The sequence below is a fragment of the Salvelinus namaycush genome, chromosome 1, assembly GCF_016432855.1.
Source record: "Salvelinus namaycush isolate Seneca chromosome 1, SaNama_1.0, whole genome shotgun sequence".
Lineage (NCBI taxonomy): Eukaryota > Metazoa > Chordata > Actinopteri > Salmoniformes > Salmonidae > Salvelinus > Salvelinus namaycush.
In genome coordinates this window covers 30,140,851-30,285,029 of record NC_052307.1, presented here as the reverse complement: position 1 = coordinate 30,285,029, position 144,179 = coordinate 30,140,851, and the positions used below count along the sequence as shown (strand labels likewise).

Genomic DNA, 144,179 nt, shown 5'->3' with positions numbered 1-144,179 from the left:
CGATGTCTCTCAGTTTGGGGTCATCATCTCGCCAGTTCACTTTACTGGCAATGATGATCCCCTGGAGAAAATATCGCAACATGATTTTGACAAACAAAAACAGGTAATATGCTATCATTCTCTTCGCACTAAGACTGTGCCCCAATGATATCCGCTTCCTCCCGAAGTGTGCAGTAGTTCACTTCCCTTTACTGGTTTGAAAGGAAACGACTGGTATAAGAAATATGGTGGAAATTCCCACTAGCCCATGACTCCACCAATCCAATGCTTTTAGACTTGTGAGCAGAAGTGAACAAGTGCACACTTCAGAAAAAGAGATTATTGGGATACATCTTAAGAATAAAAAAAACATTCTTAAAGATATAAAAAGGCCCATTTACCCGCAGGACATTCTGTGTGATGGTGGCCATCTTCTGGTATTTCTCTAGGTGAGACTGGCCTTTCTGCACTTCTCCGCCTCGGAGAGGCTCCCTCTTCAACCTTCTCATGAGTGAGACGCTTTAAATCTGCAGAGGAGAAAAATAAAATGCAAACGATTTAAATATGTTTGAAGGAGTTTCCTTTTTATTATTCAGTTCTCTGCGCCACCTGAACTACAAGGCAAATTATGAAAACATGAACTAAGAAGGTGATTGTTCATATCTTCAATAACATTTTGTGAATTCCTATATATCCTCCATGGTAAAGCATCCATAGTGTGGATGATGAAATACCTAGCCTATGCTTTTGTAGGTCTGTGATTTGGTCCTGAAGCTCATATGATTCCTGTTGACAAAGCAAACAAGAGCTCAGAAATAACATTCCCATAAATCCACAACAGTTGGTAACAATACAGCAGCAGAACCAAGCCAATGACTGCATCATTTTTATGATGAAAGCAATAAACATTCTGTTATAATTTATAAAGCTGTTAGTTACAGTCACAATCAGATTGGTGAAAAATTCCATTGTCCAACCATATTGATAACAGATGCACCCACCTGCTGAAGTGTTTTTATCTTTGAACAAAAGTCTAGGCTACGATTGGTCAGTTCCCTCATTGCTCTGGAAAAAAAATACAGGCCCCACTCTATTTAAGTTGTGCTTAAAACATGCATTTACATGTTTTTACATTGGCAGGTGCAGTGTAATTACAACATCAGTAGGTAAACAACTGATAACCATTTCTGGTTTGTGTGACTGACATTTTTACAAACAATGCAAACACATTGAAATCTATCACAAAGTAGATCAATGGGTAGTGCTAATAATATTTGTTTTCCTTCTCAAAGCCAGTTTAGGAGGAGCTGTCCAATAAGACAGGGGTTGTGTCAAATGGCACCCTATATAGTCCAGTGTTGTGGTCAACAGTAGTGGACTATATAGGGCAGGCGTATTCAACTCTTATTACCCTATGAGGTCCGGAGCCTGCTGGTTTTCTGTTCAACCTGATAATTAATTGCACACCTGGTGTCCCAGGTCTAAATCAGTCCCTGATTAGAGTGTAACAATTTTTAAAAAGCAGTGGAACTGGCTTCGAGGTCCAGAGTTGAGTTTGAAGGATATATAGAGATTAAGATGCCATTTGGGACACACAGGTTGTTAGAATCAGCTCCTGAAGGACTTACTCAGCCTTTGGATCACAGTTTCTCAGCCACACATGCATCCTGCCACACATGCATCCTGACAAATACAACAATTTATAAACTGTCCAATTGAAAATGCTCCAGGCTTCTACATAAAAGGGTTTGCAAGCAACAAATGCCTGTCATAACTATTGTACTAGTAATTCAAGGAAATGTTATAGTTACCTGTGTACGGCCAATGTCTTATTAAATGTGATTTTTGCTTCCTCCAAAGTACTAGCATAATCCGGTTTGTGGATTATCAAGAGACAAATAAATCCACTTTTTCCAAATCTCAGTTGAGAAAATATAAAATGTTGGTTATGAATAGGCCAACATGACATTGCCAACTAAAGACACTCAAGTCTCTCAGCATCAGGTGCACTGCAAGAATATCTTTTGCATTTTCCTGTTACAGAAAATTTGGCGTTGAATTATATTAACCCTATTTTACAGTCACATAGCATACCCAATTCAGTAATAAAGTTAATGTAATTTACCTGCTTGGAGCTTCACGTTCATCTCAAACATTGATTTGACATGTTCTTTTATCCGGATAGGAGAAATACTCATAGAGGTAAAATGTATCAGCTCTATCCATGTTAGGCTGTATGATAGGCTCTTGGCGCGACCTTTGAATGTACCGCTAGGAAGTTACCACTAATCACGTGACCAGATAACTGTTCAGCAAACCCCCGCCCCCTTCAACAATCTCTAGGCTGACTGAATGAGAGATATGAAGGTTATATGCCTATGCTAGCTGCGTTTGTCATTGACATTTGGTTCACCATTGTCTATAGTGCTTATTTTAACATGTAAAACAAGGTTCATTTTCAATGGGCACTGAATAGCTCAAATTGGTTGATGGAATTTGTCTGCTACCAGCATTTTGTCCGATTAATTAAGAACGGTTTTCTTGTGCTATTCTTAGAAATCAACTCGGTGCAAACAAACGTCATGGTTTGACAGTATGGCCTGGGAAACTGACCTGAACGTTTATTTTGTTTTCGAATAATATAACCTACTTTCAGCTGACATCATCAAGCCAAAGGTAAGAAATGCTATGTTACAGACAATTAATTAACTTTTTAAGACATTAGATCTGATCTGGCTGGGTTTGGAATTCGTATACATGTCTAAGATATGTTTTATTGTGTATTTTACTCTGAATGGGATGGTGTTATCCACCGATGACCCGTTAGCTTTTTGATAGCTCACATTAGCATCCATGCAGTAGAATGTCTCCTATCACATACCGTTGTTCTAAACCTATGGTTTATATACAGCGGACTTAGTCATTTTCCGTTTTCATATGACAACTCCCTCTTCTGGTACTTTTAGGAACTGAGGATTGTTTTCACCCGGAAGAAGACCCGCGAGGACATGGGTGGCAAAGTCAGTAGCAAAATGGCTGCAGTTGGACGGGTGGTACAGGTACGCTTGTCAAACTTGGATATTTATCGCTCTGCAACAACACTTGTAACTCAAGTGAGTACTTTTAAAAGTTCAATAGTCAATGCAAGTTACGATTTCCAAGGTCAGAAATCAAAGACATTTGTTTTCGCTTTGTTTTTGCTGTGCATCCCCAAACTAACGAGCTAGCTACCCATGCTAATGCCCTTGTTGGTCTGCATGCAATTCCAAAGCTTGAGCACGTAGCTAGCTACTAACTATCATGTAGATGAACGTAAAAGTTGACTTACTCAGTTCAAACTAACTAATGCCATGTTAACCGTGTGTGACTGTATGGCAGTTAACGTAAACTCGTACACCGCCTTGGACGTACAATTGCCCTTATTTTAGCGCCCCAAAAACGTAATACTTCCAGATCAACTGTAATGTCAATACCATTGTAAAGCACAATTTCTCCCCTTTTCAACAAAATCAATTACATGACCTAAACACTGCCCGTTTCTGCATAATTCAAGCAGGCAATGAGCCCCGTCGGGTCTTTTTAAAAATGGCGGGTGGGGAAGCGAAACTAATGCGTGAGAAGGACAGATGTGGTGTGGGAAAATTGCTTTTTTCCCTCGATCTGTCCAACTTATCACATTATCGCCTCTAAAATGTAAATAAAACACTATAAAGAGTTTATATAATGTGTCATTACATACCTATTTTAAGGTTTGTGTCAAATTTGAATCGGGTTTTTAGGGCGGTGGTAAAGTGATCTTAGAAGTAAACAGCGGCTTTGAGAATGATGATCGCATGCAATGATGATGGAAAAAATTACTAGGTATCCCCCTTACCCCCTTCACTGTCCATTTCTTGTTGTTAAATGATGAGAGAAGTGCTACACCTTGTGGAGAGAGATTGTAAGACAGAAATAGTTGCTTTATGCGTGCTGTACGTTACGACATGACACGTCAAGATGTAACAGAGGGTCAGTTTTTTCAACTTTTCTCCAATATTATAGAGCCATTACCATGTCGATCAACGCTTGAATAGAAACCTAGTTCACACCCCCGATTTTGAAGTCAACACAGTCACTACAGTCCCATTAGTTTTCTTTGTTGCCTCGTTTGAATGTCGCTGTTACGCACATTTTTACGGAATGGGGTGAGTTTACGTTAGTCGTTGAACTAAGGCTAGAAATAGCAAGTTCGCTGATCAGTAGTTCTCCCTGTCAGAGTGTCTACTCTAGCTACCTAACTTATCTGGCAGTTTATTCAAGGCAATGATAAACATTTTGTTCGCCTACTACTATATGGTATTGCTTTCAATTCATAGCATTAAACAATATAGGATTGTCTGGCTGCAAAAGAGAAGTCTTGAAGTGATTGAGTAACTTGTCTGTTTTCATTCGACTACCGTTCAGGCTGTGAAACCTCATGCTCCGCTAATGAAGTTTCCCAGCAGAGAGGGGGTCCCCAGGCTGAATGGTGAGTAACAACTTGCCAGTGTGATGTTGCACTCACTACCTATTGTTATTTTTTTTCATCCATGGGTAGTGCTAACCCTATTGAAGAGGACATTCCACCCTTTGTCTGATAACCTGTTTAGGCCAGGGGTGCCGCTAGCGGCACTCCTCCCACATTCCATTGAAAAGGCAGAGCGGCAAATTCAAAAAAAAAATTCTTTGAAATATTTAACTTTCACACATTAACAAGTCCAATACAGCATTTGAAAGATAAACATCTTGTGAATCCAGCCAACATGTCCGATTTTTTAAATGTATTACAGCAAAAACACCACGTATATTTATGTTAGCTCACCACCAAATACAAAAGAGGACAGACATTTTTCACAGCACCGGTAGCATGCAGGTAGCATGCACAAAGCCAACCTAACTAACCTAGAACCAACCTAACTAACCTAGAAACAACTCCCTCAGATGACAGTCCTATAACATGTTACACAATAAATCTATGTTTTGTTCAAAAAATGTGCATATTTGAGCTATAAATCAGTTTTACATTACTGCTACCATCATAGCTACCATCATAGTTACAGTCAGAAATAGCACGGGAGCAGCCAGAGTAAATAGACACCAACGTCAACTACCTAACTACACATCATAAAACATTTCAGAAAAATATATGGTGGATAGCAAATGAAAGACAAAGATCTTGTGAATATAGCTAATATTTCCGATTTTCTAAGTGTTTTACAGCGAAAACACAATATATCGTTATATTAGCTTACTACATTAGCTAGCACACAGCATCATTGATTCTAGTCGAACGGTAGCATAGCACAGTTCGACAGATATATGAAAAAGCATCCCAAATTGGGTCCTTATCTTTGTTGATTTTCCATCAGAATGTTCTCCAAGGGGTCCTTTGTTCAGAAACGTCTTTATTTCGATCCAGAACGAACGATTTCCCTCTTGAATTAGCAAGCACACTGGCAGTGCGACGCTAACCTCTCCATCTTGACAAAATTCTTGCGTCGCATCACGTCTAAAGTCCAGAATAAATTTCAATAATATAATTAAAATATATTGAAAAAACATACTTTAGGATGCTATTGTGACATGTATCGAATAAAATCGAAGCCAGAGATCATATTCATCAATAACGAACGTTTTCCAGGAGGCGATACCAGGTCCAAATTCGCGCCTCCCCCAAAAAAAAAAATGGCGGTCCTCTCAATCAGAGGTTGCATTCAACCCCTGAACGAGATAATCACCTCATTTCTTCTCTCACTTCCGCATGACACCCAGGGGAAGGCGTATGGCGTGTTTCTACAGTCATAAGTGACAAGCCCTTTTATAGACAAGCCTTTGAAGAGAGACCTCGATATTGGAAATCTCACTTCCGGATAGGAAATGTCCTGTAAAAATAGTTCTGTTTCACTTAGAGAAATAATTAGAACTGTTTTAGAAACTAGAGAGTGTTTTCTATCCAATATTAATAATAATATGCATATTGTACGAGCAAGAATTGAGTAGGAGGCCGTTTTAAATTTTGAACGATTTTCCCCAAAAGTGTAAACTCCACCCCTAATCCTAAAGAGGTTAACCTGTTAAGGCTAGGGGGTGCTGTTGTCACTATTTATGGAAATCGTGTAATTTTTGAAACGGCTTCCTACAAACTTCTTGATCGTACAATATGCATATTATTATTATTATTGGATAGAAAACAGTCTATAGTTTCTATAGCCGTTGAAATTTTGTCTCTAAGTGGAACAGAACTCATTCTACAGCAATTTCCCTGACATGGAGTCAGATTTCACACATTTTGGCCCCTGTTCTGGAGTCAGTTTTAAGGCCACTGTTATTCCTATGAGTATACGGACACTGCTTACGTCTTCCCCTGGATGCCTTTACGTGATGACGCTTTGAATGGTATCGATTGCCCAATCACAGCCACTATAAATGAAAAAATCCTGTAGGTAGGAACTCTTTTCTAGGTGCGTCATGCGCGCGGAGGATACCGACCTACTGTTTTTCCAAGCATTAGTGTAGCCAGTTATATTTCTCCGGTCATATTTTTACTCGTTATAGGAGTTAAAAACATCATAAGGTAGTTAATTTAAAGCGTTTTATAGCAATTTATATCCGTTTAGTGCGATTTTGGGACATTTATTTCTGAGCCACTGTGAATCTCTGGGCACCGTTCCAGTTCATGCCGAACGCAATGTGCATTTCTGCATGGCAAGAGGACAGCTTTCGACCAAAAGACGATTAGACCCAAGAAAGGATTCTTTGCCCAAGATTCTGATGGAAGAACAGCTCAAAGTAGGAACAATTTATTATGATAAATCGTGTTTCTGTCGAAAAATGTTAGTGGCTTAGGACGCCATCTTTTTTGACGTAGCTTCGCTTGGCGCAAACTGTATTGAAAAGTAAGGATAATTTAAAAAATGTAATTCCGCGATTGTATTAAGAATTAAATTGTCTATCAATCGCTGTCCACCCTATATTTTTTAGTCACGTTTATGAGTATTTATGTATACGACTAGATCACTGTCTAATATGGCGCACAACATTTTCTGACCAGCTCGGCTACTTTTCTCATTGTATAACCACGATTTTGGTGGCTAAATATCCACATTTTCGAACAAACTGTATATGTATGTTGTAATATGATGTTACAGGAGTGTCATCTGAAGAATTCTGAGAAGGTTAGTGAAAAAATTAATATCTTTTGGCGATGTTGACGTTATCGCTCTCTTTGGCTAGAATCAATGCTGGGGTAATGTTTGCACATGTGGTATGCTAATATAACGATTTATTGTGTTTTCGCTGTAAGACACTTAGAAAATCTGAAATATTGTCTGTATTCACAGGATCTGTGTCTTTCGATTAGTGTATGCTGTGTATTTTTACGAAATGTTTTATGATTAGTAATTAGGTAAGACACGTTGCTCTATCTATTTATTCTAGTCGATTTGTGACGGTGGGTGCAATTGTAAACTATGATATCTACCTGAAATATTCACATTTTTCTAACAAAACCTATCCTATACCATAAATATGTTATCAGACTGTCATCTGAGGAGGTTTTTTCTTGGTTAGTGGCTATCAATATCTTAGTTTAGCCGAATTGGTGATAGCTAGTGGTGTTGGTGGACAAAGAAAAAATGGTCTCTTTTGCTAAGGTGTTTACCTAATAAATTTACATATTGTGTCTTCCCTGTAAAACATTTTAAAAATCGGACATGTTGGCTGGATTCACACGATCTGTATCTTTCATTAGCTGTATTGGACTTGTTAATGTGTGAAAGTTAAATATTTTAAAAAAATATTTTTTTTGAATTTCGCGCCCTGGCTTTTCAGTGGGGGTGGGGGGGGGGTGCCGCTAGCGGCACCCCAGTCCTAGACAGGTTAACTTCTTGTGAATCCAACCACGGTGTCAGATTTTAAAAAAATGCTTTACGGCGAAGCATACCTTACGATTATTTGAGAACATAGCCCACTAGACAAATCATTACAAACAGTAACCAGCCAAGTAGAACAGTTACACAAGTCAGAAAGAGATAAAATTAATCCCTTACCTTTGATGATCTTCATATGGTTGCACTCAGCAGACATTCATTTACTCAATAAATGTTCCTTTTGTTCAATAAAGTCTCTTTATATCCAAAAACCTCTGTTTTGTTCGCATTTTCTTCAGTAATCCACAGGCTCAAACGCAGTCAAAACAGGAAGACAAAAAAATCCAAATTGTATCCGTAAAGTTCATAGAAACATGTCAAACGATGTTTATATTCAACCCTCAGGTTGTTTTTAGCCTAAATAATCGATATTATTTCAACCGGACAATAACGTCGTCAATATAAAAGGTAAACAAGAGAGGCACTCTATCGGTCGTGCGCATGAAAAAGCTCTGTGACACTTTAGGGTCCACTCATTCAGACTGCTCTTACTTCCTCATTTTTCAGAATACAAGCCTGAAACAATTTCTAAAGACTGTTGACATCTAGTGGAAGGCATAGAAACTGCAATTTGAGTCCTAAGTCAATGGATACTGTAATGGCATTGAATAGAAAACTACTAAAACCCCCCCCCCAAAAAACAGATTTTTCTCAGGTTTTCGCCTGCCAAATCAGTTCTGTTATACTCACAGACACTATTTTAACAGTTTTGGAAGAGTGTGTTAGTGTTTTCTATCCAAATCTACCAGTTATATGCATATCATATCTTCTGGGCCCGAGAAGCAGGCAGTTTAATTTGGGCATGCATTTCATCCAAAATTCCGAATGCTGCCCCCTACCCCAGAGAAGTTAAGGGACGCAGCTACTGTATGCAATTGTGCGTTGTTAGTCAAAATGTAGCCTGTCAACGTGTTGGTTGAATATTGATTGGTTGTATCAACTTTACCTCGATAGACAGTAGAAACTGCGTCAAACAATGTAATTATTTCTCTGTAGCTCTCTGCCTTAACTTCTCTGGGATATGTGGAACGGTAGCGTCCCAACAGCCAGTGAAATTGCAGGGCGCAAATTCAAAACAACAGAAATCTCATAATTAAAATTCCTCAAACATACAAGTATTATACACCATTTTAAAGATAAACTTCTCCTTAATCCAGCGAAAGTGTCTGATTTCAAAAAGGATTTACGGCGAAAGCACACCTTGCGAATATGTTAGCTCAGTACATAGTCACAGAAAAACACAGCCATTTTTCCAGCCAAAGAAAGGAGTAACAAAAAGCAGAAAGAGTTAAAATTAATCACTAACCTTTGATCTTCATCAGATGACACTCATAGGACTTTGTTACACAATACATGTATGTTTTGTTCGGTAAAGTTCATATTTCTATCCAAAAATCTGAGTTTAGGCGGGACGCTACTGTCTCACTTGGCCAAAAGCCAGAGAAAATGCAGTGCGCCAAATTCAAATAAAAGACTATAAAAATCAAACTTTCATTAAATCACACATGAAAGATACCAAATTAAAGATACACTGGTTGTGAATCCAGCCAACATGTCAGAATTCAAATAGGCTTTTCGGCGAAAGCAAACGATGCTATTATCTGAGTTAGCACCAATGTAAACAAAGAGAGATAAGCATATTTCAACCCTGCAGGCGCGACACAAAACGCAGAAATAAAAATATAATTAATGCCTTACCTTTGACCAGCTTCTGTTGTTGGCACTCCAATATGTCCCATAAACATCACAAATGGTCCTTTTGTTCGATTAATTCCGTCGATATATATCCAAACTGTCCATTTATTTGGCGCGTTTGATCCAGAAAAACACTGGTTCCAACTCCTGAAACATGACTACAAAATATCTCAAAAGTTACCTGTAAACTTTGCCAAAACATTTCAAACTACTTTTGTAATACAACTTTAGGTATTTAACGTAAATAATCGATAAAATTGAAGACGGGATGATCTGTGTTCAATACAGGATTTAAAACAATCTGAGCATGCTTTCTGGTCACGCGCCTCTATCTAACAGGACACTTCAAGTGACCTTGATTCAAAATGGCCGTACTTCATTACACAAAGGAAAAACCCTCAACTAATTTCTAAAGACTATTGACATCCAGTGGAAGCGGTAGGAACTGCAAGAAGGTCAATTAGAAATCTGTATTCCCAATGAAAATCCATTGAAAAGAGTGACCTCAAAACAAACAAAAAAATCTGAATGGTTTGTCCTCGGGGTTTTGCCTGCTAAATAAGTTCTGTTATACTCAGACATGATTCAAACAGTTTTAGAAACTTCAGAGTGTTTTCTATCCAAATCTACTAACAATATGCATATCTTATCTTCTGGGGATGAGTAGCTGGCAGTTGAATTTGGGTCTGCTTTTCATCCAAATGTGAAAATGCTGCCCCCTATCCTAGAGAAGTTATAAACAGTTTTCCTCTATCGGTTTGACATTTTGTTGTTGGAAAACTTGGGTATTGTTTTCAGGCACTTTTCAAATCAAAGATGGAAACACTGACTTGATTTTCCCCCCTTTTTTTTTTTGTCAACCCCAGTGTATTTTAGTAAGAGGTTGTTTTAGTCCTTTCCAATTTCATTATAAAATAGTGCTATGAGTAATGAATAAAAGAACATAAAACACAAAGGATGTCCAGTGTTTCACCTATATGCATTTAGCAGCGGTGCACTGGATGGTAAAACTTTCAGTGTAAACTTAAATGACTAAAATCAGATAAAGTATTCAGAAAGGATAATGGAGTAATATATTTTAAAATAAGATAATCCCTGAGAACTAACAATCACCCAAATAAAAATGAGACAGTTGAGAAGAATCTAAAATTCCAAATATAGTATGGCATGGGGCCCCCATTGATTTTGAGTCACTCCGATAGAATAAGCCATGGCAAGATGTGTATAATTGCAGGAAATTTGATATGAAACTGCTATTTTTATTTCAGGTCCATGACAAATGTGTAGAATTGCAGGAAATTAGCTTTAAAACAGTAGAATTTTGTCTCTGGCAAAGAGGGCGGCCTCAAACTGTGCCCCCCCCCCCTACTAAATTTGCGACTGCTGGAAATAATTGTAGGGTAAACACTGGATGTCTAAAACAATAACATCACTGATTTTAAGCTACCTATTCGGCTAATGTTTTAAAACAACAACCATTTCCTCTGTTTCAGTCCAAGAGACTCTTAAAACATTAGCAGTCGGCTCTCCTAGTTCACCTCCAGTTGTAGCACCGCCGCTGTTATCGAGACCCCCCGGACCTGTCACTCTACTCTCTGGAACCCCAGACAGTGTGGCCACAGTGAAGGAACTCCCCCAGAGATACCGCAGGAGGGCATTGGAAACAGACGAGATGGACTATATTCAGGTGAGTGCCTAGCTGGGCCACTGAAGAAGTGCTGTAATTGTTGTATTTTTTTATTTAAAAAAAAAAGTGTTCATACAAATACTGAAAGGGGTGGTATTTTTGTGACATGCGGTTACATACATGGGTTGGGCCTGTACTTTAATTAGATCTCTGCTTTCGATTTACCCCATAGTTTTACAGAAGGCATTCTGAGTACTCAAAGTGTGTTAACTGTTGTTACCCGAGTCTTGCAATACAGGGAAGATCTCACTAACCACCAACTCTTCTGGTTTCTTATCTTTTCCAGCGTGGTGGACCAGAGTGATGTTAAGTGACTCCGTGAATGCAACCAAAGTCCTTACCTGTGGAAATAAGTTTGTGTTTTTGCCTAATTTTGTTCCCCAACAAGAGAGGACCTGCTGCCACACCTCATCAGACGTCATGCAGAATAAAGATACTATAATAACTGAAACTGTACAAATAAAGTATATTTTTAAAGATGTGATTGTGTAGATATTTATTTCAAGGGACATTTTTTATTTAATTGTTTGTCTTAGAAGAAAAGCCATTACAGTAAATCTCAATTATATCACCATTTATTTGTTCAGCACCCATCTCATTCAGTGCACATTATTTTACACCTTCACTTAATTAAATCCTTGAAGGTTGATGTGAATGTTGGCATGATCCACTGTACATTAGTTTATAAATTGACCAGTAAGTTTTCCCATCTCAACACTATTGTTGTCCATATCCAAAGCTGCTTTCTTAGTTGTGCATTTTGCTCTGCATTTTTATGATACCACATCCAAACAAGGACCAGACTGAATTTCACCCCAAGAATGAAGAAAATCAAGGGCTCTTTTCTCTCCTTGCCCCTTCAGTCAGGGTTGGCATTATGGGTGGGCCTTAGGGGCCTGGCCCGCCCTACCGTACATCCTTGCCGTCCAAAATAATGATGATTTGACTAAGACGCATCAATGTCAGATGAAACATCTGCGTGAGTGAAACGGTGCCTCTCAGTATGTGTAGACCATGTCTGATGTCTTGACAAAAAGATTATGGCATGTCATACTATTTTTAAACATACAGCATCAGATACATGCACTACATATAGTGAGACAGAGGGGCCCGTTTCGCTCGCTAGTTTCAGCAGGGGTGGTGAAGCGGAAGGACTTACACGCCAAAATCTGTCCAGAATAAGCCCAGTGCGTTTCAATCGGGATAATATGCAGATAAGTTTGTTGCTTCCATTCCCGACTTTGGGACAAAGACTCACATTGTTAGGGTGGAGACATGAGCATCTTGTCAATATATACAGATCTCTGGTTTCAGTTACTTGTGAATTGGAAAGGAAAGTTGGCAGGTGCACAGTGCACTGTTCAGATGCTGGCTTCCTCTAAAGTAAATGGATGTTTTGCCAAAATTAAGTAATTACTGCTAAATAAAACATTCAAAATACTTCACCAGGGAGCATGACTTAGCCACAGAGGATCATTAGCTTCTTAAATAAAAAAATGCCTATGCAATTTGGGCAGCGCGCGCGGCTATAGAACTAGCTGAGTTCCGGCTGTCAGTGAAAAGCGTCAATATGTGTAAAGATGTCATTATTTTGATAAATTCCCCATTACATACAGTTTATTTTCTTTCCAAAACACTGCCGTCTCTGATCAACTTTCTCGTTATCAGAACGAATTTCTTGACCCTAACCAGTCAAGTTTCAAGACGGGTCACTCAATCGAGACTGCTCTTCTCTGTGTCGCGGAGGCTCTCCGCACTACCAAAGCTGACTATCTCCCCTCTGTTCTCATCCTCCTAAATCTATCTGCTGCCTTTGACAACGTGAACCACCAGATACTCCTCTCCACCCTCTCAGGGCTGGGTGTCTCAAGCTATGCACACTTGGATTGCATCCTACCTGGCAGGCCGCTCCTACCAGGTGACGTGTAGAGGATCTGTCTGCACCACGTACTCTCACTACTGGTTCCCCTAGTGCTCGGTTCTAGGCCCTCTATTCTTCTCTCTATACACAAGTCACATGGCTCTGTCATATTCTCACATTGTCTCTCCTATCATTGCTATACGGATGACACAGAACTACTTTTCTCCTTCCCCCTTCTGACCCCCAGGTGGCGAAACGCATCTCTGCGTGTCTGGCAGATATGTCAGCTTGGATGTCGGCCCATCACCTCAAGCTCAACCTCGACAAGATGGAGCTGCTCTTCCTCCCAGGGAAGGCCAGCCCGCTCAAAGACCTCCATCACGGTTGACAACTCTGCATTATTGCCCTCCCAGAGTGCAAAGAACCTTGACGTGACCCTGGACAACAACCTGTTGTTCTCTGCAAATATCAAAGCAGTGACCCGCTCCAGGTTCATGCTCTACAACATCCGTAGAGTACGATCCTACCTCACACAGGAAGCGCCGCAGGTCCTAATCCAGGCACTTGTCCTCTCCCGTCTGGACTACTGCAACTCACTGATGGCTGGGCTCCCCCTTGTGCCATCAAACCCCTGCAACTTATCCAGAACGCTGCAACCCGCCTGGTTTTCAACCTTCCCAAGTTCTCTCATGTCACCCTGCTCCTCTGCACACTCCACTGGCTTCCAGTTGAAGCTCGCATCCACTACAAGACCATGGTGGTTACCTACGGAACAGCCCCTCCCTACCTTCATGTAATGCTCAAACCCTACACCCTGACCCGAGTACTCCGTTCTGCCACCTCAGGTCTCTTGGCCCTCCCACCCCAACGGAAGGGCAGCTCCGAGTCAGCCCAGTCCAAGCTTTTATCTGTCCTGGCACCCCAATTGTGTAACCAGCTTCCCTCTGAAGCTAGGACAGCAGAGTCCCTGCCCATCTTCCCACCTTCTAGCTCTGACAGCTACATTGAGGAAAAATGTACTTTCTATGCCTGTGATATGTGGTTTTCCCACCTAGTGATCTTAAGATGAATGCACTAACTGTAAGTCGCTCTGGATAAGAGTGTCTGCTAAATGACTGTTTGCAGAGTTCACAACCTACTACACTTATGAGAAACAACTTTTGGTTTATTTCATAACCATCATTTACAAGTTTTGTAATTTGTTTCATTGTCTTTTGTTTGGAGTGCTCCATGTGAGCAATGTGCTTGTGTCTGGGTTCTTTGTCCTGATAAAGTTAGCCTGCTGCACACAAATGTATGAAAGTGCCCATTTGGAGATTCTGATTGATTTAACTCACCACGTCCACCACTAATAAGCTGAGCTTCTCAGTAATTTTTTCTTCACCCCACACAGTAAGTCAACGAAGTCTGTTTATCATGATCTGATGATTCCATATATCCAGTGGAAACGTCATTAAAAAAACTGCTGTCTGTCCCGAGCTCACTGGCACAGGAAATTGAGGGCCCGGAATTGGCTAGTTGATACAATGTCATACTTCACTAGCGACAGCTCAAGTCAAGACAGATAGAAAGGGAGGCAGACAGGTGAAGTAGAGAGATTGTGATTGAAAGAACATACATTTTTATTAGTTGGCTTTAGGCCTATGTATTTTACTTAGTTGATGATGGAAGTTAAAGGCTGGTGCTCTCGCATTAGTTGAATTTAAACTTTTAGATTTATAATTTTAATTCAGATTTTATGATTAACCACGTGACATTGATTTTGAGAAACAAAAACTGAAATTAAACTGTTCCACAAAAATGCGCATATACACTACCATTCAAAAGTTTGGGGTCACTTATACTTACTTAGAGTTCCTCTGTCCAGTGCCTGTGTTCTTTTGCCCATCTTAATTTTTTATTTGTATTGGCCAGTCTGAGATATGGCTGAGATATACCATCACCAAAGCACCCCCAGACCATCACATTGCCTCCACCACTACTTCAGCATCTTTTAATTTTTTGGGGCGTTTCACTAATGTTCTTCTTTGTGATCCTAACACCTCAAACTTAGATTAGTCTGCCCATAACACTTTTTTCCAATATTCCTTTGTCCAGTGTCTGTGTTATTTTGCCCATCTTAATCTTTTATTTTTATTGGCCAGTCTGAGATATGACTTTTTCTTTGCAACTCTGCCTAGAAGGCCAGCATCCTGGAGTCACCTCTTCACTGTTGACGTTGAGACTGGTGTCTTGTGAGTACTATTTAATGAAGCTGCCAGTTGAGGACTTGTGAGGCGTCGGTTTCTCAAACTAGACACTCTAATGTACTTGTCCTCTTGCTCAGTTGTGCTCTGGGGCCTCCCACTCCTCTTTCTATTCTGGTTAGAGTCAGTTTGCGCTGTTCTATGAAGGGAGTAGTACACAGCGTTGCATGAGCTCTTCAGTTTCTTGGCAATTTCTCGCATGGAATAGCCTTCATTTCTCCGAACAAGAATAGACTGACGTGTTTCAGAAGAAAGTTATTCGTTTCTGGCCATTTTGAGCCTGTAATCAAACCCACAAATGCTGATGCTACAGATACTCAACTAGTCTGAAGAAGGCCAGTTTTATTGCTTCTTTAATCAGAACAACAGTTTCCAGCTGTGTGTGCTAACATAATTGCAAAAGGCTTTTCTGATGATCAATTAGCCTTTTAAAAGTATAAACTTGGATTAGCTAACGTGCCATTGGAACACGGGTGATGGTTTGCTGATAATGGGCCTCTGTACACCTATGTAGATATTCCATTTAAAAAATCAGTTTCCAGCTACAATAGTCAATTACAACATTAACAATGTCTACACTGTATTTTTGATACATTTTATGTTATTTTAATGGAGAGAAAATTTTGCTTTTCTTTAAAAAAAAATTACATTTCTAAGTGACCCCAAACTTTTGCACGGTAATGTACAAATAATCATAACTGGCACTCAGATAGCAGGGCTGCCAACTTTTGAAGAAAGCTTGGAGTGAGATTTGCTATGTAACTTTAATTGCCCCCTCGCACAACCCCTAGATGGAAAATGTGATTGTTTTAAAGCTCATTTCCTGCAATTCTACATATTAATACAGTACCAGTCAAAAGTTTGGACACCTACACAGGGTTTTATTTATTTTTACTATTTTCTACATTGTAGAATAATAGAAGACATAAAACTATGAAATGACATATGGAATCATGTAGTAACCAAAAAAAGTGTTAAACTAATCAAAATATATTTTATATTTGAGATTCTTCAAAGTAGAAACCCTTTGCCTTGACAGCTTTGCACTCTCTTGGCATTCTCTCAAACAGCTTCATGAGGTAATCAACTGGAATGCATTTAATTTAACAGGTGTGCATTGTTAATTTGTGGGATTTCTTTCCTTAATGCGTTTTAGCCAATCAGTTGTGTTGTGACAAGGTATTTTTTATATATTTTTTTATTTCACCTTTATTTAACCAGGTAGGCCAGTTGAGAACAAGTTCTCATTTACAACTCCGACCTGGCCAAGATAAAGCAAAGCAGTGTGACAAAAACAACACAGAGTTACACAAACATACAGTCAATAACACAATAGAAAAAATCTGTATACAGTGTGTGCAAATGAAGCTGCTCTGACAGCTTACCGATCTGCTCTGACAGCTTACCGATCTGCTCTGACAGCTTACCGAAGGTAGGGGTGGTATACAGAAGATATTCCTATTTGGTAAAAGACCAAGTCCATATTATGGCAAGAACAGTGCAAATAAGCAAAGAGAAACGACAGTCCATCATTACTTTAAGACATGAAGGTCAGTCTATCTTGGAAGATTTCAAGAAAGTTTCTTCAAGTGCAGTCACAAAAACCATCAAGCACTATGATGAAACGGGCTCTCATGAGGACCACCACAGGAATGGAAGACCCAGAGTTATCTCTGCTGCAGAGGATAAGTTCATTAGAGTTACCAGCCTTAGAAATTACAGCCCAAATAAATGCTTCACATAGTTCAAGTAACAGACACATCTCAACATCAACTGTTCAGAGGAGAATCAGGCCTACATGGTTGAATTGCTGCAAAGAAACCACTACTAAAGGACACCAGTAAGAAGCAGAGACTTGCCTGGGCCAAGAAACACGAGCAATGGACATTAGACTGGTGGAAATTTGTCTTCTGGTCTGATGAGTCCAAATTTAAGATTTCTGGTTCCAACCGCCGTGTCTTTGAGACGCAGAGTAGGTGAAAGGATGATCTCCGCATGTGTGGTTCACACCATGGAGGAGGTGTGGGGGTGCTTTGCTGGTGACACTGTAATTTATTTAGAATTCAAGGCACACTTAACCTGCATGGCTACCACAGCATTCTGCTGCGATACGCCATCCCATCTGGTTTGTGCTTAGTGGGACTATAATTTGTTTTTCAACAAGACAATGACCCAACACACCTCCAGGCTATGTAAGGGCTATTTGACCAAGAAGGAGAGTGATGGAGTGCTGCCTTAGATGACCTGGCCTCCACAATCACCCAACCTCAACCCAATTGAGATAGTTTTGGATGATTGGACTGCAAAGTGAGTTGGACCGCAGAGAAGGAAAAGCAGCTGTCGTGACTTTACTTTTAACATTAAATCTGAAGACTGTTATTGATCTAATTAACTATGTTTAATTTTTACCTGATTAAATTAATCATGTAACAATTAACTCATTAGGATTTGGGGTACCACAAGAGAGGTTCTTTAAAAAAAGAGTTACCATCTTCCAAATTAAACTCCAAAAGGTGTCTGCCTATCACATCTATAAACAGTCAACTTATTAATCATAACCTCGCATCATTCTGAACAGTCGTAACAACCTTGCATCTGCAAAAACCTGTGCTTTACTTATGATTCAGTACTACACAAATTGGTTTAATTATTGATTTACTAGCTAAGTAAACGGTAACACAGGATAAACATCTGTTGTTCTCCTCTACAGTCGTCCGGTATCCGGTGACTTGTCGTGTAGTCCTGAACAGAACTACACGTTTATTCTCCTTCCATTCGCTCTGGAAGATGCTTCTTTGAAGTTAGGCTAGCCAGCCGTGTCATTGGTTCCCAGTGGGGTGATGAGAGTAGCGTAATGGTTCCACTTAAGTTCACTTTTCTAGGTACTTTACTTGGGACAGCTAATCAGCCGTACCAGTGATTGTCCAGGAGGTGACTTTATCGTCTCTACCTCATGTTGAAAATTCAGCTCTACATCTCTTTGGTCTAATATGTTAATTCTTAACCCATCATTTTATACAGTTTGTTCAAAAGGGGCGGTTCTGTCACGCTGACACGCTCTCTGACCTCACTCAAGGGGGCGGTGAACACTTACTGTGCACAGTTATAGAAACAATTTCCTCTTGTAGTTTCTAAAATCACATATAGAATGCACAACGCAGAGGATGGAAACTTTGTACATGTGGTATGTATACTTTAAGTTACAGTATTTCCTTTATAACATTTTTAATGACATCACAAAATAACAACATTAGTGCTCTTTTAGGTCACCTCTGCCCATTCCCCACGTTCTATGTTAAAAATATTGTTGGTATTAGCTTTAGAACGTGTTAGAGTTTCGGTGGGAAAAGTCTGGAACAAAGGCACATTCTTCTGGTGAATTTGGAGAAGAAGATGCTGAATGTTCTGTCCTTGATTTACAACAGGGCGTGAGATGTTAACCCCCCTCTGCGGTGAGAGGGGGTCTGGTTGAAGTTATTTATTGCAAAGCTGATCTGACCTAATTGGATCCTCACAGGACGGTCATGACACAGCCAAAAAGTGCTCAGCATATGTGGGAATTACTTCAAGACTGTTGAAACAGCATTCCAGCTGGTTGAGAGAATGCCAAGAGTGTGCAAAGCAGTCATCAAGGCAAAGGGTGGCTACTTTGAAGAATCTAAAATATATTTTGATTTGCTTACTAAATTATTCCATATGTGTTATTTCATCATTTTGATAGCTTCACTATTACTCTACAATGTAGAAAATAGTAAAAAATAAAGAAACACTCTTGAATGAGTAGGTGTGTCCAAACTTTTGACTGGTACTGTACATCAGAGTTATTCTGCAGCTGTTCCAACTGCCTTAACTCCTCTGGCTGTTCCAGCTAAGCTCTTCTCACAGCCTGTAAAAGGTGATAATCAGAAGGATTACCAGGGGTTATCTGTACCAGAGCAATGGCAGCAATGACTGCCACACTTGGCTGTTCTGAGGTGCCAGCTTGGCCCTCAGTGGTCTGAACAGAAGTGGACATCAGAGAAGCTCTGCAAGGAGTTATGCCTAATGGAGGCCATGTCAACAGACACGTCATCCAACATTTTACCACATTTATAGAGCTCTGTCTGCAAGTGGTGTACAGGGTTCACAAGGAGGATAAAATACTGAATTAACATCCTTGTGTACCTCAGCATGGTGATGTTGCAGGTGCCACTCGAGGGTGGCAGTGAGTTGGTTTCGTTGGTAGTCAAACTGCCTGTCCATGGCAGCAGTAACTTCCCTTCTTCCACTCTCACCAAGCATTGTCAACATGTGGGTTAGAGTGCTCAGTGAGTCTCTAAATTCCATTGCACTCTGTTGTTGCACTTCACTCAGGTGATTGAATTGATGGTGGATTAGAGTTTGGAGATGTTGAGTCAGACGAATATCAAGTATGTCACCTTGAAGTTAAGACTACAACCTCTGGAGATAAACCAGACTCTGGAGGAAGGTTGGGTGTCAGGGGGAGGGCTAGCTCAGAACTTCTACACAGGTCCATCTCAATAAGAGAGTCAGTGGTTAGACCTCCTGTGGCCTGTGGTCCAGACCGAGCATTCCGATTCCCAGGGCTCTGGCCCAAATCAACTCCATTATCTCCATTCACATCCTCAGTATTATTTGCATTGTCAACTCCATTTTCAGAATGAACCTGTGTATTCCCATTGACAGGTAGGATATGGATGAGCACATTTTCTTGAGTTGAATCCATTGTTTAAATTCCACACAAAAGATTTGCTTTGGTTATTTCTGTATGTTGCGAAGTCCCATCTGGGGTGCCATTTTCTATGTAACGGTTTTGACCTGAAGTTGTTTTTTGATAGGGGTGCCAGGTAGGTTGCACCTACCAGAAAAAATATTGATTCTCCTTTTTGTTTGTCTGGGAATGAGTCCATCCGGCCTGTCAAGTCTGTACCAATACAAAGGACTCCTGTAAAAGCAGTGGTGGATAAAGTACCCAATTTTCATACTTGCGTAAATGTACCTTAATAGAACATGACTCAAGTAAAAGTGAAAGACCCCCAGTAAAATACTACTTGAGTAAAAGTATTTGGTTTAAAATATACTTAAGTATCAAAAGTAAATGTAACTGCTAAAAAAATACTTAAGTATAAATCATTTCAAATTTCTTATTAACCAAACCAGATGGCACCAGATTTTTTAAATTTACAGATAGCCAGGGTCACACTCCAATATTATTTACAAACTAAGCCTGTTAGTTTAGTGAGTCCACCAGATCAGAGGCAGTAGGGATGACCAGGGATGTTCTGTTGATAAGTGAGTGGATTTAACCATTTACCTGTGTTACTAAGCGTTCAAAATGTAACGAGCACTTTTGGGTGTCAAGGTAAATGTATGGTGTAAAAAGTACAATAGCACAATAAGTAAAAGTAGTTGGTTGTATTACCAAAATAAATGATCACACAATGTTACAACACAATGATCTTAATTCCTCAAGAAAAGTTCCATACCTCGGGCCTAAAATGAGTCCAGCCCGTAAATTAGTTCAGTGAACCCAAGTGACCTGTCACGCATTTTCCTTGCATAAAGTGATGGGTAAACCCGGTCTCATTCATACAGTCAGATTGCAATAAACTCCCGTTCCACACACATTAAAGAGTATCAGAAATCTCAGTAGTCGTACTACAACTGAACACAAACCAACACGGTATAAATCACCCCAAAACAAATGAAGAAATACCGTATGCAAAACAGTTGTGGTCAGTCAGACAATCCGCCACATATCTCCAGCAGACATAAGTAGATCCGATACTGGTTTGATTCTGCGCCACGGCTATAGTACACGCTTTTAAATACAACAAAACAAACTGGGTATGAACGAGCTTCCAAGCTGAGGGTTGAACACTTACTTCCTCTCTCGCGCCACTGTCACAACCGACTTTTGCGGAGCTGATGCTGGCTATTTAATAGGGAATTAAAGGGGAAGCGCCCCATCCGCAGGAGAAGCACTGAGACAGTTTAGACAAATTCAGGGCGTCACAGTATGAAGTCAGCAATAGTGTTAACAACATCGTCTGGCACAAAGCTGTGGTTTGTGGAGTGATCAATCTCTCCTCCTGGGCCGTCTTCATCCGAGAGATACTGTACCTGTGCATGGTATCCAGGCCACAGTTGTCCACAAACAGCATTTCTGTCTCCAGACTCAATACGTCCCCCACCACCAGGCACTAGGCTGGGTTCACTCTGCACTGATTGGAGATGCACTCAAACAAAGGGGCTTGCCGATCACCGTTTCCTTGAGAGATGCGAATTGGAAATAGAGTATGTTCTCTCTCTCACACACACACACACACACACACATTTACAATGTACTAATAAAACTAACGGTTTCTTTTTATTTTCTTGATTTTGGCAAAAAAGTAAACACCCAGAGAGCCTCTGTATTGAAATAGGTTACTGTTGCTCCCCTAACATTAGTTACTTAATATCTTCACAGAAAATTCTGAGTGTTTACATTTCACTCCTCTTTTAGCCAACATTTAATCAATGCAGGCAAACTTTTAGAAAGCTATTCATACTAAATCAGTTGTCCCTGCCCCTGCCTGGTGCAAGGCCCAAAAGATGCAGCTTCAGGCTCAGCAGCCCTGTCTCCCCATCCCCATACCCCTGAACCAGCCCAACTCCCAACTGAAGGAGGTGGTGAGCAGCATTGTGTTGAATGACATGTCAGTTGACATAATTGCAGGTACTGCAATGCATTGAGGACAGTAATGTGATTCTCCAGCCAGGAAAAATCTCACTTGACACAGAGGCAGCCAATATCAGAGCCTTAAAGGAAGAGATGCAGGCTCTTAGAGATGGATGGGAGTCTCTCCTGTCTGAGGCAACACTGATTGCTACGCAAATGGATGTTGCACCTCAATTTAGGAACACAGCCACCATGGGAAAAGGAAGAGATTCCATGATGAGACCTCTCAAGAGGAGACAGCTCAGGACAGTGCAGCAACAGTGTTTCCGAACACAGTGTTTTTTACTGCTATGGACAACATCATAAGTGACTTGCACACTAGGTTCCACACCACTGCAAAAATTGTAGAATATTTTCTGCTGTTCTGAAAGTTGGGCAGATTAGTGAGGATAAAGTCCCTTCTGTGTGCCAACCACTGATCATGTATTCCAGAGATCTTACACCTGAGTTTCAAAATGAAGTAAGACACCTGAACACTGTATATGCTGCCACTTTCACCCCTAACTTGTCCCCTCTTGGTCTCCTGAATGCAATTTGTATGATGCAGCTGCAAAGCATTTTTGGAGAAGTGTGCATTGCTTTACGTATAATTTGCACACTGCCTGTGACTGTTGCTGGTGGCGAGAGAGCTTTCAGTAAGCTAAAACTGATAAAAAACTATTTGAGGTCCACTATGGACAGGCTTTGCAGTCTTGCCATGCTGTCCATTGAAAGTCTGTTAGCTAGAAAGCTGGACTTCAAAGACTTGATCAGTGACTTTGCTAGCAAGAAGGCTCAGTGCTGGGCTCTTGGTGAGTAAGGCTGAGCAGTGGCCAGTGATAACTGTTAAATGGCATGGCTATGGATATTGGATCACTACACACATGATGCCCACAGGCTGAGAACAAGACTGAGAACAGACTGAGAACAAGATATATCTCAAAGTAATGGCTGGATTGCCATAACATTTGTTGTGCACAATCAAGACCCCAAGTGGAAGAAACCTATTGATTTGGTGACCACTTGACCTTTGCTCTAGCGCCACCATCAGGCCTTTCCATTTCCATTTTGTTTTCCATTTCCACTTTTCCAGCTGTTTATTTTCTAGTTGGTATGTATACTTAGTTCAAAAATATGCTTCTGATTTTATTATTTTGTTTATTATATCATTCAATAGATGATCATGTTAATTTATTTTAATTGAAGATGTTAATGTATATTTAAGTTATTTATTTTAAGTTATTCATTAATGTTAAGAGAATTTTCCATTCAAGAATTTTACCATTAAAATTACATTTAGACTGTAAAAGATGGTCTTTAGCACATTTGCCTGGTTGTTCTTTAAAAGTGCTTTCCTCACCATCTTAAATAACCATGCCCCTTTCAAAAAATGTAGAACTAAGAACAGATATAGTTCTCTTTTCACTCCAGACTTGACTGCCCTTGACCAGCACAAAAACACCCTGTGGCGTACTGCACTAGCTTCGAATAGTCCCCACGATATGCAACTTTTCAGGGAAGTCGGGAACCAATACACACAGTCAGTTAGGAAAGCAAAGGCTAGCTTTTTCAAACAGAAATTTGCATCCTGTAGCACTAATTCCCAAAAGTTTTGGGACACTGTAAAGTCCATGGAGAATAAGAGTACCTCCTCCCAGCTGCCCACTGCACTGTGACTAGGAAACACTGTCACCACTAAATCCATGATAATCGAGAATTTCAATAAGCATTTCTCTACGGCTGGCCATGCTTTCCATCTGGCTGCCCCAACCCCGGCCAACAGCTCTGCACCCCCCACAGCAACTGGCCCAAGCCACCCCCTCCCGCTTCTCCTTCACCCAAATCCAGACAGCTGATGTTCTGAAAGAGCTGCAAAATCTGGATCCTTACAAATCAGCTGGGCTAGACAATCTGGACCCTCTCTTCCTAAAATTATCCGCCGCCATTGTTGCATCCCCTATTACTAGTCTGTTCAACCTAAAGATTGGAAAGCGGCCACGGTCATCCCCCTCTTCAAAGGGGGAGACACTCTAGACCCAAATTGTTACAGACCTATATCCATCCTGCCCTGCCATTCTAAAGTCTTCGAAAGCCAAGTGAACAAACAGATCACCGACCATTTCGAATCCCACCGTACCTTCTCCGCTATGCAATCTGGTTTCCGAGCTGGTCACAGGTGCACCTTAGCCACGCTCAAGGTCCTAAACGATATCATAACCGCCATCGATAAAAGACAGTACTGTGCAATCATCTTCATCGACCTGGCCAAGGCTTTCGACTCAGTCAACCACCGTATTCTTATCGGCAGACTCAACAGCCTTGATTTCTCTAATGACTGCCTCGCCTGGTTCACTAACTACTTCTCAGATAGAGTTCAGTGTGTAAAATCGGAGGGCCTGTTGTCCGGACCTCTGGCAGTCTCTATGGGGGTGCCACAGGGTTCAATTCTCGGGCCGACTCTTTTCTCTGTATATATCAATGATGTCGCTCTTGTCTGCAGGTGATTCTTTGATCCACCTCTACGCAGACGACACCATTCTGTATACATCTGGCCATTCTTTGGAAACTGTGTTAACAAACCTCCAAACGAGCTTCAATGCCATACAACACTCCTTCCATGGCCTCCAACTGCTCTTAAATGCTAGTAAACCGATCGCTGCCCGCACCCGCCCACCCGACTAGCATCACTACTCTGGACGGTTCTGACTTAGAATATGTGGACAACAATAAATACCTAGGTGTCTGGCTAGACTGTAAACTCTCCTTCCAGACTGACATTAAGCATCTCCAATCCAAAGTTACATCTAGAATCGGCTTCCTATTTCACAACAAAGCCTCTTTCACTCATGCTGCCAAACATACCCTTGTAAAACTGACTATCCTACCGATCCTTGACTTCAGTGATGTCATTTACAAAATAGCCTCCAACACTCTACTCAGAAAATTGGATGCAGTCTATCACAGTGCCATCCGTTTTGTCACCAAAGCCCCATATACTACCCACCACTGCGACCTGTATGCTCTCGTTGGCTGGTTCTCGCTACATATTCGTGGCTAAACCCACTGGCTCCAGGTCATCTATAAGTCTTTGCTAGGTAAAGCTCCGCCTTATCTCAGCTCACTGGTCACCATAGCAACACCCACCTATAGCATGCGCTCCAGCGCATGCCAGCAGGTATATTTCACTGGTCATCCCCAAAGCCAACACCTCCTTTGGCTGTCTTTCCTTCCAGTTCTCTGCTGCCAATGACTGGAACGAATTGCAAAAATCACTGAAGTTGGAGACATATCTCCCTCACTAATTTTAAGCGTCAGCTGTCAAAACAACTTACCGATCGCTGCAGCTGTACACATCCCATCTGTAAATAGCCCATCCAACCAACTACGGACCTCATCCCCATATTTAGTTTTTCTGCTCTTTTGCACACCAGTATTTCTACTTGTACATCCTCATCTGCACATGTATCACTCCAGTGTAAATTGCTAAATTGTAATTACTTCGCCACTATTGGCCTATTTATTGCCTTACCTCCTTACTTCATTTGCACACACTGTATATATTTTTCTATTGTGTTATTGACTGTACGTTTGTTTAACTCTGTGTTGTTTTTGTCGCACTGCCCTGCTTTATCTTGGCCAAGTCGGAGTTGTAAATGAGAACTTGTTCTCAACTGGCCTACCTGGTTAAATAAAGGTGAAATAAAATAAATTATTAGAGGGTATCAGTGAATTCCACTGTATGCAGAATGTTGCATGCATGTCTGCACAGTGTTACATTTTCACAGCTCACTGTCAGTAAATATCATACAGTAAATATTGGACTACAAGAGAGTTTCAAGCCTGCAAAGGTAGTTATTTAAAGCTTTGAATGGGTCGATTGGGTTCTGGAGGTGTGTGGTTACAGCAATTGCACAGGGTTGGTGTGGCCTGTGGTGGTGGCGTCCAATGTGATATATTTTCATGGGGCCCAAAATCCCTGGCGGCGCCCCTGATCCTTCCATCCGGACTCTGAATCCCGCAGATAGCAGGAGGCTTTGGCCAATTTAAGGAAGGTCAACTTGTCAATTCCAACAAGGACCGCTTTGACATTTGAGGCCAATGTGCAGTTAAATATAGTGCTGTCATCTTCATCAACAAAATGATTGCCAGCCTCTCAGTTCATTACGCACCCCCTCAGCCTATGACAAACACCTTGCACCTTAGAGACATCTCTCAGGTAAAGCTCTGAACAATAAGAGAAGCTGAATATCTGCTCTTGCATTACATCAAAGCCCAGGCGGTAGAATTTGTTCACGTAATTCTCCCGTGGCCTAGTGCTGTGTTTGATCAAAGAACTCACCGGTTATTGCATTTTTTTTTGCCGTGTTTGATCAAGGAACGCACCGGTTATTGGCTTTTCTCCGTGGCATATCACACCATTGCAACCGAAAAGGAAGAAATCTTTTGCATTGAGCAGATTCTTTATTTAAGAGCCTCAAATTCCGACATCTCTTGAAGCCGAAGACACGCGCACTGGCAATTCTGAATGTTCGATATAGCCAATCTCTCACCCTTTCTTTGTTAAAAATGTCTGTCTGCTAGCCACGTCTTTGCAAATGTGTGAAAGCCTATTGCAATGTAATGTAATACGTTTAACCACCATTTGAACATGTCAATGACAGTTGACATCTCACAAGCAACAGAATAAACAAGATTTAACCACGCCATTTCTGTAGGCCTAATGACAAACCCATGAAATGGCAGCACTTTAACGTGTTCGACAAATGTAATGTGTCCAACATTTATTACGTTGTAACAGTGTCACCATTAATGGTTTAGACCTATGTAACTTTTTTGCATGTAAAAAAAGGTAAAGATATTAAGGCCCAAATGGCAAATGTTGTGTTAAGTGTAGGGATTAGGCTATTAGAGGTGGGGACGGCGACCAATTTTGGGGAGAGATCCACCACTAAAAGCACAAATTCACTTGTTCTGTCACACAAGTTAATACACATAAAACTGAGTAAAGCAGAAATCTTGAGACCTTTTCCAGAGCTTTATTTCTGGATCTGTACATCAGGTATTAAAGAACAGAAAATACAAAATGTTTAACAAAACCCAAAGAAAAAAAACTATTCAGTGTCTATGTACAATTCTTAAACAAAAGCGAGTTTCTCTTGAACATTCGATAGTAAATATGTTGATTGTCTATATTTCTGGATATACATTTATGTTTTATTCACAAAAGATGTTCTTTACTTCAAAGAACTAGATGTTTTTTTTTATTTTTAACAACCACAACTGCTATATCTTTTTGTACTATTAAACTTCAAAACACAATACAAAATATAAAAAGAAATTAGTGCTTTCTTACACACAAGTCTCTCCAGAGATTTCCCAAAAAATATCACATTATGAGATTTCAGGACAGGGTTGTAAAATCAAAATATTAATCTACTAGTCAATGGCCTTTACATTCAGACAGTATTTGAGTCTTTATACCAAACCATAGGGTGAAATAAATATCACTGCACTGCTAAAGCTAGAGAGAGCCTGGAGACACCCACTACATCTGCACTTTTGATGATGGTGAGTAACAATGGTCTGGTACATACCCCTAGGCACTTGATGTATCTGAAAGAATTGGATAGGTATAATAAATATGGTAGTAGTTCATCTGCCATTTTGGTTCCATCTATCCAACCATACCAGGGGCCGTATCCACAAAGCGTCTCAGAGTAGGAGTGCTGATCTAGGATCAGTTTGGCCTTTTAGATCACAATGAATAAGACACTTTGTGGATACGGGCCCAGATCTATGCAAGTACCTAAGGGACGAGGGCTTGATTCTGAACCAGACCCATCTTTCAACATACTGACTACAGAAGCCATCCCTTTCACCAAGACAAAGACAGAAATGTGTAAAGGAAATAAATGAAGAGAAACAAAATGGGATTTGTACATATTATGATTGCAACTTCAAAATGCAACATTGAATAATATATTAATACGTCTTAGGTAAAGCCTTTTTAAGTGGTACATTTTCGAGAACTGTCACACAGCTAGCATGCATTGTTTTGCTGTCTCCCACTGCCAAGGGGAAAAATCACCCCCAAAATATCCAAACACCAAAAGCCAATCAGTAAAATGTAAAAACATGTAATAATGTCAGTACATAGACACATTATTGCCTTTTGACAAGGAATCTAATTTTAAGTATTTGTATCAACACAGATTCACAAGTTTAAAGAGGTCAATGAAGACATTTAAGGCTATTAGTTAATTATTTACATGAAACTGTCCACATTTGGGGAAACAATGCAAGGTGAACAAACAGCTGACTCCAATGTCTGCCATAGAAACAGAATGACTAGATAACGCCTAGCTAGGTAAAACCAATGCAAAAAACCCATCTGTACATACTCAGGATAGTGAATTATTGTATGGTAAATGTGTATGTAAAAAAATCTATGGACTTGTGGGTGACATTCAGAATTATACTGAACAAAACTATAAATGCAACATATAAAGTGTTGGTCCCATGTTTCATAAGCTGAAATAAAAGATCCCAGAAATGTTCCATATGCACAAAAAGCTTATTTCTCTAAAATTTTGTGCACAAATTTGATTACATCCCTGTTAGTGCGCATTTCTCCTTTGCCAAGATAATCCATCCACCTGACAAGTGTGGCATATCAAGAAGCTGATTAAACAGCATGGTCAATACACAGGTGCACATTGTACTGGGGACAATAAATGGCCCCTCTAAAATGTGCAGTTTCGACACATAACACCACAGATGTCTCAAGTTGAGGGAGCGTGCAATTGGCATGCTGACTGTAGGAATGTCCACCAGAGCTGTTGCCAGAGAATTTAATGTTCATTTCGCTACCAAAAGCCACCTCCAATGTCGTTTTAGAGTATTTGGCAGTACGTCCAAACCGGCCTCACAACCGCAGACCTGTGGGATAGCCTGGGGGGGGGGGGGCCTTTTGTGAGGAAAAACTAATTCTGATTGGCCTGGCACCCAGTGGGGTGAGCCCTTGCCCAGTCATGTGAAATACATAGATTAGGGCCTAATTCATTTATTTCAATTGACTGATTTCCTTCTGTAAACTGTAACTCTGTAAAATCGTTGAAATTGTTGCGTTTATATTTTTGTTCAGTATATATACACCCCTGAAACCAACTAATTATCAAACTCACAATGCATAGGTAAATTAAGCAATCACTACTGCATACATTAAAAAGACAATGATGACATGCCCCCCCGACACTCAACACTTCACAATTAGTTCAGTCAAGAGAAATAGAAGTTGAATCTCTGTCAGACTGCAACTGGACATTAAAGTATGGACCGGATAATACAAGGCATCCTCCAGTCAGTACAGTGGAAGTTGCAGAAAAGGAAAAAAAGTGGCTTTAAATAAAGAAATAATACTAACTTTTGCAGATTGATCAAGCTCCATGATGAACATGCAAACAGCACAATTAGCACTCAGCTGGGGCCAAATAGATTTATGAAGAAATACATGTTGTGCTAAGAGTACAGGGCAGAAACTATATACATTACTGGAGCTGAACACATGACATCTCAGTGCAACGCTATAATGCCAATCCAAAAACTGTTCTGTCATAATGTAAAATATTGTCATGATATTGGCTAATTTCTGGGGCAATAAGAGACTGATTTATAAGGGCATGTTTCAGATAATCTGATGGACAGATAAAACTGCCCAGATTAGTCGGGTGTCAGACCCAGCCTTTTAGTCTTTACATTGATCACTTGACTCCGCTAATAAAATTGGCGGATTTAAAAAAGGTTTAAAATGTTTTGGCAAGCTCTGTCACAGCTGAACACAGGAAAATCATCATATAATATATTGTTCAAATTCTAGAACATTCTCCTCTGGTTTGGCCACTTCAGACTGTTAAAGTCTGAAAAAAGCAAGCAGAGTACAAAAGAAGCTTCCACAGGAACAAAAACAAAGGAGGGAGAGAAAAACATCCTAGCAACTGATATGCTCCTAGTTATAACCTACACCGCCTCAACACCAACGAGTGTTGTTGCATTAAGTACAAAACCCAGGCTCCTCTCGGACAAAACACATTTGACCAAGCCTGGTTTCTGCAAGTACCTGTAAACACGGATTGTTAATCAAAAATAACACTTTAATAATGAACAAACTTAGTAAACCAGAACAAAGCTGGTTTGGCAACTGTATATGAGTGGCAGGATTACGTAGCTTTGAAGAAATCGTCTGTAGATGTGTGTGTGAGGGATGAGGAACAAAACACAACTGTCTATCCGCAGCCTCCGAGACAGGCTGGGCTGGGCCCCACTCTACATGGACACTGACATCTCAGGGCCGCGGAAAATAAATGGCTATATAAACTCTTGAGAAATCAAGATTTTTTGTTCTATACGATAAAGACATCACTGATGTCATATTTCACAAATAAAATCAAAAACGAAATAAATGTGTATATATAATTATCAAACAAAAATCTCCAGTGAGTGAGTCTTATGTACACATGGGATAGTGGATTTAAAAGTGGGATTCTGGGGGCGGGGGTGGTCACTCTGACTGCAGCGCCGTGCTGTGACGTCGTGCATGTGCTCCCATAAACCCATTGGGCTCCCCACTGCCCGCCAAGCCCCCAAAGTCCGTGACGGACACCGCCATCTTGGTGCCGGTGATGCGGTGGTGTGCCGTGTTCCGCCGCCCCTCAAAGTCCACTCCGAGGTTACCCACGGAAACGTCGTTGATGAAAGAGTCGGGCAGCGCCAACTTGAGCCTCTTAGAAGGCCGCTCGCAGTCCTTGCCCCCGTACACCCCTCCCCGCTGGCCCAGGTCTGAGTGGTAGAAGCCAGCGTCCAGCATGTTGAGACAGTCGGGATCTCCTCCGTTGGAGGGGAAGCCCAGGGGCTCTTCCTGTGCCAGGGACCCCCGGTGGAGGCTCTCCAGAGGGGGGAAACCGTACGAGTCCAGGCAGCTCACCTCCGCTGGGCTGCACACTGTGGCCACGCTGTTACTCAGGGCTGAGAGATGGGGAAACATAAATTAACTTCTTGGTTATCTGTGGATTTCTTATGTATTGTTTTTAGGACTTATGTTGAATGTATAAAGTTGTATTGTTGTGTAATGTAATACCGAATGCCATATCTGAAGTTAGAGTAACTATTTTTCACAAGCCTATTAACTTCTTATGGCTGGGGGCGCTATTTTCACGTTCGGATGAAAAGCGTGCCCAGAGTAAACGGCCTGCTACTCAGGCCCAGAAGCTAAGATATGCATATTGTTAGTAGATTTGGATAGAAAACACTCGGAAGTTTCTAAAACTGTTTGAATGATATCTGTGAGTATAACAGAACTCATATGGCAGGCAAAAACCTGAGAAAAAATCCAACCAGGAAGTGGGAAATCTGAGGTCTGTCGATTTTCAAGTATATGCCTATCCAAGATAGTGTAAATTTGGTCCGATTGCACTTCCCAAGGCTTCCACTAGATGTCAACAGTCTTTAGAACCTTGTTTCAGGCTTCTACTGTGAAGGGGGAGCGAATAAGAGCTGTTTGACTAAGGGGTCTGGCAGAATGCCATGAGCTAAGTCACGCGCGCGGCCGTGAGAGCGAGCTGCGTTCCCTTTCATTTCTAAAGACAAAGGAATTGTCCGGTTGGAATATTATTGAAGATTTATGATAAAAACATCCTAAAGATTGATTCTATACATCGTTTGACATGTTTCTACGAACTGTAATGGAACTGTTTTGACTTTGTCTGGACTAAGTGCCTGCGCCTTGTGAATTTGTGAACTAAACGCGCAAACAAAAAGGAGGTATTTGGATATAAATTATGGACTTTATAGAACAAAACAAACATTTATTGTGGAACTGGGATTCCTGGGAGTGCATTCCGATGAAGATCATCAAAGGTAAGTGAATATTTATAACGCTATTTCTGACTTCTGTTGATTCCACAACATGGCGGGTCTCTGTATGGCTTGTTTTGGTGGCTGAGCGCTGTACTCAGATTATTCCATGGTGTGCTTTCGCTGTAAAGCTTTTTTGAAATCTGACACAGCAGTTGCATTAAGGAGAAGTTTATCTTTAAGGAAGGAGAGGGTAAGTTCGTGCTACATACCGTGTTGAGAGTCTGAGACCCTGTTGACTAACCTGTGAGGTCGCTGGCAGTGATGGAGTTGAGCAGGCTGAGCTGCTGCTCTGTGGTGGGCTCCATCCTCACCCCTCCTCCTCCGCCTGAGCACACAGAGGAGGAGCTGTCTACTGCCAGGCCCTCCGCCTCGTCCACCAGCCGGTCCATCAGGTCCCTACAGGCAGGGGGAACACACAAGACGTTAACACACACAGACACATTCTCCCATAATAACCATTAGCAATCTCCACCCCTTTTGTGTACCGTAATTGCTGGACTATTAAGCGCACCTGAATATAAGCCGTACCCACTGATTTAAAAAAAATATATGTATTTTGTACATACATAAACCGCACATGTCTATAAGCCGCAAGTGCCTACCGGTACATTGAAACAAATGAACTTTACACAGCCTTTAAACGAAACACGGCTTGTAACAAAAATAAATAGGCTTTTAAACGAAACACGGCTTGTAACAAAAATTTAAAAAATAGCAGTAAACAGTAGCCTACCAAGAAAGTCAAACTTCATTGCGGTGGCGATTTTTTTGGCTTTCAGTCGGATCTGCACAGTTGAAACACCTCGGCCGTCTGCTCTCTGTGTGTTGACCCAGTCTTCAAGCTAATTTTCTAGTTTGGGCCATCTGCTTTTCTTCTCTGAAAGCTTTTGTTGTCTTTTTGCACTGAGTCAGTTCCTCACGCTGCTGTTTCCAACGTCTTATCATCGACTCATTAAGGCCAAGCTCCCGTGCAGCAGCTCTATTTCCTTTTCCAACAGCCAGATCGATCGCCTTCAACTTGAAAGCTGCATCATATGCATTTCCCCGTGTCTTTGCCATGATGAGGGTGACAAAATGACTACCGTAATCAGAATGATGGGAAGTTTGAGCGCGCTCGATTTACGTCACATTATGTGACGGTGCTCAGATTTTTGGCGGCGTGAATCTTGTGGGGGAAAAAATCATAAATTAGCCGCGTCATTGTATAAACCGCCAGGTTCATAGCGTGGGAAAAAAGTAGCGGCTTATAGTCCGGAAATTACGGTAGTTGCAAGTACATTAAAATAAAATTTGCATTCACAGGCCATCATCATATTCAGAGGGAACTCCGTCGACATACACTACCGTTCAGAAGTTTGGGGTCACTTAGAAATGAATAGCAAATTTTTTGTCCATTAAAATAACATAAAATTGATCAGATATAGAGTGTAGACATTGTTAATGACTATTGTAGCTGGAAACGTATGATTTTTTTATGGAAAATCTACATAGGCGTACAGAGGCCCATTATCAGCAACCATCACTCCTGTGTTTCAATGGCACGGTGTGTTAGCTAATCCAAGTTTATCATTTTAAAAGGCTAATTGATCATTAGAAAACCCTTTTGCAATTATGTTAGCACAGCTGAAAACTGTTGTGCCGATTAAAGAAGCAATAAAACTGGCCTTCTTTAGACTAGTTGAGTATCTGGAGCATCAGCATTTGTGGGTTCGATTACAGGCTCAAAATGGCCAGAAACAAAGCACTTTCTTCTGAAACGCATCAGTCTATTCTTATTCTGTGAAATAAAGGCTATTCCATGCGAGAAATTGCCAAGGAACTGAAGATCTCGTAAAACGCTGTGTACTACTCCCTTCACAGAACAGCGCAAACTGGCTCTAACCAGAATAGAAAGAGTGGGAGGCCCCGGTGCACAACTGAGCAAGAGGACAAGTATATTACAGTGTCTAGTTTGAGAAACAGACGCCTCACAAGTCCTCAACTGGCAGCTTCATTAAATAGTACCCGCAAAACACCAGTCTCATCCTCAACAGTGAAGAGGCAACTACGGGATGCTGGCCTTCTAGGCAGAGTTGCAAAGAAAAAGCCATAAAAGCCAAAAAGCCCAAAAAAGAAAATATTAAGATGGGCAAAAGAACACAGACACTGGACAAAGGAAGATTAGAAAAAAGTGTTATGGACAGACGAATCTAAGTTTCAGGTGTTTGGATCACAAAGAAGAACATTAGTGAAAAGCAAAAAAAAAAAATAATATGCTGGAGGAGTGCTTAATGCCACCTGTCATGCATGGTGGAGGCAATGTGATGGTCTGGGGGTGCTTTGGTGGTGGTAAAGTGGGAGATTTGTACAGGGTAAAAGGGATCTTGAAGAAGGAAGGCTATCACTCCATTTTGCAACGCCATGCCATACCCCGTGGACAGCGCTTAATTGGAGCCAATTTCCTCCTACAACAGGACAACGACCCAAAGCACAGCTCCAAACTATGCAAGAACTATTTAGGGAAGAAGCAGTCAGCTGGTATTCTGTCTATAATGGAGTGGCCAGCAGTCACCGGATCTCAACCCTATTGAGCTGTTGTGGGAGCAGCTTGACCGTATGGTACATAAGAAGTGCCCATCAAGCCAATGCAACTTGTGGGCGGTGTTTCAGGAAGCATGGGGTGAAACCTCTTAAGATTACCTCAACAAATTGACAACTAGAATGGCAAAGGTCTGAAAGGCTGTAATTGCTGCAAATGGAGTATTCTTTGACAAAATCAAAAGTTTGAAGGACACAATTATTATTTCAATTAAAAATCATTATTTCTAACCTTGTCAACATTGTCTTGACTATATTTGTTATTCATTTTGCAACTAATTTCATGTAAACTCAGCAAAAAAAGAAACGTCCTCTCTGTCAACTGCATTTATTTTCAGCAAACTTAACATGTGTAAATATTTGTATGAACATAACAAAATTCAACAACTGAGACAAACTAAACATGTTCCACAGACACGTGACTAACAGAAATGGAATAATGTGTCCCTGAACAAAGGGGGGGGGTCAAAATCAAAAGTAACAGTCAGTATCTGGTGTGGCCACCAGCTGCATTAAGTACTGCAATGTATCTCCTCCTCATGGACTGCACCAGATTTGCCAGTTCTTGCTGTGAGATGTTACCCCACTCTTCCACCAAGGCACCTGCAAGTTCCCGGCCACTTCTGTATGGGAATGGCCCTAGCCCGCACTCTTCGATCCAACAGGTCCCAGATATGCTCAATGGGATTGAGATCCGGTCTCGTCGCTGGCCATGGCAGAACACTGACATTCCTGTCTTGCAGGAAATCACGCACAGAACGAGCAGTATGGCTGGTGGCATTGTCATGCTGGAGGGTCATGTCAGGATGAGCCTGCAGGAAGGGTACCACATGTGGGGGAAGGATGTCTTCCCTGTAACGCACAGCGTTGAGATTGCCTGCAATGACAGCAAGCTCAGTCCGATGATGCTGTGACACACCGCCCCAGACCATGACAGACCCTCCACCTCCAAATCAATTTCGCTCCAGAGTACAAGCCTCGATGTAACGCTCATTCCTTCGACGATAAACGTAAATCCAACCATCACCCCTGGTGAGACAAAACCGCGACTCGTCAGTGAAGAGCACTTTTTGGCAGTCCTGTCTGGTCCAGGGACGGTGGGTTTGTGCCCATTGGCGATGTTGTTGCCGGTGATGTCTGGTGAGGACCTGCCTTACAACAGGCCTACAAGTCCTCAGTCCAGCCTCTCTCAGCCTATTGTGGACAGTCTGAGCACTGATGGAGGGATTGCACGTTCCTGGTGTAACTCGGGCAGGTGTTGTTGCCATCCTGCACCTGTCCCGCAGGTGTGATGTTCGGATGTACCGATCCTGTGCAGGGGTTGTTACACGTGCTCTGCCACTGCGAGGACGATCAGCTGTCCGTCCTGTCTCCCTGTAGCGCTGTCTTAGGTGTCTCACAGTACGGACATTGCAATTTATTGCCCTGTCCACATCTGCAGTCCTCATGCGTCCTTGCAGCATGCCTAAGGCACGTTCACGCATATGAACAGGGACCCTGGGCATCTTTCTTTTGTTGTTTTTCAGAGTCAGTAGAAAGGCCTCTTTAGTGTCCTAAGGTTTCATAACTGTGACCTTAATTGCCTACCGTCTGTAAGCTGTTAGTGTCATAATGACCGTTCCACAGGTGCATGTTCATTAATTGTTTATGGTTCACTGAACAAGCATGGGAAACAGTGATTAATCCCTTTACAATGAAGATCTGTGAAGTTATTTGGATTTGACGAATTAGCTTTGAAATACAGGGTCCTGAAAAAGGGACGTTTCTTTTTTTGCTGAGTTTATGTTTTCATGGAAAACAATGACATTTCTAAGTGACCCCAAACTTTTGAACGGTAGTGTACATTTGGCAATGAATTCAGACCTCAGTTACTATGGTTGTTGAGCATACTGAATGATCACTTACGTTACACCAGGATAGCTGCTATACTTCTTCTTGCCAAAGCGATTCTGCTGGACAAAGAAATCAAAGCGCTCCGACTTCTTCCACATGTAGTAAAAGGCAACACATTCAGCTACCGTCCGTGTCTTAACCTGATGAAGGGCAGAAATACATGATGAAAAGAAGTGTTCTCCAACACAGGAAGTTAGTGCCACAGGCTTTTTAAAGAAAGGGTAAATAAAGTATGCATGTTCATATCCTTACAGAAGCTATCAACATGATATTACAATCACTTCACCACCTTCTAAAATCAGTAACAGAGAGAGAGTCCCACCTTGTGCTTCTGTATGAGGTGAAAGTTCTTATCGTATAGCTGTAGTGCATGTTCAAAGTTTCTGCATTCATCTTCAGACCACGGTGGGGATTCCTCTGTAATAATCACAAGGGGTTATTTTCCCTCTCCCAACAGAGTGACATTTTTGAAAGAGCCTACTAATTATTCAAAATGGTGACTTACCCTTTGATGAGTTCACGTTACTGCAATACCTCTCCAGTGCTTCAGGGGTATTGTAGTTACATTTCACAAGCTCATACAGAGCCTACAGGGAAACGACAGAGGAATAGGTCAACGACTTACATTGACAACAACTATGACAATCATGTAACTTTGACAGACGGACAATAACTTTGAGATGGCAGCTGGAGAATGTCTAATGTTATGACATCCAGCGAGTCTTAAAGAAGTCTTCCACAATGCCAGTAAGACAGACAGCTAGATGAAGATTGACCATCACGCGTAGTGATGACTGACCTGCTCATTGTCGCTCACATGAGCCCCTGCCATGTCACTTCCTGTCCTCTCATCGGTCGCCCGTGACGACGCCTCACACAGGAAGTCTCTGACCTTGCTTTCTGACAACACGTCCGGGCTCCATAGCAACTGGTCATCATCTTCGTATACTTCATGAAAATGGCAGATGAGAATCACAATGTTAGACACTCTTTGCAATGTTACACTTGGAAACACTGCTAAATGTCTGACTGTCAAGTGCAACAGGTTTATGGGTTAACCTCTTGAGAAAGCCTGCACTCACCCTTATCGTCGCCATAGTGACAGAGGTGGGTGGGGACCTCTGCTTGGTGCTCCGACCCCACCATTATTTCCTGTGAAATGCAAATACAAAACAGATTTACCCCCAGAACATGCAGCACCATGTTTCTACCATCAGTAAATGCAGGTCTAGGATCATTTAACCGAATAACGTTACTAAACAACCGTAACCATTGAAAAGTAAAAGAACTGACCTCCAATCTGTGCTTATGGGAAACTTAATCCTGTATCTTCTTCAATCAAGTCACTTTTAAAAGGAGGACAAGTTTCTTACCTTTCTGGAGTCCTCTAGGCTTGGCCCATCCTCCTCACACTCGGACTCCTTATCACCGTCGTAGATAGTATTAGCTGACAATGCAAAGACAGAACGGGCACGCCCCATTAGAATGCTTGTTATACGAATGGGACCCTGTGCTTATCAACTCATCACGTGACAAGGTCATTAAAATATGGTATGAATGTTTAGGAGGGGATAAATGCTGTCAAAGCTAACAAGATAAATAACTTAAAGTACTTTTGTTTATAATGACACCTGCACTTGACAGTATTTTTCCCATTATTATGAGTTTTCAATTACGTTATACTGCAGGCTAAACTTGGGAAACAATAACAAATAAAACATTGCAGTGGCTCATAATATTCACACTATAAAGCATTATATGAATCTGACCAATTGTATTTGTGTTTTATAATTGTGCTTTTGAGCTCTGACAATGTCTTATCATTTATCCCCGAGATGTCCTAATAAAGTTTGAATTGCCTTACATCTGAGTGTTCTGGGGAAAAAGTCAGTGGCCTCATGGGAGGTGACTGAAGGGGTGAGGTCATCAGCGGAGGACTGGGTCTCCTCCTCATAGTCCCCTGATAGCAGGTCTTTAGCTATCTCCTCCTGTGGAAGAACCCAATTATCGTTGGTAACCATTAGTTACATCAGTAACTGTTAGTTAGCGCTGGGAGCCCGCCAAGGATCAATTGATCCTAAAAGCTACAAGTTGTTTTGTTCCATATCTGTCGTAAACACACTTTGTAGGTAATACAGAAGTAAAACAGACACTTATAATGTAATCATAGTTGGGATAGATGCCTACTGATTATATCACAGATACATAAGGGAACTTGACTGAAAACATCTTTGAATATCTACAAATTGGCTCTACAGTACACCGTGACAATGTTCCCTTTACCAAATCGGAAAATATTGGAATGAATTTTGTTCACCTTGTCCAAAGTCATGTCTGGCAGCTCATCCGTTAGCTCCCCAGAAAAGCTGTCCATGCTGGAGCCTGCAGCCGTACTGACAGACGCCTCGTAGCGGTAGATGGCCAGCAGTTCCTCCAACGGCATGTTCCCCTCCTGTTACAACAAACAGAAATCCCTTTAGATCACGTCTCTCCAATCCAAATTATGATAATACATGTCTGCTATGTGAAGACTGGTTTGACAAAAAGTTCCATATGATACAATATTCTCCCCCCCGAGCCTATAACGTTTGATTAATTATAGTAGGGAAGGAAGTGGTCATTCAAACATTGACAGAATGAAAAACCTTCCGATAAAAGCAACAACTAAATTTCCTGTCCAAAAGAAAGGAAACTGGGAATTATTTCCTGTTATTAGCCAACCAACCTTCTCCAGATCGGCTATCTCTGAGTTAAAGTTTCTCTCGCCCTCCAATGACTCTTCCTCCTCCAAAGTCCTCTCGTCGTCATATTCGTGGACTAGCATATCTGCTGTCGGATCGAAGTCATGATCTTCAGACGATAAAGAGCCAACTGTGGAGCGGGAAAACTATTTTAGATCGCAGTTGAATGGCACCATTAAGGACAATTGGCAAATAAATTAGATACACTCTGCAAAACTGGCACTGCCAATGCCACTGCTTGTCAATGCCACTGCTTGTCAATGCCATTGTCGCACACAAAGCATCATTTACATGGAATATTTTCTCAATATTTCTTAATGAACAGATTTAGCTTCATGGTATCATAATAAACATCACCTGAATAGAAAATGGACAGGTCATATTCATAACGTCAGTATTTCACTTTCAAATTCCATTAAAACTGGAATCCTTAGTTGCGATATCAATATACAGTACCAGTCAAAAGTTTGGACACACCTACTCATTCAAGAGTTTTTCTTTTTTTTACTATTTTCTACATTGTATAATAATAGTGAAGACATCAAAACTATGAAATAACATATGGAATGTAGTAACCAAAAAAGTGTTAAACAAAACATTTTAGATTCTTCAAAGTAGCCACCCTTTGCCTTGATGACAGCCTTTGCACACTTTTGGCATTCTCTCAACCAGCTTCATGAAGAATGCTTTTCCAACAGTCTTGAAGGAGTTCCCATATATGCTGAGCACTTGGCTGCTTTTCCTTCCCTCTGTGGTCCAACTCATCATCTGATGCAGCACTCCATCACTCTCCTTCTTGGTCAAATAGCCCTTACACAGCTTTGAGGTGTGTTGGGTCATTGTCCTGTCGAAAAACAAATGATAGTCCCACTAAGCGCAAATCAGACGTGATGGCGCATTGCTGCAGAATGAATGCTGTGGTAGCCATGCTGGTTAAGTGTGCCTTGAATTCTAAATATATCGCTGACAGTGTCACCAGCAAAGCACCCCCACACCATCACACCTCATCCATGCTTCATGATGGGAACCACACATGTGGAGGTCATCCGTTCACCTACTCCGTGTCTCACAAAGACACAGCGGTTGGAACCAAAAATCTCAAATTTGTACTCATCAGACCAAATGACAGATTTCTACCGGTCTAACGCCCATTGCTCGTGTTTCTTGGCCCAAGCAAGTCTCTTCTTATTTGTGTCCTTTAGTAGTCGTTTCTTTGCAGCAATTCGACCATGATGGCTTGATTCACAGTCTCCTCTGAACAGTTGATGTTGAGATGTGTCTGTTACTTGAACTCTGTGAAGCATTTATTTGGGCTGGAATTTCTGAGGCTGGTAACTCTGGGTCTTCCTTTCCTTTGGCGGTCCTCATGAGAGCCAATTCCATCATGGCGCTTGATGGCTTTTGCAACTTTCAAAGTTCTTGACATTTATCGTATTGACTGACCTTCATGTGTTAAAGTAATGATGCACTGTTGTTTCTCTTTGCTTATTTGAGCTGTTCTTGCTATAATATGGACTTGGTCTTTTACCAAATAGGGCTATCTTCTGTATACCACCCCTACCTTGTCACAACATAACTGATTGGCTCAAACGTATTAAGAAGGAAAGAAATTCCACAAATTATTTTTATAACCTTTATTTAACTAGGCAAGTCAGTTAAGAACAAATTCTTATTTACAATGACGGTCTACCAAAAGGCCTCCTGCGGGGACAGGGGCCTGGGATTTAAAAAATGAATACAATATAAATATAGGACAAAACACAACACTACATAAAGAGAGACCTAAGACAACAACATAACAAGGCAGAAAAACATGACAACACAGCATGGTAGCAGCACAAAAACACAGTACAAACATTATTGGGCAAAGTCAACAGCACAAAGATCAAGAAGGTAGAGACAACAATACATCATACAAAGCAGCCACAATTGTCAGTAAGTGTCCATGATTGAGTCTTTGAATGAAGAGATTGAGATAAAACTGTCCAGTTTGAGTGCTTGGTTTGTTGCAGCTCGTTCTAGTCGCTAGCTGCAGCAAACTGAAAAGAGGAGCGACCCAGGGATGTGTGTGCTTTGGGGACCTTTAACAGAATGTGACTGGCAGAACGGGTGTAACATGTGGAGAATGAGGGCTGCAGGAAATATCTCAGATAGGGGGAGTGAGGCCTAAGAGGGTTTTATAAATAAGCATCAACCAGTGGGTCTTGCGACAGGTTCCTCAGATGACCAGTTTACAGAGTATAGAGTGCAGTGATGTGTCCTATAAGGAGCATTGGTGGCAAATCTGATGGTCGATTGGTAAAGAACATCTAGCCGCTCGAGAGCACCCTTACCTGACGATCTATAAATTATGTCTCTAATCTAGCATGGGTAGGATGGTCATCTGAATTAGGGTTAGTTTGGCAGCTGGGGTGAAAGAGGAGCGATTACGATAGAGGAAACCAAATCTAGATTTAACTTTAGCCTGCAGCTTTGATATGTGCTGAGAGAAGGACAGTGTACAGTAGGAGAAGGACAGTAGCCATTCTCCTTGTATGAGGTGACTACCTCAAGCTCTAAACCCTCAGAGGTAGTAATCACACCTGTGGGGAGAGGGGCATTCTTCTTATCAAACCACATGACCCCCTTTGGAGGTGTTCAGAACAAGGTTAAGGGTAGAGAAAGCTTGTTGACACTAAGAAAGCTTTGTTGTAGAGCATTTAAGACAAAATCCGGGGAAGGGCCAGCTGAGTATAAGACTGTATCATCTGCATATAAATGGATGAGAGAGCTTCCTACTGCCTGAGCTATGTTGTTGATGCAAATTGAGAAGAGCGTGGGGCCTAGGATTGCGCCTTGGGGTACTCCCTTGCTGACAGGCAGTGGCTGAGACAACAGATTGTCTGACTTTATACACTGCACTCTTAGAGAGGTAGTTAGCAAACCAGGCCAAAGACCCCTCAGAGACACCAATACTCCTTAGCCGGCGCACAAGAATGGAATGGTCTACCGTATCAAAGCTTTGACCAAGTCAATAAAAATAGCAGCACAATATTGCTTAGAATCAAGGGCAATGGTGACATCATTGAGGACCTTTAAGGTTGCAGTGACACATCCATAACCTGAGCGGAATCCAGATTACATACCCGAGAGAACACTATAGACATCAAGAAAGCCAGTCAATTGATTATTGACAAGTTTTTCCAACACTTTTGATAAACAGGGCAAAATAGAAATAGGCCTATAACAGTTAGGATCATCTTTATCTCCCCCTTTAAATAAAGGACAAACTGTGGCTGCCTTCCAATCAATGGGAACCTCCACAGAAAGGAGAGACAGGTTAAAAAGGTTGGATAGGCTTTGTGATGATAGGGCCAGCAACCATAAAGAAGAAAGGGTCGAAACCAACTAACCCAGATGGTTTTTTGGGGTCAAGTTTAAGGAGCTCCTTTAGCAATTCGGACTCAGTGACAGCCTGCAGGGAGAAACTTTGTAGCGGCGCAAGGGAAAAAGAGGGAGAAGCATCGGGGATAGCTGCATTAGAAGGGATGGGAGATGAGGAAATGTTGGACGGGCAAGGAGGCATGTTAAGAGTCAAATAGGAATCCTGACTTAATGAAGTGGTGGTTAAAGAGCTCAGCCATGTGCTTCTTGTCAGTAACAACCACATCATCAATATTAAGGGACATGGGCAGCTGTGAGGAGACACAGCTGTTAATTGAACTGCATTCCAGGTGACTACCTCATGAAGCTGGTTGAGATAATGCCAAGAGTGTGACTAAGCAAAGGGTGGCTACTTTGAAGAATCTCAAATATAAAATATATTTATTTAACAATTTTTTGGTTACTACCTGATTCCATATTTGTAATTTCATAGTTGATGTTTTCACTATTATTCTACAATGTAGAAAATAGTAAAAATAAAGAAAAACCCTGGAATTAGTAGGTGTGTCCAAACTTTTGACTGGTATTGTATGTATGTATGTATGTATGTATGTATGTATGTATGTATGTATGTATGTATGTATGTATGTATGCATGTATGCTTGTTTAACTCCAATATTTGTAAACAACATAAATGTAAACAAACACTATTGCTTCAAAACATGATTAGAACTATAATTTTTATATCATGGATGGTCAGTCCTTGAATCCATACCCCTGTCTATGAATTTGAGAGTGGTTACACATTTATCCAGGCCCATCCCTCAGATTTTTTATAAAAACACAGGCGGAGTGACGCTTAGTTATTGTTTGAATTAAGGATTGTGTTTTTTTTTAAATTATAGAATTCCTACATTACCTGGGCTCGAACTCCCGAAGGAAGCCTGTTTAGAAGAACAAAAATATAAGAGCACAAATGAAGCAACATTGAAAAGACAAAATACTATACGTGAATGTAGCCTGGGCTGTCGCTAGTGGGGTTTATGGATCTCCACCATTAGTCTTAGTGTACAACCGGTAATGCACTCGAGTCCCCCAGCGACCGGTTCGTACATAAAACATTCTTCATTCACATCAAGCCCATAATAGACATCCATAAACCCCACTAGCAGCTTCCCAGGCTGATGTGAAGGCTGCTCTGTTACACTGTCGAAAACATCAGACGATTCTTGTAAAAATGTAAATTACAACCAACTTTTCCTCGTACATACTAGCTACTTAAGATGAGATTCAATTGGCTCCGTGCTATCCGTGACCCGTGGGACGTCCCTACCGCATTGAAGATGACATTTTTGGTTCGGGATAAGGGTTGGGTTAAGGTTAGGTTTAGCTAAAAGGGTTAAGGTTAGGTTTAGCTAAAAGGGTTAAGGTTAGGTAAAGGGTTAGCTCAAAGCAGTGGAAAAGTTGCTAACGATCTAAAATTATAAAGCTCTCCGTGATTAGATTCGAACTCGCACCCATCCTTTCGTTTTTGCCTTAAGTAACCATCTGTCTTATGAAACCATACCAAACGTAACATATCATACTAAATGGAGTGTCTCGGATTTACGTACAGAATAATATGAAATGCTCTGAGACCAGTTTGCAACCGAGCAACACAAATTAGATAAATCGGTGGTTGTATTTGCTAAAAGTTATTAAAAGCATTAATTTCAGCACCCTGCGAAAGGACCGCAGTTGTAAAAGGACAAACATTGGTACATGTAAGCGTTTTCAGAATTTACATTTTGACAAGAATCGACTGATGGTGACTCAAGGTTGTTGCTAACAAATCCCGTGACCAGTTATCAAAACTCAACTCCGCCTCGATATAGAGGAACGGAGTTGAGCGTTCCTCAGCTAGTTACCGACCGTATAGATAAGCGGTTTGATGTAATGTTATCGTATGATTAGTAAATATGTTAGCAATAGGATAACATTTGGATGTGGGACGCAAAATAACAACAATAGACAGTTTTCCCACAAACTGTCGGTGTTCGGAAATGATCGAGAAAGGTAATCTTATTAACTAACGTTACACAGGCAAACCTAGGCTAGAGAAAAAAAATCGTTTTGTTTAGCTACACGGTATTTCTAAAACTGGGAACAATTCCCCGGTCATTAAAGATTTTTTACATTTTGTGTACACAAGAACCGAAAAATACCATCGCAATTACTTGAAAATAATGTCTTATTTTCTTCCTCCACCAAATTGGCGTCTCAATCTACCCAGTCGATGTTAGCAAAGCAGCTGAGAACGCGCACAGGCCTTGTCGTGAAAGATCGGTATATACATTTAAACATATTTTAGAGGCAATTGCGGCAATCATTCCACAAAACCACACATATAGAACAAAAAAACATTAATCTATGAAATTGATAACATTTAAAAAGAAAGTTAACGACAAAAATGTAAAAAACATCGATTTAAAATCTGATGCTTCTCCCCTATTTTCCCTCTTACCTCCGCCATATTGGTACCTATAGGCTCCTTCCAGCCTTCCAGCCGAGTACCCGGATCGACTCTCTGAGCCAATCAGAGATCCAGGTAACAGTAGTAGTGACGTCTTTCTAACTAAATACTGGTAGGCTACCTGTCAAAATCTAGGAATGTTACTGTATAAATTGACTTTGATAAAAAATGTATTGATTGGCAAACGTTAAATCGGTTTGTATTTATAGGCGTGTCATTTGAGACCTAAGAGTATCCTTACTTACCACTATCCAAGCAGATAGTGTTGAAACACTTATGATGTCATGATGAATCATGATGAATTTAATTTTCCTTGAATAAAGGAAAATCAGACAATTTACTAAAACTAAATCAGACAATTTAAATCAGTCAACAGGCCATTTATATAGCCCCTACCTACCCCTTGCAGACCCAAATTGCATTACCAGTAGGGGGCACAACTGAACTATAAATGGAGTGAAAAATTATCTCACCCATTTCCTTTTCTTCTTTGCATATTTCTGTCTTTCTAAGCAAATCAGTGACCTTAAACCACCCTCTCACCTAATATTTTGCATCCAGAGAGATAGTGTTTGTGTGTGTGTAAGTAGCCTATTGGAGGAAAACACTCTGACTCCACTTGTTATTCCACATGCATCATCAGTTTGGAGCAGGTGGGCTTTTTACATCATAACAGCTGTGTCACTTATATAAACTGTGTCAAGTGATGTTGGCCTCCATGCACAATGAATGCCAAAATTGTCCTTTTCTCTTTGATTTTAGTTTGTGAAAGGTTGTTTAGGAGACACTTTCCAGATACGGAGTAATCACAGCCCACAACTGTTTACCATTAGGACCCATTTATAAGGACAGAGGTCCAAGGGGTTTGTCAAAGTGACTAAACACTGCAGTGTTTTGAAAGCTTCCAAAAGGAAGCAGCGTGGCCCTATCGGTGAGCAGGTGGGTGACGTGGCCGTGGGTTTAGATTACAGAACAGATCATTACGGACTTATTTACTGGGCTCAGGAAGACACAAAGACATGTTTAATTTCCTTTATTGTGGAGGGAGTTAGTTTGTGCTCGAAGGACAGAGGTGAGCAACAACCTCAAATCAGGGTTTGAAAATGTGAAATTTGGAAACTTGTCCCTCGTCAGATTTTTTCATGGATTTCCCGCTCTCTGCACATGCATCATCACCCCCCCCCCCACCCCCCCATGACCACCACCATCATCACCACCACCAATATGGTTCAGTTCCACGGTTGTTAATACATAATCAACTACCACAATACCATTTGTAGGAAGAAGCAGGGTTTTGACCAAAATCAACAGCAATCAACAATGACGTCAACAATCAACAACAGGGTCTAATAATGTTGTGTGTTATGGATAGAGAAGAAAGAGTGGGGTGGCTGGGAATGCATTGTTCTGGGCCTACAGGCTTGTGATTCAGACTCTTCCATTCACTGCAAAGCCTGTGCCCACACTACTGATACAATTACTATGAGTGGGGTAGCCCGAGAATGCATTCTCTTGCTAATAGCAGGGGGGACATTACAGTAAAATGGCTATTTCATGCCATGTGTCTTTCCAGTGGCGACGTCTGGAGAGACCAAAACAAACACCATCAATTACATTTTCTTCGAAAGCATTGGAGTGAACATGCAAGTTTTGATGATGTGTTCTGGATAAACATTATAGATGATTCAAAAGGCAAAGGGTTGGAGCTTGATGCCTCCACTGAACTTCTACCCAGACATTATAGAACTGTGTGTAGGGTACTCACAAAAACACACAAGTTGGAGGACAACTGTGAAACTATAAGAACATGTAAATGTAACTAGGTCCCATTTTACATTACATGCCTGATACCATTGTAATAACACTAGAAATACCCATGCATGTACAGTGTAATATTAAACATACTTGTAAATACATTGTGCTTTAACATTCGTTTTCTAAAGTCAGAAAATGTACACGCACTTGATGAGGATGGCAACTTTCAAAAGGGTTGCCATGTTAGCACCTTGTGAGGGGGTGGTTGCTAACTAGTAATTAGAATAAAAATGAACTCAGCAGTTACCCATGACGATCATGATGACGACCACAATACCACAAATTAGATGCCTGAGACAAGAGCCCTGCTGCCAACCCAACACAACAAAAATGATCACAATTCCATGGAGAGAGGGTATTTTAAGATATAATTAAATTACAAGGCAGACGTTGGCACATGTAATTAAGAAGTGTGGATGCAAAAGGCTACATGCCACACAAACTAGTTTTCTTTGTCTCTGAGATGCCCGGCTGGACTGCATACCTTTCCCCTGTAGCGATCAGTCCCAGAAATGTACTTTTCCCCTTTTGTTTATAATGATTTCATCATTAGGACTTGAAGTATAGGCCATGCATTAATGCCGTTTTCCAATCAGGATCCTAGTTAATAGGACAAATTCTAGGAAATGGGATGAAGTTTATTTTGCATAAGCTATCCATAGAGTTGTTCCATTGTATACAGAATGTTACTGGGCTTAGTTATACCTGGCTTCACAGGAACTCACCCAGGACTTCTAAGAAACGGCCATGAGTAACATAAACAAGACATGACTGAGACACATCAGACATAGGAAAACTAAACTCACTGCCGCTCATTATTTATTGTTAACTGTGAGGCTACTTTTATCATTCGTCATGTTTACAAACTCTCACCTACGCTACAAGTCTCAAATGTAAGCAGAAGTCCGTTAGTATCTGGCAGGCTATCATGTTCAACTGTTTCACAATTTGTCTTCAGTGAGTCTTACATTTGAGTCATTTAGCAGATGCTCTTATCCAGAGCGACTTACAGTTAGTGCATTTATCTTAAGATAGCAAGGTGGGACAACCACATATCACAGGCAAAGTAAGTACACTTTTCCTCAATAAAGTAGTTATTAGCAAAGTTAGAGCTGAGGGGGGGGGGGACTATGCTGGTTAAGGAAGGTCGAGGTGAGTAGGGGGATTATTTAAGATACTCTTTGAAGAGGTGGGGTTTCAGGTGCTTTCGGAAGATAGGGAGGGACTCTGCTGTCCTAGTTTCAGGGGGAAGCTGGTTCCACCATTGGGGTGTCAGGACAGAGGAGGGAGGGCCAAGAGACCAGAGGTGGCAAAACAGAGTGCTCGGGTCAAGGTGTAGGGTTTGAGTATAGCCTGAAGGTAGGGAGGGGCAGTTCCTTTTGCTGTTCTGTAGGTAAGCACTATGGTCTTGTAGTGGATGCGAGCTTCAACTGGAAGCCAGTGGGCTGCAGCGTTCTGGGTAAGTTGCAGGGGTTTGATGGCACAAGGGGGAGCCCAGCCAACAGTGAGTTGCAGTAGTCCAGATGGGAGATGACAAGTGCCTGGATTAGGACCTGCGCCACTTCCTGTGTGAGGTAGGGTCGTACTCAACGGATCTTGTAGGGCATGAACCTAAAGGAGCGAGTCACTACTTTGATGTTTGCAGAGAACAACAGGGTGTTGTCCAGGGTCACGCCAAGGTTCTTTGCACTCTGGGAGGGCAATAATGCGGAGTTGTCAACCGTGATGGAGAGGTCTTTGAGCAAGCAGGCCTTCCCTGGGAGGAAGAGCAGCTCCGTCTTGTCGAGGTTGAGCTTGAGGTGGTGGGCTGAGATCCAAGCTGAGATATCTGCCAGACACGCAGAGATGCGTGGGTGTCAGAAGGGGGGAAGGAGAAAAGTAGTTGAGTGTCATCCGCATAGCAATGATAGGAGAGACCATGTGAGGATATGACGGAGCCGAGTGACTTGGTATAGAGAGGGCCTAGAACCGACCAGTGTCTGTTTACATGAAGGCTACAGTATCTATGTAAACTACCATTTCTAAACAGCGAGGAGGAGTAGCAGCTGCAGTGCAGGCGCTTCTCTACCAACATAGCTGTTCTAAGAAATTGTTTTGTTGTGAAAGCCTGGATGCATGCAGCTGAGATGTTATAGACCAGTAGAAACTGTATTGGTTTGGAAGTTATAGAACAGTAGAAACTGTATTGGTTTGGAAGCTACAGAAGGAATGTCAAAAAAAATAAAAAATACAATTACTTTTGTTTAATCCCCAATTTGGCTGAATTGTTGTTCTTCTGATGGGGCTGTGCCATTGAGTATATAGTAATAGCAGCTATGGGACCAGTAACATGGCATCATGCATGCATGAATAGCACTAGGCCTGTTACTTAGCATTGGCCCATTTGAAATGAAGTGTTTGGATATTCTATGCTCCGCAGATGCATCACTTACTGTACTTGAGTATGCATAATTATTTAACCAAATTACATCCAAATCTGTGAGTCAAATCACTGAGTCATCATCATACCTCTCGACATCCAACACTATCTATGAGCTGACGGGATTGGACAGCACGCATGGCAGGAAAAGCGAGATATTTAGTTTTTACATAGAATCCTACAGACAAAGTGCAAAAGAAGGCCAATCACGTTGTGTCCTTAGGAGGCTGGTGGTGGGAGGACGGCTCATAATAATGGCTGGAATGGAGTGGTGTGAAACACATGGAAACCACATGTTTCATGTGCTTAATAACATTCCATTTATTCCGTTCTAGCCATTACTATGAGCCTGTCCTCCCCAATTAAGGTGCCACCAGCCACCTGTGATTATGTCTTAATAAAGATCTTCATCCCCTCTGAACACCCACACTGCACCCATCACCCTTGACTCAGCTGCATGTTGACTCTGCTCCATTTCATTTGCATATAGCACAGAATACTAGACATATTTGAGCATAGAGCAGAAACGTGTGTGGGTGCTGCTTCACTTCCGACTGAATATGTAAAGTGCCCTTGACATACAAGGGTGGACTAATAGTTAGCCATCACACTAAGATATAATTTCAAATGTCCTTCACATCTCCACATCAAACTCCTCAACCTGACCAATCATAGCTGTGACCTGGAATATTTATGTTGCCTAAAGGGGACTGTAGTAGATGTTCTGAGTGTGAGAGGTATCTGTAGTTTAAAGTGCTTTGTAGAGAGGGGAATCTTTGATAATAGCTACGTTAAAATGGCTGGATTGGACCTTTATCTCAATATCATTTAAAAAACTTTTTTTTTAACCTTTATTTAACCAGGAAGGGCTCATTGAGATTTGAAATCTCTTTTTCAAGAGTGTCCTGGCCAAGATAGGCAGCACCAAGTCATTATCACAATTACAGACAGACAACATGAAAAACTACACGTAATGTAGTAAAAACCACAGAATTCACAAGAGTATAACAAAATCATAAAACAGCAAATTAAAAACATTGACCGGTCAGGGAATCCGCCTCAAAATCCTTCATCAGTGATTTAAAAACACCAATCGGGACAAGTTCTTCCAGTTTAAAAGTATTTTGTAATGCGTTCCAAGCCGATGGCGCAGAGTACATAAAATCCCTTTTACCAAATTCAGTTCGGACATTTGGAACAGCTAGCAGGATAAAGTCCTGCGAACGAAGAGAGTACCCACCACATTTCTGAACAATAAAAATGCCCAAATAAAATGGTAGTAAACCCAAAATGTCTTTGTAAATAAAAGTATACCAGTGACTGAGCCTACGAGTGACTAGAGAAGGCCCGCCAACCCTGGTATATAAAGTGCAGTGGTGCGTAAGTGTTTTGCAGTTTAAAATAAATCTCAATGCGACATGGTGAAGGATGTCAATTGATCTCAAACACTGAGCGGAAGCATTCATATATAAAATATCCCCATAGTCTAGTAAAGGCATTAAATGTAGCTGTACTAGCCTCCTTCTGGCTTCAAAAGAAAAACAGGCCTTTATTCCTAAAATAAAATCCCAACTTCAGCTTCAATTTTTTTGTAAATCGTTGAATATGCAATTTAAAAGAGGCCGTCATCAATCGAAGATATTTATGAGGTTACAGTCTCAATCTCAATTCCCTGACAGGTAGTAATAGGTGAAAGGTTCAGAGATCTATTTCTTGCTTTAGAAAAAAACATTAGTTTAGTTTTGCCAGTATTGAGGATAAGCTTCAATTGACACAAGGTATGTTGAACAGTATAAAAACCCGTTTGCAAGTTCTGGAAAGCTTTTGTGAGAGACGAGGCACAACAATAAATAACAGTATCATCAGCATAAAAGTGAAGGTACGCATTTTGCACATTTTTGTCTAAATTATTTATATAAATAGTAAATAAGAGGGGACCAAGTACAGAGCCCTGGGTCACACCGTTACACACAGACAATTTAACAGACATGAGCCCATCAAATTGAGTGCACTGAGTTTTATCAGACAGATAGTTAGCAAACCATGCAACTGCATGCTACGAAATACCTACACTCGACAATCTCTGCCTCAGTATAGTATGATCAACTGTATCAAAAGTCTTAGAGAGATCAATAAAAAGTGAGACACAGTGCTGTTTTTTTGTCAAGGGCTTCAGTGATATAATTTAAAACCTTCATGGCTGCTGTAATTGTGCTATGCTTCTTCCTGAAGCCTGATTGGTGCGTTGATAAAATATAGTTAGTATATAAAAACTATTTTAGCTGTTCACTCAAAAGGGTTTCAAGTATTTTCACCAGGGGTGACAGCTTTCAGATTGGCCTATAATTATTTAAAAGAGTTGGATCTCCCCCTTTTAAAAGTGGTAGGACAAATGCTCATTTCCAGATCATTGGAATTTCATTACATTCCAGGGTTAGATTTCTGGGTAACAATGAATTACTTTACTGTGATTGTTTTCACTTAAAATGATTTAAAAAAGTAATATATATAGCCGTGACCAGCAATGAACATTGTTCACAGCATGACAGTTAAAAACGTACAGTACAGTGTGGCCATATTTGAGTGAATACATTTTTTTCTTCTTAAAACCATTAAAGACTGATGTAATGAGTCTGAATGCGGTGGTCAGTGCATAAACTAATGAGGAGTTGAACATACACTGAGTGTACAAAACATTAGGAACACCTTCCTAATATCGAGTTGCACCCCACTTTGCCCTCAGAATAGGCTCAATTCGTCTGGGCATGGACTCTACAAGGTATCGAAAGCGTTCCACAAGGATGCTTGCCCATGTTGACTCCAATGCTTCCCACAGTTGTCAAGTTGGCTAAATGTCCTTTGGGGGGTGGACCATTCTTGATACACACGGGAAACTGTTGAGTGTGAAAGACCCAGCAGCTTTGCAGTTCTTAACACACTCAAAACGGTGCGCCTGGCACCTACTACCATACCCTGTTCAAAGGCACTTAAACCTATTGCCTTGCCCATTTACCCTCTGAATTGCACACATACACAATCCATTTCTCATTTGTCTCAAGGCTTAAAAATCCTTCTTTAACCTGTGTCCTCCCCTTCATCTACACTGATTGAAGTGGATTTAAGAAGTGACATCAATAAGGGCTCATAACTTTCACCTGGATTCACCTGGTCAGTCTGTCATGGAAAGAGCAGGTGTTCCTAATGTTTTGTATACTCAGTGTATTTGTCTGAAAACAAACTAGTCACCAGTTATTGTTGCCTGTGGTGTAATCATATCGAACCAATTTGCCAATGTAGCCTGTGTGCCCATGAGCTCCTGAGTCTAGCTACATTTCAGTCAGTAGCCATCTTTGTAAATGCAGTGGTCACTGGATAAACTAGATATGAGTTGAACATATGTCTGAATTTCTCTTTGGGGACTTATGTGAAATTCAAGTGATTTGCAAAAATGTTTTATTTGATAAAAGAACAGACTCACAGCCTCGTAATGGTATATAATACACTACAGTTGGAGAAAGGTATGCTTATTTAAAAGTTGATTATCTTGTATACCCAGTTTTGAGGAAAAGACTGTTGAGGAAAGTTTTCAGCATAGTTCACACCCTCTTAAACCTTAGCCCCACCCATCTCTTTAAGGATTCACATGCGACATGTGTCTGTCTATGGATTTGTTCTAAACTGAGTCAGAGTGAAAGTGGTGAAAGTAGTAGGCTACAATAAGGAACAACTCCAGGTAAAAATACACTATCTAGTCCTTAGCCTATATCCTAACCTGACTTTGATCCAGGTCATGTTGGTCATCACATTATTGTCTCTGGTAAACACACACTATATCAAACCAAATCATACAAAAATGTATCTCATCCACAGGATACAGCAGGTTTAAACGGTACAGTGAAATGCTTACTTACAGCTTACTTGCAAGCTCTTCCTCAACAGTGCAGTATCAATATCAAAAATAGAAAGTGTCAACATAAAAATATCTACAGAAAATAGAGAGTCAATACCAGTAGAGAAAGAACACAATAATTTACACTATTGAGAAGAACAATATCAATAATGATGGCAGTGATACTGGTGATAGATGAGGTAGTTATATGCATACAAGCAGGGGTAAGGTGGCTGAGCAGCAGGATACATCTATAATAAATAGTAGCAGCAATGTATGGTAGGGGTGTGTGTATGTGTGAGTGAGAGACCGTTAGAAGAGAGTCATGTAAGTGTGCATAATCTGTGCAGATACAGGGTGCAGGTAGACAGCCATTGATTAGCTATTCAGCAGTCTTACTGTAGTGATGGACTCGGTCGACTGCATCAACAATGGAATCAATATTCTGAGAGCCTGTATCTGTCCTGCCCTTGACTTTGGTGCAGGGCATGTGATGACCATGGAATCTTCATTGCAAAACTCCCTGATCTTCTCAAAAATATGTTTATCGAGCTGTGTCTAGTCCAGGTGGTGTTTGTACAGGTAAGACCATCTCTGGGGGGGAAGGACGTCAGCGTTGCGCAGCAGCTGAACCCTGGTCCCGACTGAGTCCGAACGCTCCTTGGCAACAATAACACCAGGCTACAGAACATCAAAGCTGGAAAACAGGAAAATAGACAAGACAAAACCATGAATACCAGCTATAAAATCATTTGATAAGAATAAGCTCATACCATGTAATGACAATTACCTAAAGTGCTGGCACTGCTTGATCTGTGGCAGTGGCCTGAAGTATGGAGTCAGGTGTTGTTGCCAGGCATACTGTAACTTTCCACAGTTCCACCACCACAGTACCGTCCTCCAGTCCAACCAGCTGTGTGATGTTGGCTCCTGTCACAGTGCTGTCCTTCACCACCCCAGCAATCTCTCACAAAGTGTTCGCTCTGGTCTTATTGCTGAAAGACAAATTCCAGACAACTTTCTTTTAGTAAAAGATGAGGCTTACCCAGACACACTTGGCTGATGGGTCATGTAAAAGAGTTCATGACCATAATAGCTGGCTATGAACACCCGCAGACACATCTACAGAACTAGATCGGGCTTATGTTTAGACATCTAAAGATGTTCATGAACCACAACAGCTGGTTAGAAACACTCAATGTAGTTAAATATAGTGAGTTTAAACTAAACAGCAACTATTTTCTTTGATATTAAAATGCAGGTCTCAGAAAAAGTATATATATATATATATGTATTTGAAGATATGCAAGTTATTTGCAAACAAAAAATATATTTTTATTTGATGGCTGCCAAATATTTGATAAACAACCAAAAACTACAACAGTTAGTTGAATTAGTCTAAATATATGATATTAAGCTGATGGTTTGAAAGGCTCTTAATATAGCCTAGAGTTAAATACATGAGGGATTTGGAATTACCTCAATATTAGAGTAGATCACTTTTGCAGCTTCAAAATATATTTTTCATAATGGATGAGACATAAGATAATACAGTAATACATGACACCAAGTTCTTATATGTGTAGTAACTTTCATTATTACAATAGCAACATTGTAACATAGGGCTTTGGAAATTGCTTTATAAAATCAATAATAATGGAGTTATTATATAAGTGGAATAAGGAACAGTCACTATTCCTCCTGTACAGTAGTTACAAACTCACTCATTGGTAATTACATTTTAATTGCATAGCAAAGTATTATATTAACAACATGCTGATAAAATGTTGCTCCAAAAGTATTTTCAGTTTTATTACACAGGCAAAATAACAGCTTACTGTTAAGTGTTACTGAGAATGCTAACAGTAACAAAAGGGCTATTAAGTGTTGAAAGGAAACTAAATACCCAAAATTGAATAAACTACAGTAAAGGTAGGTGGAAAATAATTTTAATTTGTAATCTGATTAAACTATCCCTTTAAAGATGATATAGTGCAGGCTATCCAACCCTGTTACTGGACAGCTACCCTCCTGTAGGTTCTCGCTTCATCCCCAGTTGTAACAACCTGATTCAGTTTATCAACCAGCTAATTATTAGAACCAGGTGCACTGATTAGGGTTGGAGTGAAAACCTCCAGGATGGTAGCTCTCCAGGAACAGGGTTGGAGAGCCCTGGTACAGTGTACATTTGAAACAACAACACTTACCCTCAGATGGACAAAGGTGTTCAAAGTTGTTTTTGCCAAGCGTCCAACTTGTTGTTTGCAAATGGCTTTGAATTACTAGTATTTTCAGGTATCATAAAATGAATTGCAGCTTCCAACCTTTTCAGTGGCATGTTGAAAGAGTCATACAGTAGTTATTTACTTATTTATACTTATCTGTACAAAATATAATTGGTTAATTGGTTTGACTTGATTATGTATACCTGGGGCAATGGACTTTCAGGAGAATGGACATTTACAAAATGTTCAGACAGAAATGTATTTTGTAGATGAAATATGACTGTCAGGTAGATTGGAATAGTGTAGGAGATTGTGTGCTCTATTCATTCTATTTCTATCTTCAACATGTTGTTCCTGATACAGCCCTGCCATTAGTTGAAGGCAGCCAATCCAATAGCTAATCCAATAGTAGTGTCACGTTCCTGACCGGTTTTCTGTTGTTTTGTATGTGTTTAGTTGGTCAGGGCGTGAGTTGGGGTGGGTAGTCTATGTTATGTGTTTTCTATGTTGGGTTAATGGTTTGCCTGGTATGGTTCTCAATTAGAGGTCAGGTTTTTGACGTTTCCTCTGATTGAGAGCCATATTAAGGTAGGTTGTTCTCACTGTTTGTTTGTGGGTGATTGTTCCTGTGTCAGTGTATACCACATGGGACTGTTTCGTTTGTTCGTTCGTTTTAGGTAGTCTGTTCCTGTTCGTGCGTTCTTCGTCATTATGTAAGTTCGTTTGTTTCAGGTCTGTTGCCTTCGTTTATTGTTTTGTAGTTTGTTCTAGTGTTTTGTCAGTGTTTCGTCTGTTAAATAAATTCAGTATGTATTCATCACCCGCTGCGCCTTGGTCCGTTCAATCACCACAAGACGAACGTTACAGAATCACCCACCAAACCCGGATCAAGCAGTGGGTCAAGGAGGAATGGACATGGGAGGAAATCCTAGACGGAGAAGGACCCTGGGCAGAGCCAGAGGAGTGTCGCCGCCCCAAAGCGGAGCTGGAGGCATCTAAAGCGGAGAGGCGGCATTATGAGGCGCTAGCAAGGCAGAGCGGCTGGAAGCCCGAGAGGCTCACCCAAAAATTTCTTGGGGGGGGGGCTAAAGGGTAGTGTGGCAAAGTCAGGTAGGAGACCTGCGCCAACTTCCCGGGCTTACCGTGGAGAGCGAGAGTACGGGCAGACACCGTGTTACGCAGTAGAGCGCATGGTGTCTCCTTTTATTGATGGCAATTTAAATGCACAGTGATACTGTGACGAGATCCTGTGTGTTGCGCTGCATGAGGCAAATGGTTGTCACACCAGATACTGACTGGCCCCAACCTTTTTTTTAAAGATACAGTATCTGTGACCAACAGATGCATATCTGTATTTCCAGTCATGTGAATTCCATAGATTAGGGCCTAATTAATACATTTATTTCAATTGACTGATTTCCTTATATGAAGTGTAACTCAATGAAGTGTAACTCAGTAAAATCTTTGAAGTAGTTTTAAGTTGCATTTATATTGTTGTTCAGTCTAGTTGTTTTCTCAAATCTGTATTCAAATAGTTTAAAAAAGTAGTCACATTCTGAGAGCTGTATTTTTTGGGATCTGTATTCAAATGGTTGTAGTCAACTTTATTTCCCCCGGGGAAAAAATGTACTTCCTACAAAGCATAGTTAAAATTATAGTTATGCCAGGTCTGCTGTCCACCATGTTTTGTGTTTTGGGCTCTGTGTGCGCCCAAGAAGCCTTCTTCTTAAAATGTTATGGCAAACTGGTTTTGTCGCCACCAACTGGACAGGGATGAAAAAAAATACAAAGGAAAGGTACATTGCATATGGGAAGTGAAAATTTACATAAAAGATGCACTCCAGGATCTTAAGAACTAGAAACATAAAATATAGTACAAATTGGATTCGTAACATATCATACGAATCAAAAATATGTGTCCTTTTTTTGCAGGACGTAACATTTCATACGAAATGGATTACATAGTACATCATTTGATGACGTAGTACACAAAAAACGGGGACCACTTTTGGCTCGTGAGCACCACTTTCAAAACCTCTGGCTGAAATGATACAAAAGTTTGAGAGTGCATCTTTAATCCACACAAAAACATATTTTTCCAAAAATAGATACATTCACACTCCTTCAGTCAAAATGAAAACTGAAATACCCTGCTCATGTTCTGGGGCCTGAGAGGGTGGGTACGCACGAGACCATACTCCACGTAGCGCCACAGATGTAAAATATTTTTATCCCAGAAAGAGTTCAGCTGCAGAAACAATGATGTCAATCTTTTTTGACTTATTTTCCACTTGTGCAGTTCTGTTTTTCACCATTGCTATAAATTACACAAAGTCTACTTTCTTCACTTAAAGATACGCAGGCTTCGGTGTATGTTGATGTGTATGGTATTCACTAATATCAGACCTTTTGATCTTTCTACCCTTTTTACTGCCTCCGCATAGGAGAAAGACTGAACTATCCTGATTTTGGCAACCTCCATCTCTTTTACCCTATTTGGGCATTCCAAGGATGTCACCTCATGTTCTCCACCACAGTTACAACACTTTATTCCTTTGCCACTCTCTTCTAGTGATTTCCCCACACGTCCCTTCCATCTTCAGATACTTTGTAAATGTCCAAACATTTTACATTGCTTCCATCTCTCTCACTACTGGCATATTGACATAAAGTGTAGTCAACCTTGCTCTAAGGGCAGAATGAATCTCATTGGATTAGGGCAGAACAAATTCGAATAGTTTCTTAAAAGTCAATTGGTGGAGTTTAACAGATGCACAACTTTTGAAAACATGGCGGAGGTTTGAACTGAAAATCTTGTAAATAAAATGTTGAGTTGTAACGCTTTGAAATCATTATTGTTCTACAGTAGTCAGACAAATGTTACTATCTCTAAGATACAACTGTTCTCCTGACTTGAAGCAAACATAATACCTTTTTAACTGCCCTCGGGGCAGCCATTTGAATGCACTGATTACATGTCTCCCCAGGAGCAGTAAAGAGGCTCCTGAGTGGTGCAGTGGTCTAAGACACTGCATCTCAGTGCAAGCGGTCTGAGGCAACGCGCACCTTTCAGGAACCACACCACCAGAGGAGAAGTACTTCATCAAGCTTCGTTTGATCACATGCTTTTTCAAATCGTGTGTTGCAAAATGCAAGATCCCACTGATTTTTCGTTCTTCGGTGAGGTTTAACAGTGTTTGGCATCCAATATGTTGCATTACCGCCCCCAACTGAACGATAGTATAGATCAATTACTCTTTATGATATAAAATGGAAAAGGGAAGTGGGAAAAATAAAAAAATAATATACTTATTATAATTACTGACCCTTTACTCACTAAAACCCATCACTTTATTCCACTACTTTAACTTTATCTGATCAAATCAAATTGTATGAAATGTACCTGCTATTTGTATTTACAGCTAAGCCCCCTCCTGCTCCCTATTTAAGAGGTGATGACCACTCCACTACACTACCATTGTCAACTCTCACATGACATGAACTGAAGCGACGCCTCATGTCCCCGCTCATCCACTGGCACATTGAGTGTTTCCTTTCCAAGCACTGTGAGTACCCCTATTAATTTTCTCTCATTACTGTATGTCAATCACATACACAAAAACATTCACATTATTACACATCAATGATTTTACTCCTTGCTTGGAGTAACTCATTCTTAGCTTTTTTTGTCTAACTGTGTAATGTGTTGTGTTATTCTTTTTTGTATTCCCAGTCAAATCCTGTTCTGCACTGGTCAAGCCTCTGAACACCTCATCTCATGCCTCATACCCTCATTCAATCACTGCTGTGATCCCTTTCCAACACTGTGTAAGTAGCCCTCTCATTCCCATTCCACATAATATTGTACTATAAATGTCTTTATTAAATGCTTTAGGTTAAAATAACTCATTTGACGATAATTTAAACACTTTTGTCGTCTCCATGCGTTCCGAGCCTATACTGTAGGTCTCCCATCCTTCTCAATTTTTCAAGTCACCAGCCTCCACTGTGAAGCTGTGGCTGGTAGGTTGGTGTCCATGCCATCATCAGGGCTCTGGGTGTTAGCACATTGTGCCCTGCAGAACAGCACAGCAGGCTAGGACCTTAACATAGCACTCTCACCTATCTCACCTAAATGAGGCACATGTTTGAAAATCCAACACTGCATTACCTTATAAGTCATCCTCTCATGTAAGCCTGGAAACCTGTGTATGTGTGTGTGTGTGTGTGTGTGAGTGGTTGAACTGGAGGTTAAGTAGTCATCTCTTGAGAACATTCTACCTTCATTTCCTCTTCCCCAAGAAGCATTTGTGGCTGTGTCTTCTACCAGTGGAATAAACGCTGAAGACTTTGATTTATGTAATGGGAAAATGCCATTTACATTGGAACCCACACACTGTCCTCTCATAATAATAGTTGGAGCAGTAGAAGTACAATGAGTGGGCACAATAATTTATTTGTTTTACTCTCACTGTATTACACTCCTGGGACTAGGTGCGGAGGTGTGTGTGTATCTCTACTTTGCGTCACACAGCAGACTTCTATATTAAATTACTTTTTCCACAACGGAAATGACCATTTAAAGCTAGACCTATCTTCATGTAACAGTTTAACTTTAGTCCGTCCCCTCGCCCTGACCCGGCGCGAACCAGGGACCCTCTGCACACATCAACAACAGTCACCCACGAAGCATCATTACCCATCGCTCCACAAAAGCCGCGGCCCTTGCAGAGCAAGGGGAACAACTACTTCAGGTCTCAGAGCGAGTGACGTAACCGATTGAAACGCTATTAGCGCGCACCACCGCTAACTAGCTAGCCATTTCACATCTGTTACACTCACCCCCCTTTCGACCTCCTCCTTTTCCGCAGCAACCAGTGATCCGGGTCAACAGCATCAATGTAACAGTTTAACTTTACGTCCGTCCCTCGCCCCGACCCGGGTGCGAACCAGGGACCCCCTGCACACATCAACAACAGTCACCCACGAAGCATCGTTACTCATCGCTCCACAAAAGCCGCGGCCCTTGTAGAGCAAGGGGAATCACTACTTCAAGGTCTCAGAGCAAGTGACGTCACCGATTTGAAAGGCTATTAGCGCGCATCACCGCTAACTAGCTAGCCATTTCACATCCGTTACATTCAGACCTAGCTTTTTCAATTTAGAATCCTCGTAGTTGCTCATCTGCAAAACATCCCTGTGTGAGTAATGGAATTATGCTTCCGGAGTGGTCAAGACAGTAGGTATATTTACAGTAGGTTTCATTTTATTTAACATTTGTTCATCTGTCATTTAACAATGTGTCTTTTTCCCTCCTGTGTTGAAGTGCATTATCTTACAAAAAAATACATTGAGGAATATAGAATAGACTGAGAATGTTGTGTGTGTGAAAAACCATGTGGGTGATGCTATTACTATAGAAAACCATCTATGGCCAGAACAGTTGCACAAGTACATACGTTACTGTACACTGGAGGGTGAGATCCTTGGAAGGGGGAATCTCACACTCCCACGCATACTATAAAATGCATTGCCAAATGTTCACAGGAGTAACTCATTTAGAAACTTGCTCACACACTAGCTGGCAAAAACAAGACAACTATGAGAGAAAGTGCAGCGGCAGATACTTGTGGAGTGGGCTAGCTTTGTAGTTATATAGTGTAAAAGCCTGTGACATTTAAAGGAACAGCTGCTGATGGAACACCTGGGTCTCCCTTGCATGATGAACAAGATTGCCAATTGACCTGAACCAAAGATCACTTTGCACAGTTTCCACCATTATCTAAGCCCGAGCCAATAAACAGAGTCAGACAGAGCGCAAAACATTTTCTGCCTCCTTTCAATAGCAATGAATCACACCCTCTTTGGCTAACTATTGGCCCACAACGACTATTCAAAGACTTTCTGCTGTACTGAGCACTGACCTATGGCAAAACATTTAATCAAGGTAGAATTGCTCTCAATGGTATTGCAGCCCCAATACAGGATAGAAATAGCCTATACTGGGTTCCCGAGTGGCGCAGCTGTCTAAGGCACTGCATTGCAATGCTAGAGGCATCACTACAGACCCTGGTTCATTCCCAGGCTGTATCACAACTGGCCTTGATCAGGAGTCCCATAGCACGGAGCACAATTGGCCAAGTGTCGTCCGGGTTAGGGGAGGGTTTGGCCGGGTGGGCTTTACTTGGCTCATCGCGCTCTAGCGACTCCTTGTGGCGGGCCGGGTGCCTGCAGGCTGACTTCGGTTGTTGGGTGAATGGTGTTTCCTCCGACACATTGGTGTGGCTGGCTTCCGGGTTAAGCGGGCGGGTGTTAACTTCTACTTCATCCCAATCCCGGATCCGGGAGCACCCCCATCAGTAAAAAAGCTGACTAGCATAGCCTAGCATAGCGTCACAAGTAAATACTAGCATCTAAATATCATTAAATCACAAGTCCAAGACACCAGATGAAAGATACACATCTTGTGAATCCAGCCATCATTTCTGATTTTTAAAATGTTTTACAGGGAAGACACAATATGTATTTCTATTAGCTAACCACCATAGCAAAAGACACAACTTTTTTTTCCCACCATTTTTTTCCTGCATAGGTAGCTATCACAATTTCGACCAAATAAAGATATAATTAGTCACTAACCAAGAAACAACTTCATCAGATGACAGTCTGATAAGATATTTATTGTATAGCATATGTTGTTAGAAAAATGTGCATATTTCAGGTATAAATCATAGTTTTACATTGCAGCCACCATCACAACTCTCACCAAAGCAACTAGAATAACTACAGAGACCAACGTGAATTACCTAAATACTCATCATAAAACATTTATGAAAAATACACAGCATACAGCAAATGAAAGACAAAGATCTTGTGAATCCAGCCAATATTTCTGCTTTTTTAAGTGTTTTACAGCGAAAACACAATATAGCATTATATTAGCTTACTACAATAGCCAACCACACAACAGCATTGATTCAAGCCAACAATAGCGATAACGAATAAACCAGCAAAAGATATTAATTTTTTCACTAACCTTCTCAAACTTCTTCAGATGACAGTCCTATAACATCATATTACACAATACATATAGAGTTTGTTCGAAAATGTGCATATTTAGCGGCACAAATCGTGGTTATACAATATGAATAGTAGCCAAAATGCAAACAAAATGTCGGGAGAAATCTTGGGAGAGGCACCTAATCTAATCAGTAACTAATCATAAACTTGACTAAAAAATACAGGTTGGACAGCAAATGAAAGATACATTAGTTCTTAATGCAACCGCTGTGTTAGATTTTTAAAATTAACGTTACTACGACATACAGCGTGCGTTAAAGCGAGACCGCACCGAAATTAATGGCGGAATATTAGTTTGACATTTTTCAACAGAACAACGAATTAACATCATAAATAGTTCTTACTTTTTGATGAGCTTTCATCAGAATCTTGGGCAAGTTGTCCTTTGTCCAGAAGAATCGTTGCTCGGTTGTAGATTGTCGCCTTCAACTTTGGAATTAGCAGTAAACATTAGCCATGTGGTGAAGACGTGCCCAACTCACTATAACGCAGCACAAATAAATATCCGAAAATCGCAATATACTGATATAAACTGATATAACTCGGTTTAAAATAACAACATTATGATGTCTTTAACACCTATATCGAATAAAATCAGAGCCGGATATATCTAACTCCTATAACGAGAGCTTTTCAGAATGCATTCCTGAGGTCTGTCTTGCGTCATGGCGAAAGTTGAAAAGAGTGGACCCCACGTTCCAAAACCCTTTATATGGCCTCAGATCTGCCTAGCAACTCAATTCCAATTCTCACTATTTGCTGACATCTAGGGGAAGGCGTATGCAGTGCATCTCGACCAATAGAAGACATGCAAATTAATAAACTGACCTTAGAACAGCCTGCCTGATTTCAGATTTTTCACTTCCTCACAGGAAGTTTGCTCCAACTCGAGTTCTGTTTTACTCACAGATATAATTCAAACGGTTTTAGAAACTAAAGAGTGTTTTCTATCCAATAGTAATAATTTGGGAACGAAATTTTTACAAAGTGAAAACAGCACCCCCTATTGAGAAAAGGTTTGGCGGATCATGTTTGGGAGGACGTATGACTTGACCTTTGCCTCCTGCAGCGATGAGACAAGATCGAAATTGGGGAGAAAAAAAGAGGGTAAAATAGACTGTTACTTGTAGTTTAGTCCTCGAAAAACTGATTTACTTCAGGAATACACTTACATTACTGCACAGTCCATGGGCATGTTCAAGCAGATCAAATCCGTGGGTAAATTGTGACTAACTGATCTACAAATATTAACGAGAATTTATTTATTATGCCTAGTGCTTTGTAAATCAGTCAGTCTTGACTCGCCTGCTAAGTCTGCTGCAATGTCGAACAAGCCCAGTGTCTACCAACCTTGCCTGATTGCTGTGGCATATCAATGTGGATGAGCAACCTAGGAGCTTCCAGCCGGGGGCAAAGGCAGACAGCACTCCCACCTGCACAGACACGGATTGCCAGTCATGCTAAATCAAACCCCTATTATGTTTATATACAAGGGCCAGGGTCAGATTTACTGTTCATTTGTGTGTGTGTGTGTACAGCTTCCACATGTACAGTGCTAGCACCTGTTCTTTTCCAAAGGTAGTAAGACCTACAGGAGTAGTAGAACAAAAGGTTAAATAAAGTGTATAAAATCTCAAAGTTGAAGACAGTTTCATGCTTCTAGCTTTGTTTTATGTATTTTATTCTCTTCCGAAAATAGCAGGTGCAAACTTTGCACTTGCAGGTACAAACAGTCTGGAAATCAGTCACCCCAGTATTTGTGCTTCAGCCCATCTTCCTCCCTGTGTCTGGCTGTTTCCTTTTCCCATCTCTCTGCCTGTATGTTATTCACATGAGAATCTACCCACCTACTGCAGCCTTCCACCCATCAGACTGTGTACTGCCTGTCAGTGTCCACCCTCCCTTCTGCCTCCTGTCTTTTTGTCTCCCATCTGGCCAACAGTAGCAAACCCCACTGCACTGACAGCCCACTCTCTACTGTTACTCACTCTATCTAGTGAAGTAGGTGCCCCATGTTGTCTGTCCTTGTTTATTAGATTGGAACAATCCTTTGGCAGAGTGCTCTAAGTACTGTATGCACGTAGCTGGGTGGCAGCGGTAAGTGTCTCTGAAGTGCAAATAGAAGTTCTAATGTGAAAATGTGGATGAAGCACAGCATGAAACTGGGAAACAGTGTGCATAGACATGTTGCTGCTCCCCACTGTGCAAACACAATGCTGCTAGATAATTAACCGGTTGGATTGAGATCTCCACTATTACGCAAGACAATTTCATCATGAAGTAGCAGTAATGTGTGATTTACTGGGGGTATCAGAGTTAATCAGTTGAAAAATGTAAGGAGAGCCGCACACTCTAGGAGCTCAGATGCAATAATTGAATAACCAACGTTTCGACAGACAAGCTGTCTTCATCAGGGTATAAGAGTTTATCAGTTAACTTGAGTTAAGTTTTTGTAATTTGAGTGCACCAATTTTTGGGGGAAAGCGTTCAAAATACACTGAAAACATCCAAAATACATCATCTATACAGCTAAGTAGGGAATAGGGAAACTGGGGGAACTGACAGAGCAATAACAGTACATTGCTATACTGACTAATAAAAACACACATTGCGTTGACAAAAATTCAGAATATCGGTCTTCAATTGTTTGGCAGCTGGTTTCATAGTTTGATTCAGGTCTAGCGTGGTTGAGGCAAAAATAATAGCTAAAGTTAGTGATCTAGCTAGCTAACATTAGCCAACTTTTAGCTAGCTCTAACTAATGGTACAATATCACATTTAATTCTGTTGAAACGGGGAAAAACAAAGGCTACAAAACTTTTCCATTTGCACAACAGCTGTTAGATACTGCTAGAGGCTAGCTAGAGCTGAACTGGCTGTGGTAGCTGCTAACTAGCTGCTACTAGCTAGTTCATTCTTCAGTTGAGAGGGGATGAAACATTAGCTAACGTAACACGTCAATTACACTAATAGCTCAGCACTGGGAATAAATACTTTTTTTCTGTCAAACAGCAATAACCTTGCCAACTAGATCAGTTAACTAAAGAGTAACCATTTTCAGCTCTGCTTGCTTTTACAACTCGGAGAAAAAGTGCAACACAGACAGCAGCTACCTCTGTTCATCTCTCCTGTGCTGGTCCTATACGCCAGCCTTTCAGAAGTTTTGCCTTCACACAGCCTGTCTGCACACTCTGTGGTGTCCGTGCAGGTCCAAATTCTGCTGGCTGAAACCGTAAACAGCCTACCCACTCTGAGGCGTCTGCATGGTCCTAAAGCACACTGTTGCAGCGTTGTGTATCACAGTGCAATGATAAAACTGGGGGGGACAAATATGCAATTTCAGAATGTAGGGGGGTCATGTCCCCTCCTGTCCCCAGTGAAAGTTGCGCCACTGATCATTACACAGATGTACCTTGGGCTGGGAACAATAAAAGGCCACTCTAAAATGTGCAGTTATGTCCCACAACACAAAGCCACAGATGTCTCAAGTTTTGAGGGAGCGTGAAATTGGCATGCTGACTGCAGGAATGTCCACCAGAGTGGTTGCCACAGAATTTAATGTTAATTTCTGTATCATAAGCCGCCTCCAACATTGTTTTAGAGAATTTGGCAGTACGTCCAACGAGCCGCAAACCATGTGTAACCAATGCCAGCTCAAGACCTCCACATTTGGCTTCTTCACCTGTGGGATCATTTCAGACCATGCACCCGGACAGCTGATAAAACTATGGGTTTGCACAACCAGAGAATGTCTGCACAAACTGTCAGAAACTGTCTCAAGAAAGCTCATCTGCGTGCTCATCGTCCTCACCAGGGTCTTGACCTGGCTGCAGTTCGGCGTCATAACTGACTTCAGTGGGCAAGTGCTCACCTTTGATGGCCACTGACACTCTGGATAAGTGTGCTCTTCACAGAAGAATCCCGATTTCCAATGTCCCGGGCGAATGGCAGACAGTGTAGCGTGTATGGCGTCGTGTGGTTTGAGCAGTTTGCTGATGTCAACGTTGTGAACAGAGTGCCCATGGTGGCGATGTGGTTTTGGTATGGACAACAAACACAATTGCATTTTATCTATGGCAATTTGAATGCACAGAGATACCGTGACGAGATCCTGTTGTGCCGTTCATCTGCCGCCATCACCTCATGTTTCAGCATGATAATGCACGGCCCCATGTCGCAAGGATCTGTACACAATTACTGGAAGCTGGAAATGTCCCAGTTCTTCTATGGCCTGCATACTCACCAAACAGGTCACCCATTGAGCAGGTTTGGGATGCTTTGGATCGACGTGTATGGCAGCGTGTTACAGTTCCCACCAATATCCAGCAACTTCGCACAGCCATTGAAGAGGAGAGGGACAGCATTTCACAGGCCACAATCAAAAGCCTGATCAACTATGTGAAGGAGATGTGTCGCGCTCCATGAGGCAACTAGGGGTCGGTCACACCAGATACTGACTGGTTTTCTGATCCATGCCCCTACCTTTTTTTTAAGGTATCTGTGACCAACAGATGCATACCTGTATTCCCAGTCATGTGAAATCCATAAACTAGGGCCTAATGAATTTATTTCCTTATATGAACTGTAACTCAGTAAAATCTTTGAAATTGTTGCATGTTGTGTTTATATTTTAGTTTTTTCTTTGTTTTAATATAGTTATAAAATCCAAAGTCCAATATAGTTATGTTGGAAAACTGACTAAATCCTGTGGCTATTGCAGAGGAAATGAGTGATGAAGTTTCTCTGTAAATAACCATTCTTCCCTTCCCACTGGGCACACACTGGTTGAATCAACATTGTTTCCACGTCATTTAAATGAAATTACATTGAACCCACGTGGAATAGATGTTGAATTGACGTCTGTGCCCAGTGGGTTGTATGTCCATCAAAGGACTCCCCTTAGAGTTGCATCAACCAGCTCTTCTCTCTGACCAGTGTCTATGGGGGGAAGGTGCGGGTCGTCCCATTGGATGGAAGCCACTGGGTGAACATGAAGGTCCTCATCAAAGACCTGCATTCAAGAGGTCAAAGCATCACAGTGATTTGTCCACCCACCAACTGGTACATTAAGAAAAAGTCCCCTCACTACTCAAGCATCACCATCCCTATCTCTGGTGGTGGACTTGACAAGGAGTTCTTTAGTTGGTTTGTGCCCAGACTACTGCAGATCCAAAGAGATGGTCAAGGCTTGTCGGCTCTAAACATAATACAAAACAAGAAACACTAATGGCACACAGACAATAAACTGAAACAGAAACAATGATGCCTGGGGAAGGAACCAAAGGGAGTGACATATACACTGCTCAAAAAAATAAAGGGAACACTTAAACAACACAATGTAACTCCAAGTCAATCACACTTCTGTGAAATCAAACTGTCCACTTAGGAAGCAACACTGATTGACAATAAATTTCACATGCTGTTGTGCAAATGGAATAGACAAAAGGTGGAAATTATAGGCAATTAGCAAGACACCCCCAAAAAAGGAGTGATTCTGCAGGTGGTGACCACAGACCACTTCTCAGTTCCTATGCTTCCTGGCTGATGTTTTGGTCACTTTTGAATGCTGGCGGTGCTCTCACTCTAGTGGTAGCATGAGACGGAGTCTACAACCCACACAAGTGGCTCAGGTAGTGCAGTTCATCCAGGATGGCACATCAATGCGAGCTGTGGCAAAAAGGTTTGCTGTGTCTGTCAGCGTAGTGTCCAGAGCATGGAGGCGCTACCAGGAGACAGGCCAGTACATCAGGAGACGTGGAGGAGGCCGTAGGAGGGCAACAACCCAGCAGCAGGACCGCTACCTCCGCCTTTGTGCAAGGAGGTGCACTGCCAGCGCCCTGCAAAATGACCTCCAGCAGGCCACAAATGTGCATGTGTCTGCTCAAACGGTCAGAAACAGACTCCATGAGGGTGGTATGAGGGCCCGACGTCCACAGGTGGGGGTTGTGCTTACAGCCCAACACCGTGCAGGACGTTTGGCATTTGCCAGAGAACACCAAGATTGGCAAATTCGCCACTGGCGCCCTGTGCTCTTCACAGATGAAAGCAGGTTCACACTGAGCACATGAGCACATGTGACAGATGTGACAGAGTCTGGAGACGCCGTGGAGAACGTTCTGCTGCCTGCAACATCCTCCAGCATGACCGGTTTGGCGATGGGTCAGTCATGGTGTGGGGTGGCATTTCTTTGTGGGGCCGCACAGCCCTCCATGTGCTCGCCAGAGGTAGCCTGACTGCCAATAGGTACCGAGATGAGATCCTCAGACCCCCTGTGAGACCATATGCTGACACATGCACATTTGTGGCCTGCTGGAGGTCATTTTGCAGGGCTCTGGCAGTGCACCTCCTTGCACAAAGGCGGAGGTAGCGGTCCTGCTGCTGGGTTGTTGCCCTCCTACGACCTCCTCCACGTCTCCTGATATACTGGCCTGTCTCCTGGTAGCGCCTCCATGCTCTGGACACTACGCTGACAGACACAGCAAACCTTTTTGCCACAGCTCGCATTGATGTGCCATCCTGGATGAACTGCACTACCTGAGCCACTTGTGTGGGTTGTAGACTCCGTCTCATGCTACCACTAGAGTGAGAGCACCGCCAGCATTCAAAAGTGACCAAAACATCAGCCAGGAAGCATAGGAACTGAGAAGTGGTCTGTGGTCACCACCTGCAGAATCACTCCTTTTTTGGGGGTGTCTTGCTAATTGCCTATAATTTCCACCTTTTGTCTATTCCATTTGCACAACAGCATGTGAAATGTATTGTCAATCAGTGTTGCTTCCTAAGTGGACAGTTTGATTTCACAGAAGTGTGATTGACTTGGAGTTACATTGTGTTGTTTAAGTGTTCCCTTTATTTTTTTGAGCAGTGTAGTATTTGTGAACTCATTCACAGCTGTTGTTTCAATTGAACCCATGGTAAAACAAATAATAGGCAGTACATATATGCCTACAGTAAGTTTTCACACTTTGGTTGATTTCAAATTTAATCTTAAAGTTAACAATTCACATCTCCATCTCAACCAATTATTGAAGTTTAAGAATTCTGTCATTCCTATTCTGGAATGACACTCAGTAATGGTTGCACAAAAACAAATTGTGACCTTAGAACTACAAGGTTCTATCTGAAAAAATATGATTCTGAGATAATTGGCTTTGAAGTTCTGAACCCTCGTTGGTTTGAATGGTGTCAGCTATTTATATCTTGTATTCTTTTTAACTTAACATCATGAATTGGAGTATTTGCAAACCACTCCCCCAAATATTCTAATACCCCTGCCTACATTATGTGGGATAGCCTGTGTTGGGCTGGTGTAGGCTAGCCCGTGTTGGGCTGATGTGGGCTTGTTGTGGGATAGCCTGTGTTGGGCTGGTGTAGGCTAGCCCGTGTTGGGCTGATGTGGGCTTGTTGTGGGATAGCCTGTGTTGGGCTGGTGTAGGCTAGCCCGTGTTGGGCTGATGTGGGCTTGTTGTGGGATAGCCTGTGTTGGGCTGGTGTAGGCTAGCTCGTGTTGGGCTGATGTGGGCTTGTTGTGGGATAGCCTGTGTTTGGCTGGTGTAGGCTAGCTCGTGTTGGGCTGATGTGGGCTTGTTGTGGGATAGCCTGTGTTTGGCTGGTGTAGGCTAGCCCGTGTTGGGCTGATGTGGGCTTGTTGTGGGATAGCCTGTGTTGGGCTGGTGTAGGCTAGCTCGTGTTGGGCTGATGTGGGCTTGTTGTGGGATAGCCTGTGTTTGGCTGGTGTAGGCTAGCCCGTGTCGGGCTAGTGTTGGCTTGCTGTGGGCTAGCCTGTGCTGGGCCAATCCGTGTTTGCGTGGTGTGGGCTTGGTGTGGGCCAGGCCCTGCAAACCCTGCCCACCAAATACCCACATGGGGCCAATGGGGTGATGTTTACTGGGAAGCTGCTTCATCATGATCACCATAATAAAAAAGAAAGTGATTGTTTTAATGGAAACAAAGAAATTGCTTCATCCTTATTATTAAATTATGAAAAATGCTGAAAGAGCAATGTGGTGTATGTCTGTGTTTGTCTGGAACGCCCTCTCTGACTGTATTATCTTTAAAGGGGCACCATGAGCTAGACAGATCAACAACAACACAGACATGTATATTATTTGAGTGGCAGTGGCAGTTGTACTCAATGTGAATTATGTATGACATTTCTGCCATGCTGCTAAATCGAACAATACAATCACCCAGTTTTGACCCACTATGCTGTTTACTTTCTGCATCTACATCAAATCGCTGAGTCTACCTTTAAATAAAGCATGGAGTAAAACTCTAGTCTGCCAGCCTTCACATGAGGATACATCTGTCTTCTTCCATTCTACTCTGAACTCTTCCCTTTCCATAACGTCCTGCCAATGATGGCAATTTGTATTCACCCAGCAATCCTCAAGACCTTGTCCTTGAGACATTCTCTGTGTTTAAAACAATATTGGAAAAAGCGTTGAGTAATGCAATACTTTTCTCTGTGTTCATAATGTTAGCCTAGTGTGGGCTTGATTCAGGATCTATTCAGTAAACATTGAGTAATGGCATTTTGAGGATGAAATCTCTGATGTCCTACCGATGCACTTAGAGAGTGTGGGGGCTGGTGGAGAGCCCTGACCATGTTGACTGACATTCACTGGCACTGAACAACAGGCTGGCACAGCAGCCACTTAGGCCTGTAGCTCTAATGGGAAAGTGTAGCAGATGACCGCTAATCGACACTAGCTTAGTATCTCACAGTGAGGTCACCTTCCCCAAGACCTAAAGTACTGCAAAACAAAGAGTAGGGTCCCCTAAGCTGGTCTTTGGACAGCCTTTGCATGTTCTCCCTGTAGGACGGCTCATAGAGAACAGTCTTCACCATCTCCAGGAAGACATCTCTGTTTACGGTGGCGATGTCCACTATCTTAGCCACTCCCTTAGCCCTCCTCCCGTTGAGGTTATCAGGCCGATCGAAGATAAACGGGAGGCCAACTATGGGGACACCTTGGTAGATGGCCTCCTGGACTCCGTTGGTGCTGCCGTGGCCAATGAAGCCCCGGGTCTTGGGGTGTCCCAGGAGGCCAGTAAGGTGCTGATGCCCTGGGAGGTGGGTCTCTTCCCAGTGTGCCTCCAGATGACCTTCTGAGGCAGTTGGGCAAAGGCAGCGGCGATTTCCTCAGGTAGCTGTCCTACCAAGGTCTCCAGGGACATGATGATGACCCCATGGTCCCCGGAGCTCTGGACAAAGTCCTCCATGTCCTGGGGAAGCGGCTTGGAGGGCTTGCACTGGAAGCTGCCCATGTAGGCCATGTTTGGAATGGTGGGACACGGAAACTCCAAGGTAAAGTAATTCTTCATGAGCCAAATGACTGCTGCCTGGTAAAAGCCATGTAGTGAATGTCAGGGCCGAATTGACGATGGACAAACGAAATGTAGCTAATGGTTTAGAACGTATTCGATTCGCCCCCCCCAATTAAAATAATAAAACAGGACATCCCAGTGGGCACACCATGTCATTTCAATGTGGAAATGTAGGTAATATTTGGTTGAGGTGTTGATCAATGAGATTTCAACCTTTATTCACCCACTCAAAAAGACAGCCAGAAGTTTGTTGAATTCTCAATGTGTTATCACTGGAACCATCTCAAAGGGCAACCAAATTCCAATGAAAACACATTGTCAGATTTTTGGTTTAGTTGTCATCTATATGTGTTATCACTGCCCTTTCAACCATTTAAAAGCACAACAAAGGCCTAGATCAGATCAAGTGTTAACCGGCGATAGCCGACACCTGCAAAGCTGGCGGGGTTAGAGCTGTCAAATCAGAGCGACTTCTCATTGTCACGAAGCCACACCGTCCCACTCGTATTAGAAGTTACTGGTTTGCAACCCAACTTAGGGCCATGATAGTATGGATGTCTGACGCTGTAGGTAGAAGATGGCTGGATATAGAAAAGTCAGAATGTTCTTCGGTCCCTCTATCTGTATTCCCTGAGGGAAAAATTAAGGGTTTTAAAACACTACGATTAGACACAAGTTTTAGAAACTAGACACACTTGAAACTTCAATATTTCCATCAATTACTTGAAAAGGGTACTCTAAAATAATTTGAAAAATTGAACTCTGAGTTTAATATACCAAGGTTAGACTTCTTCAGTTATCTACAAATACGAAGCTCTCTATCCAAACATCCAAACTGGATAAGGTTACAAGGCACCCCCTCGGCCATTGAACAATAATTAGCCAGAGTTCAGGAGAATGAATACACTGGCTTTATCAGCCAAGAACATTTACATTTGACTCATTTAGATACAAATTCATAATTTAGATGTTGGATTCACGTTTCCATCTCAACCAAAAGTTAAGTGTTCTGTTGTGTAATATAAAATGTTTTTGTAAATTCTACACTGCCAATGATGAAGTCTGTAAAAAGACTCAAATGCTTCCCACAATTGTGTCAAGTTGGCTGAATGTTCTTCGGGTGATGGACCATTCTTGATAGACACGGGAAACTGTTGAGCACGAAAAACCCGGCAGCGTTGTAGTTCTTGACACAAATAGGTGAGCCTGGCATCTACTACTATACCATGTTCAAATGCACTTAAATATTTTGTCTTGCCGATTCACCCTATGAATGGCACACATACACAATCCATGTCTCAATTGTCTCGAGACTTAAAAATCCTTCTTTAACCTATCTCCCCCCCTTCATACACTGATTGAAGTGGATTTAACAAGTGACATCAATAAGGAATCATAGTTCACCTGGTCAGTCTATGTCATGGATAGAGCAGGTGTTCATAATGTTTTGTATAGTCAGTGTAAATACAGTGCCTTCAGAAAGTATTCATACTCCTTCACTTATTCCACATTTTGTTGTGGTACAGCCTGAATTCAAAATGGATTAAATATATATTTTTCAAAGTGAAAACATGTTTTTGGAAATGTTAGCAAATGTATTGAAAATTAAACACAGAAATATCTCATTTTCATAAATATTCACACCCTGAGTCAATACATTGTAGAATCACATTTGGCAGTGATTACAGCTGTGAGTCTCACTGGGTAAGTACCTAAGAGATATGCACACCTGGACTGTACAATATTTGCACGTTAATATCCTTCAAGCGCTGTCAAGTTTTTGATCAACTTGACAGCCATTTTCAAGTCTTGTTTAAGCCTATTTTAGGTAAAACTGCAACAAGGCCACTCAGGAACGAATAATGTTATCTTGGTAAGCAACTCCGGTGTATATTTGGCCTTGTGTTTTAGGTTATTGTCCTGCTGACAGGTGAATTTGTCTCCCAGTGTCTGTTGGAAAGCAGACTGAACACCAGGTTTTCCTCTAGGCTTTTGCCTTTGCTTAGCTCTATTCCATTTCTTTTTATCCTAAAACACTTTCTAGTCCTTGTTGATGACAAGTGTACCCATAACATGATGCAGCCACCACCATGCTTGAAAATCTAGGTTACTCTTGTGGAGTAACTACTGTTGTTGATCCATCCTCAGTTTTCTCCCATCACAGCCATTGAACTCTGTAACTGTTTTAAGTCACAATTGGCTTCAAAGTGAAATCCCTGAGCGGTTTCCTTCCTCTCTGGCAACTGAGTTAGGATGGACTCCTGTATCATTGTAGTGACTGGCTGTATTGATACACCATCCAAAATGTAATTAATTACTTCACTATGCTCAAAGGGATATTTTTGTTGTTGTTGCCATCTACCAATATGTGCCCTTCTTTGCGAGGCATTGGAAAACCTCCCTGGTCTTTGTAGTTGAATTTGTGTTTGAAATTCAGTACTTGACTCAGGGACCTTACAGATAATTGTATGTGTGGGGTACAGAGATGAGGTAGTCATTCAAGAATCATGTTAAACACTATTATTGCTCACAGAGTGAGTCCATGCAACTTATTATGTGACTTGTTAAGCACATTTTTACACCTGAACTTACTTAGGCTTTCCATAACAAAGGGGTTGAAAACGTATTGACTCAAGACATTTCATCTTTTCATTTTTTATTCATCTGTAAAAATGTTGAAAAACATAATTCCACTTTGACATTATGGGGCGTTGTGACAGAAAATTTCAATTGAATCTGTTTTAAATTCAGGCTGTAACACAAAAAAATAGAAAAGGGGTGTGAATACCTTCTATATCATAGCAACAGCTGATCCAAAAGGGTGGGCTTATTTCAAGCAAAGTGAAGGCTGCCCTTGGGGCCACCTACCTTGGGGCCAACGTGTCACCACTGAGCAAAGGCGCATCATCCCAATGTGGGAAGCCTGCATGGGTCTAATGTTTTTACCTGTATTGGGCCCACATTATGCCAATGTGGGCATGTTTGCTGGGTTGCCTCCTGATGGGATCCTTCACAGGGAGAGAGGGGACACCGCTGTCTTCCCATTAGTATTGCATCACTCTCCCAGAACCTCAGACAGTCTTTAATGAAGAAGACTAAGCTTCTGTGCCAGACAGAAAGAGGGAGGGGAGAGAGATTAAGGAATGAGGAGAAAGAGGGTGAGAGAGGGAGAGAGAGAGAGAGGGATAGAGAGAGGGATGGAGAGAGAAAGCGAAAGAGAGAAGGGGGGAGAGAAAGAAAGAGAAAGAAAGAATTTTAATTTAACCGATTATAAGCCTGTTCAACAGGAACAGTCTGCTGACAGATGCAAATCATTTTTCATTTTCATCAGAGCACCTCTGTTGGCGGGGTGTCAATCTATCACAGGACAGGTGGGATTAAGCATGACGTGCCGTTAGCACCCTGTAAGCATGACAAAGCATCTGAGTAGACGTGCAGTGAAGGAACGCTATATTTTAGCTCAGTGATACGGCATCTTGATGACCATCAGATATTGCTTTAAAGACAAGACCCCTTTGCTGCTATCATTAATCATAATGTCTTAGTAGACACATTTGAAATCACACATATGGACAAACATCCTGAGTGGCGCAGTGGTCTAAGGCACTGCATCTCAGTGCTAGAGGCGTCACTAAAGACCCTGGTTCGATTCTAGGCTGTATCACAACCGGCTGTGACTGGGAGTCCCATAGGGCGGCACATCATTGGCCCAGCGCCGTCTGGGTTTGGCCGGGGTAGGCCGTCATTGTAAATAAGAGTTAAATAAACCATCTATTTAACTGGCACATTTTGTTCTGTAATAATAAAAGTATGTGCAGTACAAACGTAGTTTCTCTTAAATCCAATGGAGATACTGTATCTACATTAGTTTAGCAGTTGGTCTGAAAATACATTGAGTTCAGGTATAGATAGAGTAGGCCTATTGCATTTACGGAAGATTCAACCAAAAGATTAGCTCTCCTTTTAACTGTGTGGACCACCATTGCCATACTAACTACACGGTACCTGATTGTTCATCGCAGTCACCCTTGACAAGCAAAAGCAATTTCCCCACCAGGTGTTTTTAAAGACCAGGAGATTATATTGTCATTATCATCACAGTAATTCTCAAAATCACACTTGATTTACCCAATCAGCCTGTTTCTCTGCAGGGCATAGGTCTCATCTGTCTTGCTGGGAGAGGAGCTGGATAGGAGGCAGTTACGTAAGCATAGCTCTCAGGAACACACAGCCAGGTGTATGTTCAGTAAGACTCAGAGACACCTGTGAGACACGATAAGGGTCCTTCTCATTCTGGGATTTCCATCCCTGGGGCCTCTGCTATGAATGAATTTCCAACTGTTAGTCTGTCTCTTTCCATTATCACACACAGCGGCTGTCTGCTGGGGAGGCTCCGTTTTGTGAGCAGGTATCAGATTTAAATGTAGAAAAAAATGAAAATGATTAATTACTTTTTAACTCCTCTGCTCCTTTCAAACTCACTTTGGGGAGATGAAATTCTAACCGAGTGAGAGGAGAGTGTGTTACGTGAGCAGCTTCTGAATTGACGTCGGCAGAATATGTATGGATGTGGGTATGCAGACCCGTGAGCAACTGCGGCCCCTCATGATGAGTTCAGATTTTTTTGTGCCCCCCACCCGCATCAAAGTTGCCCATCCCTGCTGTAAATGATAATTATTAAAATGTAAAGTAATGATGAGCCGTGGCAGTTTTTGTTTCTGTCTTGATTGGCCCTTCTCCATTTTGCCATGAAAATCAAAAACAAAACAAAAATCAATTATTCATTTTCAGTAGTGTGATTTTTTTGTTTGATGGATGGATGATTGATCTAGTTTGTCAGTGTCTATTTTATGTCAAATGTACTGAAATTCTATTTTTGGAAAGCACAACAAATCAACCCTATTCCTTATATAGTGCACTACTTTCCACCAGAACTCTCTGGCCAAAAGATGTTCAATTTATAGGAAAAATATTGCAATTTGGGACATATCCGGAGACTCCACCCCTGTTTGCTTTTGATGATGGAACCAGCCTGAGGTGGTGATGGAGAGGAACCAATCCAATGCTGCCTGGTACATGCAACCCTACTCTTAGTAGATTTGATAAATCCCATCCATTGTGTTTCCATTGTGGCCCCTTTACCTCACAACTACAGGCCTCTTTAAGGAGGGTGAGTGGTTTGTTTGGAATTGGAAAAGGATATCCCGGAGGAATAGGCTTACGTTATGGTACATATTTCCCTTGGCTGAGTTTCCTTTCCGCCTTCATCCCTCCTTTAGCCTCTGCTACGGCACAGGAAGCCTTGCACAGAATTCTGTATCAGTGTCTGAGATCAGTGTTCTAATTCTATATCGGTGTTCTAATTCTATATCGGTGTTCGAAATTCTATATCAGTGTTCTAATTCTATATCAGTGTTCTAATTCTATATCAGTGTTCTAATTCTATATCGGTGTTCTAATTCTATATCGGTGTTCTAATTCTATATCAGTGTTCTAATTCTATATCGGTGTTCTAATTCTATATCAGTGTTCTAATTCTATATCAGTGTTCTAATTCTATATCAGTGTTCTAATTCTATATCGGTGTTCTAATTCTATATCAGTGTTCTAATTCTATATCAGTGTTCTAATTCTATATCAGTGTTCTACTTCAATGTCAGTTTTCTAGATCTATATCGTTTTAATATATTTTTTTCGTTATGAAAAACAGACCTCATATATACAGTTGAAATCGGAAGTTTACATACACCTTAGCCAAATACATTTAAACTCAGTTTTCACAATTCCTGACACTTATTCCTACAAAAAATTCCCTGTCTTAGGTCAGTTAGGATCACCACTTTATTTTAAGATTGTGAAATGTCAGAATAACAGTAGAGAGAATGATTTATTTCAGCTTTTATTTCTTTCATCACATTCCCAGTGGGTCAGAAGTTTACATACACTCAATTAGTATTTGGTAGCATTGCCTTTAAATTGTTGAACTTGGGTCAAACGTTTCGGGTAGCCTTCCACAAGCTTCCCACAATAAGTTAGGTGAATGTTAGCCCATTCCTCCTGACAGAGCTGGTGTAACTGAGTCAGGTTTGTAGGCCTCCTTGCTCGCACAACGTTTTTCAGTTCTGCCCACAAATGTTCTATGGGATTGAGGTCAGGGCTTTGTGATGGCCACTCCAATACCTTGACTTTGTTGTCCTTAAGCCATTTTGCCACAACTTTGGAAGAATGCTTGGTGTCATTGTCCATTTGGAAGACCCATTTGCGACCAAGCTTTAACTTCCTGACTGATGTCTTGAGATGTTGCTTCAATATATCCATATAATTTTCCTTCCACATGATGCCATCTATTTTGTGAAGTGTACCAGTCCCTCCTGCAGCAAAGCACAATAACAACATGATGCTGCCACCTCTGCACTTCATGGTTGGGATGGTGTTCTTTGGCTTGCAAGCCTCCCCCTTTTTTCATCCAAACATAACAATGGTCATTAAGTAGATGTCCTAACCGACTTGCCAAAACTATAGTTTGTTAACAAGAAATGTATGGAGTGGTTGAAAAACGACTTTTAATGACTCCAAACTAAGTGTTTGTAAACTTCCGACTTCAACTGTATGTTTGTGTATACCTGTGTCTGTGTGTATTTGTGAAACCTTGAGTGTACGTGTGTAAGGTACTCTCTCATGTCTCCTCTTTACCCCAGTAGTCATTCTGCAAGACACTTTCCCAAGTTTGCATGTCACGAGGAGAATACAGCCATTCCTAGCCTATTGTATAGGTCTGTCAGGCTAAATATAGGGCCTGTGTGACATCCTAAAAACAAGGAAGTTGTTGTGTCTGTTTGCATCCTCCTTGCTATTCTAATCAATGAATGGGGTTTTGAAACGTGAGAATGCTCATGACAAAATATTTTTTGGCAGAATGACATGGAAACCTTGACAGAGGAAGTCACAAGTCTGTTACTTCTAGAACTGTAATTAAAAATAAGGTTAAAGTCAATTATAGAATAGATCAATTATAGAATAGATATCTCATGGAAAGGGTAAGAATCAAACTAACAAAATCCACTATGATTTAAACATCAAAGCCAGACCCAGATCAGTTAACAAACGAAGATGAAGCCTCCATCATACTGTCAAAAAGCCTGCAATGTAGGAGGACCATAGTGAAAACAATGTATGTATTTGTATAATGGATTTAAGATCTTTTTTTTTGGTATGGGTTTTCAAACAATCAAATGAAATTATATCAAACCAGACTAGACCAGACCAAATGCCACTGGGATTAAATGTCACAGTATACTGGTTCACACCGTGCTGTCATAATGATGGACATACTCTAAAGCCCTAGGGATAACAATATTTCACTATATCATTCTAATGGAGAGCCTGGGATGTGTTCAGTCCAGGTCTCTCCCCTCTGATTCACAAGGCCCTCCCACCGTGACCTGGGTTGCAACTGACTTTCACAGCATTGTTCTGAACGTTCCGTCCTCCGCCATCTTGTTTCCTGTTCAGGACAGGAAGTCCTGCCGCAGCTGTTCCCACACACACACACACACACACACACACACACACACACACACACACACACACACACACACACACACACACACACACACACACACACACACACACACTCTCCTTGAGCTCAGGATGTCCCCCTCTGTTCTAGTTTTGACCCACAGGGGCGGTGAGATGCAGTCAGAAGCACGTCTGCTTACCTCTGCAGAAACACCATCCTGATACCATAAGGAAACATGATTGCTAAAGCATGACACCGTCTGCATGGAGAGTCCTGGAAGAAGAAAAACACCATGACAGGGATATACTAGAGTACCAAAATGCCTGTGGAATCAGCCTGGTCTCATAGACTAGACGTAACATAGTAAACTTAAATCCGGGACTCACAAATTCGTATGATATGTTACATTTGGTATGGTTACATAAGACAGATGGTTACTTAAGCAAAAAACGAAAGTAGGGTGGGTGGGTGGACATAAAACACGAACGTCTAGCAACCCGAAGGTTGAAAGTTTGAATCTCATCACGGACAACTTTAGCTAATTAGCAACTTTTCAACTACTTACTACTTTTTAGCTACTTTACAACTACTTAGCATGTTAGCTAACCCTTCCCCTAACCTTAAAACCCTTTAGCCTGACTCCTAAACTTAACCTTAACCCTAACCCCTAGCCTAGCTAACGTTAGCCAGCTAGCTAACCATAGCCACCTAGCTAGAATTCGTAACACATCATACATTTTTCAAATTTTTTACATATTGTATGTTTTGTAAATTCGTAACATATAATATGAATTGTAATTCGTTAAATATCATACGAAATGGGTGATGGACATCCACAAATTAGTACATGCCATACGAAATGTAACATGGCATTTACGTACAGAATAATACGAAATGGTCTCGACCAGGTTGGTGGAATTGATCCAAATACAAAATGAACACACACACACAAAGAAAAGTATATGTTTTTATCAACATGATATACCAACAGTACCGTAAAGGCAAAACTTCTCCACAAATTCCACGTGGCCGTATCCACGATTTACAGTCTTTATGACAGACACGATGATGGACACGTGATGATCTATTGCTCAAAGACGCTGGCTAAATGGTACCATACTGCAGCCTAGGCACTGTAGTGTGGTGCTACGACGAATATAGTTATTCCAATAAAACTGCCACAATATGATCACTGCATCAAGTTCACTGTCAATGAATATGTGTCCCAAATATCAACAGCCATTTATTTGACAGGAAATGCACAGTATTATACACCACACAAAATCTCTCATCTACATGTTCACATGTTAGCAACCAGTGGTCTCTATTCCCATGCTCTCTGTGTCAGTTACTGACCTGAGGTTTCCTCTCCATTGCTGTGGGAGAAACCTGGGTGATAAAGGAATGAGGAGAACAGTGGTCTGATATAAATGCTACTCCTGGCTGGACATACAATAACAATAGCCAGTGCTGATACAGCAAAAAGGATGGACGCTCATGCTTAGCTGGCCAGTCAAAGATATTAGAGTTTATCGCCTATTTATCTTTGGCTACGTCTATGCATGGGAAAGCTCTTAGTGGCTGGGTCCTGACAGAGAAACTGATGCCCAGATGTCTGCCTGATTTAAACATGCTAGAGTGCTAAAGTGTATTCTGACGCTATGCTGTCATCAGGTGGAAGATAAGACATGAATCTACGCGTTGTAGGCCTGCTGTATCTGACTTGACTGTTTATTGTTTCAGTGTAGTAAGTGATAATCTTTCTGCTTGGCTGCAGTAGAGCCAACCGCTAGGACCCATATTGCACAGCACAGCAGCATGGTGATAGCTATTCTAACACGTGCACCTTTGCCAGTGCTGGAGGACAGTTGTTTTTAGTTCAATTCAATGTAATAAAAGTTTATTCATCCCACAATTGGAAACTGGGCAGTATAGATTGGGGCCAAAGCTTTTCTTCCCACTGGGCAAAAACTGGTTGAATCAACGTTGTTTTCACGTCATTTCAACCGCAAAAATTGAAGTGATGACATTGAATCAACGGGGAAAACTCATGTAGTCTTTTTTTCACCAACATTTTCACCTAAATCCAATGACATGGGGACATTCAACCAAATGTAAATCAAAACTAGACGTTGAACTGACGTCTGTTTCCAGTGGGATGGAGCTTTGTAGGTACAATTCATTGCAAGCGCCATTGGTAAAATCGATTATTGGTCACATGGTCAAAATGCATTTGCTGTGCAATGAAACTATTCCACAATTCATGGATGAATGCAACACTCAATCATACAGTTGCTGTAAAAACCGGTAGCCCCTACCACTATTCACCCATACTGTACCTTTTATAGCAGTGTGATTATTTAATGGGACACAGGCAGCTTTTACAGGGCAGATTGTAGATGTGGAGGTCTGAGATGGAAACTTGTGTTCCAAATGGCACCCTATTCCTTATGTAGTGCTCTACTTTTGAACAGAGCCATATGGGCCCTGGTCTAAAGTAGTGCAGAGTAAAGAAAATAGGGTGCCATTTGGGATGCAGTTATTGCCTCTGCTCTGCTTATCACCCACTTCCTGTGTCACCATAGCCCAGACTGCGTTTTCCAAAAGCTGTCCAAACATAATCACCAGGTTAAAATAGAGCATGGAGGGAAAAACATCACGTTGCTATGTGAACCACTTATTACTTCTGATTAAATATCAAAACAATAATAAAGCTAAAAAAAATAAAAAATAGAAGAGAGGTGTCATGACTAAGACACACTGCTCTGTTTGTGAGCTTAGACTTATTTCATAGTCTTCTTTGTTTGGCCTCCCATCAACAACACAATATATAGACACATTCTTACACCAAACACAAAATATAGGACCAGATAACAGGACATCCTACATACACTGACACCGGACCAAACAGCCTCTGTCTCATACTCCTTCACCCAGAAGACACTTCTAAATCTCTCACCAGTACATACAACTGGTACAGGTTGACTTCCTCGCCAGATCCCTTCAGTTTAACATCGGAGGAGTTCACTTCCTGTTTCCCTCCTTCACTCTGCTTCCTGGCCTCTTGAAGGGAAGGATGCCATCACTCCCCTCCCTGCAGATGGTTCCTCCCGTCCCAAACCCTAACACCCCCGCATTCAAGTTCAACAGGGATGTCCGGAGGTGTGTGGTACACAGAATAGGAACCCGACAGCCCAGTTGGAGCTAGTGTCACAGAGGGTGATCAACTGTTCTCGATGTTAGCTTAAAACATTTCATGACAATAACATTCAAATGCATTCCAATTAGAAGACAATTGTCTTAGAACTTATGGCGCAAATAAGGTGTTCACAAAGTTTGCCGAACTATAGGAGGGGAATGCACAGAATAGACCATTCTCTTTTCAAATCAAATCAAATCAAATTGTATTGGTCAGAAGTTTACATACACTTAGGTTGGAGTCATTAAAACTCGTTTTTCAACTTCTCCACAAATTTCTTGTTAACAAACTATAGTTTTGGCAAGTCGGTTAGGACATCTACTTTGTGCATGACACAAGTAATTTTTCCAACAATTGTTTACAGACAGATTATTTCACTTATAATTCACTGTATCACAATTCCAGTGGGTCAGAAGTTTACATACACTAAGTTGACTGTGCCTTTAAACAGCTTGGAAAATTCCAGAAAATGATGTCATGGCTTTAGAAGCTTCTGATAGGCTAATTGACATAATTTGAGTCAATTGGAGGTGTACCTGTGGATGTATTTCAAGGCCTGCCTTCAAACTCAATGCCTCTTTGCTTGACATCATGGGAAAATCAAAAGAAATCAGCCAAGACTTCAGAAAAAAAATTGTAGACCTCCACAAGTCTGGTTCATCCTTGGGAGCAATTTTGAAATGCCTGAAGGTACCACGTTCATCTGTACAAACAATAGTACTCAAGTATAAACTCCATGGGACCACGCAGACATCATACCGCTCAGGAAGGAGATGTGTTCTGTCTCCTAGAGATGAACGTACTTTGGTGCGAAAAGTGCAAATCAATCCCAGAACAACAGCAAAGGACCTTGTGAAGATACTGGAGGAAACAGGTACAAAAGTATCTATATCCACAGTAAAACAAGTCCTATATCGACATAACCTGAAAGGCCGCTCAGCAAGGAAGAAGCCACTGCTCCAAAACATTATGTGGATATATTGAAGCAACATCTCAAGACATCAGTCAGGAAGTTAAAGCTTGGTTGCAAATGGGTCTTCCAAATGGACAATGACCCCAAGTATACTTCAAGTTGTGGCAAAATGGCTTAAGGACAACAAAGTCAATGTATTGGAGTGAACATCACAAAGCCCTGACCTTAACACTATAGAACATTTGTGGGCAGAACTGAAAAAGTGTGTGCGAGCAAGGAGGCCTACAAACCTGACTCGGTTACACCAGCTCTGTCAGGGGGAATGGGCCAAAATTCTCTCCTAGGGAGGTTGGTCAGGGAGGATGGGTAGGCATAATCCGTGACCGTCTAGCAATCCAAACATTGCGTGTTCAAGTTGCGTCGGGAACAACTGTAGCATTTTAGCTAACCCTTGCCCTAAAGCTTATTCAACATTTTACCAAATTCACCTAGCCTGATACATAAATTCACCTAACCTTTGTCGTTTTATTAAACCCTAACCTTTCACATTAATTATCCTATTCTTTGTTGTTAGTTCATCTAACCACCAACATAAATTCTCCGTTGTTGTTAACACAACAAGCAACCTGATCTCAGAGAAATGCGTATAATACTATACATCCTCCAAGAGGTATGATAAGCTACATCAACCAATTTTAGTGATATTGTATGACCGGGTAAGACATATGCACCCTCTAATTTCGTATGATATTGTACAACACTATACCATTCATAACATAACATAAGGTAACATATCATACTAAATGGCATGTCACAGATTTACTTACAGAATAATACGAATTGCCCTGAGACCACATTCCCTACTCCTGCAGACCACATGAGAAGACATTTTGCTCCATGCTCGTAGGAGTTTCCTCCACCAGCCCATACCTGCAGTACTGGTGCCTCAATACAGGGGGAGCACTCAACCCACACAGGCCAGTTAGCCTAAATCAGGGGATCGCTTTTGACTCAGTGTGAAAAGCGGCAGCTATGACTAAAAGCTGGAGGAGGAGGATTGTGAGATAGACTGCAGGCCTGTTGGCTTGGGTGGAGGGGCGGAGGTCGGTTTCCTGGAGAGCTTGTTAAACAGTTGAATCATCAGAACCCAGCGATTGTCCAGGTGGGTGAAACTCCCCTCTGGCTTCTCCTGAGGAAAGCCTTCCCACCAGGGCTAGGAGCCTACGACTCTCATTCAACACCGTGGGAAAACCTCCAAAGGGAGATAAATCATTATTTTTAGATGATGAGCACAGGGGCGTCATTCAGATAAACCTAGGGTATGGCAAAGTGACTGGAGGGGGATTGTTTTAAAGTTGAAGCTCATTGACTGCATTTCTGCATCATGGAAAAACTCAAATTCAATTTTAAGAACAGCAAAAACAAAAAAAATGGATTCCAGCCGTTATCACCTTGGCTGCTGTAACTTCATTCACCTCAGTCAATATGGGGACTTAACATTCTACAAACACGTCATACAGCAATTAGCTGCTAGGCACTAGCTCAGCACCGGGATAAAAAAACTCAAGTTTAGTTTCATGTCAAGTCAAACAGCAGTTACCTAGCCATCTACAGCCATCTTCCACCTCTGCACTGTTTTGAGACAAATGTGCACTTTTCACTGCAGAGCTGCATCGATGCACTGTCCATACAGTCCTAAAACCCAGCCAGCGGGCAAACAGCCTTCCCGCCCTTCTCTGAGCCATCCGCATGGTCCTAAAGCCAGCCCCTAATACCGCTACATTGCATTTGCCTTTTATTGGGATTGGAATGATTTTAGTAGCCTATTTTAAATTGTGGGTGTTGAGGTAGGGTATGGCGACTGCTATACTCTGCCATACCCAATTAACGCCCCTGGATGAGCAATTATTTATTTTTTACAGTGATCGTACAAGTGTCCTTTTGTAGTAGTGACTGTAGACCCAACACCTTAGCCATTACGCTAAGAGACCCCTTGACGAGGTTGCTAGGTTTTGGTTTAAGGTCATTACAATATGTTCATCATGTTTCATCCAATTCATCTCCAGGATGCAGGTTGCATGTTTGTAAGAAAATGGCACAAAGCCACCATGACATCATAATATGATATGATCAATATTTAAAGAGTTTAATTCCAAAATGCTATATATACATTTTCCAAAATGTTGGTAAATTAGCTTTTATTGCTTAAAGGAATTATAAGAGGCATGGGGTTGTTCAATGACAGACATGTATTTGTTTATAATCTATCACTTGATGGTTTCATTTCAGAGAGACGGCATTTTAGCAAAATGCTATATATACGCCTTACTCTCAGAGAAATAAGTAGTACTGCTAGGTTTTAGACAGACAAATGTAACAAATATTTTTTTTTATAAAGAACTGTACAAATTATACATTTGTGACATCAATATTTATTTTATTTATATACAGTAATTTGAGATCTGTATGTAAAACATTTACATTTGACATTTTAGTCATTTAGCACTGCTCTTATCCAGAGCGACTTACAGTAAGTGCATTCATCTTAAGATAGCTAGGTGAGACAACCGCATATCACAGTCAAACATACAGGATACAAACATTCCATTCCAGCTAAACAATGGATGTTCTGCGTTTTGCAAAATAAAACTCATTTTCATACACATCTAAAATCTATGAATGAAAAATCTGACACTAACATCAAGGCGGTGACCCGTTCCTGTAGGTTCATGCTCTACAACATTCGCAGAGTACGACCCTGCCTCACACAGGAAGCGGCGCAGGTCCTAATCCAGGCACTTGTCATCTCCCGTCTGGACTACTGCAACTCGCTGTTGGCTGGGCTCCCTGCCTGTGCCATTAAACCCCTACAACTCATCCAGAACGCCGCAGCCCGTCTGGTGTTCAACCTTCCCAAGTTCTCTCACGTCACCCCGCTCCTCCGCTCTCTCCACTGGCTTCCAGTTGAAGCTCGCATCCGCTACAAGACCATGGTGCTTGCCTACGGAGCTGTGAGGGGAACGGCACCTCCGTACCTTCAGGCTCTGATCAGGCCCTACACCCAAACAAGGGCACTGCGTTCATCCACCTCTGGCCTGCTCGCCTCCCTACCTCTGAGGAAGTACAGCTCCCGCTCAGCCCAGTCAAAACTGTTCGCTGCTCTGGCACCCCAATGGTGGAACAAACTCCCCCACGACGCCAGGTCAGCGGAGTCAATCACCACCTTCCGGAAACACCTGAAACACCACCTCTTTAAGGAATACCTAGGATAGGATAAAGTAATCCTTCTAACCCCCCCCCCCCCCTTAAAAGAGTTAGATGCACTATTGTAAAGTGGTTGTTCCACTGGATATCATAAGGTGAATGCACCAACTTGTAAGTCGCTCTGGATAAGAGCGTCTGCTAAATGACTTAAATGTAAATGTAAATGTAATCTGAGGACACTAATATCAGAAGCAATCATTTCTGATTAAAAAAAAACACAAATGTGAAAAATTGGTGGATATAGCGTTTTGGAAATGAAGTCTTCATTTGTAGAACTTAACATTCAGACACTCTCTGCTCTTCTTTTCTCCATCTGCCTTTCTGGAGTTCTCACACGTGTGTGTGTGTCTAACTGCAACCCAACCAACGTTCACCAAACCCGATGTGTCATCACTGGCTTTTTCCTAAGGTGAGAGAGCAGAAGCCAAGAGGAGGGTGATGTCATCTTTGGTGGACATCTGTGAGGAGAAAATGGTGACTACATGTGAGGTAACAGGTTTGAGGTCACCCCTCATCACCTTTTCTCATCCAAGTCACTGAACTCAAACCTAGTGAAGAGGATAAAAAGTTGTTGAAGGGAATAGCAAGATTAGCTAGATTATCCATCTGTCACCTCAGTGTAATGGAATGGATGGAATTGTGTCACTGGCCTTCTTATGGTTCTGGAATGTGGCAAAGCTTGCTCTTACAGAGGGTGTGGACTGTTCCTGATTTCCTGCAAGGATTAACTAAATGATTATTCTGAACTCCTTCACTTCCTGTGAAAGGTTGTAGTTGTTGCAATGCCAGGTGACCCAAGCTGTTACTAAGAGGTACAATTTAATAACTAAAACTAAGAAGCATGAAATGACTAAAATGTGATTACGACAAAGACTAAGTTTAAAACTAAATCTAAAATAGCTGACAAAATGACCAATTACGTGTACGAAGTTGTAGCCAACGTGGCAGAGTATTGGCCCAGTGCCCAAAGTACAAGTGTACACTCTGAAGCTTCCTCTTCCCACAGACTCTCCAAGTACTGCTTCTCTTCTCTCTCTGAGGTCAGGTCACATATTCACTATAGGAAACAGGATGAGCTTGTGTTCAGTTGTATAACTGCTGTTTGATTAGTATTTTTTCACGTTATCTATCATCTAGTCATATCCCATTGGCCACAAACTGTTTGAATCAACGTTGTTTCAACGTAATTTGTCATTGTATTATGATGTGGAATCTACGTGTAAAATACATTGGATTTGCAATAAGTCATTAAAAAAATACTGTTTTGAGGTTGAAATTTCAACCACAGAAATATGCCATTATGTCAACCAATTTTCAACACAAACCTTGTATAAAATATGTTGAATGTCAGATCTTCAACGTTATAGCCACTATCAGAAAAAGCAAGAGGTCGGCCGGACCTCCTACTGGACAAATCTATCTATCCCTTTCGTCTCCTATTCAGGTCTTTAACCAAGTCCCGTCCTGCTTAGCTTTGATATTTGTCACTGTCTATTACCAATGTGCTATCGTGAGAATGATTGTTGGAGAGTTTCCACTTCCCACTGTTCCTATTTTTAAATGTAATTCCAAAGGGATGGTTTAACAAAGCAAATTAAACCATATTTTATCAATGCAATCATATTTCATCAGTGATGCTTTTTACGTCTATATAGCATTTTACGAAAAGTCATCAACAACTATTGTTTCAATTTAACCCAGGATTCATCAAAAAATAGACAATAAATATAGGCCTAGGGTTTTAAGCTTTGGTTGGTTTCACATTTACAGTAATTCCAGTTTATCAACAAGTTAATAATTGATATGTTGGATTCAGGTTTCCATCTCAACCAAAAATGAAGGATGGGACGAAGCCAGTGGCACGAATGGAACTATCCAAGCAAGACATCTCCTTTAATGTTGATATTTGGTTGTGTAGACAACCAAACACAATTCACTATTACTTTTGTAACACAGGAAATAACCTAAAGTGAAGGCTATCTTATAAACTAAAGTAACAGTATTTATTCAAAGTTAAAATTAGTAAAACACCCATGGCCACATTTTGGTGTTACTGTAACTATAAACGTCTTCTTATGTAATAGAAAGCATGCATGTTTAAAATAGCATGCAAAAGGTCGCAGGTCTGTGGAGATCTTCACAATTGCTATAATAACCTGCAATTCAGGTAATTTGGTTCCGCTATTCGATGAAGCACAGTGATAACACATTAAAGTTGTTGTATAAACAAAAAAACATCCCTACTTTTAGATGGTTGAAAGCATAGTTATAACACATTGAGAATTCAACACACTTTTGGCTGTCTTTTTTGTGAGTGTGTGAATATACAGGTGTAGGATGTAGTCTAATTGATCGTCTCAACCAAATATGACCCAATTCTCCGCGTTGAAATGACATGGTGCGCCCAGTGGGATGTATGTCAAATATATTTTTTAAACAAGACCCCAAGAGTGGGAGAAGCATGAAAAGCAAAAGCCTGTGACTTTATTATAGAAAATCTCATCCAAAATCATCTCAATTAAATCACATGACAATGATTAGCAATCAGTCATTCTCAATCTGCACTGTTATACACATTGTACTGACCCCTCCCATGATGGCTACATTATCAGTAATATACTATATACACTACTGAGATTGCCATGATGTTTGTCAACAAAAGAGCACCTTTGGCAAGTGTCATGTTAACATGGAAAATGTATGGGCTATATTGTGACATTGTACATGTGTTCTTCACCGAAAACAAACACAGCTCCCTTGCTGTTGACAAGCGCAAGTTGAAGGCAGCCGTCATTCTCTGTGCCAATATTTGACCGCCTGTCAGAGTTATTAGCCTGGGGACAATAGGTGAGGTCATTTTACCAGGCCAACTTGCTTTTCTTCCAGGGATGTTTTGAAGAAGAAAGGGTAAGAGGGAGGGGAGAGGGACCGCTCTATCTAGCCTTGTTTCCTATTCACTCTAGACAGCTGGGAAAGCAAACAATGATGTGAAGCAAGCAGTGGCCTTCCCCTGTAAACAACCTAAACAGGACCCCTCCCTGAGGACAGGAAACCCCCCCCCTACCTGGTTACACTTCTGTACACAACACTGGGCCTACTCACAGCCACACCACATCACACTGCACCACTGAGCAACAGCTGCTCCGACCAAAACAACACGCCAAAGCTGGGCAGTGACATCATTCATAGGTCTGTTTTAGGCAAAATAAACAAACAAAATAAACTTGGACCTAATACTGCAGGGGTTGGAAACTCAGGTCCTGGGAAGACTGTAGTGGGTGCAGGCTTTTGTTCTAGCCCAGCAATGACACATTATTCAGCTAATAGTAGTCTAGATTAAATACAATGGTTGGTTGGTTAGTTGAATCAAGTCTGGCAGTTCCTGTTGCTCTTCGCTGTGAGTAACATTCCACTTGGGAACTCAACCCACTGGGCACACACTGGTTGAATCAACTTTGTTTCCATGTCATTTCAATGTAATTACGTTGAACCAACGTGGAATAAACGTTGAGTTCACATCTGTGCCCAGTGCGAAAGAAGTGTGAAACGAGAGAGAGAGAGTTTGGCAGATCATTAACGACACTTCTGTATTCAGGTAGAGGTGACAGACAGTATTGTCTGTTTGCATTGAGTCATCTGGGACAGTTGAATTGTAAGTTGCCAATTAACTGTTCTAGTAGAGAAAGAGGAGCACTTTATTCTTGGCACCCAGCATTGAAATGTGGCTGCCTCTTACGCTGAGTCATACAGCCTATTGCTGTTAGTCCTGGTGAGATTTAGTTGGAACATTTGTTTGTTTTTTAACTGGTGGCCATTAATTTGTACATCCAAAAGGGGTGTGTCATACATACAACCTACACAAACACCCACCTCTCATCTCCAATCCTCTAGTCTACCTGACTGAAAAGGGTGTTTGTGTGTACTTATGGCCAACAGTAGAGCTGTTTGAAGCCTTGTCACTGTTTACACCGACACACTCGCACACACACACACACTGGGCAGGGTTACCTATGTCCTTCTATGTCTCCAGTCCCCTGGGCCTGCTCTGTCTGTTTCCCCTGCTGAAAACACAGTGTAGCCTACTGCTGGTGAGCAAACCTCTGACTTGTTTTCAATTGGAATTGTTGACGGGATGAAAGTTCATCCATGCAAAAAGTCCCTCGTCCTGAGAATGACTATTGAGGAACTGTACTGCAGTCATACATAAATAACAAAATTCTACGAGAGAGAGAGAGAGAGAGAGAGAGAGAGAGAGAGAGAGAGAGAGAGAGAGAGAGAGAGAGAGAGAGAGAGAGAGAGAGAGAGAGAGAGAGAGAGAGAGAGAGAGAGAGAGAGAGAGAGAGAGAGAGAGAGAGAGAGAGAGAGAGAGAGAGAGAGAGAGAGAGAGAGAGAGAGAGAGAGAGAGAGAGAGAGAGAGAGAGAGGAGTTTAAAGTAACATTCCACAGAGCTTGGGGAGTCTTTCCATGCCCTCCTCAGAGGAGAGCCAGACAGGAGAGGAGATTCTGGGAGTCTTATCTGTAATTACATGCCACTCCACCTGGAGTAGAGGAGAGAAGAATCAGCCAGGGCATGGGGATGGGGTTGTGAATATGTATGTGTATTTGTACAGTGTATGTGTGTCAGCTCCAGCGCTGTGTCATCATCGTCACACACATCATACTGTACATCACACACATCACTCATCCACCTCCTCATGAGACTGACAGCTGACAATTGGTAGATTGACAAGGTTGTAGTACTGTAGATTGAGCCAAAGATTCACTGTTTTCAATTCAACCCCCCTACAGTATCTTATTTCACTAGATTCTAAAAAGCAGCTTTCGACTGTGCGGCAGACAGGCAGCTGCCTGGGGGGGAAAGCAGGGGAGTCACTGGGTCACCAAAGCACTGTCTGTTAGAGTTTTCAGACAGTTTTCAGAACATATTGCTCCAGGCATAAACATGAACCCATGCCTCATCTGCCGAGGTTCCAGAGGCCTGAGTTTGTTTCATGTCCGTGCAGTAAGCTGTGATAGGACTTAGGACACCACTCCTTTTACTGAAACTTCAGTGAAATGCCGCTGCTCTCGCTCTGAAAGAGAGAGAAATAGAGAGAGATATGTGGGAGACGTGTTAAAGTATCACTGCTCCAAAAACACGTCCGTCAACGTTACCATGGACACCACAGAGGAACCAGAACAAGTGGTGTACAATCAATTAAAACTAATGTGTGGAGATGCGGCTTACGTAGCTAGTGGAAGTTGTTATGGCAACACGTTTGGTACTCTTCTTCTATGTCTAGAGAAAATATTTTTGGGGAGAAATAGATGCTAATATGATTCAAACTTCAGTAACTTTAATGATATGGCTGTAAATTGGAAGAGGCAGCTGAGACAAGCGAACGAGGCATTCTGAATACTAAAGACCTTGGGATGATGAAACGTCTGTTAGCTATTGTGTCCCTGTTCACTTAAAATGTTTTATTTGTGATACGCTCCATTTCCTTTATGGTTTTGTAAATAGACTGATATTAACCCATTAAATGCTTTATTTTTCTCTCATATTGACAGCCTTATTATTATTCTGGAAACCTCTATCCTGCTGATAGTGGCTAGGTTGTGTTGTGTGGCTCCCTGGTGTGTTTTCAGCACTGTTTCCAACATGGAAACTCCTACGAAAGAACACAGGTCCAGAAAAATATAGTTTTCTCTCATCATTGGAAAATTCACCTGCTCAGTCAGCGTGTTAAAGTGTATATTTGACCACCACACGGAATGTATTTTAACCCTCAATCTGATATATAGTAACTCCATCAAGGTTGGATAAAGAGCTAAACTCATCGCATTCTAGAACAATAGAGAATACTAACATGATGTAGAGCTTGGACATTGATGTTCATAGTGAAACAACAACCTGGATGAACTTGAGGTACTGTATACATTAGTCTTCAAAACAGGTCGATTAAACCTCCTCAAGCTTCAAAATAGCATTTTCCCTCTGCGTGGCCAATATGTGCCAGCTGTGCTATAGTATATAAATACAACTAACAAAAACAAGATTGTCCATCCGTCCACCCTCTGCCCCCTCTTGGAAATGAATCATTGAAGCTTTTGAAATCCTCGCTGTTCAATGGATTGCCTCATTAACATAAATCAGACTTTCAAAGCAGCTTGTGGGGGACCCTTCGGAGGGACCATTGGAGGGTCCAGGACAAAACGACCCTAGATGAATGCATTAGAGCTTAATATTTAACATCAATGTGCCTTTGGGTTACGCATTGCATTTTAACCTGGTCACTGATTCAGGATGAAGGAGTTATGTAAGACAGAGACAAAGGCCATGATGATGCAAAGCATGGCAGGTATGTCCTGTACACCAGACCATATCATAATTATGTACGTTAAAATATGAATGTACTGGTCAACAGTGGGGAATAAGCTGTTAAATCAGGGTGAGATAGCAAACATTATGCTCACTGTCATTAGCTGAATTTGCTTGAACTTCCTTTTTGAACTTCCTCAAAGACACAAGTTCCCTGGCCAGTTTGAATGTTTGGAATAACTGAAGAAAATATTCTGAACTTCCAGGTAGTAGAAGAAGGCTATTTACATCTTAAAAGAGGCATGGCTGGTATTCATTGAGCTTGAGACTAAGCAGAGACAGGATGCCATATTTTTGTGTGGTAGCCAAAGTTGTTGATCTACCTACAGTGGCAGGAAGTGAACCCTTCGCAATTACCTGGATTTCTGCATAAATTTGACAGAAAATTTGATCTGATCTTCATCTAAGTCACAACAATAGACAAACAAAGTGTGCTTAAACTAATAACACACAAATTATTGTATTTTTCTTGTCTATATTGAATACATCATTTCAACATTCACAGTGTAGGTTGGAAAAAGTATGTGAAGCACTAGTCTGATGACTTCTCCAAAAGCTAATTGGAGTCAGGGGTCAGCTAACCTGGAGTCGAATCAATGAGATGAGATTGGATATTGTGAACGCTGCGTGTAACACATCCGGTGTCGGGATAAATAAAAGGCAAGGTCTGCTAACTTTCTTTAATTATGTTTAATTACCGCAAATAATGAATGGCAAATGCAATTTTCGTATATACGGGTTCGCTGTATCACCGCGCAGGGTAAAACAGGGAACTGGCAGGAAGTACGTAAACAGCTGTTCTTATACCGTGATGACGTAGTTCCAACGCGTCTATTGGCCTATCACAGTAGAGGCTGGGCGCGGTTTAGACTTTGCCCCGCCTTTGCTGGCCCTCGGACTTGTCCAAGCCCCTTGGCGCGTTCCTTTGTCCACATCTGGTTGCTGGGTAGATTAGCTCCGTCTTGTGTCTCCCCTTGATTCTTCACTCACACAATTCCTAATATGGTACTAAACAGTCTCCCAACCACCCTGGTTGGCCTAGAGTGATGCACCCCTCCCCTCTCCAGACTGACCACAGCTTTTATGGCCTGTGTTGGTCAGTCCTTACACACCTACCCATCTGTATTGTTTGTGTGTGTGTAACAAAACAATATTCATCTTCAAACAATATGCTAACAGGCTATAGTGCATAAACATAAATCCTAACAATATTCTGGATAGAGCTGCCCTGCCCCATAAAAAAACACTGACAAAATTTGAGTTTGCTATTCACAAGAAGCACTGCCTGATGTGAACCATGCCTCGAACAAAAGAGATCTCAGAACACCTAAGATTAAGAATTGTTGCCTTGCATGAAGCTGGAAAGGGTTACAAAAGTATCTCTAAAAGTCAGTCCAAGGTAAGACAAATGGACTATAAATGGAGAAATTTCAGCACTGTTGCTACTCTCTCTAGGAGTGGCCGTCCTGCAAAGATGACTGCAAGAGCACAGCGCAGAATGCTCAGAGAGGTTAAGAAGAATCCTAGTGTCAGCTAAAGACTTATAGAAATCTCTGGAAGATGCTAACATCTCTGTTGACGAGTCTACAATACGTAAAACACTAAACAAGAATGGTGTTCATGGGAGGACAGCACGGAAGAAGCCACTGCTGTCCATAAAAAACATTGCTGCACCTCTGAAGTTCGCAAAAGAGCACATGAATGTTCGACAGCGCTACTGGAAAAGTATTCTGTGGACAGATGAAATTAAAGTTGTGTTGTTTGGAAGGAACACACAACACTGTGTGTGGAGAAAAAAAGACACAGCACACCAACATCAAAACCTCATCCCAACAGTAAAGTATGGTGGAGGGAGCATCTTTGCTGCCTCAGGGTCTGGATAGCTTGCAATCATCGGCGGAAAAATGAATTCCCAAGTTTATCAAGACATTTTGCAGGAGAATGTAAGACATTAAAACGAGTTTTAATGACTCCAACCTAAGTTCTGACTTCAACTGTATGTATATTATTTTACTGCTCTAGGGATATAATTATTGTTTGGATAACCTTATTTACTATTACGTATTAATTTGTACCTTACATTTTTTAACTCTTTATGTGATGCGCAATGCAGAGAAAACCAGAAGAATTAACATTGAATTATTGTAATGTTTGTTTACAGTTGAAGTCGGAAGTTTACATACACTTAGGTTGGAGTCATTAAAACTCGTTTTTCACCTTCTCCACAAATGTCTTGTTAACAAACTATTGTTTTGGCAAGTCGGTTAGGACATCTACTTTGTGCATGACACATGTAATTTTTCCAACAATTGTTTACAGACAGATTATTTCACTTATAATTCACTGTATCACAATTCCAGTGGGTCAGAAGTTTACATACACTAAGTTGATTGTGCCTTTAAACAGATTGGAAAATTCCAGAAAATGATGTCATGGCTTTAGAAGATTCTGATAGGCTAATTGACATAATTTGAGTCAATTGGAGGTGTACCTGTGGATGTATTTCAAGGCCTACCTTCAAACTCAGTGCCTCTGATTGACATCATGGGAAAATCAAAAGAAATCAGCCAAGACCTCAGAAAAAGAATTGTAGACCTTCACAAGTCTGGTTCATCCTTGGGAGCAATTTCCAAACGCCTGAAGGTTCCACGCTCATCTGTACAAACAATAGTACTCAGGTATAAACACCATGGGACCACGCAGGCACCATACCGCTCAGGAAGGAGACGCGTTCTGTCTCCTAGAGATGAACGTACTTTAAAGTTCAACAATTTAAAGGCAATGCTACCAAATACTAATTGAGTGTAAGTGAACTTCTGACCCACTGGGAATGTGATGAAAGAAATAAAAGCTGAAATAAATCATTCTCTCAACTATTCTGACATTTCACAATCTTAAAACAAAGTGGTGATCCTAACTGACCTAAGATCCTAACTAACCTACCTTTTAGTATAAAGACAGATCTACGGTACCGTTTATGTTTACGTAGTCCGCCCACATTTCATTTGACCAAGAAATTGAAATTATGCAAATGTCACATAACATTTTGCCTATACACCAAACCATCGAGGTCTGACTCTCATTATGGTACTTTACATAAATACAACCTTGTCAAATGAAATGCTTGGAGTACTGCAGTCTTTAGTGTTGTGGAGCCCATCAGTGTTGGGACTGGAACTCATTAGGAGGAGATGGAGCCTTCTAGAACACACTGGTTACGTCTGAAATGGCACCCTATTCCCTATGTAGTGCACTAGTTTTGACCAGGGCCCATCGTGCACTATATACAGTCACCTCCAAAATAATTGGCACCCATGATAAAGATGAGCAAAAAAAAAGACTAATACCATTTTTTTATACCAAATTAATACCAAATTATTGGCACCCCTGTTTTCAATAACCTAGTTTGTGCACCCTCCCCTTGCAATTATTACAGCACTTTATGCTGTGTTCGTAACCAAGTGGGAAGTGGGAATTTACCACATACGACTAGAAATATCTCCCACATGATGACCTCTGACATCACCTACTAAGAAAATTACCTTGATAATGGTATTTTGGGCAGTTAAATGCAAAAAAAAACATGATTTATACAAATGATCTATTATAAGGTTTATAGCTGCACTTTTGGTTTATTGTTTACACAGCTTGTTGTCCATTAGCCAATCTGCGTTTATCAACGAGTTCAAAGCATATGAACGCATCCAACTGGTATTTACAACTGCACATCTGGTAAATTCCCACTTGGTTACAAACGCAGCATATGACATGACATTCAACGGTTTTAGTGCTCAAAACATTTCTTTGTTGCCTGGATGGTTTATCTCTTTCTTATCATGCTTGATATTGATTCAAGTTAGTCTACCATTACAAATAGCAGGTGTTTTGGTAAATAGATTGCTAAAAATGTTGCAAACTTACCTATATCCTCGTAATTGAAGAGGTGAATTGTTTGGTTGTTCTGCTCGAACAGGTGGTTGAGTTGCCAAATACAGTTGCATTCAGGAGTGCTAATTATCCTGTGGTGTTGGGAAGGCCTAATGTAATGTTTCTAAAGGTGAGGAGAAATGGGTACTCCGGTTGATTTCTGCCAACAGCAGTGTTCAACACCAGTATGGACAAGTCATAGATCTATCCGTGCCCTCAGAAAGTATTCACTCCCCTTGACTTATTCCCAATTTTATTGTGTTACATCCTGAATTTAAAACGTGGCCTATTAAATATAAATGTTGTGTCACTGATCTACACACAATACCCCATAATGTCAAAGTGGAATTATTATTTTTTTTGAAATGTTTACAAATAAAAAGCTGAAATGTCTTCAGTCAATAAGTATTTTGTCATGGCAAGCCTAAATATTTTCAGGAGAAAAAGAATGTGCTTAACATTTAAAATAATACGTTGCATGGACTCACTCTGTGTTCAATAATAGGATCTAACATGATTTATAAATGACTACCCCATCTCTGTACCCCACACATACAATTATCTGTAAGGTCCCTGAGTCAAGCAGTGAATTTCAAGTACAGATTCAACCACAAAGAGCAGGGAGGTTTTCCAGTGGTTCTCAAAGAAGGGCACCTGTTAGTATATGGGTAAAAAAAGAAGCTGACATTGAATATCCCTTTAAGCATGGTGCAATTATTAATTACACTTGGGATGGTGTATCAATACACCCAGTCACTACAAAGATACAGGTGCCCTTCCTAACTCAGTTGCCGGAGAGGAAGGAAACCAGGGATTTCACCATGAGGCCAATGGTGACTTTAAAACAGTTACAGAGTTTAATGGCTGTGATATGAGAAAACTGAGGATGGATCAACAACAGTGTAGTAACCCCACAATGCTAACATAAATAACAGAGTGAAAAGAAGGAAGCTTGTACAGAATAAAAATATTCCAAAACATGCACCCTGTTTGCAATAAGACACTAAAGTAACACAGAAAAAATTGTGCCAAAGAAATATACACTGGAGTTGCTTACCAAGACAACATTAATTGTTCATGAGTGGCCTAGTTACAGTTTTGACTTAAATTATCTTGAAAATCTATGGCAAGACTTGGAAATGGCTATCTAGCAATGATCAACAGCCAACTTGACAGAGTTTGAATAATTTTTCTAAGAATAATGTGCAAATATTGTACAATCCAGATGTGCAAAGCTCTTAGAGACTTACCCAGAAAGACTCACAACTGTAATATCTGCCAAAGGTGATTCTAACATTTATTGACTCAGGAGGTACTTACTTACACTATCAAATATTATTGACATGAATAAATACATGAAATAACCAATAACCATATTCAAGTAGGCTATAACCATATTTAGGCATAAAAACATATACAGTACAGTGCCTTCAGAAAGTTTTCATACCTCTTGACTTTTTCCAAAACATTTTGTGTTACAAAGTGGGATTAAAATGGATTTAATTAAAAAAAAAAATGTCAACGATCTACATAAAATACTATGTAATGTCAAAGTGGAAGAACATTTTTTACTTTTTTTATTAATGGAAAATAAATTAGTAATATCTTGAATAGGTACACTACTGGTCAAATGTTTTAGAACACCTACTTATTCAAGGGTTTTTTCTTAATTTATACTATTTTCTATATTGTAGAATAATAGGGAAGACATCAAAACTATAAAATAAAACATATGGAATCATGTAGTAATCAAAAAAGTGTTAAACAAATCAAAATATATTTTATATTTGAGATTCTTCAAATAGCCACCTTTGCCTTGATGACATCTTTGCACACTGTTGGCATTCTCTCAACCAGCTTCACCTGGAATCTGCATTGTGTCCCACCCACCAACCCCTCTTTTACGCTACTGCTACTCTCTGTTCATCATATGCATAGTCACTTTAACCATATCTACAGCACATGTACATACTACCTCAATCAGCCTGACTAACCGATGTCTGTATGTAGCCTCGCTACTTTTATAGCCTCGCTACTGTTTTTAGCCTGTCTTTTTACTGTTGTTTTATTTCTTTACCTACCTATTGTTCACCTAATACCTTTTTTGCACTATTGGTTAGAGCCTGTAAGTAAGTTTTTCACTGTATTTGGCGCCCGTGACAAATAAACTTTGATTTGAATTGGAATGCTTTTCCAACAGTCTTGAAGGATGCAGCACTCCATCACTCTCCTTCTTGGTAAAATAGCGCTTACACAGCTTGGAGGTGTGCTGGGTCATTGTCCTGTTGAAAAACAAATAGTAGATAGTCCCACTAAACCCAATCCAGATGGGATGGCTTATCGCTGCAAAATGCTGTGGTAGCCATGCTGGTTAAGTGTGCCATGAATTCTAAATAAATCATTAACAGTGTCACCAGCAAATCACACCCACACCATCACACCTCCTCCTCCATGCTTTACAGTGGGAAATACACATGCGGAGATCATCCGTTCACCCACACCGCGTCTCACAAAGACACAGTGGTTGGAACCAAAAATAACCAATTTGGACTCCAGACCAAAGGACACATTTCCACCTGTCTGATGTCCATTGCTCATGTTTCTTGGCCCAAGCAAGTCTCCTCTTCTTATTGGTGTCCTTTAGTAGTGGTTTCTTTGCAGATTTGACCATGAAGGCCTGATTCACACAGTCTCCTCTGAACAGTTGATGTTGAGATTTGTCTGTTACTTGAACTATGTGAAGCATTTATTTGGGCTGTAATTTCTAAGGCTGGTAACTCTAATGAACTTATCCTCTGCAGAGATAACTCTGGGTCTTCCATTCCTGTGCCGGTCCTCATGAGAGCCAGTTTCATCATAGTGCTTGATGGTTTTTGTGACTGCACTTGAAGAAACTTTAAAAGTTCTTGAAATATTCCATACTGACTGACCTTCATGTCTTAAAGTAATGATGGACTGTCATTTCTCTTTGCTTATTTGAGCTGTTATAGCCATAATATGGACTTGGTCTTTTACCAAATTGGGCTGTCTTCTGTATACCCCCCCCCCCCCATATTGTCACTGATTGGCTCAAATGCATTAAGAAGGAAAGAAATTACACAAATTTACTTTTAAGAAGGCACACTTGTTAATTGAAATGCATGCCAGGTGACTACTTCATGAATATGGTTAAAGTCTACTTGAATGTGGTTATTGATTATTTCATGTATTTATTCAATGTCAAAAATATTTGATTGGTTGTTAATGGTATATTCCAGGTAGGCCTATCCCAGGTATCCTACAAAAACCTGGTCATTGCTATTTATATCAGACACGGTAAGGTTGGCCTACTATAATGTTAACATTAGCCTTCTGTAGGACAGGGTTATTGTGATTTTCTGATACAGCTGACCATGACAATAGTGCTATAAATTCAAATAACGTTTCTGTTAAGTAGCTTCATTGTCCAGAAGCATATTTTTATTTGAAGTCATTACCAGCCCTGACTGTAGTGGTGGTGCACACAGGGATGTACAGCTGCCATGCTGTGAGAGTGGGCAGGAGATCACACCTTTCCTTCCTACAGTAAAGGGATGCCTGTCTAAGCACTGGGCTTCCTGTGGGCTAAATTAACACAGCCCCTTTTCCTGCCTCAATACTGAACCATAGAGCACCAATAGTATTTCTCCCTCTCCAGCTCTCTCATGTTGTTTACACTGCAAAGTGCTGTAGCATCTGTGCTTTCTCAGTCTGTTGTATACCTAATTTTAATGTATTTTTTATTTGACCTTTGTTTAACTAGGCAAGTCAGTTAAGAACACATTCTTATTTACAATGACGGCCTAGGAACAGTGGGTTAACTGCCTTGTTCAGGGGTAGAACAACAGATTTTTACCTTGTCAGCTCGGGGATTCGATCCATCAACCTTTCGGTTTTTGGCCTAACACTCTAACCACTAGGCTACCTGCCACCCCTGTTAGAGAAATAACATAAAGCACTGCAATATGTAGCAATTGGCCGTTCAATACCATATTGGCCCTCTGTAGTGTACCCTTTGGGTTTCACACAACCAAACATTGCCCAACTCAGTAATACCTCCTCTATTTTCCCTATTTCTATGCTGTTAGCCGTGATGAGGCTGCCCACGTGTCCACTCACTCACTCCAGGGCAATGTTTACCAATGGGTGGAGTGAACTTTACTCCTCTCCTGGTCAAAACAGTCTGCTTTCCTTGACAGGTGCACTCGGACCTCTTACTGAATAACAACAACAGTGTGTGTGTAATGTATATTATCTGTGTTGAAATTAAACTGTGTGTGTGTGTGTGAGAGTGAGAGTGAGAGTGTGAGAGAGGCTACTGCTGTGTCTCAGTCTGGTGATGTTAATGAAGGTAACTCCATGTGTGACTAATCCAGCAGAAGGGGGAAATGATATTTGTGAAGACTGTGATACAGGTGGCATTAATAATCTGTTTTGAATTCAGAGGATAATGGAGAAAAGAGTGGAAGGGGAAGTACACAAACTTGATCTGTCACGTTCTTTCAAAATCGAACCCAGAAGCAGACCAGGACAAGGAGAGTAGGAAGAAGGTGAGTATTTATTTACAAGTGAATGTGAATGGGTAGATATATCCAGGTGGCGTAGCGGGCAGCGGTGGTGAGTTGATGGGAGTAAATAGGTGGATCCAATGGGGTAGCAGAATCCTCCTCCGACCAGGCGGGAATGGGGTAAATGATCCGGGTGAGTAACTGAAGACAAAACAAACGGAGGTAAGTTTAAGGCAAGCAATACGTAAAAAACAACAAAACAAATTCTATCCAACTTGAGGCTGATACTATGGCACAACATACTGTTCATGGCTAACGATCCGGCAGGGAATGGATGTCAGGTCCGGGCTTATGAAGAGGAGAGATGATGATCAGGACCAGGTGTGCAGATAATCAGAACTCCAACTGGCTACATTGCCCGGCAACCAGACAGGGTGCGTTCCAGGACGCCGGAAAAAACACTCCAGGACAGAACACAGGCAAAAAACTGACTCAGGAAACGGGATTCGTGACATGATCTGAAATAAGAAAAAGGTAACCAAAGCCCAGGCTTCGTGACTGTATATAAGGTCAACAATGGCACATCAGAACCTACTTTCCAGGTTGTTTGAGTGAGCTCACAGAACACAGGGAAGGTGCCTTCAGAAAGACCTTGACTCATGCCACATTTTGTTGTGTTACAGCCTGAAGAGCTTTGCACATCTGTATTGTTCAATATTTGCACATTATTATTTAGAAAATTCTTCAACCTCTATCAAGTTGGTTGTTGATCATTGCAACATAGCAATTTCCAAGTCTTGCCATAGATTTTCAAGCTGATTTAAGTCAAAAGTGTAACTACTGTAGGCCACTCAGGAACATTCAATTTAGTCTATTTGGCCATGGTGTTTTAGGTTATTGTCCTGCTGAAAGGTGAATTTGTCTCTCAGTGTCTTGTGGAAAGCAGACTGAACTGGTTTTCCTCTAGGATTTTGCCTGCGCTTAGCTCTATTCCGTTTCTTTTTATCCTAAAAATCTCCCTAGTCCTTGCCGATGGCAAAAATGTACCCATAACATGATGCAGCCACCACCATGCTTGAAAATATGAACAGTGGTACTCAGTGACTTGTTGCCAAAGTTTGTGGTAGTTTTACTTTAGTGCCTTATGGCAAACAAGATGCATGTTTTGGAATATTTTTATTCTGTACAGGCTTCCTTCTTTTCACTGTGTCATTTAGGTTAGTATTGTGGAGTAACTACAATGTTGTTGATCCATCCTCAGTTTTCTCCTATCACAGCCTCTCCGGCAACTGAGTTAGGAAGGATGCCTGTATCTTTGTAGTGACTGGGTGTATTGATACACCATCCAGTGTAATTAATAACTTTACCATGCTCAAAGGGATATTCAATGTCAACTTTTTTTTTTTTTAGTAGGTGAAAACCTCCCTGCTCTTTGTGGTTGAATCTGCGTTTGAAATTCACTGCTCAACTGAGGAACCTTACAGATAATTGTATGTGTGGGGTACAGAGATGAGGTACTCATTTAAAAATCATGTTAATAAACACTATTAGTGCTCACAGAGTGAGTCCATGCAACTTATTATGTTATTACTCCAGAACGTATTTAGACTTGTCATAACAAAGGGGTTGAATACTTATTGACTCAAGACATTTCAGCTTTTCATTTTTTGTTAATTTGTAAAAATCTGTAAAGACATAATAACACTGACATTATGGGGTATTGTGTGTAGGACAGTGACACAAAATCTCAATGGAATCCATTTTAAACAAAATGTAGAAAAAGTTGAGGTGTGTGAATACTTTCTGAAGGCACGGTATTCATTTCCAATGTTGTTCAGAAACACGTTGGGTGTTGTTTGTTTGTCTGTAACATGATAGTTCCCTCTAATTGCTGTTCAGTCCTCTGTCCGTGTTCTTTCCTCTGTAGAAATGTGATAGTTGTGTTGCATGAGTTCATTGTTCCATTGACTCCTCCACAACATCGTCAGGCATTTATTTCATGTAGAGCATGGGTAGGAACACATTCCGACACAGTCTACTCTATCTAAAAGTTATCATGAGGTTTTTAATGTGTATGGCCTTAGTGTTAGACACTGTCATACTCATAGTCATCTGAGTACATTGCAAATTTATACTCAAGCAAATGTAATTGGTGCTGTACAGTGGCCTACCTGAGACCGGTAATTATGTGTGCAACCTAATATCATGTCCCAGTCATTAGGAACCATAATGAATGCATGTTTGAGTCAGACTTGCAGAGAGCCCTTTAGAAAAAAATACTGTATAAAATAAATAATACAAATACTGAAATATATTCTATGCAAAAAAAAATGTTTTAATTGCTCCGATAATTATTTATTTTTTAACAAGTTATAAAAATGTATCTAAAAAAGATCCCAACTAGCACATTTGGTTCCTTGAAAGCTTTTGGAATGAGGGTGTCGTCGGTGCTCAGTGGGTGAGGATGCTGGTTACAGTAAATGGAAAGAGAGGGGCCTCATGGGTATGTGTCAGTAAGAGCTGGGAGAGGTGACATTAACTGGAGAGAGAGAGAGAGAGAGAGAAGAGAGACAGGGAGAGACAGAGGGAGAGGGAGAGGTTGTTCAGACTGGTTTCACACTTGCTTGGACCAACAGACTACAGAAAGAGAAATGAAAGTGTTATGAGCTGAACATAATAGTATGCCAGTGGAAGGGAGGACAGCAGCAGTAGCAATTGTGGTTTGTCACTACTATTAATTCCCATTGTAGCCAGTCCAATTGCAGTAATTCTGTTACAGATTTTTGGGTAATTCTGTTACCGATTAACTTAATACACAAAATAATATCAGTAAAAACACTATAGCTAATTGGTAGGTCTACCTTTACTTGTTATTTCTGTGAACTTTCATTATTCTCCCTCATGAGGTTGAGAAATTAGAAAATATCTTGAAAAGTTATGTGGGTTTTTGGTAACGGAATTACAAAGCAGATGGCAAATAATTTATCCAAAACTAAAAACAAGTGTTGATATTATTGCGAACAAAAATATAAACACAACATGTAAAGTGTTTGCTTCCATGTTTCATGAGCTGAAATAAAAGACACCAGAAATTTTCCATACGCACAAAAAGCTTATTTCTCTCAAATTTTGTGCACAAATTTGTTTACGTCCCTGTTAGTAAGCGTTTCTCCTTTGCCAAGATAATCCACCCACCTGACTAGTGTGGAATATCAAGAAGCTGATTAAACAGCATGATTATTACACAAGTGCACCTTGTGCTGGAGACAATATAAAGCCACTCTAAAATGTGCAGTTTTGTCACACAACACAATGCCACAGATGTCTCAAGTTTTAAGGGAGTGTGCAATTGACATGCTCACTGCAGGAATGTCCACCAGAGCTGTTGCCAGAGAATTGAATGTTAATTTCTCTACCATAAGCCGCCTCCAATGTCGTTTTAGAGAATTTGGCAGTACATAAAACCGGCCTCATAACCACAGACCATGTGTAACCACGCCAGTCCAGGACCTCCACATCTGGCTTCTTCACCTGTGGGATCGTCTGAGACCAGCCACCAGGACAGCTGATGAAACTGAGGAGTATTTCAGTCTGTAGTAAAGCTCTTTTGTGGTGAAAAACTCATTCTGATTGGCTGGGCCTGGCTCCCCAGTGGGTGGGCCTGGCTCCCCAGTGTGTGGGCCTGGCTCCCAAATGGGTAGCACTCTTCCACCCACTTGGGAGCCGGGCCCACATGACTGCGCCCCTGTCCAGTCACGTGAAATCCATAGATTAAGGCCTAGTGAATTTATTTAAATTGACTGATTTCTTTATATGAACTGTAGCTCAGTAAAATCGTTGAAATTGTTGCACCCCCGAGGTGCCTTATTGCTATTATAAACTGGTTAACAACATAATTAGAGTAGGGAAAATAAATGTTTTGTCATACCCACGGTAATCGGTCTGCTATACCACGGCTTTCAGCCAATAAGCATTCAGAGCTCGAACCACACAGTTTATAATGTCTCATTTGACACCCAATTTGACATGTTCCTATGAGCTTCACTTTGGTGCTCATCAGTCCTTTTACAGTACATGGAAATGCCCTACTACAACATACAACCCCAGCCCACAGCTCCACACATTCACCAGAACATTTTTAATGACTGGGGTACCATCTGGTACCGCATGGCAAGCTGTACCGGAGCGCCAAGTCTAGGTCCAAGAAGCTTCTAAACAGCTTCTACCCCCAAGCCATAAGACTCCTGAACAGCTAATCAAATGGCTACCTTTGCATTGCCCCCCCCTCTTCTACGCTGCTGCTACTCTCTGTTATTATCTATGCATAGTCACTTTAATAACTTTACCTACATGTACGTATTACCTCAATTACCTCGACACCGGTGCCCCCGCACATTGACTCTGTACCGGTGCCCTCTGTATATAGCCCCGCTGTTGTTATTTACTGCTGCTCTTTAATTATCTGTTATTCTTATCTCTTTTTTTGGAGGGGTGGATTTTCTTAAAACTGCATTGTTGGTTAAGGGCTTGTAAGTAAGCATTTCACTATAAGGTCTACACCTGTTGTATTCGGGGCATGTAACAAATACCATTTGATTTGATTTGATTTGAAATGAGACGTGTGTTGTAGGACATGGAAATTATACCATGTTGATGTTGATAGGGCCCCTCAAAAGACTACACTATGTAGCAGTTTCCCTGAAACAGAGAGAATATGGGGGAAAGAGAAGATCCAGAAACAGATCTTATGGAGGGGGAGACAGAGAGAGAGAGAATATGGGGGAAAGAGAAGAAGATCCAGAAACAGATCTTATGGAGGGGGAGACAGAGAGAGAGAATATAGGTCATTGATCGATCAGAGAGATATGAGGTATGGGTTAATGTGCCCTCTTAGAAACTGCGTGTTCTAATGTGGTTGTTTCTGGTTAGTTTATAACCAGAAGCAGCACATAGACAACCACTTGTCTCAGAAACAGACCATGGCCCCATTGTGGGAATAGCGCTAAAAGTCTGTTCTCCCAGATGGCTGGGCTGTTTACAGACAGACAGATGCACTGATACATTGAGTGGATGGACAGACAGACATGGTGCTTCACTCTCCCAGCCTCTCCACAGTGTATTACTTGTTAAACTAACCATAAAGCGCTAATGCAGTCTCTCAGTTGCCTCTCTCTCCTGCTGTCTTCTCTCCTGTGCTATCACACACATACAGATGACTATTTCTCTCCCTTTTCAACTCACACACACACACACACACACACACACACACACACACACACACACACACACACACACACACACACACACACACACACACACACACACACACACACACACACAGGAAGGTCAGGAGGCGATAGAAAACAGAGCAAACAGAAGGAGGGAGAACAATACAGAGAGGGCTTGAGAGAAAGCTAAATGTTTTGAATGCCACAGTGTGGTTTACAGGAATGCATTTGTTCAAACAGATTATTTCATCACAGCATAATCACATACAAACACACACACTGATTCTTTCAATCCCGTTCATACTGTACTTCCCAGTGTGGCACTTGTTCTGTCCATTACTGTAAACAGGCACAGTAAGTGTGTGCATGCGCTTGTTTAGTGTGTTGTTCTGCCCATTTCACACAGTAATCGTTATGCATACAGTGTGTGTTTGAGAGAATGCAGGAGATCAATGGCAGTGATGAAACAGAGGGAAAGAAGACCGCACATAATTATTGTCTGAGTCTCCCTGGTGTACTGAATAGACAAAACCTGTCTTGCATAACTACAACATGGGAATTAGGCTGGAGACAAAATGTAAGATGTGACAATGGATTGTTTTCAAGGCCATTTGTTGCAGTATTTGTAAACATTGAGTTTGAGTCTGAAGGCTACAACTGAGACCTGGTATCTGAGGAGTGAGTATAGTGTGTAGTGTAACTAACTGCAGAGCTATGCTGAGATCACAGAGGTACTGAGTGTAAAAAGGTGCAGTCCTGTAAATATCTGATATCTAGCCTTGAGCTACGAATCAGGGTTTGATGGGACAAACAGTAAAGACACTATGTGTGTGTGCACACGTTCTTGTGTGTGGTCCCAGACATGACCAGACCTCTCTACCCAGCAAGCACATAAAATGTGGTTCCTTGGAAGTTGTGGGAACGTACGTTTGTGGTTTCCCATTGGTTCTAGGAACGAAGCCATACGTTTCCTGACCGGGAAAACGGAACATTTTTAAACGTTTTGAGAACGGAGTGAAAATGTAGCCTGTTCTAAGAACATACTATGGTTTCCTGAAAGTTTTATTAAATTATAGGTTATTTCTTTTTTATTGTGGCACAGCACCAGTGAGATTTTAAGCTATGATCTTCTGACCTTCATACATGGATTTAGTCCACTGCGCCACCAGGAAGGGGCTAGCATGCCGTGTTTTATTTATTTATAGAAAGCTAATCATTTTATGATTTTAAAACAGACCCCATTTCAGGAAACAAGCACATTAAGATCAGGTGTGGCCAATTAGTGGTCTGAACACACACGTAACTAGATAGAGTATAGAGAGAGTTTTGTTGATGCTGAGAACGGAATGTATACGTTTTAAAAAACATTCTTAGAACATTCTTCGAATGTGAATGTTGACTTTAAATAGAACAATGAGGAAACATTCAGAAAACGTTATGCTGAAGTACTGAAATTCCCAAAGAAGAACGTTGTTTTTTAACATTCTCTGAATGTTCTGAGAACATTTCTTTAAATGGAACCATGAGGAAACCTGCTGAAAATGTTATGCTGAAGCACTGAAATTCCCACACAAGAATGTTGTTTCTGAACGTTCTCTGAACTATTTGAGAAAATTCCCAATGTCAAACCAGTTGGAGAATGTTCCTTGAACACTACCAAAAATGTTATTAACTGTAACCATGTTGGAACCTTTAGGAAACGTTCTGTTGAAGTAATGAAATACCAAGAAAATAACGTTTTCTAAATATGTTCCTTAAATATATGCTGATAATGTTCCAAAGCCAAGCAACTATCATGCGTCATTCCCAGAGAGTTGTGGGAAGGTTGAATGCAAAATAACCATAGGGAAATCACCATATAAAAATAAAACACCAACTCCATATTAATGTCCATGATTTTGGAATGAGATGTTCGACGACCAGGTGTCCACATACTTTTGGTCACGTAGTATACAGTTGTGGCCAAAAGTTGAGAATGACACAAATATTCATTTTCAAAGTCTGCTGCCTCAGTTTTTATGATGGCAATTTGCATATACTCCAGAATGTTATGAAGAGTGATCAGATGAACGGCAATTAATTGCAAAGTCCCTCTTTGCCATGCAAAAGAACTGAATCCCCGAAAAACATTTCCACTGCATTTCAGCCCTGCCACAAAAGGACCAATTGACATCATGTCAGTGATTCTCTCGTTAACACAGGTGTGAGTGTTGACGAGGACAAGGCTGGAGATCACTCTGTCATGCTGATTGAGTTTGAATAACAGACTGGAAACTTCAAAAGGAGGGTGGTGCTTGGAATCATTGTTCTTCCTCTGTCAACCAAGATTACCTGCAAGGAAACACGTGCCGTCATCATTGCTTTGCACAAAAAGGGCTTCACAGGCAAGGATATTGCTGCCAGTAAGATTGCACCTAAATCAACCATTTATTGGATCATCAAGAACTTCAAGGAGAGCGGTTCAATTGTTGTGAAGAAGGCTTCAGGGCGCCCAAGAAAGTCCAGCAAGCGCCAGGACCGTCTCCTAAAGTTGATTCAGCTGCGGGATCGGGGCACCACCAGTACAGAGCTTGCTCAGGAATGGCAGCAGGCAGGTGTGAGTGCATCTGCACGCACAGTGAGGTGAAGACTTTTGGAGGATGGCCCGGTGTCAAGAAGGGCAGCAAAGAAGCCACTTCTCTCCAGGAAAAACATGAGGGACAGACTGATATTCTGCAAAAGGTACAGGGTTTGGACTGCCGAGGACTGGGGTAAAGTAATTTTCTCTGATGAATCCCCTTTCCGATTGTTTGGGGCATCCGGAAAAAAGCTTGTCCGGAGAAGACAAGGTGAGCGCTACCATCAGTCCTGTGTCATGCCAACAGTAAAGCATCCTGAGACCATTCATGTGTGGGGTTGCTTCTCAGCCAAGAGAGTGGGCTCACTCACAATTTTGCCTAAGAACACAGCCATGAATAAAGAATGGTACCAACACATCCTCCAAGAGCAACTTCTCCCAACAATCCAGGAACAGTCTGGTGATGAACAATGTATTTTCCAGGATGATGGAGCACCTTGCCATAAGGCAAAAGTGATAACTAAGTGGCTCGGGGAACAAAACATCGATATTTTGGGTCCATGGCCAGGAAACTCCTCAGACCTTAATCCCATTGAGAACTTGTGGTCAATCCTCAAGAGGCGGGTGGACAAACAAAAACCCACAAATTCTGACAAACTCCAAGCATTGATTATGAAAGAATGGGCTGCCATCAGTCAGGATGTGGCCCAGAAGTTAATTGACAGCATGCCAGGGAGAATTGCAGAGGTCTTGAAAAAGAAGGGTCAACACTGCAAATATTGACTCTTTGCATCAACTTCATGTAATTGTCAATAAAAGCCTTTGACACTTATGAAATGCTTGTAATTATACTTCAGTATTCCATAGCAACATCTGACAAAAATATCTAAAGACACTGAAGCAGCAAACTTTGTGGAAATTAATATTTGTGTCATTCTCAAAAATGTTGGCCACGACTGTATATCTTGATTAGATAGTATTCACACCCCTGAGCCAATACATGTTATAAATCACATTTGGCAGCAATTACAGCTGTGAGCCTTTCTGGGTAAGTCTCTAAGAGCTTTCCACACCTGGATTGTTCAACATTTGCACATTATTCTTTTCAAAATTCTTCAAGCTCTGTTAAATTGGTTGTTGATCATTGCTTGACAACCATTTTCAGGTCTTGCCATAGATTTTCAGGCAGATTAAAGTCAAAACTGTAACTTGGCCACTCAGGAACATTCATTGTCTTCTTGGTAAGCAACTCCAGTGTAGATTTGGCCTTGTGTTTTAGGTGATTGTCTTGCTGAATGGTACATTCATCTCCCAGTGTCTGGTGGAAAGCAGACTGAACCAGGTTTTCCTCTAGGATTTTGCCTGTGTTATGCTCCATTCGTTTTCTATTCTGAAAAACTCCCCAGTCCTTAACAATTACAAGCATACCCATAACATGATGCAGCCACCACTATGCTTGAAAATATGAAGAGTGGTACTCAGTAATGTGTTGTATTGGATTCGCCCCAAACGTAACACTTTGCATTCAGGACAAAAAGTGAATTGCTTTGGCCACATTTTTTGTAGTATTACTTTAGTTCCTTGTTGCAAACAGGATGCAGGTTTTGTAATATTTTTTTTAGTATTGGTTAGTATTGGTTAGTATAGGTTAGTATTGTGGAGTAACTACAATGTTGCTGATCCATCTTTAGTTTTCTCCTATCCCAGCCATTAAACTCTGAAGACCTAAACATTGTTGTCTAGCAATGATCAACAACCAATTTGACAGAGCTTGAAGAACTTATAGCATAATAATGAGCAAATGTTGCACAATCCAAATGTGTAAAGCTCTAAGAGACTTACAATCCAGGTAAGACTCAGATGTAATTGATGCCAAAGGTGCTTCTACAAAGTATTGACCTAGGGATGTGAATACTTATGTAAATGAGATATTTCTGTATTTTATTTTCAATGAATGTGCAAAAATGTCTAAAAACATGTGATTGTGATTATGGGGTATTGTGTGCAGATGGGGGGAAAAAATCTGCTTAATCCATTTTTAATTCAGGCTCTAACATAACAAAATGTGGAATAAGTCACGGGGTATTGTCACGTTCCTGACCTATTTCTGTTAGTTTGTTGTATGTGTTAGTTGGTCAGGACGTGAGTTTGGGTGGGCATTCTATGTTTTCTGTTTCTATGTTGGTTTAAGGGTTGCCTGGTATGGCTCTCAATTAGAGGCAGGTGTTTGGCGTTTCCTCTAATTGAGAGTCATATTTAGGTAGGTTGTTTCACAGTGTTCGTTGTGGGTGGTTGTCTCCTGTGTCAGTGTTTGTCGCACCATACGGGACTGTTCGGTTTGTTTGTACATCGTTCTTTTTGTGTAGTCTATTTTCCCTGTTCGTGCGTTCTTCGTGTTATATGTAAGTTCGTATAGTTCAGGTCTGTCTACGTTTTCGTTTCGTTATTTTGTTAATTATTCAAGTGTTTTCGTTTCGTGTTTATTCCGTCTTGTTTAATTAAAATATGTCATTTCACAACGCTGCGCCTTGGTTCAATCACTACTCCTCCTCTTCGGTTGAAGAGGAGGAGGAACACCGTTACAGAACCACCCACCAAATAACCAGAACCAAGCAGCGGTGTAACGGGAGGTACGGACAGCGCACGAAGCAGGATTTATGGTCTTGGGAGGAGATCATGGAAGGAAAAGGACCATGGGCTAAAGTGGAGGTGAATCGCCGCCCATGGGAACAGCTGGAGGCAGCTCGGAGAGCGGAGGAAACGGGAGAGAGGAACCGGCATTATGAGGGGACGCGTCTGGCACGGAAGCCCGAAAAGCCCGTGAGTACTACCCAAAAATTTCTTGGGGGGGGGCTAAGAGGTAGTGGGCCAAGGGCAGGTAGGAGACCTGCGCCCACTTCCCAGGCTAACCGTGGAGAGCGGGAGTACGGGCAGACACCGTGTTACGCAGTAGAGCGCACGGTGTCTCCTGTACGTGTGCATAGCCCAGTGCGGGTTATTCCACCTCCCCGCACTGGTAGGGCTAGATTGGGCATTGAGCCAAATGTCATGAAGCCGGCCCTTCATATCTGGCCACCAGTACGTCTCCTCGGGCCGGCTTACATGGCACCAGCCTTACGCATGGTGTCCCCGGTTCGCCTACATAGCCCGGTGCGGGTTATTCCACCTCCCCGCACTGGTCGGGCGACGGGGAGCATTCAACCAGGTAGGGTTGGGCAGGCTCAATGCTCAAGGGAGCCAGTACGCTTGCACGGTCCGGTATTTCCGGCACTACCTCCCCGCCCCAGCCCAGTACCACCAGTGCCTACACTACGCACCAGGCTTCCAGTGCGTCTCCAGAGCCCTGTTCCTCCTCCACGCACTCTCCCTATGGTGCGTGTCTCCAGCCCAGTGCCTCCAGTTCTGGCACCACGCACTAAGCCACCTGTGCGTCTCCAGAGCCCTGTACACACTGTTCCTTCTCCCCGTACTCGTCCTGATGTGCGTGCCCTCAGCCCGGTGCCACCAGTGCCGGTACCACGCACCAGGCAAATAGTACGTTTTGAGAGTCCAGTGTGCCCTGTCCCTGCTCCCCGCACTAGGCTTGAAGTGCGTGTCTCCAGTCCGGTGCCTCCAGTTCCGGCACCACGCACCAGGCCTTCAGTGCGTCTCAGCCGGCCAGAGTCTGCGGTCTGCCCAACGGCGCCTGAACTGTCCGTCTGCCAAGCGCCGCATGAACTGCCCGTCTGCCATGAGCCTGCAAAGCCGCCCGTCTGCCATGAGCCTACAGAGCCTTCCGCCAGACTGGAGCCGCTAGAGCCTTCCGCCAGACAGGAGCAGCCAAAGCCTTCCGCTAGACAGGATCAGTCTGAGCCATCCGTCTCCGCAGCGCCATCTGAGCCATCCGTCTCCTCAGCGCCGTCTGAGCCATCCGTCTCCTCAGCGCCATCCGTCTCCTCAGCGCCGTCTGAGCCATCCGTCTCCCCAGCGCCGTCTGAGCCATCCGTCTGTCCCGAGCCATTAGAGCTGCCCGTCTGTCCCGAGCCGTCAGAGCCGTTAGTCAGTCAGGAGCCGCTAGAGCCATTTGCCAGACAGGATCTGCTAGAGCCATTTGCCAGACAGGATCTGCCAGAGCCGCCAACCAGACAGGATCTGCCAGAGCCGCCAACCAGACAGGATCTGCCAGAGCCGCCAACCAGACAGGATCTGCCAGAGCCGCCAACCAGACAGGATCTGCCAGAGCCGCCAACCAGACAGGATCTGCCAGAGCCGCCAGCGAGCCATGAGCGTCCAGAGCCGCCAGCGAGCCATGAGCGTCCAGAGCCGCCAGCGAGCCATGAGCGTCCAGAGCCGCCAGCGAGCCATGAGCGTCCAGAGCCGCCAGCGAGCCATGAGCGTCCAGAGCCGTCAGCGAGCCATGAGCGTCCAGAGCCGTCAGCGAGCCATGAGCGTCCAGAGCCGTCAGCCAGCCATGAGCGTCCAGAGCCGTCAGCCAGCCATGAGCGTCCAGAGCCGTCAGCCAGCCATGAGCGTCCAGAGCCGTCAGCCAGCCATGAGCGTCCAGAGCCGTCAGCCAGCCATGAGCGTCCAGAGCCGTCAGCCAGTCATGAGCTGCCCCTCAGCCCAGAGCGGCCATTAATCCAGAACTGCCCCTCAGTCCAGAGCTGTCTCTCTGTCCGGAGCTGCCTTTCAGTCCGGAGTTGCCCCTCTATCCTGAGCTACCTCTCTATCTACCTCTCTATTCTCACCTACCTCTATGTCCTGAGCTACCTTGTCCCGGAGCTGTACCTTTATTTTGTGTTGCCTATATTAGGTGGGTGGAAGAGAGGGGTGGTCATTCTGAGGGGGATTAGCAAGCTGGGATTGACTATGGTGGGGTGGGGACCTCGTCCTGAGCCTGAGCCACCACCGTGGTCAGATGCCCACCCAGACCCTCCCCTAAACTTTGTGCTGGTGCGCCCGGAGTTCGCACCTTAGGGGGGGGGGTTATGTCACGTTCCTGACCTATTTCTGTTAGTTTGTTGTATGTGTTAGTTGGTCAGGACGTGAGTTTGGGTGGGCATTCTATGTTTTCTGTTTCTATGTTGGTTTAAGGGTTGCCTGGTATGGCTCTCAATTAGAGGCAGGTGTTTGGCGTTTCCTCTAATTGAGAGTCATATTTAGGTAGGTTGTTTCACAGTGTTCGTTGTGGGTGGTTGTCTCCTGTGTCAGTGTTTGTCGCACCATACGGGACTGTTCGGTTTGTTTGTACATCGTTCTTTTTGTGTAGTCTATTTTCCCTGTTCGTGCGTTCTTCGTGTTATATGTAAGTTCGTATAGTTCAGGTCTGTCTACGTTTTCGTTTCGTTATTTTGTTAATTATTCAAGTGTTTTCGTTTCGTGTTTATTCCGTCTTGTTTAATTAAAATATGTCATTTCACAACGCTGCGCCTTGGTTCAATCACTACTCCTCCTCTTCGGTTGAAGAGGAGGAGGAACACCGTTACAGGTATGAATACTTTCTAAAGGCACTGTAGGTTGTAAAATGGCTATTTTTTCCTGACTTGGCTTCCCCAGTGATTTTACCCACGCACCGCTACTGTCTACCTAGCTCTTATCAATAGCTCTTATCATGTTGTAAATTACAGTGCAGGGAAAAATAAAGTAGATGCTTATTCCATTTGGAACCGGTAGGTTCACTAAACCTTAATCATGTTATTTGTAGTGCTTGTTATTGTTAATATTAAATATTACATTTTAGTATTATTATTCACTGCAACCAGTTAGCAAGTCTGAAATTTCAATGCTTACTAGTCCCGAATGGCATTTGAATGCAGCATTAGTGTCTTTGTGATGTCACTGCTTTTGATGCTCATGCCCATCCAGACTGGGTCAAGGGGGTGATGACACTCAACTCTCTCTGAGGTCAGTGACACTGTAGATAACCATAGTTGGTCATCCTACATTAAAATAAGCAGTAACAAAGACTTCAACTCTTCCAACTATTGACTTTTTTCAGAAATGCCACTTGTTTGGCACTAAAACGTTTGTAAAAAAGCTATATTGACAATAGTCAAATAAATACAAGTGTGTAAAAGAATATATAAATATATTTCATGCTGAAACCCTCATATTAATGTTTCAGAACTTAATCATTCAGTTTTTTATATTTTAAAATCAGCTTATTTTAAATGTGTTAAGGACACACAGAGGGCCGGAGATTAATGAATGAGTTTAAAAAAATTGAATGAATGGAATTGTATTTTCGTGTCAAATCTCCAAGTGGCAACCCATCCCTTATGGGATTAATTGACACATAAATTGAAGTCAGAAGTTTACATACACTTAGGTTGGAGTCATTAACTCGTTTTTCAACCACTCCACAAATGTCTTGTTAATAAACTATAGTTTTGGAAAGTCAGTTAGGACATCTACTTTGTGCATGACACAAGTCATTTTTCCAACAATTGTTTATGGACAGATTTATTAACTTACAGTGAATTATATCACAATTCCAGTGGGTCAGACACACACACACACACTGCTGAGGAGAGGATGGCTCATAATAATGTCTGGAAAGGAGCTTATGGAATAGAAACCATGTGTTTGATGTATTTGATACGATTCCACCCATTCCGCTCCAGCCATTACCACGAGCCTGTCCTGCCCAATTAAGGTGCCACCAACCTCCTGTGACACACTGCTGTGTTCGTGTTCTCTATAGCTCCTTTCTATTATTCTACCGTGTGCCACAGTGTTTGAGCTATTGAGTGCTGATAGCCCATAAGTATCGGAAGCCCTCTCAGCAAGGTCCTTGCGTCATCACGGACTCTGATTTCCTGCCCCATCCCCTGCCCCACACACATGCTTACCCCCCCCCCCCCATCCACCTACAGTGGACAGAAACAGCAACAGCCCTGCCTCCTCTACCCCCCCCCCCCCCCCCCCCACACACACACACACACACACGACCTTCACACATTAAGAGGTGACTCATTCTGCAGACCCAGCTAGCAACAGCAGCTAATTGAACAATGCAGTGAATACAAAATATAATGGAGTTCTCTACTGCTGTGGGTTCACACATTGCCAGCTAGTGGGCAGCTAAAGAACGTATACAGCTGAGCCATGTATTTAGAATTCGAAATATTGTATATGGCATGGCTCTGGTATGTAGTGCAGTATATAATTTTGTCTAGCTCTGAAACCTGCAGTGCCTTAACATTGTTGGCCTGGGTCAATGTTGTAGGTGGGATGTTTGCAATACAAGAAATACCTACTCTGAGTTTTTAGACACTATTCCTTTGCAAAAAAGATTGGACTTCTGTCTGTGTAGAACTCATGCCCAGGTTTATTAAGTGGTCTATGAAAGGAGACTGTCACATAATCAATCATGTTGGCTACTGTAATTACTCCATGGTGATGTAACTACTTGTTTCTGGCAGAGCAGTCCAAAACTGGCATAGTATTACTGCCTGTGAGGCATAGGCATATACAGTAGGACGAACATGCAGAGCACGACTAGCTATTACATAAACCGATATAGAGGGGTATGTGTATAATGCCTTTCTAAAGATGCCTGTGGCAGTAAGTGTGTCTGACAGCGGGCATGACACACATCTCCCAGACCAATGTTTGGCCTTTCAGTCTCTTCTGGGGTGTGTGTTGGTGTCACTGTGGTCTTCTTCTGACTCCCACTATCTGCCTCCGGGTGATGTGGGGAGAAATGAAATAAGAGCTTTAGGAGAGAATATTAAGAGTACTTCCTTTATTTTATGTTGAAGGTCGGGCGTTAAGTCCCAGCCAATGTCATGTCGAGTTTAGTCGATCCATGTCTGTCAATTGTTGAGTTGTCTATTGTCTTTGTCTATTTTCTGAAGAAAATTGCATAAAATCGTACAAAAAAAGTATAAAATAGTACTTCCTTTAACACACAGCTCCTACAACATCGTTCTATTAAACACACTCCTGGAGCTTGGTGTGTTTGTACAGTTATAGAAAAGCTAATGCAAGGATATAGATGGGAGACTTTATTTTTAATGTTTTGGCTGTAATGCCTTTTTTGTAAGACAATGTTAGATTAATGCTCCAACATCTGTAGCCCCGGAGTTTTCTGAGCTCAGGTTCCAGTTGTGGTGATTGCATACAGATTCAACAATGACCTCATGTCTTTGCCTGGCAGGAGAGAGAGAGAGAGACATCATTATGTCTGTCACCTTTATCTCACAATCCAACTTCCCGAAAATGTCTGCAAGAGGGAAATTCATAAACCAGGCAAGGATGATAAAAAAACATGATAGCGCTAAAAGAATCCTTCAGTGGAACAGAACACAAGTCAGCACTGTGACAGCCTTCAATGCCTGGGCTTTGAATAAGAGATAACATCACTGAATGCTGACTGCCTGAATTGACTGCGGTTAAAAGTACAAAAATACCTTCTGGAGCCTCTAAAAATACCTCCATGGACTTCCAAAAAAAGCTTTCCTAAAGTGTGTGTCTGTTTGCACGTGTTCCTTCTAGAGATAACTATACCTTGAGACAGGTAGGCTACATTAAGCTGATAGACATCTTCTCCTCTATCTCTATGACAAGATACAGTACATGGCGCCCACCACCCTCCAACTTCAGACAGAGAGAGAGCTCTATCTCTAAGTTGTTGTCCTCCGTTGGACAATGGATGTACACACTCGTATGCACAAAAGACAATGAACAAATCTTATGCATCATCAATGTGAGTGGTGAGCACATCGTCAAGAATGTGCGGCACTTGCATATCATGATAGGGAATGGTGGTGTACAGTATGTGAGATTCAGGGTGTTGAAGCGATTCATGTCTGAACATGTTCAAGGCCAGGGGCTGAATGTTGAATTCCCAAGTCATGTTCTCTCTTTGGCTTTGTGTCTTTCACTGTAGAGTAAGATCCACTCTATCAGTTTGTAAGGAGTGGATGATGTTGGACTCTGGTTGATTGGGAATATGGCGGCATGACAACATACAGTGCATTCGGAAAGTATTCAGACCCCTTCCCTTTTTCCATATTTTGTTACATTACACCTTTATTCTAAAATGGATTTTAAAAAATCCCCATCAATCTATACACAATACCCCATAATGACAAAGAGAAAACAGGTTTTTAGACATTTTTGCAAATAGATAAAAAAAAAAAATACAAAAATGAAATATTGGATTTACTTAAGTATTTAGACTTTTTGCTATGAGACTGTACATTGAGCTCAGGTGCATCCTCTTTCCGTTGATCATCCTTGAGATGTGTCTACAATTTGATTGGAGTCCATATGTGGTAAATTCAATTGATTGGACATGATTTGGAAATGTCTATATAAGGTCCCACAGTTGGGAGCAAAAACCAAGCCCATGAGGTTGAAGGAATTGTCCGTAGAGGTCCGAGACAAGATTGTGTTGAGGCACAGATCTGGGGAAGGGTACAAAAAAAATTCTGCAGCATTGAAGGTCCCCAAAAACACAGTGGCCTCCATCATTATTAAATGGAATAAGTTTGGAACAACCAAGACTCTTTCTAGAGCTGGCCGCCCGGCCAAACTGAGCAGGACCTCAGACGGGGGCGAAGGTTCACCTTCCAACAGGACAACAACCCTAAGCACAAGACAACGCAGGAGTGGCTTCGGGGCAAGTGGCCGAGCCAGAACCCGGACTTGAACCTGATCGAGCATCTCTGGAGAGACCTGAAAATCCAACCTAACAGAGCTTGAGAGGATCTGCAGAGAAGAATGGGAGAAACTCCCCAAATACAGATGTGCCAAGCTTGTAGCGTCATACCCAAGAAGACTCGAGGCTGTAATCTCTGCCAAAGGTGTTCAATAAAGTACTGAGTAAGGGTCTAAATACTTATGTAAATGCAATATTTCAGTTTTAAATGTTTATATATTTGCAAAAATGTCTAAAAAACAGTTTTTGCTTTGTTATGATGGAGTATTGTGACAGATTGATGAAGGAAAAAAACGGAATACTGAATACTTTTCGAATGCACTGTATGATGAGTTAATTTCCAAAACGCTATATAGTGCATTCAGAAAGTATTCACACACCTTGAATTGTTCTACATTTTGTTGTGTTACAGCCTGAATTTAAAATTGATTAAATTAAGATTGTGTCACTGTTCTACACACAATACACCATAATGTCAGTCGAGCAGTCTGCTGTCCCCACTTGCTTCTAGATGTCCACCATTGTTCCTGTACCCAAGAAAATAAAGGTAACTGAACTAAATGACTATCGTTCCATAGCACTAACTTCTGTCATCATCATGCTTTGAGAGGCTAGTTAAGGATCATATCACCTTCACCTTACCCAAAACCTTAGACCAACTACAATTCACATACCAAACCAATAGATCCACGGATGTAGCAATCACACTGTGCGCTGCCCTATCCCACCTGGACAGGAGGAATACCTATAGTATATATACAAAAGTATATGGACACCCCTTTAAATTAGTGGATTCAGCCACACCTGTTGCTGACAGGTCTATAAAATCGAGCACACAGCCATGCAATCACCATAGACAATCATTGGCAGTAGAATGGCCTTACTGAAGAGCTTAGTGACTTTCAATGTGGCGCCGTCATAGTATTCCAGCTTTCCAACAAGTCAGTTCGTCAAATTTCTTCCCTGCTACACATGCCCGGATCATCTGTAAGGGCTGTTATTGTGAAGTGGAAATGTTTAGGAGCAACAATGGCTCAGCCGCGAAGTGGTAGGCCACACAAGAACGGATTGATGTGTGCTAAAGCGCATAAAAATCGTCTGCCTTCGGTTTCAACACTCACTACCTAGTTTCAAACTGCCTCTGGAAGCAATGCAGCACAATAACTGTTTGTCAGGAGCTTCATGAAATGGGTTTCCATGGCCGAACAGCCGCTCACAAGCCTAAGATCACCATGTGCAATGCCAAGTGTCGGCTGGAGTGGTGTAAAGCTCGCCGGCATTTGACTCTGGAGCAGTGGAAACGCGTTCTCTGGAGTGATGACTCACCCTTCCCCATCGGCAGTCCAACAGACGAATTTGGGTTTGGCTGGTGCCAGGAGAACGCTACCTGCCCGAATACATAGTGCCCACTGAAAAGTTTAGTGGAGAAGGAATAATGGTCTGGGGCTGTTTTTCATGGTTCGGGCTAGGCCCCTTAGTTCCAGTGAAGGGAAATCTTAATGCTACAGCATACAATACAATGACATTCTAGACAATTCTGTGCTTCCAACTTTGTGGCAACGGTTTGGGAAGGCCCTTTCCTGTTTCAGCATGACAATGTCCCGTGCACAAAGTGAGGTCCATACAGAAATGGTTTGTCGATCGGCGGGGAAGAACTTAACTGGCCTGCACAGAGCCCTAACCTCAACCCCATCAAACACCTTTGGGATGAATTGGGACGCTGACTGTGATCCATGCCTAATCGCGCAACATCAGTGCCTGACCTCACTCATACTTAATGGAAACAAGTCCCCGCAGCGATGTTCCAACATCTAGTGGAAAGCCTTCCCAGAAGAGTGGAGGCCGTTATAGCCTCAAAGGGGGGACCAACTCCATATTAATGCCAATGGTTTTGGAATGAGATGTTCGACGAGCAGGTGTTCACATACTTTTGGTCATGTCGTGTATATTAGAATGCTGTTCATTGACTACAGCTCAGCCTTCAACACCATAGTACCCTCCAAGCTCATCATTAAGCTTGGGGCCCTGCGTCTGAACCCCACACTGTGCAACTGGGTCCTGGACTTCCGGACAGGTCGTCCCCAGGTGGTGAAGATAGGCAACAACACCTCCACTACGCTGCTCCTTAACACAGGGGCCCCACAAGGGTGCGTGCTCAGCCCCCTCCTGTACTCCATGTTTACCCATAACTGCGTGGCCACACACGCCTCCAACTTAATCATCAAGTTTGCAGCGCAACAGCACCTCTTCAACCTCAGGAGGCTGAAGAAATTTGGCTTGGCCCCTAAGACACTCACAAACTTTTACAGATGCACCATTGAGAACATCCTGTCCGGCTGTATCACCGCCTGGTACGACATCTGCACAGTCTACAACCACAGGACTCTCCAGAGTGTGGTGCGGTCAGCCCAACGCATCACCAGGAGCACACTGCCTGCCCTTCAAGACATCTACAGCACCCGGTGTCACAGGAAGGCCAAGAAGATCATCAGGGACCTCCGACACCCAAGCCACAGTCTGTTCACCCCGCTATCATCCAGAAGGCGAGGCCACTTCAGGTGCATCAAAGCTGGGACCAAGAAACTGAAAAACAGCTTCTATTTCAAGGCCATCAGACTGTTAAATAGCCTTCACTAGACAGCCTCCACCCAGTACCCTGCCCTGAACTTAGTCACTGTCACTAGCAGGCTACCACCCGGTTACTCATCCCTGCTGCCCTACATACATAAACATGGAACACTGGTCACTTTAATAATGTTTGTATAACGTTTTTTACCATTTCATATGTATATACTGTATTCTAGTCAAGGCCATCTTATTAAACTTTTACTGTACATATACTATTCTATCCATGTATTCTTCAGATATACTACATATTCTATCCACATAATGTCCATAATGTCTATCACATACAGTATATATTTACAATATGCATATTATATACACTATATACACACATTATATCCGACATTGCTCGTCGTAATATTTATATTTCTTAATTCCATTATTTTACTTTTAGATTTGTGTGTATTGTTAGATATTACTGCACGTTTGGAGCTAGGAACACAAGCATTTCGCTACACCCGCAATAACATCTGCTAAATATGCGACAAATAAAAGTTGATTTGATTTGAATTTCAAGCAGAAATTCAACCACGAAAGCCAGGGAGGTGTTCCAAGGGTTCGCAAACAAGGACACCTATTGGTATGTGGGTAAAAATACAAATATAGACATTGAATATCCCTTCGAGCATTGTGAAGTTATTAATTACACTATGGATGTTGCACAAATACACCAAGTCACTACAAAGATACAGTTGTCCTTCCTAACTCAGTTGCCGAAGATGGATTTCACCTTTAGGACAATGATAACTTTTAAAACGGTTACAGAGTTTAATGGAGAAAACTTGAGAATAGATCAACAACGGTGCAGTTACTCCACAATACTAACCTAATTGACAGAGTGAAAAGAAGAAGGCACATTTTCAAATGTGGTGGTGGTTGCATCATGTTATGGGTATGCTTGTCATCGGCAAGGACTAGGGAGTTTTTTAGGATAAAAATAAATGGTATAGAGTTAAGCACAGGAAAAATCCCAGAGGAAAACCTGGTTCAGTCTTCTTTCCAACAGACACTGGGAGACAAATTCACCTTTCAGCAGGACAATAACCTAAAACACAAGGCCAAATATACACTGGAGTTGCTTACCAAGATGACATTAAGTGTTCCTGAGTGGCCTAGTTACAGTTTTGACTTAGATTGGCTTGAAAATCTATGTTTTCGAGCAATGATCAACAACCAACTTGACAGCGCTTTAAGAATTTTTTAAAGAATAATGTGCAAATATCTTACAATCCAGGTGTGCAGACTCACAGCAGACACCAGCATTGCTGCCAAAGGTTACTCTAATTAAGTGATAATGCCCGAGAAGCCAGTGTTTGGAGGATATATTGGCATGGGTGTTGTTAGGCCCGGGACGAGTTACCAACATATTCAAATAATGATTGACATATTTTCATTAAAAAAGTTATTTTGAGTAATTGATTCATACTATTTTGTTCATTCATTTTGTTCTGTATCTATGGATGTGACCCAGTCGTTTGTTCTAAATGTTCCATTGCCATACTGGCAGGCAACGTTCTTATCCCTTGCTTGCTAGCTAGCCAACTACGGCTAACTTACAGTCAGCCAGAATAACAGCAAAGTAGCTGCATTTCCATTTGCTTAAGCTGTTTTCTAGTGAGATTTATTTGGATACATCCATAACATGAGCCAATGAGGAGCGATTTCGCTTGGCATAGAAAATGTGCTCACTCGTCAGGACACTTGTTCTAGCCAACAACACAGCTACAGTAACACAATCACTTCAAACTGGAGCTGGAAAGACTGCAAATTAGCTGCGTTTCGTTTTACGTTGATTACATGTTTTTTTGTTGTTGTATATATCCATAAAATGATGCCAGCTGATTCATGATTTCGACTGGCTGAGAAACGCTGTCTGTCTCGACTCTCGACACGTTCATTACTATGGGACAGCAGGAGATCGAATTTGATAATTGAAATAATGTTGCAAATGTCGGAGACAGACAACAAGGTTTAAACAAATCTCCGCTGTTGAAAAGGAAATGTTAGTCTAAAATAAATGTCTAAATGCTTTTTATAGTGGAGATCAAGTTTATCACTTGCCTGGCTAGGCTGATGAGACAGTGGATTGCACAGTCAGATGGAACAGAGCAAATAAGCATTTTAACGTCATAGACTTAGGTTTTAACCAATCAGCATCAAAGATTAGACCCACCCATTGTATAATTACGTGATAATGCCCGAGAAGCCGGTGTTTGGAGGATATATTGGCACGGTTGTTGTTAGGCCCAAGACGAAGTCAAATAATTTTTCTGTATTCATTTTTAATAAATTAGCAAAAGTTCTAAAAACAGGTTTTCACTTCATAATTATGGGTATTGTGTGTAGGTGGGTGAGAAAAAAAATCGATTTAATCCATTTTTAATTCCGGTTGTAACACAACAAAATGTGGGATAAATCAAGGGGTGTGAATACTTTCTAAAGGCACTGTATATCTCGTCATTACAGTGTTCACAGGCATATATCTAATCCAGAGATGAATGCACATGCTGAACACATGCACTCACACGCAAATAACTACTCACACACGTGACGGCACTGATTTATCCAAACCGTGAGTTAAACAACAAGGTAATTCTATACACAGACACGCATACAGATAGGGAGTCATCCTGACAAACCGCTGTCTGTTGAGTAACCCTGTTTGTCTCAGAGTTACCTTCCTCTGAGCATCAATCTGTCAGCATGGATTAGGGGTTCAGACTGTGGAGTAACAGCCAAATATTTACGCAGGTGAGCAGTGAGAACGTCAGTGTGTGACAACAACAAGGTAGACTCATCCAAGAGGAGAAGAGTCTTTATAAAGGCACCTGCATACTAGGTTTGGTATACTCCTGGCAGAACTCGGCTAGGCGAAGTGAACATCTGTGCCTCGTATACTCCCCTAAAAGACCTGTGCCTCGCATACTCCCTTAAAAAACAGCAAAAGTAATGCTTGTCTCTCTTTAGATGGGGTAACAATATAGCCAGTATACTTCCTCAAAATAGTCTGAATTAATCTAAAATTAATCAAGAAATCTGTCATTCCTTTTGATGTTTTTGCCAACGTGGTCGTAGTTGCGCAATTTGACATCTAACTAAGATGTTTGGTGCGGTATTTCTCAAGTGGAAAAATCTGCATGATAACTAGTTATCTCTCGTTGAACGACAACAAACACTTCATTGAAGAATCCTGTTAATAATTCCCACTCCTATTAATAGCAGTACTGTTGACCAATCACCAACTAACTCTTCCTGTCCCTCTGGATAATACCCCCCACCCCCTTGTGCCTAAACCCTCTTTGGGAGCATTATTCCCATGTCATCCGCCTGGTTAGCCAAACAGCGGATATCCACCGGGATGTGTAGCTTGGCCTAAACGTTTAACACAGACAAACATTTAAACCAAGCATTGTCTGCTCACATGGTCAACAGTAAAGGTCCAGTCCTCATCTTATTCAGGGTGGATCATATTTGGCAAGAGAAATATGTGTGTAAATTTGTCAATAGCAGGTGTCAATCCTATTTCAATTCAGTCTGTTCTGGTAAACACATACTGAAAGGAAAGGGGAATAATCTATCTGTGTTCATCAATTGATTTGGCCATGTTTGATGAGCCAGTAAAGTAGAGTGACTAACAGAACCTCCGGATGTATACTTGTGCTTTGCTGGGGCTGGGTGGGAGAGTTGCCATGGAAACAGCTGTGCTTCCTCCTCTCAGCTCAATTGCAGGCTAAGTGGAGTCAGCCGGTCTATTATCGGAAACTATTTATTGATTGATTTGCATCAACTGAGTTGTCAGAGTGACTCAAAAGCAGTGCCCTTGACAGTTCTAACCCCATTTCCCTCCCGGCTACCCTTCACATGTCTCACTCATTTCCACTGCCCTCTGCTTTAGCCTTATGTCAGTCCACTCCACACAGGGAGCAACCAAAGCTTTTCAGTCCAGCACTGAGAGTGGCCAAATGCACAATGGATGTCATGAAGTTCTAGGAGGAGAAACTCAGCATTGTAACTGACCGCCCGGTCTAGAGGCGATCCATTCAGAGCAATGTGTTATAATTAGGGTTATGTAAAAGTTGTGTGTTTTTGTATAGCAATGACATCAGCAGGCCGAACAGTATTTTTAAAGAAAGGATGGTTAGATGACAGTTCTTGAGTATCCCAGTAAAGCTGTGTTTCCTCTTCAAATATCTTCTTTACCCAAAAACCAGTCTACAGGAGAGGACTACATGCTAGAGTAGCCTATCCCAATAAAACAATTCAGAGAAGTGAATGAATGGATAACTCCATCTATGCTCTATTTTTATTTTCTTTCCGTTTCCTGGGATTCTTGATTGCCCTTGTTGAGAATTGAACTTCTCTTGTTGAATGTCCTTCCTGTTCTAAAGGCTTCTCTGCTTCTGTGTGTGCGTGTGCCTGTCTGTGTGTGTCTAGCTCTGTCTGTCAGTCCTCACCAGGGTTTTGGAGAAAGCCTGAGGGGACCTCTCTCTCCCCAGATAGACGTCACCATGTGGGGCAGAGCTCTGGCCGTGCGTCTGTGTCGACCCTGGAGGGAGAAACACTGATAACATTTCACATGGCATTTCCCTTTACTAGGGCTGTACCACGGGTCTGCAGAAATACCAGGGGACATTGGTTGTGCCAGAGACATTTCACTTAACTATCAGTTTGTTTGATATGCCTTGCTTTTGGATTGTTTAATTATGTAGAACCATCTGGCTGCTTTGAGTTGGCCCAGGAATTTCTCATGACCATGTAACTTGACCAGGAAAAACCTAGGAAAAACTCTGTTCAGGAAAAACTCTGGTCTCTAATTCTAACTATAAGTCACATTGTAACTACACTGGCATAGACTTGCCCACGGCTCATGTTCTGTTATTTAGTGTAGGGAAGGTGAGTGTTGACATGATTTTAATGGCTTGATGAAAACCACAGGGATGTGTTAGCGACTTGTGGCATTGTAGAAAATATGTCTGAAGCTCCAAGGGGAGGGAGGGAGTGACTGAGGGAGAGAGAGGGGGAGAAAGAGAGAAATAGAAATTGATGGAGACTGGGCCATTTATCATCTAATGTAACAATATCACCACATTATTTCATGTACCCAAACCTTGTACACACAGTGAAAAGAGATTTGTTGCCTTGCAGTCATATTTGTAAACATCATCATTGCAGCTAAAATTGACAGATATATCATCTTGTTAGCTGTTGAAAAATCTGCAGAGTGAATGTACTATGGACATATCTAGAGCATGAAATAGACTCTGTCATCATAACTATTATACATCGAAACATGAACTGTTACCATGGCATTTGAGTCACACTGACATCCAACATCAATACACTGGAGGACAGCTAGAGTGGATTTACTGAACACTGAATGGTACATTATGCTTGTTTTCAAAAGTTGTCTGAAGTTATTGTGGAGTTACTCTGGACATTGACTGTGAGCAGAGCAGAGCCCAACATACCTCAAGGGGAGGTGCAGTGTGTGTGTGGGTCGTCCCACACCTTGAAAGCCCCGGTGAGTCATGATAGAGAGATCTCTGGTCCCCCGCCTCCGGAGTTCCCTCCACATGTGTTGTGAAGCACACCTCAACGCGAAGCCTTGTATTTAAACCCTTCTTTCACTAGGAACTTCAGTGAAAAATGCCCCACTAGTCTGTTTTTAGCCACACTCACAGCTAGCTGTGTTTCTCTGGAATGCCCCCTTCCCCGAGCGTACTGCCCATCTAGCTGCTCTGCTCCGTCCCAGCCAGGGAAAGTAGTAATCCTGTTGTTTTTCTCTATTGATCCCTCAGGCAGATGGAGGCTATTGGACGTGTGTTGGAGGAATTAGCGTTAGCTGTAAACACTGATACCTGCCACTGATAATTATGTTTGCTGTGTAATTGTCTGGCCAGATATCAAGCTAAATTGTATTAGTTTCTACCAGACAAACAATAATTGCCAAAGCCCAAATAGCTTTGAGCTGTGTGTGCTTATAAAAAATATTGTGGTATCCAATTGGTAGTTACAGTCTTTTCTCATCACTGCAACTCCCATATGGACTCGGGAGAGGCAAAGGTCGAATGTCGTGCATCCTCCGAAACATAACCCAACCAAGTTGCACTGCTTCTTGACACAATGCCCACTTAACCTGGACTAATGTGTCAGAGGAAACACTGTACACCTGGCAGCCGTGTCAGTTTGCACTGCGCCCTGCCGGCCACAAGAGTTGCTAGTGCGCGATGGAACAAGGACATCGCTGCCGGCCAAACCCTCCCCTAACCTGGATAACGATAGGCCAATTGTACGCCGCCCCATGGGTCTCCTGGACTCGAACCCAGAATCTCTAGTGGCACAGCTAGCACTGCGATGCAGTGGCTTAGACCACTGCGCCGCTCAGGAGGCCTAGGAGGGTGACTAGAGGTTAGCTTGACAGAATATGATTAAAACAGAACATGTTTCATGATGACAAGAAATGGTGGAATGCCACTTCCACATTAATGAATTAACGCATTAGAAGGTTGGTCTATCCACGCCCAACTACAAGAAAAAAGTCTACTATGGTCTAAAACAGGGATCAGCAACTAGATTCAGTTGAATAATTATTTTTTCTTGAACGGATGGTCAGGGGGCCAGAACATAATTACAAATAATTTCTAGACTGTAAATTGACTTTGACTAAAACATAATAATTTCAAACCTTGCTTACATTTGTATATGATCACATACAGTATATCTCTTACGTGTGGAAATACTTTGGAAACAATCTCAAAAATGTTAATCAGTTGTTGCTGATTTTGCTGGTGTTCTTATAGTCAAATTCGGGAACCCTGTTCTAAATACTGTACTAGATGCAAAATGTAGAGTATTGGTCCCATGTTTCATGAGCTGAAATAAAAGATAACAAAAATGTTCCATATGCACAAAAAGCTTATTTCTATCAAATGATGTGCACAACTGTGTTTACTTCCCTGTTAGTGAGCATTTCCCTCTCTGCCAAGATAATCCATTCACCTGACAGGTGTGCCATATCAAGAAGCTGATTAAACAGCATGATCATTACACAGGTGCACCTTGTGCTGGGGACAATAAAAGGCCACTCAAATGTGCAGTTTTGTCACATAGCACAATGCCACGATGTCTCAAGTTTTGAGGGAGCGTACAATTGGCATGGTGACTTCAGGAATGTCCACCAATTGAATGTTAATTTCTCTACGTCGTTTTAGATAATTTGGCAGTACGTCTAACCAGCCTCACAACCGCAGACCACGTGTTTGGCGTTGTGTGGGTGTGCGGTTTGCTGATATTAACATTGTGAACAGAGTGCCCCATGGTGGCGGGTGGGTTATGGAATGGGCAGGCACACGCTTTGGACAACAAACACAATTGCATTTTATCGATTGGCAATTTGAATGCATAGAGATACTGTGACAACATCCTGAGGCCCATTGTTGTGCCATTCATCCTCCTCCATCACCTCATGTTTCAGCATGATAATGCACGGCCCCATGTCGCATTCATCTGTACACAATTCCTCGAAGCTGAACATGTCTAGTTCTTCCATGGCCTGCAAACTCACCAGACATGACACCCATTGAGTATGTTTGGGATGCTCTGGGTCGACGTGTACGACAGCGTGTTCCAGTTCCCGACAATATCCAGCAACTTCGCACAGCCAATGAAGAGGAGTGGGACAACCTTCCACAATCAACAGCCCGATCAACTCTATGCGAAGGAGATATATCATGCTGCATGAGGCAAATGGTGGCCACACCAGATACTGACTGATTTTCTGATCCACTCCCCTACCTTCTTTTTTTAAGGTATCTGTGACCAACAGATGCATATCTGTATTCCCAGTCATTCTTCAAAGTAGCCACCCTTTTCCTTGATGACAGCTTTGCACACTCTTGGCATATTCTCAACCAGCTTCACCTGGAATACTTTTCCAACAGTCTTGAATGAGTTCCCACATATGCTGAGCACTTGTTGGCTGCTTTTCAATCACTCTGCGGTCCAACTCATCCCAAACCATCTCAATTGGGTTGGGGTCAGGTGATTGTGGAGGCCAGGTCATCTGATGCAGCACTCCATCACTCTCTTCCTTGGTCAAATAGCCCTTACACAGCCTGGAGGTGTGTTGGATCATTGTCCTGTTGAAAAGCAAATGATAGTCCCACTAAACGCAAACCAGATGGGATGGCGTATCGCTGCGTTAGCCATATTCGTTAAGTGTGCCTTGAATTCTAAATAAATCACAGTGTCACCATTAAATCACCCCCAACCATCACACCTCCTCCTCCATGCTTCACGGTGGGAACCACACATACAGAGATTATCCGTTCACCTACTCTGCGTCTCACAAACACACGGTGGTTGGAACCAAAAATCTCAAATTTGGACTCATCAGACCAAAGGACAAATTTCCACCAGTCTGATGTCCATTGCTCGTGTTTCTTGGCCCAAGCAAGTCTCTTATTATTATTGATGTCCTTTAGTAGTGGTTTCTTTACAGCTATTCAACCATGAAGGCTTGATTCACGCAGTCTCCTCTGAACAGTTGATGTTGAGATGTGTCTGTTACTTGAACTCTGTGATTTATTTGGGCTGCAATTTCTGAGGCTGGTAAATGTAATGAACTTATCCTCTGCAGCAGAGGTAACTCTGGGTCTTCCTTTCCTCTGGCGGTCCTCATGAAAGACAGTTTCATCATAGCGCTTGATGGTTTTTGCGACTGCACACAAAAACTTTAAAAGTTCTTGAAATTTTCCGCATTGACTGACCTTCATGTCTTAAAGTAATGATGGACTGTCGTTTCTCTTTGCTTATTTGAGCTGTTCTTGCCATAATATGGACTTGGTCTTTCATCAAATAGGGCTATCTTCTGCATACCACCCCTACCTTGTCACATCACAAGTGATTAGCTCAAACGCATCAAACAAATGAACTTTTAAGAAGGCACACTTGTTAATTGAAATGCATTCCAGGTGACTACCTCATGAAGCTGGTTGAGAGAATGCCAATAGTGTGCAAAGCTGTCATCAAGGCAAAGGATGGCTGCTTTGAAGAATCTCAAATATAGAATATATTTGATTCGTTAACCCTCCTGTTGTGGTCCGGTTGAATTGGACCGATTTACAAGTTTTCTCTCTGAAAAATGTAGTTCATTTAATCTGATTGTCATAAGGTTCCATGACTTTGTCCACACAGGGCATCTGAACACACAAAATACATTTTGATGATTTTCATTAAATGTTGGATGTTTTAGTTATCTTTTGTACACCTGTGGTGTTCCCGGTCAAAAATGACCGCTCATTAGAAATGAATGGGTGAGACTACAATTAGTGTATAAAATTGAGTTCAGGCACATGCCCATTTATCAGATGGACACACTTCCTATTCCAGACCCCCACATGCATGTGTGTTTGAGCACACACACACACACACACACACACACACACACACACACACACACACACACACACACACACACACACACACACACACACACACACACACACACACACACACACACACACACACACACACACACACCTCACTCACCTTCTTGGCTTCCATTGCAAACCCACACAGGAACCTTTCCCCAATACAATGTTTCCCCTTGTGTTTCCCACAACATTGTTTCAATAATATGTAGAACTTTTCTCGCAGCTCTGGTATTTAAAGCTTTTTTGAGGCCTTGCTCACAATTCATTCTGTGGCAGCACAATGACCAAACGATATACTGTATGTGAGGCTCTTGATCATCTCTTTGATCCTGACACTGGTGAGGAGGATAGAGGCCAGGAACCTGACAGTGAAGATGCATTAGAGGAGGAAGTGTCTGAAGTTGAAGACAACACAGAATATGATCCAGACCAAGAGACAATCGATGTGGAACAATCCAGTGATGAGGAAGAGGGACCTGCTGAGGCTGTTGTTACATTCCAGTCAAAGAATGGGAATTTGTCCTGGTCTTCATCCCCACCTGAGAGGAGAGGTCAGCTGTCGGCTGAAAATGTTATCAGGATGACACCAGGGCCAACGAGATATGCCATATCCCGGGTTGATGACATAAAATCCTGCTTCGAACTGTTCCTGACAGAGTCAATCGAAACTATAGTGATAAACATGACCAATTTGGAGGGGAGTCGCGTTTACAAAGACAACTGGCAGGAGGTAGACCGGACTGAAGTCCAAGCAAATGTGGGTCTATTGATTTTGGCTGGTGGGATGCAGAGTCTGGTCGGGCAATTTTTCGTGCCACTATGTCACTCCAGACATTTCACGTGTTGTCACGAGTGATTCGCTTTGACAACCGTGATACAAGACCAGGCCGCCGTCAACAAGACAAGCTGGCAGCGATCAAAGAGGTTTGGCACAAGTGGGTGGAACGCCTGCCACTCATGTATAACCCAAGTCCAGACATCGCAGTGGATGAGCATCTGGTCGCTTTTAGGGGACGCTGCCCATTCAAACAGTACATGCCAAGCAAACCGTCTACATATGGAATAAAGATATGGGCAGCATGTGATGCCAGGACAAGTTATGCCTGGAACATGCAGGTTTACACCGGAAACTGCTGACGGTGTTCCCGAAAGGAACCAGGGGAAGCGGGTGGTCCTGGAAATGACTGCAGGTCTCCAGGGGCACAACATAACATGTGACAATTTCTTCACCTCATATGCGCTTGGTCAGGAGCTGCTCTAAAAAAAATGACCACGGTGGGGACGGTCAGAAGGAACAAGCCTGAGTTTCCTCCTGCCTTACTCATTACCAAGGACAGAGATCATTTTTCCTCTAAATTTGTCTTCACCGATACACACACTCTTGTGTCCTACTTCCCGAAGAAAAAGAAGAATGTGCTCCTGATGACAACTCTGCACAGGGATGCCGCTGTGAGTACCAGGGAGGACAAGAAGCCCAATGCTGTCCTGGATTACAACAGGAACAAAGGGGGAGTTGACAACCTTGATAAGGTATGTTACTTTTTATCTTTCAAGTCTCATGTACTTTTTTTCTATTACCAGATTGTTTTATCTACACCATAAAAATAAGAGGTTGTTATTTGGTGAAATGCTCATTGAATTTGTGAACAATATGGAGTCAATTCTATTCATTTGAACATGTAAATATACGCTTTGATGCAATTTTTCACATTACTATGCAAGACATGAAGTATCACTTGTATATACTCATTATTTTATTTACTGATTGTTGCACTTTTGCAGGTTACTGGCACATACTCTTGTAAGAGGATGATGGCACGTTGGCCCATGGTGGTGTTCTTCAACATCCTAGATGTGTCGACCTACAACACGTTTGTGGTGTGGATGGAGGTGAATCCAGGCTGGAAACACTCTACTCAACAAATTGGATGCAGTCTATCACAGTGCCATCCGTTTTGTCACCAAAGCCCCATATACTTCCACCACTGTGACCTGTAAGCTCTCGTTGGCTGGCCCTCGCTTCATACTCGTCGCCAAACCCACTGGCTCCAGGTCATCTACAAGTCTCTGCTAGGTAAAGCCCCGCCTTACCTCAGCTCACTGGTCACCATAGCAGCACCCACCCGTAGTACGCACTCCAGCAGGTATATCTCACTGGTCATCCCCAAAGCCAATTCTTCCTTTGGCCGCCACAAACTGCATAAACCACTAAAGCTGGAGACTCTTACCTCCCTCACTAGCTATAAGCACCAGCTGTCAGAGCAGCTCACAGATCACTGCACCTGTACATATCCCATCTGTAAATAGCCCATCCAATCTACCTCATCCCCATACTGTATTTATTTATCTTGCTCCTTTGCACCCCAGTATCTCTTCTTGCACATTCATCTTCTGCACATTCTACCATTCCAGTGTTTAATTGCTATATTGTAATTACTTCGCCACCATGGCCTATTTATTGCCTTACCTCCCTTATCCTACCTCATTTGCACATGCTGTATATATACTTTTCTACTGTATTATTGATTGTATGTTTGTTTATTCCATGTGTAACTCTGTGTTTTTGTATGTGTCGAACTGCTTTGCTTTATCTTGGCCAGGTCGCAGTTGCAAATGAGAACTTGTTCTCATCTAGCCTACCTGGTTAAATAAAGGTGAAATAAAAACATTAATTTAAAAAAGCATGGGAAATTCTTCAAGAAGAGACTATTCCTAGAAGAATGGGGAAAGCCATGGTGGCACCCCTCATTCAAAGGCGCCTACACCTTCCTGCAACACCATCCTCTGCTGGATTGGTGAGAGATATACAAGGGCCAGAAGCAAGATCTACGGCCGCCAGAGACAGAAGAGACAAAAGGAAGAGGTGCAATCTGTGCGCACCAGGAGATGTCAAAACGAGCAGTATGTGCCATAAATGCAGTGCATATATTTGCAAGGCACATGCAACAACCACCACGTATTGTCCAACATGTGCATGAGAACACACAAAATGTAACCACCATTGATTGCCAGATTGTGAACATTTTAATGTTTTTGTTATTGTTAGTAATACTGTTATTGTTACTGTTGTTCTTTAATGTGTTCAGACATTCATTTTGTAATATGGTAAAGTTTTCATGTGTAGTTTTGGGCCTATGTCCTTTCTTTACTAATAAAATCATACCGACCGAGAACATAACACGTTATTTTGTGCCACTATTTAAACATTTGAAATGGTTTCAAAACAAATGTCCTTGTTAAACTTTGACACAAAGTAGTCTGTGATAAATAGCACAATATGTTTCATCTGAGTATTTGTTACAGTCAAAATAATCCATATATTATGCGAATTGTATGAGCTCAGGTCAATGAGGCCTACAGGCCATAAATAGCAAATAGAAGTTCAACACTTGTAACGTTGTCACGATCGTCGTTAGGAGAAAGAGAGGAGGACCAAGGCGCAGCGTAATAACAATACATCTTCCTTTTTAACGAACACTTTTACAAACTAACAAAACGACGAACGTGAAGCTATACAAACAATGTGCTAACATGCAACATAGACAATCACCCACAAACTACCTAATGACTATGGCTGCCTAAATATGGCTCCCAATCAGAGACAACGATAGACAGCTGTCTCTAATTGAGAACCAATCTAGGCAACCATAGACATACATACACCTAGACTAAACACTACCCCATAAACATACAAAAAACCCTAGACAATACAAAACACATACATCCCCCATGTCACACCCTGGCCTAACTAAAATAATAAAGAAAACAAAGATAACTAAGGCCAGGGCGTGACAGTACCCCCCCCAAAAGGTGCGGACTCCGACCGCAAAACCTGACACAGAAGGGGTGGGTCCGGGTGGGCCTTCTTACGGCGGCGGTTCGGGTGCGGGGCGTGGACCCCACTCCACCATAGTCCAAACCCGCTTTGGTGGCGCCTCTGGAGCGAGGACCCTTACCGCGAGTTCCGGACTGAGGGGCAGCTCCGGACTGACTGACGACTCTGGCCGGTCCTGGCTGACTGACGGCTCTGGCAGGTCCTGGCTGACTGACGACTCTGGCAGGTCCTGGCTGACTGACGACTCTGGCAGGTCCTGGCTGACTGGCGACTCTGGTAGGTCCTGGCTGACTGACGACTCTGGCAGGTCCTGGCTGACTGACGACTCTGGCAGGTCCTGGCTGACTGACGACTCTGGCAGGTCTTGGCTGACTGACGACTCTGGCAGGTCCTGGCTGACTGGCGGCTCTGGCAGCTCCTGGCTGACTGGCGGCTCTGGCAGGTCCTGACTGGCGGGCGGCTCTGGCGGCTCCTGACTGACGGACGGCTCTAGCGGCTCCTGACTGACGGACAGCGCTAGCGGCTCCTGACTGACGTACGGCTTTGACGGCTCAGGACAGACGGGCGGCTCAGACGGCTCAGGACAGACGGGCGGCTCAGACGGCTCAGGACAGACGGGCGGCTCAGACGGCGCTGGGCAGACGGACAGCTCAGATGGCGCTTGGCAGACGGGCAGCGCAGGCGGCGCTGGGCAGACGAGTAGCTCAGACGGCGCTGGGCAGACGGACAGCGCAGACGGCGCTGGGCTGACGGCAGACTCAGCCGGCTGAGGCGCACAGTAGGCCTGGTGCGTGGTGCCGGAACTGGTGGTACCGGGCTAAGGACACGCACCTCAAGGCTAGTGCGGGGAGCAGCAACAGGGCGCACAGGGCTCTGGAGACGCACAGGAGGCTTGGTGCGTGGTGCCGGAACTGGTGGTACCGGGCTGGAGACACGCACCACAGGGTGAGTGCGTGGAGGAGGAACAGGGCTCTGGAGACGCACTGGAAGCCTGGTGCGTGGTGTAGGCACTGGTGGTACTGGGCTGGGGTGAGGAGGTGGCGCCGGATATACCGGACCGTGAAGGCGTACTGGCTCCCTTGAGCACCGAGCCTGCCCAACCTTACCTGGTTGAATGCTCCCCGTAGCCCGACCAGTGCGGGGAGGTGGAATAACCCGCACTGGGCTGTGCTGGCGAACTGGGGACACCATGCGTAAGGCTGGTGCCATGTACACCGGCCCGAGGAGACGCACTGGAGACCAGATGCGTTGAGCCGGCTTCATGGCACCTGGCTCAATGCCCACTCTAGCCCGGCCGATACGAGGAGCTGGGATGTACCGCACCGGGCTATGCACACGTACAGGAGACACCGTGCGCTCTTCCGCATAACACGGTGTCTGCCCGTACTCTCGCTCTCCACGGTAAGCCCGGGAAGTTGGCGCAGGTCTCCTACCTGACTTCGCCACACTCCCCTTTAGCCACCCCCCCAATAAATTTTTGGGGCTGACTCTCAGGCTTCCAGCCTCGCTTCCGTGCTGCCTCCTCATACCACCGCCTCTCGGCTTTAGCTGCCTCCAGCTCTTCACGAGGGCGGCGATATTCTCCAGGTTGTGCCCAGGGTCCTCCGCTGTCCAGAATTTCCTCCCAATTCCATGAGTCCTGCGATCGCTGCTGCTGCTTTTTCCCACGCTGCTTGGTCCTAGGTTGGTGGGTGATTCTGTCACGATCGTCGTTAGGAGAAAGAGAGGAGGACCAAGGCGCAGCGTAATAACAATACATCTTCCTTTTAATGAAGACGAAACTAACACTTTTACAAACTAACAAAACAACAAACCAACGAACGTGAAGCTATACAAACAATGTGCTAACATGCAACATAGACAATCACCCACAAACTACCTAATGACTATGGCTGCCTAAATATGGCTCCCAATCAGAGACAACGATAGACAGCTGTCTCTAATTGAGAACCAATCTAGGCAACCATAGACATACATACACCTAGACTAAACACTACCCCATAAACATACAAAAAACCCTAGACAATACAAAACACATACATCCCCCATGTCACACCCTGGCCTAACTAAAATAATAAAGAAAACAAAGATAACTAAGGCCAGGGCGTGACAAATGTTCACAAGAACTTAAGTTGATAAAAAGATCTAACACAACATTAGGTGATAATATATGTATTATTATGGATTTATAATCAGTTATAATGGGGCGGTCATTTTGGACCAGGAACACAGAATTAATTAACATGAAACGAACACAACAGGAGGGTTAAGCACTTTTTTGATTACTACATGATTCCATATGTGTTATTTCATAGTTTTGATGTCTTCAATATTATTCTACAATGTAGAAAATACTAAAAATAAAGAAAAACCCTTGAATGAGTAGGTGTGTCCAAACTTTTGACTGGTACTGTATATATGCAGTGTATTCGGAAAGTTTCAGACCGCTTGACTTTTTACACATTTTGTTACATTACAGCCTTACTCTAAAATTGATTTAATACTTTTTCCCCTCATCAACCTACACACAATACCCCATAATGACAAAGCAAAAACAGGTGTATTTGTTTGCTTGCAAATGGAAAGAATGAAGAAAAAAGAAATACCTTATTTACATAAGTATTCAGACTCTTTACTATGCGACTTGAAATTTAGCTCAGGTGCATCCTGTTTCCATTGATCATCCTTGAGATGTTTCTACAACTTGATTGGAGTCCACCTTTGTTAAATTCAATTTATTGGACATGATTTGGAAAGGCACACACCTGTCTATATAAGGTCCCACAGTTGACAGTGCATGTCAGAGTAAAAACCAAGCCATGAGGTCGAAGGAATTGTCCGTAGAGCTCCGAGACAGAATTGTGAAATGGCACAGATCTAGGGAAGGGTACCAAAAAATGTCTGCATTATTGAAGGTCCCCAAGAACACAGTGGCCTCAATCATTCTTAAATGGAAGAAGTTTGGAACCACCAAGACTCTTCTTAGAGCTGGCCACCCGGCCAAACTGTGCAATCGGGGTAGAAGGGCCTTGGTCAGAGAGGTGACCAAGAAACCGATGGTCACTCTGACAGAGCTCCAGAGTTCCTCTGTGGAGATGGGAGAAACTTCCAGAAGGACAACCATCTCTGCAGTACTCAACCAATCAGGCCTTTATGGTAGAGTGGCCAGACGGAAGCCACTCCTCAGTAAAGGGCAAATGACAGCCCGCTTGGAGTTTGCCAAAAGGCACCTAAAGGACTCTCAGACCATGAGAAACAAGATTCTCTGGTCTGATGAAACCAAGACTGAACTCTTTGGCCTGAATGCCAAGTGTCAAGTCTGGAGGAAACCTTGCACCATCACTCCGGTGAAGCATGGGGGTGGCAGCATCATGCTGTGGGGATGTTTTTCAGCGGCAAGGATTGGGAGACTAGTCAGGATCAAGGGAAAGATGAACGGAGCAAAGTACAGAGAGATCCTTGATGAAAACCTGCTCCAGAATGCTCAGGACCTCAGAAGGTGGCGAAGGTTCACCTTCCAACAGGTCAACGACCCTAATCAAACAGCCAAGACAACGCAGGAGTGGCTTCAGGACAAGTCTCTGAATGTCCTTGAGTGGCCCAGCCATAACCTGGACTTGAACCCGATCTAACCTGAAAATAGCTGTGCAGCGACGCTCCCCATCCAACCTGACAGAGCTTGAGAGGATCTGCAGAGAATATCGGGAGAAACTCCCCAAATACAGGTGTGCCAAGCTTATTGCGTCATATAACGAAGAAGACTTGAGGCTGTAATCGCTGCCAAAGGTGATTCGACAAAGTACTGAGTAAAGGGTCAACTGTCAATTGTGGGACCTTATAAAGACAGGTGTGTGCCTTTCCAAATCATGTCCAGTCATTTGAATTTACCACAGGTAGACTCCAATCAAGTCATAGAAACATCTCAAGGATGATCATTGGAAACAGGATGCACCTGATCTCAATTTCAAGTATCACAGCAAAGCGTCTGAGGTATTAAGATTAATAAGGTATTTCTGTTTTTTTATTCATAAATTTGCAAATATATATTTTAAAAAATGCTTTCACTTTGTCATTATGCGGTATTGTGTGTAGATTGATGAGGAAAATGTTGTATTTAATGCATTTTAGAATAAGGCTGTAACATAACAAAATGTGGAAAAAGGGGTCTGAATACTTTCCAAATGCACTGTAATGGTCATGACAGTATTATGACCATGTTATGACAAGTTATGTCAGCTGTTATGACATATTAAGGCATGCCGGCAGGTAACCTCGAGGTTTAGAGCATTTGACCAGTAGCCAAAAGGTAGCTGGTTCAAATCCTAGAGACCACTAGGTGAACAATCTGTCGATGTCCCCTTGAGCAAGGCACTTAACCATAGTTGCTCCTGTAAGTCGCTCTGGATAAATGTACATGTAAATAACGTGTTATGACGCTAGGTGTCAAGTAAAGTTTCACCAAGAATGATATAGTAAGCACTACACAATCGGGGGGATACTACAGTGTATATCGTTCTACAGTATACTACAACATTCTAAAGTAAGCACTACATGATCGAGGGGTACTACAGTGTGTAGTATAGTATTCTACAGTATACTACACAAGTCTATAGAAAGCACCACATGATCGAGGGATACTACAGTGTGGAGTATAGGATTCTGCAGTATACTACAAATTACTACAGTTTACACTTTTTTAAGGGGTCCTTATTACAGTGTAATTACATGTGCAATTACACTGTAGCAAGTATTATAGTTAACTGTAACAACCAGTAGTTACATAGTTATAACAACATGTAACTGGTAGTAATTGCAGTCTTTAATTGCAGAGGTGTAACAATTAATACTTGATACCATGCTTCTTACAAATGGGCAAGTTTCCATTAAATTCACAAATGTAGTGTTTTGTTTCTTCTCAGCTGCTTCCGACTCAGTAACTGTCACGAATCCCTTTAACTGCCTTGACGTCTTGCACCAGAAATTTCTGTTGGACTCCTGAGGCAGACCGAGCATTTCTGGACTTGAAGAGCCGATTCACCAACGCCCCGATTCTCTCTCAACCTGACACTTCCCGTCAGTTTGTTGTTGAAGTGGACGCGTCTGATGTGGGGGTGGGCGCCATCCTGTCCCAGCGTAGCTCCACTGACGGTAAACTCCATCCCTGCGCTTTCTACTCTTGTCGTCTTTCTCCAGCTGAAAGAAACTACGATGTGGGTAACCGGGAGCTTCTCGCTGTGAAGCTTGCCTTGGAGGAGTGGCGTCACTGGTTGGAGGGAGCGGAGCAACCGTTTGTGGTCTGGACTGACCACAAGAATCTGGCTTACGTGCAATCGGCTAAACGTCTCAACGCCCGTCAGGCCAGGTGGGCGTTGTTTTTTGGACGCTTCAATTTTTCCCTGACGTTCCGACCTGGGTCGAAGAACGGGAAGGCGGACGCCCTGTCCCGGATGTTCTCTAAGACGGAGGAGAGTGGGGCCAAGACTGAGACGATTCTTCCCCAGAATGTTGTCGTGGGAACCGTTACATGGAGGATTGAGGAGGATGTGATGGCGGCCCTTCGGACGCAGCCCGGCCCTGGTAACGGTCCACCCGGTCGGTTGTTCGTGCCTGAGTCGGTCCGTTCTGCTGTTCTTCAGTGGTCCCACGCCAGCAAGATAGCTTGTCACCCTGGCGTTGCTCGGACTATGTCGCTACTGCGCAGACGATTTTGGTGGCCTGCCATGGGAGAAGATACCCGGAGGTTTGTTGCCGCATGTCCTGTTTGTGCTCAGAACAAAAGTACCAATCGGCCCAGCTCTGGGCTTCTTCACCCCCTACCTATTCCTCGGCGACCTTGGTCGCATCTGGCCCTGGATTTTGTCACAGGATTGCCCCCTTCTGTTGGGAACACGGTCATTCTGACCATTGTGGACAGATTCAGCAAGTTTGCTCATTTTGTCCCTCTCTCCAAGCTTCCATCGGCTACGGAGACGTCTGAGATCTTGGTTAGGGAGGTTTTCAGGGTCCACGGATTGCCCAGTGACATTGTTTCTGACCGTGGTCCTCAGTTTACCTCTGCTGTCTGGAGATCTTTCTGTTTGGCCATTGGAGCTACAGTCAGTCTCACTTCTGGATTTCATCCACAATCTAATGGTCAGGCGGAGAGAGCCAACCAGAAGATGGAGTCCACGCTGCGTTGTCTTGTCTCCTCTGATCCTACCTCTTGGTCATCTCAATTACCCTGGGTCGAGTATGCCCATAATACCCTTCCGTCATCTGCCACTGGGATCTCCCCCTTCCAATGCCTGTACGGTTACCAACCTCCTTTGTTTCCTTCTCAGGAAAGGGATCTCTCGGTTCCCTCTGTCCAGACCCACATTCGTCGTTGCCACCGGACCTGGCATCGGGCCAGGAAGGCTCTCCTTAGAGTGTCTGACCGGTATCAGATCCAGGCGAATCGTCGCCGTATTCCTGCCCCAGCTTATACGGTCGGAGATAAGGTTTGGTTGGCTACACGGGATCTTCCTCTACGGACTGAGTCGAGAAAGTTGTCACCGAAGTTCATTGGTCCGTTTGTAGTGGAGAGAATCATTAATCCTGTTGTGGTTCGACTCAAGTTGCCTGCAACTCTTAGAGTACATCCCACCTTTCATGTCTCCTGCCTCAAGCCGGTTCACCTCAGTCCTCTGTTGCCCCCTCCTCCTCGTCCTCCTCCTCCTCGGATGATCGGAGGTGGTCCTGTCTACACGGTGCGCCGCATCATGGACTCCAGACGGCGGGGTCGAGGGTACCAGTATTTAGTGGATTGGGAAGGATATGGTCCAGAGGAGAGGAGTTGGATTCCTCGGCGTCAGATCCTGGATGACGACCTGCTTCGTGACTTCTACCGCCTCCACCCTGGCGCTCCAGGTAGTCCGCCCGGTGGCGTTCGTCGGAGGGGGGGTACTGTCACGAATCCCGCTTCCTGAGTCTGGGTTTGCCTGTGTGTCTGTCCTGGAGTGTGTTTCAGGTGTCCTGGAACGCACCCTGTCTGGTTGCCGGGCGAATTAGCTTGTTGGGAGATTGATGTTCACCCGCACCTGTGTCCCATCAGTAATCTGCACACCTGTCCTGATCATCATCTCTCCCCTTCAAAAGCTCTGACCTGACTTCCATTCCCTGCCGGATCGTTAGCCATGAACAGTATGTTGTGCCATAGTATCAGACTCCAGTTGGATAGTATTTGTTTTGTTATTTTTGTTTACGTATTGCTTGCCTTGAACTTACCTCCGTTTGTTTTGCCTTCAGTTACTCACCCGGATCATTCACCCCATTCACGCCTGGTCGACGGAGGATTCCGCTACTCCATTGGATTCACCTATTTACTCCCATCAATTCACCACCGCTGCCCGCTACGCCACCTGGATATATCTACCCATTCACATTTACTTGTAAATAAATACTCACCTTCTTCCTACGCTCCTTGTCCTGGTCTGCTTCTGGGTTCAATTTTGAAAGAACGTGACAGTAACAACTGTCACAAAGGTTGTGACCCCTCGTGGATGTGCTGGGTGTCCGAGAGATTCTGCTCAATAGGCTCTAATTACTTACTCATGAATGTGCACTTTTGAAAATGTATCTCCACTCGATGTTATTGCTAGCACTTGCCACCAAAACTAAGTGTACCATCTGGGAAAAACACTATTTCAAAGGTTATTACATGTAATGTTTGCCTAAGTACAATGCAATTACTAGTTGTTACACAGGATTTAGCTAGTTAAAATGAAGTGTTTCTTGAAGTGTTTCTTGACAACCTGGCCCTCATTTAAAAGCTTCTGGAAGCGTGACACAAGATAAATAGATGCTGTTTTTAGATAGATAAATACTGCTTTTAGGCACGATTTTGTCTCCCTGGGAATCTGACCTGAAACTGTTTCCCTGCTATTGTTGCTGTGGCGTGTGTCCGTGTTTGTGTGTGTGTGTGTGTGTTTTAATGCTATTGTAGAGACAGCCAAAGTTTGCCCAGACCTATTGGCAGAGGGTGTATTATGTTCAAATGCAGTGAAGCTACTACATCATTATGTTGGAAGAATAGGCAAGGCTTGTAACACACCGCTGTGTAACAACAGTAATGGGCTTTCTACCGGTTTGATTTATTCCCTTCTGTTTGTGTCTCTCTCAGCCCAGTACACAGTGTAACCGCAGGTCTCTCCTGGGGGATAGAAGATGGTTTCATTCGCCGCTGTGATCAGTGACCTCTCTTTGGCAGTCAGTAGCCGGTGCCAGGCTGTTTTTGGTTGTTTGTTACCACATCTAATGAAGGTCATTGATTGTTGAGATCCTGTGACGGCAACAGAATCATTACTTGGGAGGACTGAGAGGAGAGGAAATGTCAGGCAAGTTGTGCTGCTGAAACATAACTACAGTTCAGTGTTCACAAATCACCTACACAATGTATACAACAAGCTTGTTTAACACCAGTAAATGAATCCACCTTTAACATTAAGTCTAACTATATCAATACTAGGCCTAATCCTTGTGTTTTGTGCTCGGTGTTCACTTTAAAGAGAAATCTGCCTCCTTGACAGGAAATGAAAAATGCTAGCATGTGGTTTGTGCCAATGGTGCTGCTGGCATGTACTCATGGATGGCCCCTGAAGTCATCAAGTCCTCCCTCTTCTCCCAAGGCAATGATGTTTGGATTTATGGTGTTCTGAAATGCTAGCATGTGGTTTGTACCAAGATGAGTGCTGCTGGCACGTACTCATGGATGGCCCCTGAAGTCATCAAGTCCTCCCTCTTCTCCAAAGGCAACGATGTCAGGGGTTATGGTGTTTGTGCTGGAGAGGGGAACACTTAAAGGAAGTCCGCACTGCCTTCTGACATCAAAGAACGGGGGGGGGGGGGGGGGGGGGGGAAATCACCCACCTCTGGAGAGTGATGGTCAGATGTAGCCAAGGTTAGCCTTCACACTATACAGTACCTCTCACTATACTACATTATGCATATTCAGTCATGTCCACAGTGTGTTCACTGAACTTATACCACAACATGTTAGATATCAGTAACACCCATCATCAGTCAGACAGCCTTCAAGGACATTGATCTTCTTGCCGTAAATACCCATGAACCATGACAGCTGTTATGACACTCCGATGGCAGCATGACGTAGGTTGTGTACTAAATCTCTTCAATTCATTCAATTGTAATAGATTTTTCATCTATCCACTAGAGCAGATGAGCTGTCAATCATCATATTTATCTCTCTGAAGTGTCAGTCAGTGGAGCTCAGAGGACACGTCTGTTGGGCTGAA

At 42.3% G+C, this 144,179-nt stretch overlaps 2 protein-coding genes, 2 long non-coding RNA genes and 2 pseudogenes across 6 annotated transcripts in view; 2 read left to right on the top strand and 4 right to left on the bottom strand.

The window, feature by feature from the left end:
* Nucleotides 1–561, top strand: part of LOC120030759 — a 2,019-nt gene extending 1,458 nt beyond the window's left edge. Inside the window, exons 2-3 of the long non-coding RNA XR_005473686.1 lie at nt 1–103; nt 429–561. The exon at nt 1–103 is cut by the window's left edge and continues 101 nt beyond it. This is a non-coding gene — a long non-coding RNA (uncharacterized LOC120030759). The remainder of the gene's footprint in view (nt 104–428) is intronic.
* Nucleotides 1–2,225, bottom strand: part of LOC120030809 — a 2,528-nt gene extending 303 nt beyond the window's left edge. Inside the window, exons 1-5 of the long non-coding RNA XR_005473693.1 lie at nt 2,105–2,225; nt 981–1,044; nt 714–765; nt 381–506; nt 1–61 (exon numbers count right to left, since the gene is read on the bottom strand). The exon at nt 1–61 is cut by the window's left edge and continues 303 nt beyond it. This is a non-coding gene — a long non-coding RNA (uncharacterized LOC120030809). The remainder of the gene's footprint in view (nt 62–380; nt 507–713; nt 766–980; nt 1,045–2,104) is intronic.
* An 86-nt stretch (nt 2,226–2,311) lies between these two features.
* LOC120054874 (28S ribosomal protein S36, mitochondrial-like) lies at nt 2,312–11,788 on the top strand. 3 transcript variants are annotated; one of them, XM_039002587.1, is made up of 6 exons: nt 2,312–2,346; nt 2,536–2,655; nt 2,946–3,092; nt 4,423–4,486; nt 11,114–11,307; nt 11,594–11,788. In XM_039002587.1, the coding sequence occupies exons 3-6, from the start codon at nt 2,988–2,990 to the stop codon at nt 11,609–11,611; spliced, it is 381 nt and encodes a 126-aa protein (XP_038858515.1). In that variant the 5' UTR covers nt 2,312–2,346; nt 2,536–2,655; nt 2,946–2,987; the 3' UTR covers nt 11,612–11,788. The 3 variants fall into 3 exon arrangements, with proteins under 3 accessions (XP_038858515.1, XP_038858524.1, XP_038858507.1); XM_039002596.1 differs by having other exon boundaries at nt 2,315–2,655; nt 2,946–3,038; XM_039002579.1 differs by having other exon boundaries at nt 2,315–2,655.
* Nucleotides 11,789–26,075: 14,287 nt separating this feature from the next.
* On the bottom strand, nt 26,076–26,824 carry LOC120051381 (annotated as a pseudogene).
* A 2,228-nt stretch (nt 26,825–29,052) lies between these two features.
* LOC120030653 (mesoderm induction early response protein 3-like) lies at nt 29,053–45,142 on the bottom strand. The gene is made up of 13 exons (XM_038976129.1): nt 45,107–45,142; nt 43,523–43,547; nt 39,225–39,370; nt 38,817–38,951; nt 38,364–38,487; nt 37,873–37,946; nt 37,582–37,651; nt 37,299–37,447; nt 37,005–37,086; nt 36,822–36,916; nt 36,512–36,639; nt 32,271–32,425; nt 29,053–31,138 (listed from the first exon to the last, which is right to left on the bottom strand). The coding sequence occupies exons 1-13, from the start codon at nt 45,113–45,115 to the stop codon at nt 30,675–30,677; spliced, it is 1,656 nt and encodes a 551-aa protein (XP_038832057.1). The 5' UTR covers nt 45,116–45,142; the 3' UTR covers nt 29,053–30,674.
* A 26,114-nt stretch (nt 45,143–71,256) lies between these two features.
* LOC120051373 lies at nt 71,257–132,919 on the bottom strand (annotated as a pseudogene).
* Nucleotides 132,920–144,179: the final 11,260 nt, after the last annotated feature.

Bases quoted from the DNA above. Each gene is read 5' to 3' on its own strand.
- LOC120054874 (XM_039002587.1), top strand. From the start codon at position 2,988: ATGGGTGGCAAAGTCAGTAGCAAAATGGCTGCAGTTGGACGGGTGGTA. The intron at 3,093-4,422 runs GTGAGTACTTTT...ACTACCGTTCAG, and splicing joins CAACAACACTTGTAACTCAA to GCTGTGAAACCTCATGCTCC. The intron at 4,487-11,113 runs GTGAGTAACAAC...CCTCTGTTTCAG, and splicing joins GGGGGTCCCCAGGCTGAATG to TCCAAGAGACTCTTAAAACA.
- LOC120030653 (XM_038976129.1), bottom strand. The intron at 32,426-36,511 runs GTAAGTGATCAT...CCCTGCCTGTAG, and splicing joins AGCAGCTATCCTGGTGTAAC to GGACCTGATGGACCGGCTGG. The intron at 31,139-32,270 runs GTTAGTCAACAG...CCCATCTCTCAG, and splicing joins CACTGCCAGCGACCTCACAG to CCCTGAGTAACAGCGTGGCC.